The 144179-nt window shown below is 37.2% G+C and overlaps 1 long non-coding RNA gene across 1 annotated transcript; it reads left to right on the forward strand.

Annotated features, from left to right (window-relative positions):
• Positions 1 to 12546: 12546 nt before the first annotated feature.
• On the forward strand, positions 12547 to 75272 carry LOC132673076 (uncharacterized). Its single transcript, XR_009607859.1, has 4 exons — positions 12547 to 12645; positions 68182 to 68450; positions 71574 to 71641; positions 75184 to 75272. It is a non-coding gene; the product is annotated as an uncharacterized LOC132673076 (long non-coding RNA).
• The last annotated feature ends 68907 nt before the right edge of the window (positions 75273 to 144179 follow it).

Below are 144179 nucleotides of genomic sequence, written 5' to 3' on the forward strand. Positions count from 1 at the left end.
CCCAACCAACTGAGCCACTCAGGTGCCCCTGTCATCAGGTACTTGTAAACTGAGGTAAGGCATTGAAGAAATGATAGAGATTTTTTACATAAAAGTGTTTATTTTGGGGAGAGTGCAGTAGGGGAGGGGCGGAGAGAGACAGGGACAGAGGAACCAGAAGTGTCACTGTGCTGACAGGCTGACAGCATCGAGTCCACTCTTTGTGGGGTTCAAACTCAGAAACAGCAAGATCATGATGCTCAACCAACTGAGCCACCCAGGTGCCCCTAAAAGTCCTTATTTTTAACATTTGTTTTGTGACTTATAATGAAATTAATAGAGTTTTGAAAAAAATGACTAGCTTAGAGTTCCCAGTCTTCTTTGGTGAATGGAAAATTTGAGACAGCCAAACAAATAAACAATCTAGACCCCTTTTGGGAAATGATTAAAAATAAATTAGAATGTCTTCTTGGATGTGTCCTTAGGTAAGGAAGGCAATACAGTTAGTAATACCACAGCTTAAAAATGGTATTCATCTCAGTACCTGTGAAGGTTAGTTGTATGTGTCAACTTGGTTAGGTCATAGTACCCTTATGTAATCAAACACTAATCTAAATATTGTTGTGAAGGTATTTGTATATATGGTTAGCATCTATAATCAGTTGATTTAAGTAAAGGAAATTACTCAATAATGTGAATGGGCTTCTTCCAATCAGCTAAAGAGCAGAAACTGAGGTTTCCTATAAAACAAATTCTACCTCACAATTGCAGCATTAACTTCTGCCTGAGTTGCCTTTGCAATCATGTGAACTTATCCCTTAATGTGTGTGTGTGTGTGTGTGTGTGTGTGTGTGTGTGTGTGTGTGTGTGTAAGTGTAATATACTATTGTTTTTGTTCCTTTGGAGAACACTGACTGATACATTACCCAACTTTAAAATGTTGCCTGCCTTTTATAAAATTATTACTCTAAACAAATTTCAAACATTTTTTTTAAAAATATGCTTTAGTAGTGAACACTAAATCAGTACAAATGGACCAAAGCTTTGATTGCTTTCTGTAGTTTCCATGTAAAGGCTTATATCGAAACTAATGCTGTTTATAGCTGTGACACCATCAGTAGGCCTTCACATCATCTCCTGGACCTTCAAAGAAGAGATACACATCTGTTAACAGAAACTTTCTGGGTCTCCCCAGAAATATCAAATTATGTTTTAATAAAGATAATAATTTCTTATGAGATTCTCAAAGTGCCCATAGGTAAACAGTGACCTAAAAGTGAAGATAAGCAACCAAACGAACAAACAAAAACTTCATGGTGAGTCCATTTTAAAAGGATTAAGATGACATTCATAAAAAGTATCATAAATTAATAGTTAAATATGGGACTAATACTCTAATACTTTTATGTAATTAGTTTTATCTTTCAACAAATGAGTAAATAAAATAACATAATTGTGAGTCAGCTTTTCATCAAGTACAGAAATTCCTCTAAGCAAAGATTGAACTAGACAGATAAGATTTTAAATTCTTGCAATTTCAGTGAAGATTGCAATTTTTTTTCGTGTACTCAAAAAGGCCTTAAGCACATAGACCATTATAAATAGTGAATCAGAAAGATTGTTTGACATAGGGTTATCTCCTTTTCATTTATCTCCCTAGACCCATCTCCTCATGCTAGTGCCCTCTGGCCTTATTTCCATTGGTAATAATCTGTAATTTCTGCTATTTTCTCTTTTCAATACCACTAAGAGTCAGATTTTCCTTAGGACATATTATCTATTTATAGCCATTTAGAACATTTTACACCAATTGGCACTCTGGAGCTGTATCTGGCGGTGTAACTAGCATTTACAGGGTTTCTGTAGACTTTTATTACATGGTGTGACATTAGATTGATGGACTGTCTCAATCTTATTCTCTGTCAATTGTACACTGATCCATGACAGCATAATGGATATGTGACAGTGTTTGGAAGGGTGAGAACGACTACAATAACATTTTGGGGAGGATGGATATCAGAGTTCCTTTTAATACTCTTCTTAATTTTCCGCTCATACTAAAATTTTAAAAATCTGCCAACATAGGATATGCCAATTTTCTTTATTAGAAAAAAAAATGGTACCTGTTTTAGACAAACAGTATTAAGTATGATGGCAAAATAGCTGTCGATCATGCTGAACAGGGCTATTAGGCATTCCCTGTAGCAAGGAGACTTCCAAGGACCCTCTCAGAAGGGAATCATGTTATGCTCCAGTCTGGGTCAAAGGGTATTACATCTAGGAAGATAGTCTCTACTGACAGAGGAGAAGAAGGGCTTACTGCTCTCACAGCGGAGAATTACCCACGACTTGCCTGAGGAGATAGTTGAACCTTTCCCTAAGCAGGCATTTGGAGGCTGTGCCAAGGAACATGCTTCTGTGACTAGCCAGAGAGCCTCTGAACACGCGACAGTTTCAAATTTATTTACTGTTTCAAAGTTCCACCAATGTCCTCTCTTGAGGGGTAGGAAAGAGAGCAGACGTATTTTCAGCCTTTTCTCCCTCCTGAAATGTCATAAATAATACCCTTAAGCCTGTGCCTCTTGATTTTGTTGGTGAGACAGGTGCCAGGACGCTTCAGGGAAATGGCAGAGAGAGGACAAGTTAGTTGAGGAGTTAGTAGTAAGTGAAAGGCAGTGAAGGGGAAAAGCTGTGACCTACCCTTGGCTTTGTTTCAGCAGGAACAGGAGTCCTGGTTAACAGAGCTCAAACAGGCAGGGTGGCAGCCTGCAGTATGTGATGTAGTAATGGATAGAAGACACAGAGCCTGGGAAAGATGCTCAGCTAGCAAGAAATAACCAGTAAGGGGAGCATGCACTCTGTCCTTTGTCCAGAGAAGCTCAATTGAAGGTTTGCAAACTGTGAATCAGTCTTCCTCACTTAAACTTTGCTGGGAGCCATATGATGCTTTTATTTTTGGAACAGATGGGTATTCTGAAATTTTTATTCATGGCAAATGTATGTCTCTTTCATTGCAGTGAGTCAATGCTAAACATGGACACACACACACACACACACACACACACACACACACACACCTGCTCAAGGTTCTCTCAGTCTTAAAAGAAGTGAGAACAGTACATAGAACACAAAGATAACAAAGGCCCTGAATGTGCCAGTGGATTGGGCCAGAGAACAGGAAAATTCAGGACTCAAAGTCCTTGTCAACAGAGGCAGGAGAAGGCATCAGTCTTAACCCAAGCTGTTGAAAACTGGGTGTCCAGCTACAGAAGGGTTAAGACAATTGCAGTCATGATCATGGCATTCTCCTGTTCACCAGGACTTGTTTCCACTCACAAACGTATAACTTGACCCTCATTCACATACGTATAATTCCCTGTGACTCCAAACCCAGTGGAAATGATCAGCATGACTTTGATTCAGGCAGATAATAGAATAACCAACACAAAATACCGTAAGCAATTAAGAATTGATTTATGTGGGGGCGTCTGGGTGGCTCAGTCGGTTGAGCGTCCAACTTCGGCTCAGGTCATGATCTCGCGGTCCGTGAGTTCGAGCCCCGCATCAGGCTCTGTGCTGACCGCTCGGAGCCTGGAGCCTGTTTCGGATTCTGTGTCTCCCTCTCTCTGACCCTCCCCTGTTCATACTCTGTCTCTCTCTGTCTCAAAAATAAATAAACGTTAAAAAAAAATTTAAAAAAAAGAATTGATTTATGTGATCAAAAAAGTTCAAAGGAGGGCTGGCTTTAGAGAGGCTACTCTAACAATGTGACCAGATCCTTCCCTGCTCTACTTCTCCAGGATTCTCTTCAAGATGGCTGCCAGTGGCTGGTTAGACTCAGGCTTTCTTTTTCACATTCGATGAAGTGTGGGATGGAGTGGGCAACATGTAGATGTCATGGGAAAGGATGGATTTTTTTAAAATTTTCTATCAAAAAGAAGAGGAATGGGTACTGGGGTACAATAAATAACGAATGTCAACTGCTGATCCTGTCATTATGCTTCCTCCCTCCCATTTTACCTTTTGAGCTTCATTCTCCTTCATATCAATGATTAATTGGCCAGTCTTTCATTCAGCCAGTTAGTCAGTCTGCAAACAATTATTGAGGGTCTGTGTAATAGGCTTGTGTAATATGGCTTGTGTAATATACTAAGGGTACAATAATGCATTTCTACTTAAGGAACTCTCACTGTAGTGAGAAAAATACAAAGTTTAAGTTAAAATATTATGCATAAATGCTGGTTATGGGGATATGTACAAAATACTGTGTCTGTGAAGGAAGATGTCAAAAGAAGGTTTCACAGAAGCTGGATTTACACTTTGAGCCCAATAGGAGCTCTTCAAGCCAGAGACCAGTTATGGGCAGAAGGAACAGTGTGTGCACAGGAAGGAGTTGGAGTGATAAAATACCCTATGTTTCTGAGGAATAGTGAATGCTATGTAGTAGCTGGAGGAGAGATTGTAAAGATAGGAGTCCTAGAATTTAAACCTACAGAAATGGGCAGAATCCTGCAACTTTCAGTCACACCAGTTGACTGCTCTGAGTCTCTACTCACTCCAGTCATCCTAGACGTGGGCAGTCATAGGGAACTGTTTGATGGTGATCTGGAATGGGGCCAATCTGATCTGGGATTGTTCAACAAATGTTTGCCAAATGTCTGCTATGTGCAAAGCCCTGGACTACCACAATGTGGCTTAAACGGAGCCCTCCCACCAATAGGAAGTACTCTGAATCATCTCTCTAAACCATGTCTTCTGTCTTTAAGCCTGTGTCTCCTTCCTTTGCTCATTTTCTTTTAAGATGATCTTGCCTTTTTAAATGACTAAAGATATTCACACCATATAGGAATTTTTGTATTGATCTTAGTCTTCAGTATGTATCTCCCTTTATATATTTTTTTCAAACTCTAGCATACAATTTCTGATAATATTTTTCTCCTCCCCTTCCCTGGTTCCCAGCTGTCAGGCCCCCCACAGGGAATGCTCAGCACTTCCTGATGAAAGATGCTCAGCCAATGTACTCACTGGTTATTTCAGTGTTAAATATGCTCACGATTCTGCCTGAAGGAGTCTGATATGGTGAGACCCTTCCATCTTCTCTTGCCTCCCTGGTGCTTTGCTCCATCATTTATTACTTCCTGCTCTTATTATCTTCCTCTCCACTGACTCCAGCCCACTGACATTCAGAGATGCTCAGATAATTCATCCTCCCCAAACAAAGAAACATTAAAAAGTATATATTGATTCTAGTCTCCTTTCAAAATCCTTCTTTATATGAGAGTAGTTTATCCTTGTCCTTTTTGCATCTTAACTATCCACTCATTCCTTAAACTATTGAAATGAACTTTCTAAATAGAACTTGCCATATGATTTGTGGGGCCCAGTACAAGAGGAAATTATAGGACCCTTTGTTCACAATGCAGGAGAAAGATTTCTTCTTCTCTAATTCAAGGTATCTTTCTTAACCTGTCATAAAGATGTTTATTTGTCTTTTAACGTCACACTTTCTTGGGCACAGGGATACTCAGAGAATGAGTGCAGATCCTCACAGGTGCCCAGGGTTCCATCTTGAGACTCCGTACACAGGGCGTGTGCCCAGCCTCAACCTTCCCCACTCATGTCTGCCCCCAGTAAACCTCTGGGGTGAGGGGTAACAGGGACAGCACAGTATTCAGGCAAAAACCCCAGTTAAAGGTGTCATCAGCTCTCCCCTGATTATTGCAATAGCTTTCTGCACATTTCTCTGCACTGCCTCCCCAGAATATTTCCAACAAAATTATTGGAGTCATCTTTTTAAACATGTTTAAAGCCATCCCATCTCTCTGCACAGAATCCTCCAATGACTGATTTCCCTCTCACTTCAGGTAAAAGCCAAATTCCTTAGAAAGATTCTAAGATGATGTGATTGGCCCCTTGCTCTCTCTCTTTCCTCATCTCCTGGTTCTTCTTGTCTCACAAACCACAGTGGCCTCTCTGCGATTCCTCAGCCATCCAAACATGTTCCTACTTCATGGACTTTGCATTTGCTGTTTATGCAAAAAAGGAATTTTATAGTCTTACATATGTTGAAGGTTCCAGGTTAAACAACCATCAAAAAAAGGCTCAATCTCGGCATCAAGTAACAGGGTGAGGAACCTGAATTTCAGTGCTGTGTCCTCAGTGATGGCTCCATTCTTGCCTCTCACAAAAACCCAAGCCTGATCAGTTTAGGAACACCAACAGATAGAGTGTCTGTCTCCAGTAGGTCCAGAAAATGTGCTTGAGAGTTCATATTGAAACTTTAGGGGCTACATGCCCACCTCAAAAAAAAAAAAAACTGACTAAAGTATTTGATACTTTGACCAGACCTGAATTATGTGCTCACACCTGGAGTCCTGGGAAAGGAAAAAGAGTAAGAGACAAGTGCTTCCTGAAAGGAAAATATCTTATTTCTCAACATAAAACATATGTCAAATGCAGCTATTTAATGGAATATAGTGTTACCATTAAGACTGGTTTTTTGAAGAATGTTATATTTAATGACATAAAAGTCTCATGATATAATGTTAAATTTAAAAGTAGGATATTAAATTATTAAGAGTGAGAGAAAAAGAATGTGCATTCTAGTAAAGAATAAATGAGATATTAAGAGAATAATCTTTGTAGGATTTAGGCAAGGATTTCATTTTTATATCTTATTTCCTTGTGTTATTAGTATTTTCTTTTTTTCTTTATTGGAATATCTTAATTAGGTGTTAGCATTATTATTTTTTTTCCTTCCAATATTTTATTTAAATTCAAGTTAGATAACATTGGTTATTGATAGTATTGGTTGCAGGAGTAGAAGTTAGTGATTTATCACCTACTTATAACACCCAGTGCTCACCTTATGTTATTAATATTTTATACTGTGATCATGTATTTCACAAAAACAGGAATCTTCTTAGATGCTTAGATAAACACATGAGGATAAGTCTAACGTACAGTGGGGCAAAGTGTTCCTGAGCATAGCTTTTGGAGTCTTGGCTTTGTGGGTGCTAACCCTGGATTCACCAATGACTATATGTGTAACCTTGTACAAGTGACTTTGCTTTTCATACCTTAATTTCTTTATCTGTAAGGTGCAGATGATAGTGCCCAGTTCACACTGTTGTGACAAGGAATAAATGATGTCTATAAAGTGCAGCACTTGGCCCCATAATAAGTGATGAGGTTTGGGAGTGGTGGAGTTTTGGAGCTGATGGCAAGGAAAGAATTCTTGAAGACGTCTTTAGTGCAAAAAGGTGATTGTATTAGAGCACGGGGACAGGACCACGGGACCCGTGGGCAGAAAGAGCTACACTGCGGTTGTGAAGAGTGACTGGTTATATACTATGGAGTTGGGGGAAGTAAAGGCAAAAGTGGGGCCTCCTGAAGGACTTTGATATGCTAAAGAGGACTCAAGTTAAGGTTATTTTCCTTCTATAATGCCTTCTAGTAAGGCATTAACATTAAGATAGTCAGGAGTTCTGGAGAAATGTTATACTCTGCCTTTGCCTCACGTGTTAGTCACTGGGCTGCAGGTTATAAAGAAATTTGATTTTACCCGTCATTTCCTTCTTGCCTTTGTTTCCCACATCCCTATGGAGAGGAAGGTGATAGTAGGGCTCCAGGAAACTGAGTCCATAAGTTTCTGGAGAGTAGGCTATTGATAAGATTGCCTTTTTCTTATAACTTACTAAGACAAGTTATAAACTGATGGAGACCCATGTCCTGTATGACTGTGATCTCTATCAGTTAATGATTTGTTTTCTTTCCTTTCCTCTGTTCTTGGGCAGCCAGGAGTGCCTGAGGAATATCACACACATCCCATGTTCAGGGGGGCAGGGAGGGGGAGCTAGCTTTTGCTTTGCCCTCAACTTGCCTTATGGCCCCTCATCAGTAAGGACTCAAAAATATTATCATCACTAAGGGTAGACCTGGGTAGAGGTGGGCAAAAAAGCAGAGACATACTTCACCATTTTATGTGGGATTATCCATTCTTACAGGATGATCATCTTATAACTTTTTAAGAAGTAACATTTTGGTTTACTTTTATAACCAGTGGCCGTCTAGATTGAACCAGGGCAATAGGAACCCCTCAGCCACGTGAGAAAAAGAAAACCCCATGGCTTAATTTTACTTTTTTTGCCAAGAATTAATCTAGGGTCCTTATTCAAACACTAAGAATATCAGATTGCTATCATCATGTCAGTCATCAGGGGATCAAGAGGGAGATAATGTAGTGATTTAAGCCATTGCTGTGGGCACCCTTCAGGTAATTCTGCAAAACTCTTCATTCCAGCAAGAATCTCCTCCCACCCCCCACGCCCCCTTTTTTTATTTGCTTCACAGTGAAATCTGTGGCCCTTGTGTCAACTGCCCCATCCATGAAGTAGGCGCCTAATTTTTTAAAGAAAACAATTTTTAACTTGTGCCTATCAGATGAGACAACAAGAGAGAAAAATGTCACTGGCTGCTGCCTATCAAATAATTGGAGTCCTCGTGAAGAGGCCCTAGATGACACAGCAGTGTTAAATAAAAGATAAAATGGAAACAAGACTCTTTGAATAATACTGCCTGAAAGCAATTTCCTTCTTGAACTAGGGCGCTGTGGATCTGAAAGCCACAAATTTTAGAGAATCATGCAGGGCCTGAGACTTTGATTGTATAGTTAATAAAGGATAAAAAAAAATCTTCATCTCATGCAGTTGATGACATGCAAAACAAATTCAAGATGTTCGGCGACAGAGTTGCAAGAATTCCAAATAAAAAATGAAACAGGAGCTAAGGCTGTTCTTTTAACTGTTCACAAACTTAGACCTATAGACTCGGATGAATTTTTTTAACCACTGTATTGAAGTTTGGGGACAGAGACTTATTTTAGATATTAATTCTCAAGATGCCTGTGTCATCTTTATTCCGCCAGAGATTTGACAACAAAAATGAAAGGCCTAAGGACTTTTTACTGTATCAAAAAAAAAAAAATGGTCTTCAACTGAGAGTGTGTTTTAGGAACACCTCTCCTTCCTTTCTTCCACTTGTTCTCTAGAATCATTGCCACTGTGTGAAGGAAGCCAGTATATTTGACTTTTAGCTCAAGCCAGTTAGCCCAAGGCTCCCTGATAGCTCATGTTCTTTCCCAGAATCATTAAGTTTGAACTTGAGAGAAAATAAATATGTTTTACATTTTTAAATGTAGTCGATCTGTTATAAGCACGTTCTTCTGCCAATATTGATGATATTAAAAGGTTAATGACCAAAATATAAGGAATGAGCCAGCCAGTAAGACTCCAGGCAGAAAGAGGATTGTCTGGCCAGATGATATAATTCCAAAAAGATAAAAGGGGTTAAGACTCCATTTAGTCAAGTACAGCAACAGGATACCAAAGTTCTGAAAATTAAGTTTGATGGATGTAAGCAAGAGAGGAACATACCATCATTTTTAAGAAATGAAAGAGGAAATTTCAGAGATAGGGCACAGAGGTGAACAATGGGATGAATCTTGCCTTGGTGGCAAGATCTGTGGCCCTTCCTGCCAGATTGTCTGTAATTGTCATAATCATTTTAGAAAAATATCTTGAAAACATTCTCTTAATGTATATAATTTTGCTTCATTTTGCAAATTCTGGGAATATCTTTAGATGTGGTAAAGGTCACTGAACTTTTTTATTTCTATTTAATGAAACTCTTTTTTTATGTTAAGTTCCTATCAATGTGAATATTATTTCATGCTTTTAGCAATCACAGAGTGTTTATGTTCTGCTCATTGCATCTTCTTAATGAAGAGAACTTTGCTATAGTCTTGACCTCTTTTTCCCCCCAGGCTATTTTCAACCAGGGTAGGCCAATTGAACTTGAATCTGTTTCTCCTCTGTGCTTGATCAAATCTGTAATGGGGGCCAGGGGTTGGGAAGGGGAGAATAGAGGCCTGTGCTGTGAAAAATGGTAAATGAGTTTAAAGGTGGTGTCCTCACAACCCTTTTAATCTTGTCAAGTCATTGTTCTTTTTGTTTTCCCCCTTTAGGAATTATTTATGGGTGGAAATGGGAGATTTTATTCTACTAACATAATCAGGGTGTTCAGGGACAAAAAGCAAGATTCTTGGCCCCTTGGGCAATGATCTTCTTTGACTGATATTATCATCTGATCTTCCCTATGGAAGTAAATAAAGAAATCTAAAATTTCATTGCTTAATTTTCCTTGTAAAGAGAAATATGACTAAATGTCTAGCAGCTGATAAGAACTAATGCTGCCATGGGGAAAGTTGATGGCTGGTATATTTTAGTTTTATTATGAAATTACTTAGACTTAATGGTAATAGGGCTTCAGGTATATATTCAATCATATACACACATTAAAATTTCATATTTTAATATGTAATTAAATCAGTCTTTCATTTGATAAATTCTAAGTTTTTTTTCAAAGTTTTATAAGGAACTTATTTTGTATGACAGAATGAGGGAATCTATCTTTTCTGTGAATATCATAAGTGAGAAGCAGTTTTAGAACCTTCTGAATTTGTATCTGTAAGTATGAGAGAATTTCCTCCTTTAAGAATGACTCAGTATAAAAGATCTAGCGAGGAATCACTGAGCAGAATACAATGCAGCAGTTACCAACCTCAGGAGAAGACTCTGAATGCTTCAGTCCACTGCATCTTGGTATTGGCATTGCCAAAGAAAACACAACTCAGTCAGACATTGAGTGGGACAAGGCTTTGATCACATAGAGAAGAGAGAGCAAGGTCAGCTTCCATAGTGGTTATTGGTTCCCGTTGGCCAGTAGGTTTCTCTCAGCAGCCCATCCAGGACAACTCACCTAGGCTCACCCCTCTTGTGCTGCAGTGGAAGGACTCCATGTTCTCCACGTGGAGAATAGATATAGCAGTGGGGTTGGTCAGGTCCATATAATGCACATGCGTAAACAGAGCAAAAGGGTACATGCTGAACATGAAATAGCAAAAGATATTCCCACTCAACATGATAAACCTGGCACAGGCTATGTAGGCCCTTATCACTTGGTAAGGAAGTGTTCTAGGCCCAAGGTCCATTCTTATATGCCTGAGTGGGGGGCAAAAGACATGAGACTGCCTTTTCCAACAAGGATGAACACAGATGTTGGTCCGTATTTGGCTGCAAGGATAGTTGTCCTCCTGGTTGGTAAGTTTTGGTTATAATTGTGAGGAATGGAACCATTTCAGCCTTCCCTGAAGGTGCTGCCAGCTGAAGGAGATCTAGAGACAACACTACCACGGGTTCCCTTTCTGTTGTAATAATGCTGTGTTGAGTTAAAAAAAAAAGTGCATGTAAGAGTGGGTCTCTGGTTACGTGTAAGAATTCATTAAATATATCATTTCCAACTTATAATTAATACATTTTCTCCCTTCATAAAGTAAGGTTTTCTAGGCATTGTTCTCTAAGTAGTGGTGGCAAAGTGCCTTGATCATAGAATATATCAGTTTATGGTTATGGACTTGTTTTTTGCAAGGGCGGGGTGGTTATTTGTTTTTTTAATGCGGGAGCTGTCAGTTGGGAAAACTTATAATCAAGAGAGACTCCGGGAAACTTTAAGTGTTAGAGCAACAATATGCACATTCATAGTGTATAAATGCACAGCAGTGTAGTAAACTTCATGGTTCAAAATCCATTTAAGGTTTTAACAGTTTTAAGGAAAGCAGTTTCAAGACCCACAATAAGAAGGGAGTGTCTCTAATATTCTATATTTCTAGCCTATCTGATAAAGATTCTACCCCCTAAAAGACCTTTTTTTAAATTTTTTTAATAAGTGAAATATTATATTTCCTTACAACCTAAGATCAGAGCTGACTTAATATTTCCCAAGTAAAACACCATCAAGTGTAAATATTACAAAGGATCTGTGAGTTTTCTTAAGTGGTCTACATGATGTTGTGCAATTTAAATATATACAGTTTATGCAAATAAAAGAGAGCCATTCACTTTAAATAGACTATTCTGAGCACTCTTGTACTCATGCAGTAGTTGTAGCCAAGGATCCCAGTTGGAGAATAGCTCTGCAGAAACCCTCTTAAGAATAAAAACCTGTTTCCCTGGCCGTTGACATGGAATGTAAGCGTAGAAAAGTAGGTAGGTCCCCTGGACTGAGCTCCTTCACAGAGTTCTCCTGCGCCCGTGGGGACCACAGGTGAGTCTACACTGCCTAATCCTAGGCTCCACATCTGGGAGAACAGACCAAGTTAATTTCACCCAGGACAACTGACTTTTCTCTTTATTAATTCCTTATTTAGCTGAAGTATAAATATTATTAAACATTTGCTTATGAACTGCCAGAGCACCATGCTGTTCAACAGATGAGGTTGGTGTGTTTTAATTGTATACACTCTGAACATGCTTAGTTTATTCCCCCTCTGCATTCCACATTTTCCTAAATTCCAGTTATTGGAAAGATCTTTTTCCTTACAACTCAAGGCACAGATTTTCTTAATTTTTTTCTGTTGGTGGGAGGTGGAGGGTTGGTTTGGGGGCATGTGTGAGAACAGGGGGATTATGGGGGTGGAGTGGGTTATGACACATTTTCATTTGCAGCTGCTACGACTCCCCTGTCTTAATCCAGCCCAGATCTCAGTGGAAACCTAACACCACTCTAGTGACCCTGGAACTGCACCAGTGCCTCACATCACCAAATAAGGTAAGTCATTTGTTATCTGAGCCATAAATATTTACATCCACTAGTGACAAATGTATAAAGAGTGTGGAGTGACTGTGTAATTTCAGCTGCTGTCCTCAAGCCTGTCAATGGTTTCTCTTATCTCCTGAAAGCCCTAATGACCGATGTGTGCTAGTTGAATAAGAATGTGCTCCCCAGCTTGTTACCCTCCTCTGATTGTTCAATATGACCACATTAGTCACCTAGGAAGTTTTTATTTATCTTTTTAAATTTAGGGTCTGTTACATGAAATTGTTCAGACTGGCAGACATTTGGCAGCCTCCTGATCTCCCTCGTTCCTTCATATGCTCCATCCCCACTGATGCCCTAAACCATCTTTTTTTTCACCACCACCTTTTTTTCTTTCTCGCTTTACTAACATAATAGTGACAAAACAATTCCTTTTTTTCCCCCATATTTTTCTTGCATATCGATGACTTGGGAAGTTAAGTCTTAGTTCTGTGTCTAAGCGGTGCTTAGACGCACCCATAATTTTCTAAATCTAACAGGTGACCACACCGCAGAGTGGTTAGGACATGAAAGTGGTTTCAAGCAAGCACAGTGAAAACTCTTTCAAATATTAACTGGCCTGAAACTGAGCATACTAAGGGCAAAGTGAACCTTGTTTTATTCTTCTATTAAGAGCTGGACTAGTAAGAAAAATGGAAAATCAGTAAGATCATGCTGTTGGTCTTCTCAACCAGAGAAGATGCAGAGCTTCTATTTTCATATAATTTTATATAATTACTAGATAAAGAGCTCCAAAGGTTAGACAGGGTGATAAAAAGATATATTCAATTTGAAAGATGAGAGCTAACAATGTCTAAAAATTTGGAAAATTCAACTTTAAAAGACCGGAGACATGGTTGTTGAAAGGAAGAGTGGACTGGTACTGACTGACTGAATATACGCCTCCATCATAAGCATAACCTTTGAGGAAAATGGCTACAGATTTCCCTTAAAACACTGTGGTGGCTTGATGGCTTAAATTCAAAGGCCAAATGATGGATAGATCAGCTTCTATAGGATTTTTCCTGTAAATAGAATATGGACTTAGTACGAACTTTAGCAGATCCCCAGAAACAGTAGAGTTGATAACTTACAGAATCATACCTGTAAAGAAGACTCAATTCACAATGCTTTGCCCATAATTTTAGTGTAAAAAAAATACTAGTTGAATGAATGAATGAATGCAAAAAGTTGAGAAAAACAAAAAAGAAGGGATCTTAAGAGATAGAGTGATAGATCTTTAAAAATCATTGGAAAACGTGTCAGGAACTTACGTCTTCTCATCGTGTGTGTGTGTGTGTGTGTGTGTGTGTGTGTGTGTGTGTGTGTGTTGTGTGTTTGCATAGCAGTGACTGATTAGGATAACACCGGTTTTCATGAGTCAGTGACTTATAGAAGATTAAGCTAGAATGGACTGCAGAGATGGAGTTCACTTAGGGAAATTTACGTCTATAGCCTTAAAAATTATTTGGAATTCAGTTGCCTGAATTAACAGCCATGTGCTCAAGATAATTTTCAGTAACACATTGGAGGCTATTCAGGCTCAGGGGCATAACTTGCCTCTAGGATGCAACTACCTTTTCACACACTGCTCTGCCTTCTATTTTCTAAATATTCAGTGCCCTCAATATTTCCTAGCTGAACAGAGTTCTTCCCTTCCCACCAGGGCTTTATATTCTCCATGCTTTCAAATTATCTTTTACTCCCTGCCCAGCAAAGCTTCCTGAATTACTTCTTTTCAGCTTGATATTCATGTGATTATTAAAATAGTTGTCACTATGACTTACAGATTTCATCTCCCCAGGATATTTGCTTTTAAAAAGAGGAGTTTGCTAATCCAAATTAATTTCTAATTGTTCAAATATTTATATGAGAAGAGATGGAAATGTTTTAATTAGAAAGACTTCTGGTGGCTCATGTCTACTCATCCTTCTCTGGGCTGGGCACCTACTCCAACACTTACTCAAGACCTCCACCAACTAGTACAGTATACAGATCAACACTGTTCAGTTTCACGTGGTCATACTCTCCTATGTTCTTTAGCAAGTGTCTTTTTACCACAAAATCCCCAGTGGAAGGAGAATTATAGCCAGACAGATGCAATAAGGCTTAAAGGAGTTATCATTCATTCAGAATAGGAGTTACAATGGGGAAGGGTATCCAGTGTTGGAGATACTGCTCCATGGAAGCAGACCACCTGAGATCGAGATATATGACCTTGGGGCACTCATTTGATTGCTTACTTTTCTTATCTGCAAAATGGGAATAAATGCTGTTGCTCTGTGGATCTAGGAAGAATATATGTGATCACAGCGAGTAAAATAAACATCTTAAATATAAACCATTGTTGTTATCAACCAACAGAGAGTTTAAGAATACTTAAGATATAATCACTACTCTTCAGCCACATCTTCTCCTTTAAAGAATGAGTCATCTGAAAAGAAAGTATGATCAGTATTTCATTGTTTTAATTATTTTCTGTCCTTAAAATAAAATTCAGTCTTGAGGTTTCAAAATAAAGAAGCAAATCACTGTTTTTCTTATTCTTATTCTGTTTCCCAGGCTTTTTTCTTCTTTTTTTAAGTTTAGGAATGAATACTGTGATATAGTATGTATAGTATGTGGGGAGACCTAATAAATTGATTGGAGCACAGAACTCACAAATAATGATCAGAAGCCCTCAAAACTAGCCTTAATGGTAGTCTTTCAACAATAGACTTTGGGAATATCACCGAATCTCACTGAGCCTTGGTGTTCTTATTGTTTAAAAGAAGATAAGTCAGGGGCACCTGGGTGGCTCAGTCAGTTAAGCATCTGACTTTGGCTCAGGTCATGATCTCATGGTTCATGAGTTCAAGCCCCATGTTGGGCTCTGTGCTTACAGCTCAGAGCCTGGAGCCTGTTTCGTATTCTGTGTCTCCCTCTCTCTCTGCCCTACCCCTGCTTGCACTCTGTCTCTGTCTCTCAAAAGTCAATAAACGTTAAAAAAAAATTAAGAATAAAAGGACATAATTCAGCCATTTATTCAAGAAATACCTTACACATATTCTAAGGCATCAGTGATGGAAATATAATTTAAATCTTGCCCTTGCCCCTGAGAGTTGACCTTCCCTACCTACCTCATAACAATTTTTTGAGTATCAAATCAGATGTATAACAATGTGCCTTGGCAACTGTAAACTTGGCTATAAATAGATAAAATAAAGTCTTTTACATGCAGAGAGCTACTTTTAAGAATATTAGAGATTTTTAATCTTTAGTGAACATACAACTAAAGGCATAGGTATTTGCATATTCTAATAGGGCTTTCCAGAAGGTCTGTGGAGGTTTTATTTTATTTTTCAAATCAACAAAAGACTTAAATGCCCAAAAAAGGGGAAGGGTGAGATAAACACTTGAATACTTCCTCTTTTTCCTTTCTGTGATCCTATAAAAAGCAAATGTCAGCAACAATAGCTGGACAATATTTGAATAATAATGCTAACTTTTTTTTTAATTTTATTTGAATATGCTCTAAACAGAGCCATCTTAAGTGGTCACCTGCAACTTAAATAAATCCAATTTCAGTTAACTTCTTTGGAACTTAGAAATCATGAGCTAGTCATTCATAATGACAAAATCCTCTCTAAAACTTAATTTAAATGATTCATTAGTAAACTAAGTTATATAATAATATATTTTTATAGCCTCAAGTTTAAAATCAAGGACTTGGAATTATATATTAAATCTCAGAGAAAAATTATAGCTAGACAAGTGAGTGAGCTAGACATGTCTTGATGCCTTCTGGTCTGAGTCACATGTTTAATGATGAAAATAGGTTGTGTGTCTGATTGGTTGGCAAGAGTTCTTTGTTGCCCCATTTGGAAGGAGGCTGATTTTTTTCAACCAATATTCTTACTTTCACTATTGCCTTTGAAAGTCCCCCACAGTTCTAGTTACAAGTGTGCGTGGAATATTTCTACTTTGAATTGATTCATTATAGTCTAACGCTTATTTCAGACAAGATTTCTACCTGCTTTAATACAATGGAAATACGTTCTATGTGATTCAAAAAACAAAAATAAAATGAAACAAAACAAAGCAAAAAAAGAACTGTGGATCCGAGTGTCATGAAGAAAACATATTGCAGATCCCGAAACACCTAATCAGGTTGCAGCTAGAAGGGTTCTCAAAAATATCAGTGACACGAGAAATGTCTTTGGGAATATCTTCATTTTATATATATGTGGGGTTTTTTTTTGTTTTTTTGGGTTTTTTTTTTTTTTTGTTTTTTTGCGAAGTGCTTCATTATTCATATATTATGAACTGTTCATAGGACTTGGCATAGATCCTCTCCTCCAGGCACTTTGGTCTCCAGTGACCTGTTAAAATGGTCTTAGCACGTTCACAAAGCTTTTCATTGCAGTCCAGCCTGTTTGTAAAAACGATCCATCAATATCATGTTCAGATGACAGTCTATGTAGAACCTGCCTTTGCTTAACCAGCCTGTCTAATGCTGAGAGCATAGAATTCTATCCAGGAATGACATCTTGAATAAGTTTGGGTTGGGGCATATTGCATTCTTCTTCAAGACTATTTTTTTTCCTTCCCTTCAGACATTTCCTTGCTTTTACAAGTCTATAAAAATAGGAACACATTTTTCTTTCCTTTGAAATTATGTTGGCCCCAGTTTTCTTCTTCTCTGGGGTACAAGATAATTAAATCTGTGTGCAAAGAAGGAAATGTTTACAAAGCCATGATTTTGATGTCATGTGCTGTATTCAGCCCCAATATCTATGACAGCCCATCCAACTTCTGCTTGTTGACATCAGCTGAATTATCTGGGCTGACATTTATGGAGGCTATCATTTATAGGGCTTTATGGTTGTCTTCCAAAATAATATGCAAAGGAGTTCTCTAAAGGTAGTTTCACAATTGTTACCCATAGTCTGACTGATTCCTGTACTTGCAGGAGAAGACATGACTAATTAGACTGAATTAAAAATAGCCCAGAAAACTGTCAGTGACAGATATGCATTACATACACTAGCTCTAGTCCAGATGCTGGAGATACAGCATACTCTCCTCCTTTTAGCAGCCCTTAATTGAGCTTCGAGTTGGTTTTGTGTATTTTTGAAAAGTTTTAATGGTTCCAAAAAGAAAAGAAGAAAGGACTCACTTTTTGTTCTCTTTAACATTGCTACTCCATTAGTAATCTTTTCCTCTCCCAGGGTGGGCTGGCTGACACGCAGCATGTGCCTCTTCCCTAGATGTGATGCTGTTGAAAGGGGTCCCACCACTTCCTTTCTGCCTTCAGCACTCTACACTGCATGCCCTAAGTCAGCTTATGTTCTTAATAGTAAAAATGCAAACAGACCCCAAAAGGTATGAGTTCATATGCCAGGGAATTGAAAGGAGGAAGAAATCCAAGAAGAATATAAAAATACTGTTTGCCACACATCTTTGTAGTCTGCAGTAACCCAACCTTTTACTCTAGAGGGTAGAAGGCTGAAAACAGCTTACTTATTTGTCATGCTTAGAAAGAAGTGATACCATACTTGGATCCCTTCTTTGGCTTGCCCAAGAGTGTGTTACCATAGCTGCATCTAACTTAATGAACATAGATGCCAAGCCTTGCATTAGATACGTTTAGAATATCACCTTATTGTTAATCCTTTCAACAACCTTGTGAGGAATATACTATTAGTATCCTCACTCTATAATCATTGAAAGTGAGGCTTAAAGTGATTAAACATTTTTTCCCTAAGGTAAGAGAGCTAAAAACATGGAAGAAAGAAGACTCTGGACCTGTTATGTTTGCCCCCAAAGGTTCATGATCTTAACTGTTTTATTATATTGTATTCTTGAAGTCACAGAGTAGAGGAAAAGTCTATTTTAATACCATTCTTTTATGAATGATGAGAGTAAGGTATGCCATTTTTGTCTTGTTTAGTGGCAAAACTAGAATGCCAGTGTGCAAGTCAACAAACTTGAGTCCACATTTTGGGCAATAAGCTTTCTCGTAATAACAACACCTCCTTGAAATAAGCTTGTTAAAATACACTATCCAGATTAAACTTAGGTTTTACATCTGTTTACCATTTTAAACCTAATAAGCAATAGGTATTCAACATTGCCCACATATTAAGATACAGAATTCTGACATTTAAGACTGTAAAAATCATGGCCCCACTTCACCTTGATGCATGTGTCCTAGTGCGTCTCTGCATAAACACTCCTCTCTGTCATATGGCTTTACTCTTATCTTTCTGAAAATTTCATGTGCATATTTCATTGTGTTATTAACTCTGTTTGAAATGTTTCCCCATTTCCTCTTCCCACTCTTACAAGGTATCATTATCATCATGTTCCAAAGGAAGAACTGAGGTTCGGAGAGGTAGAGTAAAAGTCGCTTGGCTTATTTAAATTGTAACTTCCTTAAGAGAAGGCAGCGTGGTGCTGTATGAGATCAGAGGTTTCCGCATAAGAGAGACCTAAAGTTGGTCTCTGCGTTTTGAAAAGCTTGAGTTATGCAAATTTAGTTAATTACCTCCACCTCTCCAAACCACAGTTTCCTCATTTGAAAAATTGGGGTAATAATACCTAGCTCATTGAATCGCAAGACTCAGAAGTGACAATGTTAGAAAAGCACTCAATACATGGTTAGACTCTCAAAAATGTTTCATTCCTTCTATTTTATATTCCATACAAATATCCAAGAAATGTTTGTTGTCAGCCATAAAACTTTGACTCAAGGGTTCATTAACATAGAGAACAGCCTGAGTAAACCACTGTTTCCCCAGCACTTAAAAATGCTGAGTATCCATTTGGGAATATGGATTCAAAATGGAATGAAAGAGCCTGGCAGGAAGATCTCTTTTCACAGTTGCTTCCAGCCTTATTGAGAAAGCAGGCAGACTAAACCATTCCCCAATTTCTTCACAAAGGAATATAAATCTGGAATGTACAATGGTCAGGAAAGAAGAAAAAGGAAGATTAGGGAGATACCTGATGAAAGGGTTAATTTCCACTTGACTTATGACCATAGGAAATCTGGGCTAAGTTATTGGGTTCAGGCCCACATGCTTTTTTAAAGCATCATCCATAGATACAGCTTCCTCAAACACACTATTTCATCAGATGATACTAGGAATTGGATTCAGATTATAGAATTGTTTATATTCAACTACAGTTTTTAACACCCATATAAGATAAAAATTCAAATGGATAGTATTTGACAGAAAGATAGGAGGAAAAATATCTAAATCACATATGAACTCCCATATATTAAAGCTGTGACTGATATATTCCCTTACACCTGCCTCCCAGCCAACAACATTAATAATAGCAATGAACTCTTACAGCCTTCTTACAGTGAGTACCATTATCCCTTTCATAGAAGAAGAAACTGAGATTGAGGGGAGTGCACTGTGTTTCATGGTCTCAGTCAATGGACTAAATTGTGCCAAACACTAGAAAACATGTTTCCTTTCTTTTCTGAATCAAAGCATCATTCTGGTTATGTGATGATTGTGTTTTTAACTGCAACCTTTGCTCCCTAGTCTTGAAAACCACAGAAAAAAGATGAAATTATAACTTTTTATTTTTTGCTCTCTATATGAAACCAATTTAAATCTCTTCTTAAAATCCATATATAAACTTTTTTGTTAAGTAAACTTTTTCTGTGTAGGATACATAGGAATATTCAGAATTCATTTTCTAAAGAATTCTGTCACCAGTAATTTGTAGAAGTGGCTGGATTGCTAAAGTATATTTAGGACATTACTAAAAATTATGTTGTTTTGAAAAAATTAGTTAAGTGGAAAATTGCTCCCTATCCAGCTCCATTTGGTCAGGTCATCAACTGTATAGTTTCTCCACGGCCAAGTTTTCCCCCTGACCCCAAAATCTTATGATGTACGTTGAGCTTCAAAGGTGACTGGAAAATTTATTAAGTGAGATCTAAGTCAAGTCTTCCCAAATAGAAGGTGGCTTGTGCATCCATTAGAATAGGCTGTGTTATGCTGTGGTAACAAATAACTGCAAAAACGCAGTGTTCTCAAATGATACATATTCCACTTAGGCTACATGAGCCTTCCTGATCAGCAGGAAGGCTCTGCTTATCACAGTCATTCAAGGGACCTCAGCTCACAGATGCTGCATCTCAACACACATTGCCACAGTCGCTGTGGTAATGGGAAGGGAACATGGCACATGACACACCGGCTCTTGAAGCTTGTGCATAGGGGAGACACCCTTCACTTCTCATATTTTATCGGGTAAAGTGAGTCTGTGGTATTCCAGGTATTCCACCCTCCCTTGGCTGCTGGTTTGGTGCCATTTGCCTTGCTGTCCCTCTCACAAGGAAAGGTCAAGATACCTACTTCAGAAGAGGCTAAACACCTTTTTGCCAGCCCATAGGTGGCTGGCCTTCAGGTTTTGGCAAGATGATATGCTTATTTTGCCATGCCTAGGATATGAACTTATTTTACAACTTTGACCAAGTCCACTATGACAAAGCAACTTATTTTATGTATTAAGAGAAAAATTTGAAGATAATTTTTTAAATGCTTAGGTAAATGTCAGTCACTTGGGCCTCATAAATTCACCTTTATTCTATCCACGGCACTTAATTTTGACTAGCTTACAAGTAATGGGATAAGCATAAAGACCAGAGTTAGTTTTTACATTGAGGAAAATATGAAAGTACAATCCAGTAATAATTACTTCAGTTTGTAACAAACAATTACTAGAATAATTCTCTAAATTTAAGTAGAGCAAATAATTGTGTTTTTCAATGTAAAAAAAATACCCTGTTAAAACACAGGAACTTGACTGTAAGATAAAATTCAAGGTAGATTAAGAGAGGTATATTGGTCAAATTGTGTGATAACACACACACACGTAGTGGAATATAAATAAAAAGATTTGAAGGTATAAATGTACTTAAAGAAGGATAAGTATAAAGTTAACATTTAATATTTTTAACTTTTTACTACTGTTACTTTAAAAAAGGGAAATAAAACTTATAACCTTTATCTCAGGAAAAATGTGCTTATTTTTGTTCAGACTTCATATTACATTGTCTTCTGGTTCCAAGGCACCCTCATATCAGGAACACAAAATAAGGACCTTTAATTGCTGCATATGAACGCCTAAGGTAACGAAGTGAGAGTTAATGACAAAATAGCTAGGTCCCCATGAGAAGCTTCTATTTCTGTTGTTCCCAACATAATATTGAATGTCATGTAATAGTTTTACTCTTACTCTATAACACATGTGATTATGTGACAATAACATACTCTTATGTCTAAGGTAGCCTACCCCTTTTTGGATGCAATCCAAGACAAATTTGTGCTATTCTAATATATATATATATATGTATATGTATATGTATATATATATATATATATATGTATATGTATACATACACACACACACACACACACACACACACACACATATATTGTGCAGCTTTTAGTAAAGCATTTAAAGATTGATATTTAGATGATGTTTGGCCCAGAAGGAGTTGGAATACTTTGATACTCTTAAAATCATCATCATTACACCACAAGGGAACTATATTCACAAAAGGAAATACATGCAGCAAAGACAAATCTTGTGAGTTTAATATTACCACAAGACTATGGCCCCAAATCATAATATAGAATTTCTGTGAAGTAGACATCCACATGTGTGGACATGATTTTTCCTAGACACGAATCATTCTCAAACTGGATTAAAAGCAAATTCAGCTGTCAGCTCTTTTCTTTTTCTCACTAAAACTATGCTCTAATAATAAAAGGGAAAAAAAAATAAAGGTAGGTATCTCTGATTTAGGTAGGCCTTTGGGAGTGGTAGACATTGAGAGTCCAGAGGGGTACCCTTAGGACTTGCTCACCTCACTGTTCTGACATCCCAAGAGAAGAAATGAACTATGATGTATGTTTATCATGTGTCTCTTTGGTTAACCTTTAGGGTGGAATGGAATTAACCAATTGTGAGGGTAGTGTAGCTGAGCTGTGGATACAGAAGGAATATGCTGTGATTATTCTGCACTTCTTATAATAATTACATCATAAATAGGCATTTATTTATAAGGGCTAGAAAAGAATGGTTATACATTCAAGTATATGACCAACAGTGCCTTCTACATTACACACACTTAAAAACTTTGCCTTGATTTATTTAAATTAAAAAACAATGTTTAGAGAATAGCTTATTTGCAATTCCAGTTTTCTAGATTCAAGGGTATACCAAATCTTTGCAGAAATTAACCATGTACCCGTTGCCTACTAATTGCCAACCATGAGTTGATCTTTTAATTATTGCCTAAAGCATATGTGTTGAAGTCACATGACAATAAAATATTTTGTCCTTGATGCTTGTAGAGGTCTTAATTTAAGCATACCAAATGCCATCACTTTTCACCACCCCCCCTCCGACATCTACATTTATTAGTCCCAGTGGAGTTATCTTTTGATAAATCCAGTATCTGGGGTGTGTTTCAGGTCTAAATGGTAAGAAATAATTACAAGTGTTAGATATCCAAATCACATCTTCCAATTTAGAAGACCTATTGTTGTAGAGGACCTTGATAAGTTTATTTAACTAGCTATTAAGAACTATTTATATGTTAGGGACTGGAATTAGTTACTTAAATATATGGTATTGCCCATACTCAAAACTGCCCTAGTAAATACATAAACTTATCAGTATTTTATTTTATTTTATTTTTCAGGAGATGTATCTTATTTTATTTTTTTTAATATATGAAATTTATTGTCAAATTGGTTCCCATACAACACCCAGTGCTCATCCCAAAAGGTGCCCTCCTCAATACCCATCACCCACCCTCCCCTCCCTCCCACCCCCCATCAACCCTCAGTTTATTCTCAGTTTTTAACAGTCTCTTATGCTTTGGCTCTCTCCCACTCTAACCTCTTTTTTTTTTTCCTTCCCCTCCCCCATGGGTTTCTGTTAAGTTTCTAAGAATCCACATAAGAGTGAAAACATATGGTATCTGTCTTTCTCTGTATGGCTTATTTCACTTAGCATCACACTCTCCAGTTCCATCCATGTTGCTACAGAGGGCCATATTTCATTCTTTCTCATTGCCACGTAGTACTCCATTGTGTATATAAACCACAGTGTCTCTATCCATTCATCAGTTGATGGACATTAGGCTCTTTCCATAATTTGGCTATTGGTGAGAGTGCTGCTATAAACATTGGGGTACAAGTGCCCCTATGCATCAGTACTCCTGTAACCCTTGGGTAAATTCCTAGCAATGCTATTGCTGGGTCATAGGGTAGGTCTATTTTTAATTTTTTGAGGAACCTCCACACTGTTTTCCAGAGTGGCTGCACCAATTTGCATTCCCACCAACAGTGCAAGAGGGTTCCCGTTTCTCCACATCCTCTCCAGCATCTATAGTCTCCTGATTTGTTCATTTTGGCCACTCTGACTGGCGTGAGGTGATATCTGAGTGTGGTTTTGATTTGTATTTCCCTGATGAGGAGCAACGTTGAGCATCTTTTCATGTGCCTGTTGGCCATCCAGATGTCTTCTTTAGAGAAGTGTCTATTCATGTTTTCTGCCCATTTCTTCACTGGGTTATTTGTTTTTCGGGTGTGGAGTTTGGTGAGCTCTTTATAGATTTTGGATACTAGCCCTTTGTCCGATATGTCATTTGCAAATATCTTTTCCCATTCTGTTGGTTGCCTTTTAGTTTTGTTGGTTGTTTCCTTTGCTGTGCAGAAGCTTTTTATCTTCATAAGGTGCCAGTAGTTCATTTTTGCTTTTAATTCCCTTGCCTTTGGGATGTGTCAAGTAAGAAATTGCTACGGCTGAGGTCAGAGAGGTCTTTTCCTGCTTTCTCCTCTAGGGTTTTGATGGTTTCCTGTCTCACATTCAGGTCCTTTATCCATTTTGAGTTTATTTTTGTGAATGGTGTGAAAAAGTGGTCTAGTTTCAATCTTCTGCATGTTGCTGTCCAGTTCTCCCAGCACCATTTGTTAAAGAGACTGTCTTTTTTCCATTGGATGTTCTTTCCTGCTTTGTCAAAGATTAGTTGGCCATACATTTGTGGGTCTAGTTCTGAGGTTTCTATTCTATTCCATTGGTCTATGTGTCTGTTTTTGTGCCAATACCATGCTGTCTTGATGGTTACAGCTTTGTAGTAGAGGCTAAAGTCTGGGATTGCGATGCCTCCTGCTTTGGTCTTCTTCTTCAAAATTACTTTGGCTCTTCGGGGCCTTTTGTGGTTCCATATGAATTTTAGGATTGCTTGTTCTAGTTTCAAGAAGAATGCTGGTGCAATTTTGATTGGGATTGCACTGAATGTGTAGATAGCTTTGGGTAGTATTGACATTTTGGCAATATTTATTCTTCCAATCCATGAGCAGGGAATGTCTTTCCATTTCTTTATATCTTCTTCAATTTCCTTCATAAGCTTTCTATAGTTTACAGCATACAGATCTTTTACATTTTTGGTTAGATTTATCCCTAGGTATTTTATGCTTCTTGGTGCAATTGTGAATGGGATCAGTTTCTTTATTTGTCTTTCTGTTGCTTCATCATTAGTGTATAAGAATGCAACTGATTTCTGTACATTGATTTTGTATCCTGCGACTTTGCTGAATTCATGTATCAGTTCTAGCAGACTTTTGGTGGAGTCTATCGGATTTTCCATGTATAGTATCACGTCATCTGCAAAAAGCGAAAGCTTGACTTCATATTTGCCAATTTTGATGCCTTTGATTTCCTTTTGTTGTCTGATTGCTGATGCTAGAACTTCCAACACTATGTTAAACAACAGGAGTGAGAGTGGACATCCCTGTCTTGTTCCTGATCCCGGGAAAAAGCTCTCTGTTTTTCCCCGTTGAGGATGATGTTAGCTGTGGGCTTTTCATAAATGCCTTTTATGATGTTTAAGTATGTTCCTTCTATCCCGACTTTCTCCAGGGTTTTTATTAAGAAAGGGTGCTGGATTTTGTCAAATGCCTTTTCTGCATCGATTGACAGGATCATATGGTTCTTATCTTTTCTCTTATTAATGTGATGTATCACGTTGATTGATTTGCGAATGTTGAACCAGCCCTGCATCCCAGGAATGAATCCCACTTGATCATGGTGAATAATTCTTTTTATATGCTGTTGAATTTGATTTGCTAGTATCTTATTGAGAATTTTTGCATCCATATTCATCAGGGATATTGGCCTGTAGTTCTCTTTTTTTACTGGGTCTCTGTCTGGTTTAGGAATCAAAGTAATACTGGCTTCATGGAGTGAGTCTGGAAGTTTTCCTTCCCTTTCTATTTTTTGGAATAGCTTGAGAAGGATAGGTATTATCTCTGCTTTAAACGTCTGGTAGAACTCTGCTGGGAAGCCATCTGGTCCTGGACTCTTATTTTTTGGGAGATTTTTGATAACTGATTCAATTTATTCGCTGGTTATGGGTCTGTTCAAGCTTTCTATTTCCTCCTGATTGAGTTTTGGAAGAGTGTGGGTGTTTAGGAATTTGTCCATTTCTTCCAGGTTGTCCAGTTTGTTGGCATATAATTTTTCATAGTATTCCCTGATAATTGCTTGTATCTCTGAGGGATTGGTTGTAATAATTCCATTTTCATTCATGATTTTATCTATTTGGGTCATCTCCCTTTTCTTTTTGAGAAGCCTGCCTAGAGGTTTATCAATTTTGTTTATTTTTTCAAAAAACCAGCTCTTGGTTTCGTTGATCTGCTCTACAGTTTTTTTTTGATTCTATATTGTTTATTTCTGCTCTGATCTTTAGGATTTCTCTCATTCTGCTGGGTTTAGGCTGTCTTTGCTGTTCTGCTTCTATTTCCTCTAGGTGTGCTGTTAGATTTTGTATTTGGGATTTTTCTTTAGGTAGGCCTGGATTGCAATGTATTTTCCTCTCAGGACTGCCTTCGCTGCATCCCAAAGCGTTTGGATTGTTGTTTTTCATTTTCGTTTGTTTCCATATATTTTTTAATTTCTTCTCATTTCCTGGTTGACCCATTCATTCTTTAGTAGGGTGTTCTTTAACCTCCATGCTTTTGGAGGTTTTCCAGACTTTTTCCTGTGGTTGATTTCAAGCTTCATAGCATTGTGGTCTGAAAGTATGCATGGTATGATTTCAATTCTTGTATACTTAATGAAGGGCTGTTTTGTGACCCAGTATGTGATCTATCTTGGAGAATGTTCCATGTGCACTCGAGAAGAAAGTATATTCTGTTGCTTTGGGATGCAGAGTTCTAAATATATCTGTCAAGTCCATCTGATCCAATGTATCATTCAGGGCCCTTGTTTCTTTATTGACCGTGTGTCTAGATGATCTATCCATTTCTGTAAGTGGAGTGTTAAAGTCCCCTGCAATTACCACATTCTCATCAATAAGGTTGCTTATGTTTATGAGTAATTGTTTTATATATTTGGGGCTCCCGTATTCGGTGCATAGACATTTATAATTGTTAGCTCTTCCTGATGGATAGACCCTGTAATTATTATATAATGCCCTTCTTCATCTCTTGTTACAGCCTTTAATTTAAAGTCTAGTTTGTCTGATATAAGTATGAACTTATCAGTATTTTAAAGTGAGGATTCTGAAGCTGGAAAAGTAACCAATTTGATGAGTCAAAATGCAAGACAGCAATGAGATTAGAATCTAATTCCAGACCAGCAAAATTACATAATAACTGCAGTCCCCACTTTCTTATCTGTCAAATGGAGATTATGGTGTGTATTCATATGGGTAGCATGAGGATTGTGCTAAATACTATATCTGAACAAACCCAAGGACTAAAATCTTCAACAAGGACCTATAGTCATCTTGCCAGCTAACACCCCTTACAAGTTGGTGATCCTGGGCACTGTAACTTTACATTCTCTGTTGTTGGTGGTTTTTTTCATCTGCAGAATAGGCAAAATAATAGTACTTTTTCCGTAAGTTTTTTTTTTGTAAAGATAAAGTGAGATTAGATATGTCAACTGCCTAGAATTAGATCTAGAATAAGAGTAGTAGGAGCTTAAGTAAATATTTGTTAATAAGTATTTGTAAATGTTAAAATATTTACTATCACTTGATCTAATATTAATAATACTTAATAAGGGATGAGGATGAATTTGCTTAGGGTTTCACAGAGTTCAAAGTCTTATTTAGAAGTTTGGATATTTCTCCTTATTTTTATTTCTTCATTTTGATTTGGGATGGGAAGACTGATTTTTATCTGCGGGCTGTTGCTAAGACATGCTAGCCTTCTTGATGTAATTTCCTATACATCAATCAGTGTATCATTGGATAATGTGCTGAGGAGTATAGTAACAGCATCTCAAGAGACAGTGCACACTCTGAGCACTCACAGGGGATCTCATTTTGTCATGCTCTTTAAAAATAATCTCTACACTTAATTCTCCGCTGCCATCCATTCTATCAGTTTGGGTTGCAAGTGACACTAGGTGACTAAAATTTTTTAAGTTCTGTTTTTTTCATATTCTAATTTCAAAAAACTGATATATATGTGATAAAATGTATGTGTTAGCCTTACTTATTTGAGCCAGCTGGTCCAACATGGTGTTTTTGTGAAGATTTTAAAATACTAAGCTTAATAAATTCTTTAACTATTTTTTTTTTGCATTGCATTAAATTACACTTGGAAGTGCTTGCTGATTAGCCACTTCACAGAGACAGTGAAGTTAAAGTTATTAAAATATCTTCAATGCCTTGGAGGAAGTATGTTATTTAGAGAAATAACAAAAACTGAATTGCTTATAATTTTACTCAATGAATGTTGTATCTCCCCCTACCTCCCCTCCCTGAAATGCCTTCGTAAGTACAAAGAGTCTGGGTATTCAGGAAGATTTTGTTTCTTATTCTTGTATATTTTTAAAAATGCTAATGGACCACATTTAAATGTAATTTTAAGTGTTCTGAGAATATGTACTTAAAATTAATTTAAAAATATAGCATATAGCATATCTCTGTTCTTTGGCATGTTTAGACATGAGAGATATATACACACCAATGTGTATTATCAATTTTCAAAAAATTAGAACAGAAAAAAACTTAAGCTTTAGATTTCACATAATACAACCTCTCTTTAATGATTCAGAAAGCATTTAAAGACTGAAATGCCATGGTCAATATTATGAACATAATTTATCTCTAGAATGCTTCTTGACTACAGATTTTTAGAGGTGCCAAATGAATAGCATACTCCAGCTAATCAACTATTATATCCTTCCTCTTAAGAATTCTAATTTACAGCAGTGATTCTCAAAGTGTCCCCAGACCTGCAACATCAGTATCATCAGAGAGCTTTGGGCCTTTTCCCCAGACCTACTAAATCAGAAATTCTAGGGATCATACCCAGCAATCTGTTTATCAAGCCCTCTGGGTGATTCAGATACAGCTAAATTTGAGAACCACTGAATGAGAGATTCGCTATGGAGTAAAAGAAACATGTGCTTACGACTTTGATCCTTTGGGTTATTGACATTGGAGAAACAATGTCAGGCATTAGGCAGCCCCTTTATTAAAATTTTTTTTTCAACTTTTTAAATTTATTTTTGGGACAGAGAGAGACAGAGCATGAACGGGGGAGGGTCAGAGAGAGAGGGAGACACAGAATCGGAAACAGGCTCCAGGCTCCGAGCCATCAGCCCAGAGCCTGACGCGGGGCTCAAACTCACGGACCGCGAGATGGTGACCTGGCTGAAGTCAGACGCTTAACCGACTGCGCCACCCAGGCGCCCCTAGGCAGCCCCTTTAAAGTGTGGGTCTTAAGCAGCAATAAATTTGGAAGGAGAAATTCTGTTTCTAGTAGAGGCAGTAGATAGTTACAAGGTTTGAAGAGCCTCATGAGGAATGTTACCCTAGATTAAAATTTCTATGAACATATAACCACCTAACATTCCCTTCACCTCAACTTGGCCTGAGTTTTAGGGCATCCCAGAAAGGTGGGAGTAATTATAGGCCTTGGTGGTTACAGATTTCACTTGTTGCCTTAGGAGATTCACTTAGATTTCTCCTCTTTCTTTAGCATGAAATAAAGAATGAGGAGCTATCTAAGGTTTTTTTAAAAATTAGAACTGAGGACAACTCAAGTGACTATAAAATAAACTAAATTTCAGGTGTAGGAAAAATAAAAGAACATTAATTGAATGCAGGGTTGCCAGATAAAACAAGATGCTAGGTTAAATTGAAATTTTAGATAGCCCCCAAATGAGTACAAGCATATCCCATGCAATATTTGGAGGCATATTTTTATTAAAAATGCATTTGTTATTCATTTGAAATTTAAATTTAAGATAATAATCCTGTCCTTTTATTTGCTAAATACAGCAACCTTAACGTTGTGCCTCCTATTTCTAATTAATCCTCCCAGTAGTCTTTTGGTAGTGTCATACTTACTGTATTTAGTCAAACTGGATATTTGCTGTTGTGTTGCCAGGCTAATTCACAGTTTTGTTTTGTTTTCTATTACCTGTCAAATATATCAATAATATGCAGGGTTTTAAAATATTTACTTGGTAGAGGAAAACAAAGTGTATATCTAGACAATAATTACATATTTGTGTGTGAATTATCTTCCCCTACAAAACTCTCTTGTATCGTGTGTGATTTTATTTGGTATGAAAACTAAATATGATTCCATTTATCTTCCTAGTTTGTAAGAAAAGAAGTAGCAAACACATTTATTTTTAAAAATCTAACATTATTTCAAATAAATTCTGGAGGTTTAATATTTGCAGTATAGGTGGTGAACAGTTTCTAAAAGTGAGAATCTTACATTTGGATGATAACAAGAACACTTTTCATTTATAAACTATTATAGTAGACAAACCCTTTTATACAAATTATGTCTTTGATTCTTACCATTTTGATTTGTGAGACTTGGTATAAGAGAATATATTACATGAATTATGTTTACCAGTAAGGAAATCGAGGTGGTGAAATGCTAAGAGATTTTCCTAAGATCATATTCTGGAAAAACTATTCTTTTTTAAAAAATGTATATATTTATTTTGTCATTTTTTTAAGTTTTAATTTTAATTCCAGTCACCCAGTGCTCATCAGGACATGTGCAGTCTTTAATCCCCATCACCTATTTCACCCATCAACCACCCTCTTTCCCTCTGGTAACCATCAGTTTGTTCTCTATAGTTAAGAGTCTCTTTCTTGGTTCCTCTCTCTCTCTCTCCTTTTTTCCCTCTGCTCATTTGTTTTGTTTATTAAATTCCACATATGAGTGAAGTCATATGGCATTTGTCTTTCTCTAACTTATTTCGCTTAGCATTATACTCTTTAGCTCCACCCATGTTTTTGCAATGGGAAAACGATTCTTAATATATGTGTGATAAAAAATAATATTGTGTACTTCTCCTGAGATTAGCATTTCTGCATGCTTACTTACATCATTGACTTCTCTTAGACACCCAGTGTGAAAAAGAAGAAAATTATACTTTGCCCCTTTACAAATAAATAACTGTAGGCTCAGAAAAATAACTTGCCCAAGATTATAAGATCATCCCATAATAAATGAGGGAGCAGTGACATAAGTATAGTGCTCTATCAACCATGCAAAAGTAGAACCCTTTTGAAGCATAAATAATGAATCCTTTATCAATTTTCTGAAGTTCAGGAGTTGTTTTATTTTTAGAACCTATAAACCAAGATTGTCTTAAATGTTTTTTTCCTTCTGTAGTGAACTATCACAATTCATTTAAAGCTTAGGAGGAAATAAAATATACCATAGGACCCTGATTAATAATAAATTCTCTCTGTGACAGCATGGAGTCAGATGACAAAAGTCTAAAATTGGTCTTTAAATAAAGATCCACAAATTCATAAGACCAGAATTAAAGTATTACCAAAAATCCATTTAAGTTCTTGCTTCTGCTTAAGATGTAGGACGCTAAAAAGAACATTGCCGCCACCTTTACAACAAGAAAGAGCTAGACAATCTATAAAATCATAAGTTTTTATAGACCCATTAGACAGTTTAAGATGTAGGACAACCAACTAGCCTGAAATCTAAAAAAAGACAGACTCCTCCAAGGAGATAGGACGTGGGGATTGGCTTGTCTGGAGTAAGTAAGTAGCCTAGGAGGAGGATGGAACCATCGTAAAAGGAGGTCATGATTTCGTGTAAAATATTTAACTAATTGTTAATGTCAGAGTATGAGCTAGCATGAAAGTATAGAATTCCTTGCAGTTGTAGACACAAGAAGAGTTGGCAACCAGTCATAGACCCTTCTCCATAGACCTAACCATATACTCACAAGAAAGGATGGGGGCTGGGTGGATAACAGAGACAGCTTCCTCTGGTGGTGATGGCCTTGGAAAAGGGAGCAGTGTGCAGGAGAGGAATGATGCCAAGACTGGATAATTTTCTCCTATTTCCCCTATGCAGCAAAAGTTTTACATCATTGAAGGAAGGGCAAGAAGCTCTCTTTGGGTCTATACAGGTGAAAAAGCATTGAGTCCAGGGGAAGGGAACAGCAAAAAAGCCCTCTAAAATGGTGGAAAGGCAGGCAATAAACTAGGGACCAGACCTGTTAGAGATGGTCTCACCAGAGGGAAAATAGCAGTAGAAAACTCTCTTCTATCCAAGACCTGTTAAAGATACAAGGCAGAGTCTGACTGCCATGGGGAGGAAGGACAGTATCACTAAGAGAGCCTCACCCCAAGGATATAAAGACACAGGGCTGGACTAAGACAGAATCAGAATCGGAACAGCAGAGTAAACCCCCTGAAAATCCCCGCTAGGCTAGCAAGCATGAGAAAACAAGTAAATGTAGTCTACTGCTACAGGAGATGGAATAACTTGGAGCTCTCTTCGAGATACATACCATATGAGAAAGTCTAATGTTGATCATAGAACAGAAACATTGAGTAAAATGTTCTGGCAATCCAAACTCCAACCCAAATACAAATAACACAAAAGGGATTTGATGCCTGCAGTATGCTGAAGCTAATCATAGGAACAATGACAACAAAAACAGCAACAATAAAATCTAGCTCATTTCCTAGATTAACCAGATTAACTCAGTCTGCCCACAATAAAGACTAAGCAAAAGAAAATGTGTGTTCACTTTCTTAGCCTCAGCTATCCTGTGTGATGTGTCTAGTTTTATAAAAAAATTACATGTCATGTGAAAACAAAAAGCACTGTTAAAAGACAATGCATCAACCCGGTCAGACTCAGATAATAGCCCAGATTTTGGAATTATCAAACAATTTAAATATATGTACAAACAACCTCAAAAAGATAGTCCAGAGCAAAGGACAGTCATCTCTCTGCTTGCAAGACATGTAAAAAAATGGACACCAGAGAATTGCCAACAATATACATTACCCATTTCTATACTTTCTTGGATTCTAGAGAGACTTTTCTTGAGTGTGCCATTCTGTTGGCCACTGACCATTCTGCCTGACAGAAGCTAAGAAGACCAACTCCATTCAACTTGTATCATATAGCAATTAAGGTTGTTACATATAGGACTCTGAGCAGAAGTGTGAGTCTAACTAGTATTATTAGACTTAGGGACGTCCCCAGCCTCCTGGAATGAACCAGCTGGTTTTTCTTAGAAAGCCAGATGGCTTTATCCTAAAGTTTCTATATTAACTTGCCCCCTTGGCCTGAAGCATTAATTCAGGTACAGCAGGGTGTATTAGTGGTTACACTAACTCCATATTGGTCCACAAGGAGAAAATCTAAAGCAATTCTGTATCCATACAAACCCTAAACAATAAGTTGAGACTGAACTAAATGCTTTTCAGGATTGAGGTAATGTCTTTGATTACTTCCTTCAATTAAGGGACAATTTCCTTCCCACCTTTTCTAACCAGATGACATCATCATAGAGTTAAATACCTAATTGATTGTCATAAATTAAGAGTTATATATCCTTCTAGGAAGTCCTCCTAAGTAACCAAGGATAGTCTCAGTTTGGGGAGATCTTTGCAATCTGCTATATGTGCAATCTGCTGGCTTTGTTTCCTTAAACATTTCACGGTCTCTTATAACCATCCTTGAGGTATAAGTCATAATGTCTTGGGGAAGGATGCCTGCCTTCCATACCAGAAGTAGAGTCCCTGTGATAAAATGATGTTCACAATTGTTGGGCACCCCAAGTGGGACTTTCCTCATTAGGAAGACACAATTTGACATTGCTTCCTAGTTATCCTCCTGACTGGCTGGCTCGAAACCTTAGAATTCCCAGATCAACTGAAAAAATTGAAGCTTAGTCCTTTTATTTATTTGTTTGTTTGTTTATTTGTTTAATTAATTTATTTTTATTTATTTTCTGGAGGGCCTATCTGAGGGCAATAAGTCTAACTGTTCATGTTTATCTGCAGGACCAGCCAGTTGGCATTTATCCACCCGGCAAAATTACTGAGTGATGGCAATAATAATGAAGATGAGAAAGATACCAGGAATTTTGATAAATGTTTTGTGTTGGAAATGTAAGGACTGGAGCCAATTCCTAGGGTTTCCAATACTTAGTAAGGTTAAGGGAGCTGGTGGTTACATTGAGTCAGAGCCATGTGGCAGGGAATGGCAGACCCAGCAGTCATTTACGTTTAAGGTGCTTGCGGAAGCCTCATCAGGGCCTTTTCCTTCATGAGTTAATCTTCAAAGGTGATTTTGAAAGACAGAAGTCATTAATATCATTCCCTCCCCTCTACTTCCTGGGGTCTGAGTTGTTCTGTCTACAGATATCAAGGCTTTCCTTTCCATGTTTCACCCCAAAATTTGTTCCTTTTCTGACAGTCAAAAATTGGTCTGTTTTTGCAGTCAGCCTCTGTTTCACCCAGACCTTTTTTTTTTTTTTCCAGAAGGAACAAGTATAAGCAGGATTGGACATTTTTATAAAACTGACAAAAAATATATCATGTCCCCCATTTTTTGGACATATGGGCTGCTGTAGGGTCATTTGAAGAGAAATGTCATTAACAGTATGGCCATTATCTATGGATAATGATATAAGATCATGCCAATCCATAAGAGAATCTAAGTACCTGAATCCAAATTATTTGAATTATCTACACCTTCTTTTGGCCAGGTTGACACTCAGAAAGTATAGCAAATAGGCTTGTATGTCAAGGAAAAGAAGGAAGAATCATGCCCAGGAATGGTTAGGACAAATATCAAATTTTCAAAATAAATCTTTGTTTTCACATCCTGATTATTACTCAGGAAGTGACTAGGGGGATGATCTTTTCCTGGAGACAGCCACATTCTATGACTAAACCACTTTCCAAAGGAAGAGGTAAGGAAAGTTGAGTTAGAAATATTTCTAAGTTAATTTTTGAGGAGGCTCTGTCAGTGCTCAAACTTGCCAGGTACCTGAGAATGATGCAGAACATGCAAATCCATCCGCTTTGCTGTGTGGATCATCCAACTGCAACCGATTCAGAGAGCCACAGGTTAGGATCAGGGACCACAGTAGTGTGGCCAGAGTTGGCTGATTAGACTGGAAGAGCAACATGGTGACCTGGAAAAGTGAAGTCAGTGGTGAGGCATCACTGGTAGCCCAGAAAAGAGGTGAAAGGTCTGGCTTAGTCATTTGTCAGGAATTGAATGAACATCCCCCCTGAGATGTGGGCCTCACTCACGACCAGAACACAGGTCAACTTGATGAGGAGTCACAACTTCTGGCATGCACCGGTAATTTCTGCATCAGAGACAACCCTTTCTTTTGTTCCAGTCTACAATGATGGATATGTAGCAGTATCTAGTAGCACAATGGATCTGGGCAGCCATGGTAGCAATTTGGGGTGTGAAGTTTTGATTCCCCTAGATCTCATCAGAGAATGGGATCTTATCATGGACAGGAGAGACCTATACAGTTTGACCTGTAGCAGGTATTTATTTCTGTAGTTCACAGCTTTAAAAAAGAAGCAGGGGATGGGGAGGGTGGGGGTGGGGGGTGATGTTTCATTTGTGAGTTTCGAGCTTTCTGTAACAGCTGGACCATTAGCAACAGGTCGGTAAAAATGTTGCAAAGTTCATTAAAGGAAAAAGTGACCAGAGCTGTGAGAATGGCTTTGAATTCGGTCCACAAAGTGGTACAAGCACACGCATTATTGATTCTGCATAGCTGACCCTGCAGTTGAATGGCTGCAGCAGCCCAGGGGACAACATCAGGTTTCAGCCTAGCTGAACCATCAGTGAACCCTGCCCAGACTTTTAGGGAGCCTCTGTGAATTGAGAGCCCCCTGGAGCCAATAGCTTTTCTTCACGTGGAGGAATGGAGTATAAAGTTTCTCACAGAGGAAGAGCTATCACTATTCTTATAAAGCCAAGATGCCTCTGAGACCAGCTGTGTTTTAAATATGCCATTTACAATGCAAAGCTGGTTGGGCCTTCCCACCTTGTTAGTTGAGTCCAAGTTGATATATACTCAAATGGAAATATCAAGAAAGAGTGTCACAAGGGTTCCATGGGTCAGGAGTTCAGTTTTGACAAGAGCCCAGTAGCGAGCTAACAGTTGCTTTTCAGGAAGGGTAGTAGCTGTGTCAAGGAGGCGATAAGTCCAAACCCTAAAACAGCTCCCTTGAGTGGAAGCTGCCTTTCTTTGACAGAAACCTGTAATTGGCAGAGTCATTAGTCACAGAGACTTGCAACTCAAAGGGGTCATTAGGGGAGTGGAGCCCCAAATGTACAGAGTGTGCCACAGCTTCCTGGACCACTTCCAACACAGCCTGTTGTTTGGGGCCCACTTAAACCAGGCTGATCTGTGGCTTAGCCAATACAAAGAACCAAGTAGAATGCCCAGAGGGGGCACATACTGTCTCTGATCCCCAGGCAGTCCAGTAAGGGGTTTGGCCTCATTTTGGTGGTGGGAAACTGAAGTAACATTTTTTTTTCCTTGACTGCCAAGGGGTTGACATTATGAATCTGCCCATATCGTTTCAAGAAACTTGACTTGGTGACTCATATCATGCCTTATCATTGTTCCTGTGGGAAACACTCAATCTTCCAAAGCTGCTTGCTATGCAAACATGCTTGAAAGATAGCCTGGAAGAAAGGGCAGTCAGTGTCTCTGCTCGCAAGAAATGCAGAAACACGAGAACCCATGGAGAATTGCTTCTCAGCACTGTACACTAAAAAGGATGAATTTTATTTCATGTAAATTATATCTGATTTTTTAAAAATGTATTTAAACTTTCATTCAAGAAATCAGGGAGGATGGGAGTATGAGGTAATCTGGAAATTGTTTCTCCTTCAGTGTCGTCAAAAGATTTATATCCTATGTGAGTTTTTTAAAACATATAATTGAACTGGAAACAAAACAGAAAACAAACAAAAAAAACATGCACATTCTTAAGTGAAAGGACCTAACAGGATGCCAAGTACTCAAATGCCATTAACACTAATTTATTAAATTGAGTTCAGTCAGCTCTATGTACCTTGAGAAATCTACTGAGATGAATTAATACATATCCCTTGATATTGCAACTACTGATTATTCTCAAAAAAGGCAAAATTTATGATGATGCATTTGTTAGTAGTCCACTGGATCTTATATAATCAGGAAGAAATAAATCTTGAAGAATTCCATGAGAAGAATAGAAGTTTGTAATTTATTACTCTGAAATTCAATATTTTAGTAATATAAAAATCAGTTATTCTAGATTATTTCACATACAAAGGCTTTTGGGTCTTTGGCTCATATCAGTGGTTCTCAACTCTGTTTGCACATAAGAATTATCTGGGGCGCTTTACAAGTAATGATGCCAGATTTCATGCCTACAGATTCTGATTTAATTGGTCCGGGGTGGGGCTCGTGCCTTGGTGGTGTTTTGTTGTTGTTGTTTGTTTGTTTGTTTGTTTGTTTAATTCCCCTAAGTTATTCCAGGGTTATGATGAGACTTGAGAACCACTGGCCAATGCAATGGAATATGCTACCATGCAATTCTCTTTAGTTCTTTGAGCTGTGAGAAAACTTCTAACACAGACCCTTAGTGTTATTTAACTGTCTGAAAAATGAAAGCACACAGAACAATTTTATTTTATTTTTTTATTGTTTTAATGTTTACTTTTGAGAGAGAGACAGAGTGCGAGCAGGAGAGGGGCAGAGAAAGAGGGAGACCCTGAATCTTGAAACAGGCTCCGAGCTGTCAACACAGAGCCTGATGCAGGGCTTAAACTCTTAAGCCACGAGATCTGACCTGGGCCAAAGTTGGACACTTAACCCACTGAGCCACCCAGGTGCCCCAAAGCACACCGAACAATTTTAAAATTTTATGGCTTTGATTTTAAAATTCAAGATGAAAAGTGAGTCTCAAAATATTAATTCATTTTAGCATTCCTTAATTTTGGAGGTGGAGGTGGCAAATCAGAACCATCTGGATCACACTTTCAAATTAAAATAGCCATGTTCCCACTAGGACATTCAAATATTTGGAAAGGGATATGAGTGGAGGAGGGGGAAAATAAATGATAAGAGTTCTCTACGTGATTCGGATCTTCACTATGGTTACCTCTTCTCTTGTGGAGAACCACCGATTTATCTCTTTGGTTTCTAACTTGCCAGAGTAGTTGGATATGTGCTAAAAGCATTGGTGGTCAACCCCAACTCTCTAGTCTCTTGTTATGTAATCAGATTAATTATTTGGGAAACCTCAAAATACAAATCTGACAAGAGGAGTACTATTGGCTAAGAGAGAGAGACTACAAATTAAAGCATTTTAGGCATAGAAATAGCCAACTGCTTCTCCACTCTAAAAAATATATATAACATTATTCTAGGAACAATCACAAACTTGTGCTTACCCTTAAATGTAAAATTTATACAATGAAAAGAAATGATCATATTAGTAAATTAAAAGTATCATATTCTGGAACCCAGATTTCTCAAAAAAGTTTCTAAACTAATGCAGATGAAGCCACCAAAAAAAAAAAAAAAACAAACCACTTTTATTACTTTGAAACCCAAAGAATAATAATAGTTTCAAAACTTCCTTTCTATGTATACACTATGCTTGTGCCTTGCTTCAAGAGAGAAAGTGATCTCTGGAGTCTTTTAAATTTTTTTTTTCAATGTTTTTTATTCATTTTTGGGACAGAGAGAGACAGAGCATGAACGGGGGAGGGGCAGAGAGAGAGGGAGACACAGAATTGGAAACAGGCTCCAGGCTCGGAGCCTTCAGCCCAGAGCCTGACGCGGGGCTCGAACTCACGGACCGCGAGATCGTGACCTGGCTGAAGTCGGACGCTTAACCGACTGCGCCACCCAGGCGCCCCCTCTGGAGTCTTTTAACCCCATGCTGCTCCAAGTATGCTTTAGCAGCATCCTGTCACCTACAACTTGCTAGAAATCCAGAATCTCAGGCTCCACCCCAGGGCAGCTGAAGCAGAATCTGCATTTCATGATAAATAGTTCTCCATCCCCTCACTCTCAATCTAAAGGTGTCCTCAGATCTAAAATGAGTCTCTTGTAGACAGCAAATAGATGGGTCTTGTTTTTTTATCCATTCTGATACCCTATGTCTTTTGGTTGGCGCATTTAATCCATTTACATTCAGTGTTATTATAGAAAGATATGGGTTTAGAGTCATTGTGATGTCTGTATGTTTTATGCTTGTAGTGATGTCTCTGGTACTTTGTCTCACAGGATCCCCCTTAGGATCTCTTGTAGGGCTGGTTTCGTGGTGACAAATTCCTTCAGTTTTTGTTTGTGTGAAGCCAAAAGAAAGCTGGAGTAGCCATACTTATATCAGACAAACTAGACTTTAAATTAAAGGCTGTAACAAGAGATGAAGAAGGGCATTATATAATAATCACAGGGTCTATCCACCAGGAAGAGCTAACTATTATAAATGTCTATGCGCCAAATACCCGAGCCCCCAGATATATAAAACAATTACTCATAAACATAAGCAACCTTATTGATAAGAATGTGGTCATTGCAGGGGACTTTAACACCCCACTTACAGAAATGGATAGATCATCTAGACACACAGTCAATAAAGAAACAAGGGCCCTGAATGATACATTGGATCAGATGGACTTGACAGATATATTTAGAACTCTGCATCCCAAAGCAACAGAATATACTTTCTTCTCGAGTGCACATGGAACATTCTCCAAGATAGATCATATACTGGGTCACAAAACAGCCCTTCATAAGTTTACAAGAATTGAAATTATACCATGCATACTTTCAGACCACAATGCTATGAAGCTTGAAATCAACCACAGGAAAAAGTCTGGAAAACCTCCAAAAGCATGGAGGTTAAAGAACACCCTACTAACGAATGAGTGGGTCAACCAGGCAATTAGAGAAGAAATTAAAACATATATGGAAACAAACGAAAATGAAAATACAACAATCCAAACGCTTTGGGATGCAGCGAAGGCAGTCCTGAGAGGAAAATACATTGCAATCCAGGCCTATCTCAAGAAACAAGAAAAATCCCAAATACAAAATCTAACAGCACACCTAAAGGAAATAGAAGCAGAACAGCAAAGGCAGCCTAAACCCAGCAGAAGAAGAGAAATCATAAAGATCAGAGCAGAAATAAACAATATAGAATCTAAAAAAACTGTAGAGCAGATCAACGAAACCAAGAGTTGGTTTTTTGAAAAAATAAACAAAATTGACAAACCTCTAGCCAGGCTTCTCAAAAAGAAAAGGGAGATGACCCAAATAGATAAAATCATGAATGAAAATGGAATGATTACAACCAATCCCTCAGAGATACAAACAATTATCAGGGAATACTATGAAAAATTATATGCCAGCAAATTGGACAACCTGGAAGAAATGGACAAATTCCTAAACACCCACACTCTTCCAAAACTCAATCAGGAGGAAATAGAAAGCTTGAACAGACCCATAACCAGCGAAGAAATTGAATCGGTTATCAAAAATCTCCCAACAAATAAGAGTCCAGGACCAGATGGCTTCCCAGGGGAGTTCTACCAGACATTTAAAGCAGAGATAATACCTATCCTTCTCAAGCTATTCCAAGAAATAGAAAGGGAAGGAAAACTTCCAGACTCATTCTATGAAGCCAGTATTACTTTGATTCCTAAACCAGACAGAGACCCAGTAAAAAAAGAGAACTACAGGCCAATATCCCTGATGAATATGGATGCAAAAATTCTTAATAAGATACTAGCAAATCGAATTCAACAGCATATAAAAAGAATTATTCACCATGATCAAGTGGGATTCATTCCTGGGATGCAGGGCTGGTTCAACATTCGCAAATCGATCAACGTGATACATCACATTAACAAAAAAAAAGAGAAGAACCATATGATCCTGTCAATCGATGCAGAAAAGGCCTTTGACAAAATCCAGCACCCTTTCTTAATAAAAACCCTTGAGAAAGTCGGGATAGAAGGAACATACTTAAAGATCATAAAGGCCATTTATGAAAAGCCCACAGCTAACATCATCCTCAACGGGGAAAAACTGAGAGCTTTTTCCCTGAGATCAGGAACACGACAGGGATGCCCACTGTCACCGCTGCTGTTTAATATAGTGCTGGAAGTTCTAGCATCAGCAATCAGACAACAAAAGGAAATCAAAGGCATCAAAATTGGCAAAGATGAAGTCAAGCTTTCGCTTTTTGCAGATGACATGATATTATACATGGAAAATCCGATAGACTCCACCAAAAGTCTGCTAGAACTGATACATGAATTCAGCAAAGTTGCAGGATACAAAATCAACGTGCAGAAATCAGTTGCATTCTTATACACTAACAATGAAGCAACAGAAAGACAAATGAAGAAACTGATCCCATTCACAATTGCACCAAGAAGCATAAAATACCTAGGAATAAATCTAACCAAAGATGTAAAAGATCTGTATGCTGAAAACTATAGAAAGCTTATGCAGGTAATTGAAGAAGATATAAAGAAATGGAAAGACATTCCCTGCTCATGGATTGGAAGAATAAATATTGTCAAAATGTCAATACTACCCAAAGCTATCTACACATTCAATGCAATCCCAATCAAAATTGCACCAGCATTCTTCTCGAAACTAGAACAAGCAATCCTAAAATTCATATGGAACCACAAAAGGCCCCGAATAGCCAAAGTAATTTTGAAGAAGAAGACCAAAGCAGGAGGCATCACAATCCCAGACTTTAGCCTCTACTACAAAGCTGTCATCATCAAGACAGCATGGTATTGGCATAAAAACAGACACATAGACCAATGGAATAGAATAGAAACCCCAGAACTAGACCCACAAACGTATGGCCAACTAATCTTTGACAAAGCAGGAAAGAACATCCAATGGAAAAAAGACAGTCTCTTTAACAAATGGTGCTGGGAGAACTGGACAGCAACATGCAGAAGGTTGAAACTAGACCACTTTCTCACACCATTCACAAAAATAAACTCAAAATGGATAAAGGACCTGAATGTGAGACAGGAAACCATCAAAACCTTAGAGGAGAAAGCAGGAAAAGACCTCTCTGACCTCAGCCGTAGCAATTTCTTACTCGGCACATCCCCAAAGGCAAGGGAATTAAAAGCAAAAGTGAATTACTGGGACCTTATGAAGATAAAAAGCTTCTGCACAGCAAAGGAAACAACCAACAAAACTAAAAGGCAACCAACGGAATGGGAAAAGATATTTGCAAATGACACATCGGACAAAGGGCTAGTATCCAAAATCTATAAAGAGCTCATCAAACTCCACACCCGAAAAACAAATAACCCAGTGAAGAAATGGGCAGAAAACATGAATAGACACTTCTCTAAAGAAGACATCCGGATGGCCAACAGGCACATGAAAAGATGTTCAACGTCGCTCCTTATCAGGGAAATACAAATCAAAACCACACTCAGATACCACCTCACGCCAGTCAGAGTGGCCAAAATGAAGAAATCAGGAGACTATAGATGCTGGAGAGGATGTGGAGAAACAGGAACCCTCTTGCACTGTTGGTGGGAATGCAAATTGGTGCAGCCGCTCTGGAAAGCAGTGTGGAGGTTCCTCAGAAAATTAAAAATAGACCTACCCTATGACCCAGCAATAGCACTGCTAGGAATTTATCCAAGGGATACAGGAGTACTGATGCATAGGGGCACCTGTACCCCAATGTTTATAGCGGCACTCTCAACAATAGCCAAATTATGGAAAGAGCCTAAATGTCCATCAACTGATGAATGGATAAAGAAATTGTGGTTTATATACACAATGGAATACTACGTGGCAATGAGAAAAAATGAAATATGGCCTTTTGTAGCAACATGGATGGAACTGGAGAGTGTGATGCTAAGTGAAATAAGCCATACAGAGAAAGACAGATACCATATGGTTTCACTCTTATGTGGATCCTGAGAAACATAACAGAAACCCATGGGGGGGGGGAAGGAAAAAAAAAAAAAAAAAAAAAAAAAAAAAAAAAAAGAGGTTAGAGTGGGAGAGAGCCAAAGCATTAGAGACTGTTAAAAACTGAGAACAAACTGAGGGTTGATGGGGGGTGGGAGGGAGGGCAGGGTGGGTGATGGGTATTGAGGAGGGCACCTTTTGGGATGAGCATTGGGTGTTGTATGGAAACCAATTTGACAGTAAATTTCATATATTAAAAAAAATAAATAAATAAATTAAAAAAAAAAAAAAAAAAGAATCTGCATTTCAACAGTATCTGTAAGTGGTTCATATGGACATTAAAACTGAAGAAGTGCTGTTCCATCCCATTGTTTTAAGATGGTCATTCAAACACGTACACACAAACCCTAGTGCCCATCAATGTCTGTAAAACAAGTAGCACAAAAAACATCCATTTTAACAGAATTATTTTAAAAAGACAAGCATAAGACATTTAAAAACCTCTTTAGTTCTTTTCTTAAACCATTGGATAAGATGCCTACTACATAACACGGTGGGATTTTCATCTTTCGCTTTGAACGCAGTCCATAGATGCTAGAGCCGAAGTCAGCTTGCCGGTGAGGATGGTAGTGGTGGCATTTTGTGTTTTGTTGTTATTCTTTTTATCTCGGTTTCCCGTTCCTATTTCAGAGAGTGAACACAACAGGCTGCAATTTGCTAACAAGCAGAAGTGCAAAATGCTCTTGGGAAAAAAAAAAAAGAACAAAACACAACCATAGCCTCCACCTGTTCTTTTTATTTCATATCAATGCTACATAATGTTATTTGTCCAGATAACAAACATCAAGGGGAAGGAGTGGGAGAGAAAACTCCAAACTTAGTTGTGTCATCTTAAATAGAGAAATGGCCGTATATTTTCCACTATAGTAATTAAAATCAAGCTAATTTCCAAAAGCAGCCCTGAACTTAAACAATAACAGTAATTGTGATAAAGCAGTAACAACAATAGCAAAAGTATGCAAAAGCATTTTTCATTCTTTCTGGTACATCTGAACATTTCATCACGTGAGTTTACCCACTTTTATTAGCGTGTTCTATATCCCCTTCAGTTCATACTGTGACCTCCAGGTGAGAATGCTTTCATATAATTTTTCTCACCCCGTTAAGTTATGAATATTATCATGAGAGTAAAACTCTAGACTTTATGTTAAGATTTGCACAGTTAGTATTTTGAACTGGAGACCATGATGTCATGTACATAATATTTTCACAAGCTGGCAGCCAGAGAATTTTTTTTTCTTTTCATAATACATAAAACACAGAATTTAAATCTTCCAACTTATATAATTTGGTCTTGGTGGGTAATTATGTCACTAATAAACACCATGCCTTAGAGTAACATAGAGAAAATGCATTCAGTAAAGCCCTTGGAAAGCTGTGCCAGTATGTGGACCATGTATGATGTAAAGGGCCAACCCCTAATAAAGACCATTCCTTAGAAAGAATGCAGTGTGGATTGGCCTGATATACACAGAAACAAGTCTGCCCTCTCAAAGTAACACCTTGTGCCAAAATTCATAACATGAGATGTTTGGCTCAATGCCATTCTGGTAGATTCTACCTATAACTTGTATTTCTGCAATGGCTTTAGGCCAATCTCCTAATCTCCATAAATAAGTGATTGAAAAGGCAAACTATGAAAAGAGAAATTAGAATAGCATGTAATTAAATCACTAGTTTGCCTTGTTTGCTTATTTTTACCTCTTATGATCACCTTCCTTTTTCTTGTTTCAGGGGAGCACTTTTGCATTATGGGTTGAGAAAAGAAAAAAAAAACAGCTGGACTTTCCATATGTTTTAAATTAATGATCTATTTTCCTAAGTCTGTCCCAGTCTGATTTTTGGTTTCATGTCGTTATCAGTGGCAGGAGAAATGAAAATTTAAGAAAGCTACTCTTTTGGGAAATGGTAGGGGGCTGGGATGAGTCCATCATTACAAAAGGAAATTTAAATTGAATTGAGATCTGGGAAGTTATTGGTCTGAGGTTTACTATATAAGGCAAAATTAGATTATTCAGAAAAAGATGGGTGTCCAATTACAGATAGAAAGTTTAGGCTGCAATAAAAAAATTAAGAGAGGGCAAAGGAAAGTATTTCTGATAGTGCCTAACACAGTCTGTAACACCTATTATTTATTGATCAAATGAACAAGAATTGCAGTATTCCATCATTTTGCATTGAATTAAAGACAGCCAGTTAGATATCCTCGGAAAAGATGTGTTAAATTTTAACTTACATTCCAATTGTGCTGACTAATAAAAATAAATTACAATCTGATGGAAATATCTTTGTTTTGTCATATGTTACTTTCTGTCAACTTTTGACAGTGAACCACATGCTTCTTCCAATGCTGTCCTCTTTTGGAATCCATAGTCCCATGGTTTCCTTTTTTTTTTTTTTTCTTTCTTTTTTTTTCTTTCTTTTTTTTTCTTTCTTGTTTTTCTTTGTTTTCTTTTCTTTTTTTTTTTTTTTTTTTTTTTTTTTTTTTTTTTTTTTTTTACTTTACTAGCTGTTCTCAATGCTTTTAGCAAACATTTACTCTTCTACTCTGTCACTAAATGGCGGAGGCCCTCTGAAAAAAATCCAAATTTATGTCTTCAGCCCATAACTTTCTTCCGAGCTCAAGTCTGATGCAGCCAAAAGCTCAGTTGTCTTACTAACTCGGAGTCTGATTGGCTCACAGGTAATAAAATTCACATATTTAGGAGGACAGTAAAAATTAATCCTCCAGACTTTTCTATCTCACAAAGTGGGGCCATCATACACCCAATTATTTCAGCTGAAAACCTAGGTAGAAACCTATGCTTGATTTCTGCCTTTCTTTACCTCCTCGCCAATATATAATCCATCAGCAATCACTATGACTTTTAGCTTCATATCTTAAAGCTGTGTGTGTTTCTCCATCTCTACCATCAGCCCCAAACCATCATCATCTTGCTGCTGGCTTACTGCCAAACCTGTGTTTGCATGTCCACTCTTCCACTTCCAGTCCACACTCTCCAAGCAACCAGAGTGGTTGTAATTTTCACTAACTTCCCTAAAGCAGTTCCATGGCTTCCCATTAAAGTCAGGAAAAATAAGTTCAACTCCTGGACCTCTGAGATCTTGCACATACTGCCTCCTTCCACCTCTCCAACCCCATCTCATGTCACTTTCCCCCTTGCTCCCCAGGTGGCAGCCACTCTGGCTTCATGTTGCATGTGCCAAAATATTTCTTTTTCAGGGCCTTTCATTTCCTTTTCTCTTTGTCTGTGATGTTTCTCCCTCTACTCTTGCTCTTGGCATGGCTGGCTCCTTCCTATACTGACGTCCCAAATTAACCTCCTTGCCTTCTCTGACTACTCTACCTATAGTTTCGTGGTGGCTTTTTTTTTTTTTTTTAATTGCCATGGCTTTTCAACTGATTTGCTTTAAAATATTTATCACAACCCATAAATACCTCTCCCTTCCTATTCTTCTTTTTTCCTCCCTCTTCCCTCCCTTCTTTCCTTCCTTCCCTCTTTTTTCCACTTAAATGTAATCTCCATGAGGATAAGAAGCTTGTCTGTCTTATTTACTGTCCTATGTCCTATGCCTTATAGATTGCAAATTTTCAGTAAAGAATTTCTTCATAAATAAACGAGGCTGTGAAAGAGTACTTCTCAATAGTACTTTATTAATTTCACAAATTAGAATTCATTTTTTTCTTACATCTCAAAAGATAGCAGAATTAACCGTGTTCTTTCTTTTCTTTCTAATTTCTTTCTTTTTTTCTTTCTTAATTTTTTTTCTTTCTTTCTTCTTTCTTTCTCTCTTTCTCTTTCTTTCTTCCTTCTTTCTTTATTTTAAATTGTACTGTGTCTAAAAAATTTATGTTGTGTGAACTTATAAGGAACTACTTTCCGCTCTTTGGGATAAATGATGGTAGTAATGGTTGGGAATGATTACTTTAGAATTTTCATGTTTTTAGTTAATTTATTTTTGAGAGAGAGAGAGAGAGCACATTTGAGTGGGAGAGAGGCATACAGAGAGGAAGAGAGAAAATCCCAAGCAGGCTCCATGCTGTCAGTGCAGCTTGATCCCATGAACCATGAGATTATGGCCCGAGCCAAGTTGAAGAGTCAGACATTTAACCAACTGAGCCACCCAGGTGACTCAGGAATGATTGCTTTAATCATATAGTTTAGATTGTTTAAATATGGAAGTGCTTAAATTAAAAATTGCTGATACCCCTTAATTTTGGGGTTCAGGTTTGTTATACCTCAAAAACCAACTGCATAGTAATAAATTATGGTAATACAATTAATTATTATTATTTGCCATTTGTTGAATTCAGATAGTGAAGTTAGGTCTGTAGAGAACTGTTTAGAAAAAACATAGGACTTGCTACAAAAAAGGTATAGATGATTCAAGGTTTGCCTTTCTACTCCTCCCATATTTCTCTTTTTTCATTTCCTTTTCTTTCCTTCATATCCTTGTAAGGCTAAGATATTCTGAGCATTCTCAGTGCTCTGTTCAGCAGATGTTAGCATGCATATGCTAATTCAACATACTTCCTTCCTACTCATCCCTAAATTCACAACATCTTCAGTGTTTCTAAACAAAATCACTCGAACTAGCCAGATCAAAAATACATATATATACATATATATATATATACATATATATGTATATATATATGTATATATATATATATATGCATATATATACACACATATATATACATATATATATATATGCATATATATACACACATATATATACATATATATGGAATATATATATGGAATATATATATATATAAATACATATATATGGAATATATATATATATATATATACACACATATATATATATATATATGGAAAAAAACTTAGCTACAAGGTTTTTGTTTTGTTTTGTTTTCCCCTTACAAGTTTTGAATTTCCTATAAAATTGCTGCAGGTCTAAGTGAGTTTTCTCAGAGTTTTCATCCTCAGTGTGTGGGTATCAAGAAAGGACAAGGTTTATATCTGATAAGAAAATAAAACAATATGTGTTTTTACATAATTACTTAAAACTATTCCTTCATGTGGAGAATAACTCAAGTGATTAAGAATATACCCAAACAAGTGAATAAAACAACATGAAGCTGTGCCCTTTTGAAAAACCAGCCTTGAAATACTTCTCAAAATTAACCAGTTTTTCAGAACGTGTTTTTGTCATTTTACTTTCCATGTCCTGAATTTTCATATTTGTTTATTCATCTGTCTATTAGTTCAACATTTATTAAATACCTGCTTTGTGTAATAAAGGATATATTTTGTAAAGTACAATGACTCAAGAGCTCTCTTCAAGGAACTTATATTTCAGGTAAATAGACCATTCAAAGTTAAACAGGGCCATTAAGAAATGTAGAAATAAAATTATTTGTTTCAATCTTCCGGAAGTAATAAGATCCGATGGATATTTGGCATTAAGAGACAGGAGAAATATGAGTAAAGTTGGTGATGAAGAACCAAGAGAAATTATGCTCAGAAATAAATAGAATAGTTGTGTGGACATAAATTGGAGAAAAGAGAATAATACAAATAAAATAATAAAACTATATATTGAGACCAACTTAAGAAAGACCGTTAATGTCAGCAAACTTGTGTGTTTTATTCTATAGGAAATAAAGAATCATTGATAATGTTTAGGTAGGAAAAATGCTTGACTACATGTGTTTTTATAGGATTAAGATGACAGACAAGATGGTTATGGGGAAGTTACTTAGAGACAAAGAGATCAAATAAGTAACAAAGTATAACAGACAACTGAGATGGTAATTAGGAAGTCAACTGTTAAATGAATACAAGAGAATAGATGAGATAAATATTACAGATGTAGAATGGATTTGGAAATGAATTAGACATGGACGTAAAGTAAATGGAGATTTTGAACTTGAATGCATATGTTGATGTGTTCCTATAAATGATATCTGACAACTGAAAAGAAGTACAAGTATGAGGGGGAAGATAATAAAATCATTCAAGGCACGTTATGTATGTAAATATATCCAGTTGACAGATGGTAATGTTGGACTCAAACTGGGATGGTAATTGTGGGAATAGGAGACTAGAAATAGAATTGTTAGTTTTTCTGAGCTCACTTTAGTTTCAGGAGTGTGCCTCTAAGTGATTTAACTTCCACAGAGCTTTTTGGTATTCAAGGTTTGCTGGAGGTTATTTGGCCCAGTTACCCATGAACTAGGAAAGTGTCATTCCTCCTTTTTTTTTTCTTTTTTTCACTTCCCTAGTCAACGGGAAACCCTTTGTATATCATAATTATCATAAGAAACTCATAAGATGAATACTAATATCAACATTTTACAATTGAGGAAATAGAGTCGTAACATAACTAGGTAAGTTACTAGTGAAAGGTAGATCTAGAATTCCCACTCAAAATCTTCAGTCTAGGGGCACCTGAGAGGCTCAGTCGGTTAAGTGTACAACTTTGGCTCAGGTCATGATCTCAGAGTTTGTGAGTTCGTGCCCCATGTCAGGCTCTGTGCTGACAGCTCAGAGCTTGGAGCCTGCTTCAGATTCTGTGTCTCCATCTCTCTCTCTGCCCCTCCCCCGCTCATGCTCTGTCTCTCCTCAATAAATAAATGTTAAAAAAAAATTTTTTTTAAAGAAGAAGAAAATCTTCAGTCTACAGTTAAATCCCACCCAGAATCTTGACTCTTCTCAAAACCAAGATTGTCAGGAGTCGTTCATGCCTTGGAATTAGTCTCATGGCTCTAAACCAGTTACTACATTCTTGGAGGGTGTGTCATTGATTTTCACGTGTCTACTGAGTTTCAGCCTTCACCATCAACTCTGTTAAGTTTACTTTGTGAGGCTCAGTTTGCTTTGTGGCATTGGGGCCTTGCCTCATTCTCTTGGTTGGAATCTCACTTATCCTGGTGTAGTTTTTTTCTGCCTCCTCACACAGTAGGTCAGATCTTGATCTTCATAACTCCAGTCAATAGCTTGAGATTTTCTTCATCTGAGATTAATGGTGCTGGAAGGATGGTCTATAATTCAACTCACTTTGCTTAGAAATTCTGTACCTCTCTCACCAGAGAAAAATCCTGTTAAAAACAAACAAGTAACTAAAAGAGAGCTAAGTTGCCACCTCCTCCCTTGAGGCCACTTCTCCAGGCCTGCTGAGGAATACAATTAATCTGGCATTATACTGGGTATGCCATTATAAAAGTAAGGTTGATACAGTCAGGAGTGTGTTTAATGGTCTTCTCCAAGAAATCCCATGATGGGCATGTTTCTGCTTAATAAGGGTAAGCAGATACTAAACAGCTCAGATATTAAACAATAAGTATACTTTTCTCTGAAAGAAGCATTCTCATTAGAGTCTTCCCATTGCTACAGCACAAGGCAGAATGCAAAGAAAGATGACTGAAGGACCCATGGGATGGTGTGAAAAGATAAGGTAGCTTAGTAGACGGGACATGGACATTGAAACTCGTTTTATGACCCTATCCGAGCAAATTTCTCCTGTCAGTCTACTTAAATGTAAAGTGAAAATAACTATTTTATTTGTTTTTGTGAGACTTAAATGAGATAATTCTTATAAAACACCAAGTATCATTCTTAGGGCTTGTGGAGTCTAAATAAATGGCAGCCATTATCATCCTCATCATTACTTTTATTATGAGGCAAAGGTTCAGTCCATGAAAAGAGAAGCTATTTATCAGTGATAAGAACTAGCATCTGGCAATTTCAAAACCATTTGGGAAGGAAACAACCTTCTATATAGATTATAATCATTAAACTTGAAGTTCACTTTAAGCAATTTTAAATGGAGAGATGCAGAATTTTCTGCAAATAGGAAAAAAGAAAGAAAGCAGTGACATACTGGCATAGAAACTTAGAGGAAAAAATAACATGTGAAGAATTCCTATAGAACTTGAATAATGAAAGGCTGAGAGAAATCTAGGTTGTATTAACAAATGAACAAACAAACAAAACAACCACAAACTAGTGAGAAATGGAACTTAATATCAGAACCTCACTGCACCATATTCTAGTTGATATGATTATGCTTTAGATACCTTTACATTTATCTCTGTGCACTTTTCATTCTCTAGTATGGATTGTTTTATTAATTGCCCTGATGTCTTCATGAAGTGCATAGGTTGTTACCTGGACAAGATAAACATTATTCGCTCATTCTGATTAAAATTTTCATGCTCCTACTGAAGTAAGTGGCTGCACCCTTGTAGAATGGGCTGTTGCTAATCAGTCAGCCCTTCAGAAGACACTTACACAGTGTTAATAACATTGGGCCACCTAGTTGCTTCTTGAAAAAAAAATGATAAAACCTCTTTTGACTTGTGGAAAGTACCGATAAGTATAGGATAGGTTAGGCTGAGTAACAAACAACTCTAAAATTGTGTTGGCTTACAATAATAAAAGCGGTTTCATTTTCACCCATATTACATGTCAGTTGAGAAGTAGCTGTAGCCCTCTCCATGTGATTTTTCACTCCAGGATCCTGGCTAACAGTGTCGATAATCAAAAAAGGAAAAGGAAAAGAGATTTGGGGTAACCACATACTGGTTCTTCTTTTTTTTTTATAATTCACACACAATGTTGTATTAGTTTCAAATGTACAATGTGGTGACTCAACGTCTCAATACAATATGCTGTGCTCACAAATGTAGGTACCATCTGTCTCCAAATCACACTACTATACCATGATTGACTATGTTCCCCATGCCATGCCTTTGATTCCCATGACTTTTTCATGCCCTAACTGGAAACCTATATATCCCACTCCCCTTCACCATTTTGCCCATTCCACACCCCTTCCCTCTGGCAACCATCAGCTTATTCTCTGTATTTATAGATTTGATTCTGCTTTTTGATTGCTTATTTATTGTTTTGTTTTTCAGATTTGACATATGAGTGAAATCATACGGTTTTTTGCTTTTCTCAGTCTGACTTACTTCACTTAGCATGTATTGCTTCTTACATCTTCACAGATCTTAAGATTTTATTGGCCAAAGCAAATCATGTGGCCTAGCCTGACATCAGTGGAAATGGGATGTGTAATACTTTCAAAGAGAGTGAAAACATTTTTTAACAATAATTCGATCTATCACAGGAAGTTAGCCTTTGTCCCACTGAAGTGTGTATTTTAAACTCTTCTTCCTAGTCATACTTTGTCATGTCCCTATAAACATGTAACATTTTAGTATTATTTTCCTTTAAGCTGTATAGTTGAGAACCACAACCTAACCGTTATTTTTCATATTAAATGATTTTATTTATATCACAGCTACTTTACTTTTTAAGAAGCCTAGAGTCACAGGAGCTGAAGCATAATATCTAATACTGTTTTCTATGCATCACAAATCATGGGTGAACCATTTATGGATCAGATTTTCATTCTATGTGAAAACTTGGTAATTTTACCACATACCTTCAGAAGGGTAAGTGTCATAATTCAGCAGAAGACAGTGTTAATTTTAAGGAAGTGAGGAATAGATCGCACTTTGGAGCCTTATTTTTAATGGAGTTACGTAATAAAAAACACATACCAGCAATTTAATAATGGCAGTCAGTGTTAAAATTAAGTAACAAAAGATGGTTACTTTTAGGAACTTAAATATTTTCTCCTGTAAGCAGACACTTTTATTAAGTCAGGTCTAACCCTCTGACATGTCTGCTGGTCTTATGTGGAATCTTCTCATTCTAACTATGGTAGATATTCCTAGAGGCAAGAACAGGAAAGAAAGAAGTGAAATACAGGAAACTATGTCACCAAAGAATAATGTCAAAATAGACTTTCTTCTAACTCTTCCAGATCTGTCATATATATTTGCAGAGTGAGGTCTTGGCAGGGAGTGGTTTGTACAGGAAAGGGAAAACTATATTGGAGTAAGGAATTTGTGGGTCCATATGGTAAAGTTCTATTTTATTTCTTATTGATGGTAGATACTGAGTCTTGCTCATGCATATAAATGAGGAGTAGAGTCAGTGGAGATTGATTACAGGCCAAGTGTATTAACACACATATATACACACACGCAAGGTTCTGTTAAGAAAGCATAGAGCAGCACTCTGAAAACAATCCCCCACACCAGTGGGGTCCTCTACCAGTTTTTATATGGCTACCAAATTAAGATTGTATTTTATATATTTAAGTGATTGAAAATTAAGAGAAAAATTTAATTTAATATAATGTGAAAATGATATGAAATTCAAATTTCAGTATCCATAAATAAAGCTTTATTGACACCTGTACTCTTGTTTATTCCTGCTTTGACAGAGACCATATGGCCCACAAAGCCTAAAATATTTGCTATATGGTCCTATGCAGAAAAGGGTTGCTCACCTCTGACTTAGAGTCATTCTTAAATTAAAATTGCAAATGGTTGGCAGATAGCTTCCACTTATGTTTGGACAAAATATGAAAGATGTCAACAATCTAGTAGTTTTATTTTCTAAGAAATTAAGTAATTGACTAATTGTGTCCTCTGCTACTAAATGGGAAAGGTTACTTAAGTTAATGGTTAGGTTAGGAATTTTGGAAAATGAATAATTTAAATGTTTGTTTTCTTCTATTGAAGCAGACTCCTTGTACTATTTATTTTAGAAAATTCTTCATTATTTTCTGAAATTCAGCAATTTAGTTATCATTACCTTCATACTGACATTTAGTAAATGGTACTTCCATTGTCATTTTCCTAATAACTCCCTGGGGTTTTTAGCAAGATCTTTCTACCATGAACATCTTAGTGTCATAGTTCAGTGAGTGAGTTTCATAAGTTATTTCCTGAGTGTGCTGTAATGAAATGTTAGATTCTGTGAATCTAAATAAAGTTAGTATAATATAAAAGGTGAGATGATAAAAAAAAAAACTATTAAAATGTAAAAGTATTTACCGGTTTTGCTTGCATTCCAGCATGTTATAGGTTTCAGAGGAAGATGTCATAACAATTATAGGTGTATAGTTTTCTGAAAAAAAATTTGTATAATTTGTGTGATATAATAAAAAAAATACATATTTGGTCTCTGCTCTTGATTCCTGACACAGAGCTACTAAATTTTTTGGGATTTCCTGAGCATTAGAAGCATCTTTTGTTCTAATGAAACAACTCTTTCTGGGCTCCTAGGTCACTTCATGCTGGTGGCTGGTCACCAGAAAGACCAGGTCATGATTAGACACTATGAACTTTCAGCCTCACCCCCATCCTGTAGGGAAGGTGGAGGTGCTGGAGATTGAGTTAATAGTCAATCATGCTTGTGTGATGAAGCCTCCATAAAAATCTGTAAACAATGGGGTTTGGAGAGGACCCAGTCTGATGAACACATGGAGGTACTGAAATGATGGCATGCCTGTAGGGTGTTGGAAGCTTTGCATCCCTTCTTCATACCCTCTGTGTACTTCTTCATGTGGCTGTTCATCTTTATCTTTCATAATATCCTTTACAATAAACTGGTATAAGTCAGTAAATGTCTCTCTGGGATTTGTGAGCCTTTCTACATAATTTTAAACGTGGGGAGGGGGCTATCAGAACCCTGATTTATAACTGGTCAGTCAGAAGTGCAGGTAACAATCTGGGACTTGTGATTGGTTTCTGAAGTGAAGGGCAGTTTAAAGGATAATTTAGCTGGGTATAGAATTCTAATTATATATATATTATATATAATATATATTATATATATTATATATATTATTTATATATATATATATAAAATATATATATATTTTACTTTCAACACTTGAAGTATTTCACTCCAGTGTTTTCTTGCTTACACTATTTCTTATGAGAAGTCCATTGTAATTCTTAACCCTTGATCTCTTAAGGAAAGTGTTCCTTTTCCCTTAGACTCCTTTCAAGATTTTCTTTTTGACTTTAGTTTTCTGTTGTTTGAATATAACATAGCAAAGTGTAGATTTTTTGATATTTATTCTACTTGTATTTTGAGCTTCCTGGCTGGATCTATGACTTGGTGTACGCCATTAATGTTGGAAAATTTTAACCATTATTACTTGAAATATTCTTCAGTTCTCTTTTTTCCTTAGTATTATAATCACACATATATTACATTGTTTGAAATTGTCCCACAAATCTTGAATATTCTCTTCTGTTTTCTGTTTTATTTTGTTTTTAAGTTTATTCATTTTTCTTTTTGTTTTTCTCTTTGGGAAGTTTCTATTGATGTACTTTCAAGCACATTAGTTCTTTCCTAGGCCATTTCTAGTCTTCTGATGAGCCTATCAAAAACTCTTTATTTGTATGACAGTGTTTTTGGTATCTAACATTTTCTTTTGATTCTTTTTTAGATTTTTTTGGTCTCTCTTGCTTACATTACTCTTGTTTCTTCTGACTTATCAACTTTTTCTATTAGAGCCCTTAACTTACTAATTACAGTTATTTTAAATACCCTCCCTATTAATTCCAAAGCCTATGTCATATCTGAGGCTGATCCTAATATTCCCTTTGTGTCTTCAGATAGTTCCCACCTATTGCTTTTTAGAATACTTAATTATTTATTGAAAGCCAGACATGTCATATTAAATAATAGGACACAAAATATATAGTGACTTAATGTGAGGATTTATGTTAATCTGAGTAGGAACAAACATGAAAGTTTGCTGTATCTGTAAGTTCCAGAGGCTTCAGATTTCTCTAGTGTTCTATTTTTATCTCCCTCTTGTCTTCAGTTTTTTTGAGTACTCCTTCTTAGTGAAAATCTGCATCTTGAAGCTTTTTCAGCTATAATCCATTGTACTACTTTGGAGCACTCTTGGTGTAGTGTGAAGGTAAGTATTCTACAATCTTATGATTAAATGTCAGTCTTTTAAAGCTTCTGCATCTCTGGCCTGTGACCTTCACGTGTATTTTTCCAGTTGAATAGCTTTTTTCCTTCTTCCATGAAATATAAAGGCTGGTCAGATAGAATGGGTGGAATGAACTTCCCCCAGTTGAAATAAGACTCTGGTAAAGTCCTTTTGCCTTGAGAGTAGACCTTTGATACGGAGAAATCTCTAGTTGTATTTCACAAAAGATTAATGTCTTCCCCTGCCAGAGGCAAGAAAATGTCTTTCTGGAATTTTCACTGTGAGAATCTTAAGGGATTCCTGGTGGTAAAATCCATGAGAGTGCCCTTCCTCCTCCCAACACTACAGTCTCCAATAGTGTCTCTGTCAAGCCAGTCCACATTCAGACTCCGGCCAATTGTCATAATTACCATTTAAATGTTCATACCAATTTATGGCTCTAGTGGCTTCTGCTGCAGTTGGATCTTGCTTGTTATTTTCTGGCTTTAAGTCTACCCTGATTTGGGGTGTCTGTCTGCCTTGCACCCTCAGTTCTCTGATGAGTCTAAGAAAAGTTACTGATTTTTAGTCCCTCTTTTTTTGTTGTTGCTGTAAGGAAAGAAGTGACAACTTCCACACCCTTTGTACATCAGTGATGAAAACAAAAGTATCCCATTCTATTTTTTTTATTTTAATTTTTGTTTTTGTTTTGTTTTTGTTTTTATTTGTTTATGGTTTTTTTGTTTTGTTTGTTTTTTGCATGGCTTTTTCTTTAAGATCTCAAATGGCACGTATTTACAATTATCTTTCTGTCTAAAATAGATACCTTCTAAGATTACTCTCTATATAGCACAGGGGTGCCTGGATGGCTCATTTGGTTAAGCGTTGGACTCTTTATTTTGGTTCAGGTCATGATCTCATGGTGATGAGATAGAGCCCCTCTTCAGGCCCCATATGGGACATGGAGCCTGCTTAAGATTCTTTCTCTCCTTCTACTCCTTCCTCACTCATGCATGCACTCATGTGCTCTCTTGCTCACTCTCTCTTCCTGTCTTAAAAAAAACCCAACAGATTCCTTTGTAGCACATCACTTTAACAATTAAAAATTCTGTCAATTTTGCAGTGCCTGGGTGGCTCAGTCAGTTAAACGTCCAACTTCAGCTCAGGTCATGATCTCATTGTTTATGGGCTTGAGCCCCACGTTAGGCTTTGTGCTAATAGCTTAGAGCCTGGAGCTTGCTTCAGATTCTGTGCCTCCCTCTTTTTCTGCCCCTCCCCTGCTTGTGCTCTGTGTCTCTCTCTCTCTCGAAAATAAATAAATGTTAATTATTTTTTTAATTCTGTCATTTTTAGGTTTGGCCTAATTGGTAGGACTAGTCTCCTCCCCACACTAATATTTGAAACCACAAAGTTCCAGAAAAGCCACTACTCTGGAATTGAGATTTACAAGATTAAGAAATAAACATTTATTGTGTAAAGCCACAAACATTTCAAAGAAGACAATTTTTGTATGGCTAAAGTGTATGAACTATGTTTCTCAGAAGCACCAGCCAGCTTCTAACAGGTTATATGCTTAGCATATGTTTTTTGTTTTTTGTGTTTTTTTTTTTTTTTTTTTTACTTAAATAGCTATAATAGAGTAGATGTCAGAGGTAGAAAAGAGAAAAGGTATGAGGAGATGTGTCTGAACATGATTGACCATTACCAGCATCCCATGGAATCCCTGTGTTTTTGCACTCTATAATCCTAGCATAAGGTAAATGAACGGGTTTGTAAAAGTAGAAACTTGTTTGGAGGTAGGGTGGATAATCAAAGATTAGCTGTACATCCCAGATAACTACTCCTACTCCCGTAATTATGGAGGTAATCAAAGATGAATATTCCCTTCATGAAAAATGGAGATGGAAAGAACATGTTGGCATAAATCTTGTGTATAAACCAACAGGAGTTCAACAGTCTTAAAAAGCAATTTAAACTAAAGCACTTCTGAGCTTTGATTTACATTATATAGGCAGCCTGACTATAAAGTTGGCAGTTCTCTTATTACAAATGTAACTCTACCACGGTTCAATGAAACATTTTCTTACTTCTAAACCTAAGTCTCTTTTTAGAAATAAGTTAACATTTTGGTTCTTTATACTGTATTTTAGATGCTTTACTTTAGAAGCAATATAATATGTTTCATTACTCAACACTATAGAGAGCTAAATTTATGTTTATTAAATTTTGTATAATCATTAATATAAGCTGCAGCATCCAAGAACATCAATTTGGATTATTGGCAATTACTTGAAACACTGCAGATAGGATAACAGAAGTAAGGCTTTTCCTTGGTGACCCTTTTTAATTCAAAGGACCGGTGCTCACAGTCTGAGACTTACCACTTGAAAAGACAACAGAGACAATTAGAATCAAATTACCCAAATGCTGTGTTCCTTCACCACCTTTTTTGAAGCAAATTTTGATAACAAATATGGCACCGTGGTTAAGAACATGGCTTTCAGTGTCAGCGGGAACTGGGGTTGAATCCCTGACCCTGCTACTTCCTAACTGGTCTTAGAGAATATAGAAGTCTTTTCCTCTTTAAGCCTTAGTGTACTTTCTCTAAAATATATAATATTAGTACTTACCTCACAGGAGTGTTTTAAGTACAGAAAAAGATAAAACTATCAGTGTGTTATTGGGACTAGAACAGAGTAAGAATTCAAAAAATATTAACGTTATTTTAATACTGTTTTCGACAGAAGCCCTAAAATTTGTAATTTTCTTGCAAACAAACATTTCTGGGGGAAATGGTCATCAAAAACAAAGTTGGATTAATTCAGTTATTCAGGAAAAATTATCTAGTGAAGTGATTCTTTAAATTTTGGTCTGTGACATTTTATCATGCTGCTGGTATGTGTGTGTGTGTGCATGTGGGTTTCATTTTTGGTATGATAGCCTCCATTCCTGCTACCATGGATACTCTCCTGTGTTCATGGGATCAGTGTGCAAGCACAATATAGCCCAATATAGCTAAGGACAGAAGCTAGCTGACACTCACTGCTTGAATCATTTTGTCCAGTGGTTGTCCAGCATCTCCTCTGAAGAGGCACTGTGGGCATTGATGCAAAACAGAAAGATATATACACTTAGTGCCCATTCCTGTAACTCCCTGTCTCTGAATCTCTGTCCCCTTCCTCTGTCCTTTGCCAACATGATTCTTAACATTCAGCGTTGCTTATTGTGAGCTATCTGTCTCTAAGCTTCAAGGAGCCTTTATAGGCCTTTGTGAGGATACTGGATTCTGAATCACAGGAGATTGCCCTATTTTTTATAAATCTCCCGTTTTGCCTTATATTCTGAACCCTTCTCAGTGCAACACTCCAAGGACATTTTCATAAATAAACTCTTAATTTCTGCCACTATGTATTATAAAAGTTCTTAAGAATTTTGGCGAATAGTCCATACAAAGGATGGACCTTGCCCATTTATGCCAGGGGAGGACTTGATCCTAACTATTGATCTGGCATTACTGGGAGAGAGGCAAGTATAGAGCCTGAGGAGGCAAAACATTCTCTGTCGGGCACTGACCTCACGTGAGACCTTTAAATGGTGTCCAAGCAAGTAACAATGCTTTCTTTCCTCTGGCAATGATGAGGGGAGAGGTAGGCATTGAAAGTTCTTAAGCTCATTTACCCATTAAATGTCTCATTCAAGGTCTTGATGTCTCACTTCTCTCCTATCCTGGCCCTGACTTTGGCATAGAAGATTTTCTGGGGCTATGAATTTAGATTCAATTGAAATTACATCTCTCCTATGATCAGATGATAGACCTAAATGTCAGCCTGTTCTGCACATCAGCTGCAGAAAAGGATCTCAAACACTGCCATGAAAGTGTTCTGCCTTTACAGCTTGGGATTGATAGTTGGCTGACCTAAGGCTGCCGTTCTTTTTTTCAAGGCTTTTATGTCAGTTATAAAAAGTCAATCTGCTCCACAGTCTTATATTTATTCTCATGTCTTTCAAGTTCTAGAGCATTATCTCTTAAACTTTGCACTGCATTAGAATTCTTGGAGAGCTTTTCAAAACACAGATTTTGGGATCCCAATTCCTGAGTTTCTGATTCAGTAAGTCTGGGAAAGGGCAAGTGCCCACATGATACTAACACTGGTGGTGCAGGGACCACACTATGGGGACCAGTGTGCTAGACCTATTGAAAGTCAGAGCTTTCTCTTCCTTATTTCTCTTCCTAATCTACCATATGTAAGAATGTATGTAACTGTGATACTACATAATGACTGAATTATAACATTCCATTTTCCATCAGAAGTGTGGTTCTAATTTCTCTCTGGTCAGCAGGCAATTCAATTCTAGATTTTTATCCTGAGAACCTGCTTTCTAATGTGTCTACCATAATGAAGAATTTCAGCATGGATTCCCTCAAGCATACCCTGAGACAGAGATTTGTGTACAAGTAGTTTATTTGGGAGGTATATGGGTCTGTATCCAATCAGGACTCAAAACTCACACAGATATTTAAACATGGAAGGTTTTATATAAAGAAGTATTAACTATATGATGAGATTGGAGTAACAGAGATGAGCTAATAAGCAGTAAAGACAACTGTGAAGAATATAGACATAACAGATACAAGGAGTCGCCTCTATCCCCCTAAGCTGAGATAGAGTGCCAAAGGAAGAACCTCTGATAGAGGGTCTCCATCACTCCACCACACACCCACACACCCCCCCCCCCCCCCACACACACACACACATTCTCTCTGTCTCTCTCTCTCTTTCTCCGGATGGCCAGTATCCAGACCGTCTTGAATGGGATGCAGCTTGGATCCATGAGTTCACTGAGGCTGTAAAGATGCCTAAGGGGTGCCAAGGAAAGCCATCCATGGGGAGATAATGTACTAATGCCACTTCACTGCAAAGCTGCTCTAGGAGCTGCCATGGAAAATTATTCATAGGAGATGCGGGGCTTGAGGCACTTTGCTGCAAAACCGTCAGAGAGGTATGCCAGGAGAAGCTGTTTATGGAGAGTTGACTGCCAGATACTGTGGAAGCTTCATGTGCTGCTGCAGCTTACCTAGTGGAACATACTGGAATCGGGGAGAAAGCTTCCTTCCCCTCCATTGTGTCTCTCCAGCACCCTCTACTGAAACTGCTTAATGTTCTTACAACTGGCAGGGGAGAAATTCTAAAGGCGTCATCTCTATTATCACAGAGTCAGAGATAAAGGGTAGATTGGGGGTGAATGAATTGATACGTGGCACAGGAAGCAACGTGTGGGAGTGAGGAAGTTATAACAGGAAAAGAGAAAATTCATAAAACCTTAATTTATGAGCAGGTTACTCTTTTGGGAAACTGGAGTCCATACCTACTGGGGGTCATCTGATGGGATTTATAGAACACAACTCAGAGTTGCCTCATAAAAGAGGAAGAAGCTGGGGTTCTTGCTTACAAATTCCCTTTTCTCATTAGTTGAAGTGACTCCTAAGGGTGCTTCTTGGCTTGTACTTCTGGTCTACTTGCACAAACCAAGGTCACATCTATAGCCTAAACATGATCCCAGGCAGAGATACAGTTAGAAGTAGGCTCACATGGAAACTTTGTGAGGTCACGGCTTTCGTAGCCCAAGCAGACATGGGCAAGCACAGCATCAAGGGCATTAACTGCATCATCATGAAATCCTAAAAAAAACAAGACCTACCTCACTCAGAACTAGAATAAAGTGGAAAACAAAAAAAGTAATATCCAGAATTCATGTTAAATAAAACTGTGTAGGCATTTCAAATGGTCTGTATAAATTCTACAACTTCTACCCAAGCTCTAAGACCTTCTGATAATGATAATGGTCGTTAACACACATCAAATACTTAGCATATTCCAGGCACTGTGCCAACTAATTTGCTTACCTCATTTCTTACTCACAGTAAAAGAAAAAATTAGGTACTATTATTATTATCACATTACAGCTAAGGAAACCTTGGTTTAGAAAGTTTAAGTAAGTTGGCTAAGTCTCCAACATCAGTAATTGCTGACTCTTACCTCTGATCCTTACATTCCTAATCCCACATTCCTGACTGGCTGTGTTCAATTTGTGTTTGCTTTGTACATTGTACTCACTCAGAAAATGTTAATCAATAATGATGGTCTTCCAAATGAGAATTCTGGAATTCAATCATCTAAGAAATATTAAGTGACAATCTCAGATACCATGAAAACTGCCAGATTTGCCTCCTTGCTTCTCATCTCTTCAAATTCAAAACATTCTCTATACTCAGTCTGAATACTGAATACTCTGTATTCTCAATATTTTTGAAATACTTGCTTCTTTTATATCTTCTCTCTGATACATACAAATCAATGTATTCTGACTCAATTTTGTGAATCTATTCCAAGCCAAAATATTTATTTTATCTTTTAAGCCATATAGTGCTCTTTTATTTCTAGCTAGTTACATACTTCCTTACATTATTGTTTTATTTTTATATTAATGTTATATTTTGTGAATCTTTTAATCTACCAGATAATAAACTCATTAGAGTCAGGAATTCTATATTATGAATCATTCGTATTTGCTACTGTGTCAACCATTGTTGAGTCCATATTAATTCAATAAGGACTATTGGAATAGGCATTATTAAAAGTAGGGATAGCAACAAGAAAACATGGACCTTTTAGTCTTAAAGAGAGAATTAGCAAGAAAATCCCATTATCCAAATTCAAAGTGTTCCATTTAATCAAGGTTCTACTGTACTGTGCTCCTTCCCTTTTCTGTGTAATTAAAGCCCTCCCAAGCAGATTAAATAAGCAGAGATAGGGTTTTCCTTAATTTTATTTTCTCTCTTAAATTCAACCAGCATTAAACAAAGAGATGTTCCAATCTCCCAGTAAGAATTAATTTCTTCCTCTTCTAAAACAACTCTTATAGCCTCTGGATTATAATTACTCAGTGAACATCACAGAGCAAAGCTTACCTTCTGTAAGAGTCATCTATGTACTTACTCGTGTTACTCACTAGATTGTGAGATCCTGGGGTTCAGGAACCCTGTGATTTTAATTTTGAATCTACAAGCAGAGGAATTAGTACATGAAGGCACTCAGTAACTATTTGATGTATCTAGTTTTATCTACTGGTATCTGGAAATGTACCTAACAATATAATAGTTGACGTACAAAGCTGTAAAAGTTTTAACATACTTTCCTATTCTTATCTTCTCATCAATATGTAATATAAGTATAGAATTTCCATTTTGACAATGGGGAAACTAAGTCACATAGAGGGTGAAGTTAGGAGTAATAATATTTTGAAACTCCAACCACACATTGTGTCCTTTACTATGTTTTATTTAACCATTAATTTTGTACTAGTAACCAGGCAATAGATGCTCATGCCTATCTTGTACTTAAGTATTATATTTTTATCAGATGAATGGTTAGATACTACCAAGTAAGTCTAAGAAACACATAAAAGGCACGATTCCTGACCTCAAAAAGTTTACAATCTTATTTATGAATGGATTTTGAAGGCCAGTGGAGTTAGGGAAAGGCAGCCCAGGTGATTGTTTTTTGTTTTTGGTTTTTTTTTTTTCCCCCTGTAAAACACTTTCTCATCCTAAAGGTCATAATGCTTTTAGAGTAAAGGTCTCAGGTTTTAGTGTGCATAGTGATTACCTGAAGCACTGATTAAAATGGCAGGTTCCTAAACTGCATCCTCCCAGCTTCTACCATCCAAGTTAATAATGATGCAGATCACTTCTTCAGAATCCTGTGGAAAGGCTCAAAGAGAAGTGACCAGCATTGAGTTCTAAACTGAATGCACAGCCAGAACAAAAAGCATGAGTGGATAAATTGGCCTTCCATCTCCTCAGACTCCAATATAAGACAGAAGAAACAGCTCTCAGAAAAACCAAACCAAAACAATAAATAAAAATAATAAAAACCAAAAACACACTTATTTCTTTTGTACAAAGTCAGGCTGTTTCATACCAAGTCACAGAGGCTCCACTTTGCAGCTCTTAGCAGGAAAGGGAGCACCATGAGGGCTTCTGAGAACACTGCGTTGCGGAAGAACTTGTGAGCACCCGGTGAGCATCTCTTCAGATCGTCACCGAGATACCAGCCTTAATTAAAGGAAAACAAGAAAGAAGGCAGAGAGGGAGACAGAGAGGCAGAAAAGAGGGGGTGTAGGCAAGCCTGAAAGAAGGAACACGAAGGGAGGGAGGGCAGAGTAGAAAATGAGATGGTGAGTGTCAGAAATCGCAGTAACAGAAAAACAAGAATAGATTTAGAGAAAAAGGAAACGATGCCATGCTCTACTGTTCTAATCTGGAGAGCCAGAGAGGGCAGTTCTACTGCATGCTTTATTAAACTGACTTCTCCATTTCTCCCCAGGCTGGACTGCACAGAGGAAATTCATTAGCTCCATTTAAATGCACACCCCAGAGCCCACCTTCAGTTTCCAGCACAGCACAACACGTTTCACATTGGATAAACCACTATGACTCTAGAGAATATTTTTCTTTTCTTAAACTTGAATCAGCCTTCATGGAACAGTTTGTATTCTTATGATTTTTTCATTATAAGTGAAGAACTACTCTATAGACAAGGACTGGGTAAAGTCATTATACTAAATAATTCATGGTAGAGAATTTTGTTGTAATGAGATCAACAAGGCACTAATGCTCTAGGCCATTGGACTGGGCTTAGAAATAATTTTATTATTGCAAACTTCTTTCCCCTGTATTAGTTCTTGTTAAAATGGAATTTAACTGTGCAAATAAACTTATATATATTTACAACTCACCAATGAATACCAGTTATCCATAGTCAAAACTTTAGAATTATTTTTAACTGTTCATATATTATACCCACATCCTATAAATGACAAAGTTCTATTCTCTACTGTTGTTTTTTTTTTAATTATTATTATTCCTGTTGGATCTTCCAACAGTGTCCTATCAAACTATCAATCCTTCACTGTCCCTTAAATGTTGATCATCCTTTGAGACTTTTTTCTCTTACTATAGACTCCATTAAATTGTCCATTCTCATGACTTTAATTACCATTTATATCTTGATAACTTTCATAGTTATATTTCTAGACCACCCCACTCTCCTAAGAGTTATTTGTATATTATCAACTGTGTTTTGGTTATTTTATATGGATGTAACACAAACTAATGTCCCAAACCAAATTTATCATAAAACCCCCAAGGCACATTTCTATCTCCCCCTGTAATCATTAACTCAGAGAATGACGCTACATCCATCTAATTGGCCATGCCAGATGCTCCTTACTCCATCATCCCTCATTCAAATTACCACCATTTGAGACATTTTTAAAAGGGGAGGGTGATGCCTCCCAACACTGGGATCCACTGACCGAAGAAGATATAGCTTATTATCAATCAATTATATCAATCAATATAGCTATATTATTCAATGACTTATTGGAGTGACCTCCTTCTAATCCCATCAGCATTAAAGATAGGACAGAAATCAAGTTCAGACCAAACAGCCTTGGGAAATGTGACATTCAGGATCCAGGCAGTAAGTCACCTTCCTAATAGCTGGCTGACATACTGAACAGATTCTTCCCCATCATACATACTCTCCCATATCAGCAGAGTCCTAGACATTGACCCCAGATACCCACTTCCCCTGAAGAGCTCTATGAAGAAAGAGCTCTACAGAAGAGAAGAGAGTTCTTTTACCACGTATTCAGAGGAGATGCCATTCAGTATTAGCTCTGCATCAGTCAGCATTCTTACACCTAAAAAAGAGATGTCAACCATTATTTTTGACACTATAGATCTATAGATTGAGAAATTTTAGGACTAATCTACACTGGTTCTAACTGGGAGCAGACAGCTTGCACAGTGTGAAGCACAAGATGCCATAATGACTGGCACACCATGCTTCAGTAGACATGTTTCAGGTGGAAGAGAATTTCTTTAAGGCAGGTGAATTTTGCAAGCTGTCAGAATTTATGTTAGTGATCCTGTGTGTGTGTGTGTGTGTGTGTGTGTGTGTGTGTGTGTCTGTGCGCGCACACGTGTGTGTGTGTGTGTGTGTGTGTGTTTCTTCTAGTGGAGTATATGAGTCATTTGCCTGAATGCAATCAAGGCAGTCCAAATCATCATTGATGTTAGAGTCAGAGACCTCTAAAAGAAATGACTTCTGTGCAGCCCCTTACATTGGGAAGGGAATTTTCACTGGTTCTCCACAAGGGATCAGAGGAATTCAACTTCCCTAATAGTTTTTGTAATAAGAAGTCATCTTACAGATGAAATTTATGAAAAAAATGAGGAAATTTTATTACATACCTTCTGTTTGTTGTTATAGTTCCTGACTCCATAAAGGATGTCCACAGTCATCACTCCCAGGGCCTTGTCACCTTTATTTTAAAGACTTTTCTCTGTGTGATAAACTTACACCTTCTAACAGATAAGGGAAAGTGTCTGTCCAAAGTATTTTTTTTTCTTTCTTTTTTCTGTTAACACAATCATCAGTTTTCAAACATTGTGAAATACCCTATATGCTTTTTACCTTTATATCTATAGATTTTTCAGACTAGAAAATCATTTCTGCAATCTTGGCCCTGGAGACCAGAGAGCTGGCAGTATTGCAGATGACAGCATTTCTTGGCTGTGACATCCACATCTGACTGCCTGCATTTCTCCTTTTCCTGGGCTTAATGGGAACCTTGAAGCCATAGTCAAAACACAATAAATGCTGTTCTTAGCCCTCCCTCCTGCCCCGTTGATACTTTCCCTGAATATAATATATTTGTTTCTATTTCTTCTTTCATCCTTTTTCCTTTTTTCTTTTGTGATTACCTGGAGAATTATTTCTCCTAGTTTCAGAAGAGCAGCTGCTGCTATAAAAGTCCACTGAATTTTATCCCTGTGACAACGAATCTTACACTGTCATAAAGATACCTTTAGCATCCCTCTGCATCCTTAGGCACAGAGGAAAGGAATGCATCTGGGAACACATAGTTGCAAATAGCCTGAGTGTTGCCAAACATCAGAGAGCCCAGATCTGGCTAGTGGTCAGCTCAGGCCCTGGCATCTTGCCAAGGAATGCTGGGAGACCTGGAGGGGATTTAAAACTATTAATGACTCCAGCCAATGTGTTTTTTGCAGTAAAATTAGAACAGTGGTGTCTAGTCAATATCAACATTACATTTCAGGGTTTATTTTCTTTTGCAAAGCTTTTTGAAAGTCCACCAATCACACAATTGGTAAGCAATGTGATTCCTGCAGGTCACCTGGGAATTATTATGCTTACATAAATTAACACAGAAGCAAAATAAATCATCTGTATAATGTTTCTAAACCACCACTTCATTTTGTCAATGTAGATTTGATGTAACTTATTGTAGCATTTATTAAAATGCCAATAATGGTCTACTGAATCCCATATTAAAATGTGTACCGGCACTGCTTTTGATTGGCCTCAGTCTGGGAACTAGCGGTCTCAACAACGTTCTCAAGTCCCCATATAAAATGTTCCATGTGGCTGGAGATGCTATGCACTCCAGATTAAGACCCATACCTAGAAACCAGTTGCTACCAGATCACCCTTGACTCGGTGCCCAGCTCTGACAACAGGATATATCTGACTCCCCAGCCCCAGTCTATTCTATGTGTTGTGTTTTTACAACTGAGCCCCATTTTTTTTTTTAAGTTCTGGTAAATGTCCTAATAATCATGTCTTCTTTTTAATCAGTGCTGTGGCTTTTTAAAACAACAACAACAACAACATCTTAAACTGGGATGTCTGGGTGGCTCAGTGAGTTAAGCATCTAACTCTTGATTTCAGCTCAGGTCATGATCTCATGGTTCATGAGTTCAAGCCCCACATCAGGCTCTGTGCTGACAGCATGAAGCCTGCTTAGGATTCTGTCTCTCCCTCTGCCTCTTCCCCACTCACTCATGTGCTCTTTCTCTCTCTCTCTCTCTCTCAAAAAAAAAAAAAAAAAAATTAAAAAAAATTTTAAAAATAAAAATGTCTGAAACTTCATGGGTTTATGGATTCTGCCATTGTGTAAGTCTTGATGAAAGCTGGGTCCCTGATGGACAGCCAAGGAGAAAGAAGATAGGTTCTGTTTTAAAAATAGAAAAAAAAGCAGCTAATAGGAACTCACATGTGATTTAAATTTGTCCCATTGGACTCTTCCTGCCAGGGCATTTGAAATAAATGTTCACAGAAGCACGGATGATTCAGAATTCATTTGGGCAGAAGTAGTGCCGCATCCTTTATAGACCGATAGTAGCAGCAGTAACCCAGCTTCGTCATTCCCGCCCAAAGGGCTCCAGGTTTAGTTTATTTCAGTTGATTGCAACCGAGAAACAAATCAGAACGTTCTTTGTTTTTGCAGCCTGGATCCCGAAACCCAGCTAGCAAGAAGCTGTTGACTGGGGAGACAGGTCAACTTCTAAGTGTCATTCAGCCAGGAGTCTTCCCACCTACAGAAACCAGCAACTAAAGGAACTATTCCACGTTGGACTCCCATTGCCTCTCTACTTTATTCATGTTTAATGCAACTTGTGTCTGATTGAACCCGTACACCTTGTGCCTGCCCTGGATTCATCCTTCTCCAGAAGCACTTGCCACTGGGTCAACTCTTCCAGGACCGATCCTGTTAAAGTGAGTGAGACTTCGTCAGAACGGGGCTTCTCTTGGCCTATTTCCTGGGGAACAGGATACTTTGGTTTCAGAGAATTGACAGTGTGCAAGTGTTACGATAAATGTGGGAGTGGGGTAAAATAGATCTTACAGGAAGCTCAAAGAAACTGAGCTACTCTGAGCCAGTTGCAGAGTGGTGTTGCTTCAAAATTATAGGGATTGACTTTCAAAATTGTTGAAGAGTAATTGATTTTTATTATGAATTTTATTGGAGAGGCGGCATAAAAATTTCTAAAAATTTGCAGAGTTCTTCCCATAGGAAAACTTCCTTATGTTCCCTTGAAGCCATTTTCTCACTGCAGCTGTTCCTATTCATTCCATCCCCCCACCCCATCCACCAGGCACAGCTCCTTCCCCCTAGTTATACACTCCCAGTCACCAACTCCTCTGAAGGTCTCAGGCAATATGCCCTCCAGGAACCTCTCCACCCAGTTCTTTCACACCTCCTTTCCCATAAATAATAGCCCCTGAGAGGTACAGTCCCTTTCCACTTGGTCTTATTTGGTTTTGCTAAGAGTAGCCAGTTAGGAATTCTGGTTCATCCTAGGAAAAAATACTTGTTGATCACCTATCGTATGCAGCTATAGATTCATTACACATAGAAATTAGGTTGGGGTGGAAGGAGACCACTGTGGCTTACCTGGGATCAATATCTGTATGAGTTTTGTCCAGTAGAATTTACTGATAGTTCAAAGGATATCATTGTGAATCGAATACATTTCTTGAAAGAGCATTTAAAAAAAAAGTTATAAGAAGAATTTTTTTTTTACATTTTGTTTTGTTTTGGGAGATTTAAATTTTAAAAGAAACTTTATTGGAGTGAAATTATACATGACTCTTAGTCTATCCTATTTTTCATCATCCCTGAATTAAGGATTTTGTAATATATGATTTCAACATCTAGAAATAAGAAAACAGTTCCCTAAATCTGGGTTTGCTTAATTCTTTCTTTCTGAAAATCAATGGGAAATTCATATAGTTTACATCACCAAATAAAATTTAATAGGTTATATATGAGGACTGAGAAGCAGGGCCTTGTAGCATGTTCACTGTTGGGGAAATCATTTTAAATGGCTAGAGGAACTGAGGAGTTTCTGACCCTGGAAAATATCTAAAAGCTGCTGAAAGAAGAGAGATAAACATTGACTCTGACACAACTCTTTAGTGGCTAGGAAAAAAAAACAGTAACAAAAGGTTATTTTACCAACAAAATAGCCAATTTCCTAACTGATCAATATGTGTGTATAAAACACATGGGAGGGTCTGCCACCTCACGGTTACCTTAACAGCCTTAGTTCCTGCTCTCATAAGCACCCTTGTGAGCCATCTGTTAAAAGAACTCAGTTAACAGAAACTATAGAGGGGTCAACTCACTAATCTAGGTGGAACTGATGAGGGAGCATAAGGCAGGCTGAGGGCAAAGTACAAACTAGCACCCCCTTCCCCCCCCACCCCCACCCCCCAGCCACCAGATGGGATATGTGTGATATTCCTCAGTCACTCCTGGCTGCCCAAAAACAGAGGAAAGGAAAGAAAACAAATGGTTAACTGATAAAGATCACAGTCATATAGGACATGGGTCTCCATCAGTTTACAAATATCTTAGTAAATTACAAGAAAAAGGCAATCTTATCAATAGCCTAATCTCCAGAAACCTGTAAACTAACTTTCCTGGAACCCCAACATCACCCTCTCCTCCATAGCGATGTGGGAACAAAGGCAAGAAGGAAATGGCAGGTAAAATTAAATTTCTTTATGACCTGCAGCCCATGGACAAATACTGAAGCAAATACAGTGTGTAACATTTCTCTAGGAACCCCCTACAGTCCTAATGTTACTGTCTTACTAGAAGAAAAACAACCTTAGCTTGACAATAGCAAGGCTCCTGGCATCTTAAGAGTTCTCTTTAGCATATCAAAGTCCTTCCAAAAACCTCAGTTTTGACTTTACCTCTTCCAACTCCATAGTAAATAACCAGTCACTCTTTACAACCCCAGTGCAGCTCTTTCTGCTCATGGATCCTATCCCCATGTTTTAATAAAATCACCTTTTTGCACCAAAGATGTCTTCAAGAATTCTTTCTTGTCCGTTGGCTCCAAACCCCACCCTCACCCCAAAACTTCATCAGAACTGGTCTGTGGAGCCTCCTGAGCACTTCACAGAGGAAGGAACGGGAATCACCAAGTGTATCAGGAAAACCCAGAAGGAAGCATATCTTATTCCATCTTTAAAGTACTCTTGGAGGGGTGCCTGGGTGGCTCAGTTGGTTAAGCATCCAACTTCGGCTCAGGTCATGATCTCGCGGTCCATGAGTTCAAGCCCCACGTCAGGCTCTGTGCTGACTGCTCAGAGCCTGGAGCCTGTTTCAGATTCTGTGTCTCCCTCTCTCTCAGACCCTCCCCTGCTCAAGCTCTGTCTCTCTCTGTCTCAAAAATAAATAAACGTTAAAAAAAATTTTTTTTTTAAAAGTACTCTTGGAGCAGTTAACGCTGCCTTGTGGCTACTGGGATTGTCTGTTCTGGCTAAATCCTCAGGATCTGCCTACGAAAAATATGAAGGAAAGCACCTGCATACTTTGCTCTAGGAATGCAGAATTGTGCAAGAGTCTAAAAGACAGGGAAAAAGAAGGTACGTGTGAAGGACTCAGTGGCTGATATAGGAAAAATGAATTGGGAAGAGGCTAAGAGAGAATCTCAAGAGAATCACACCTTGTTAATCAGCCTATGATGAATAAAGGTCAAAATGGCACCATTATCTGTATAGTAAACATCACAGGGAATGTTATTAAAAGACTATATAACAGGAACTGCTTAGAACAAGAAAATAGATTCCAGGGGCTATTCATGGAGAGAAGGGTTGATATGGTGGTGAGCAAAGTAGTTTTTAAACTACCGAGTCAAGGACCACCAAGCATCCTCTGGCATGGAGTGAACAGTCTATCTTGAAAATTATGCCCTGCTGAAGAATTCTTAGAAATAGGAAACATTCTAGCAAATAATCTGTGAATAACCAAGTGTGCCTCCTGAGTAAATTGTTAACCTTACCATAAGCAAGCCTTCTCAAAGAATTATATCCATCTTACAGAGCCACAAGACTATTCCTGATCCTGGAGATAGAATGATACAGCCTAGAGAATGGATCTTCTCTCATTAGTAAGCGTCTCAAACTATATACATCTAACCTATAGCCAATTCCTTTCTCTTAAGTATGTTCTCTATTACAAGAAAGTTCTTTATGTATTTACTTATGGAATTGTACATTTATTTAAACAAAAATTCTCCAAATATCAAGATAGTCATATGAGGATCATAACCCAAACTATTGCATGACTTTGGCAATGTTATTTAACTTCTCTGGGGATCAATTTTCTTATCTATAAAATTTGAAAATACTGTGCTTGCCTTACAGGATTAATCAAGAAAATCCACGTAAAGAATTTTGAGTTTCAGTATCTAGGTATGAGCTCAATAAAATGTTAGGTATTGTTGCGAAATTTGTCAAGATTCTTATCACCACAATTATTTAACTAGAAAGACCAAATGCAACTATGTAAACATATGTTTCTTGTTGTATTTCATTATAAGACCTGAAGAATGTGGAGTTTGGGAAGTGATGACCATGGGCAAATATGCTTTGACATACTTGCCTTTAGTAGAAAATGTGATACATAGTTAGAGATGACAGTTGGTGATTTATGATCACCATTACCAACAAAATGATACTCAATTAGTCCAAGTCATAGAATTTTGGGCAAAAGGAAAAATAAAGAAGAAAGAAGTGGCAGAGAGGAAGGGATTAAGAGGAAGAAACAATAAAGGAGGAAGAAAGGAAGCAAGAAAGGAAAGAAGGAAGGAAGAGGTTATATTGTATTTCTGGTTACTGGAAGAATTCAAGAAAATAGAACTGATGATACATATGTTAGAACCTAAAGAGAAGATTGACTTTATCTAACATAATAGGATTGCCATTTGCTATATGGTCTGAATGTGTCCACCCAAAATTCATGTTGAAATCCTAACTGCCAAAGGTAATGGTATTAGTTGGTGGGGCCTTTCGGAGGGAATTAGGTCATGAGGGTGGAACCCTCATGAATGGGATTAGAGCTCTTACAAAAGAGGTTCCACCTGTGCTCTCCAGGCCCTTCTGCCCTGTGAGGCTTTAACAAGAAGTCTGCAACCTGGAGGAGGGCCCTCACTTGACCATGCTTGTACCATGATCTCAGACTTACAGCCTCTAGAACTTAGACTAATACATTCATGTTGTTGATCAACTACTCAATCTGTGGTATTTTGTTATGGCAGCCTAAACAGACTAGGACACCACTTCTTTTAGAAACTGGAGATATATGGAGCTGATAATACTATTAGTCTTTCCCTCATAGTTTGCTTTGTTGCTGATCACACAGGCTCTTCTGCTTTCCAAGTTTCCTCCCAGAGTTGGTGGGCTGGCAGCTGGTGAGGAAGAAGTAGGTGGAACTAAGGGCACTTCAAAGTAGTTATTTTAGGAGACAGCTGCAAGCCACAGAGTTTTATGGACTGGGTCCTCACCTCATGAAAATTCAAGAAAAAATTAAAGGAAAGATAAATGTGGAATTTGTGGTTGGGGGGGGTGGTAAGTGGAATCAAAGAAAATCAAAGTTTGTATCAATAGAGTAATAACAGACTAAGTGGGGAAAAATGCAGCTTGCATCTTGAGTACTCCACAGAACGTTGGCTTGTCTTGTTGAGGGAGGGGCAGTGAACAGACTGAGCTAAGCCAGAGAATCATCAATCCAGCCATCATTTGAAATGCATTTTATATTCTTAAAAAAAATTAGTTTTAGTTAAAGTGAGCATTTATAACAATTTCTATGGGGGGAAGACAAAACAAAAGTAAAACACAGAAATCCATCTGATCCCAACAGCTGCATCAACAAGAGAACAACATTTAAAACAAATTCTGCAAATGTTAAGAATTTTATTAAAACATTTACCCAGAAACCATGCATAATTTCCTAATGTTGCCCAGAAGTGATTGCCAGACAGATCTCAGAAACCAACAAGAGGAGAGTTTTTGTTTTGTGTGCTGAGCCAAATCAAGTAGTGTTTAGACAGTCATGTTCTAGAACATAGAGTTCAGTAAACACTAGATGAGCACCTAGCAGATGCTGAGCATTGTATGAGAAGAGAAGACAGATGATCTCACAATGAATCTATGAATGTGGCAAATAGCACAACAACCTATAGGGGCCTATGAAATCTGAGTGCCACTGCCTCAATTTCTAGGACATGAAAGAATCAAAAAGAGCTGAACTTTGTGTTTTAGCCACAACTGTATTTAAGCAGATGCAGACATTCCTATTATTCTCCCTATAGACTTAGGGCTGCTCAGCTGTGAATTTTAGAGAATCTCAGTGGAAAGAACCAATATGTTATCAAATAGAAAATACTCTTGATTGCAAGGTACAATATTCAGTGTTTCCCTAAAAACAAAGACAGAGCATGAGAAAAAGTAGGGGAGAGCGAGAGGCACATTTTCTGGGATTCTAATAGCTGATTTCTGCAAAATCCATCCTAAATCCTCATTGCAGAGGTAAATAAGAATTAAACCCAATGTTCAGAAAAGGACAGTTAGGGAAACTTGTATGTTTCAACATTGACACTGGATAGAGGAAAAGAGAAAAATATCTCCCATGAAAATTTGAACTACAATCTTTTGCAGGTATGCAGTCTAAATTCACAATGCTCATGTGGTCCCAAAATCTTTAGTAGAGGATTTAATTTGAAGTGGTCTCAGCTTGATAGTGCCCCCAGGTGACTGGCAAAAACAAACACAAAATCTTCCACAGAAGGAGGAGAAATGAGAGTTCAATCCAGGACAGTAGAAGATGCATCAAATGGGAGGGGCATCCTGATTTCAGAGAGATGCAAATGTGAATAAAGTGCATCCTTAATCTGAAGAAATCAGGCAGCTGGTGTGAAATTCTGCTTGGTCAAGCACACTGGTTTTCATACATGCTCAGTTATGCAAAGACCATGTGGAATTTTGTTTGTTTGTTTGGACTTGATTTGAGGCTATTTCTTTGTTTCTAGCTGCTGTTCAGATTTTGGGCATCCTGGAGCTTTGACCTAATACATCTCTATTTGCTTTGATTGTATCCTACTCTTTGCTTCTTTTCTCTGGTTTTATCGTACTTTCCTGAATTTTTACTTTTTCATTAATTCATTCATTCAAGAATATTTATTCAGATGATTCAGAACTTCATGAGACAGGAGGATTCTTGTCTTCATGGAGTTCAAAGACCTACCTAGGGATTTTCAGACTTCAGTAAATATTAAGTTCTTATGAAGACTATTAAGAAGGAAAGTGTTCGTGTCCCTCTTTGGGTGGCTCTGATTCAGAAAGTCAGGGACTTGTTCTTCGTAGCTGCATTTTTAACAAAGCTACAAATTAATCTGATGCACGCTAACGTTTGAGAACCCCAGACAGTGTGTGCACTCCCATCTCACCTCCAAAATCCCAGAGTTGACTGCTTTGTTTCTGCTCCTCACAGTCCTGGGCCTAAAACAATTAGAATTAAAACTTGTCCATGAGAATTCTTTAAGGCAGGTGTGACCCAAGCCAACAGAATCAAATTATTCTATAAAATTAGCTGGATTTGATCAACTTAATGGACTCAGCCATGCAATTCCTACTGTATTGTTTGCTCCAACAGCAGCTGAATTCCTGGAAAATGGCCCTAATCTTCCACTTTGAAGGACTCACCCCCAAAACACAGAGCAGAGCTTTCTGGAATTCCTATTGTGTGGTGAGTTCTCTATGGATGTTTTTTGAAATGAATGAGTTGGAGTCTCTAGAAGATTCTTCAGTCCCTTCTGAGTGATTAGGGAAAAGTTGTATTAGAAAATGAGTTTTCCGAGGGCATCTGGGTTGTTCAGTCAGTTGAGCATCTGACTCTTGATTTCAGGTCATGATTTCACAGTTTGTGGGATCGAGCCCCACTTGGGATTTTCTCTCTCCCCCTCCCTTGCGCTCTCTCTTGCATGCACTTTTTCTCACTCTCTCTCCATCTCTCAAAAATAAATAGGAAGGAAGGAAGGAAGGAAGGAAGGAAGGAAGGAAGGAAGGGAGGGAAAGGAAGAAAGAAAAGAAAGAAAGAAAGAAAGAAAGAAAGAAAGAAAGAAAGAAAGAAAGAAAATGGGGTATTTTGCTAATAGCAGAGAATTATGGTCCTGTGAGGTGAATTGTATTCTTATTCCCTGGGGATACATGACTAATTGCTAGTGTGTATAGAAAAATCAGAAAGTCCCATTTTATAATCATGTCACACATTAGACACTTTTCTGTTTTGCTTGTTACAAGCACATTTGCAAAGCATGCCATGTTAAATACCCTGATCATTTTTCAGCTTGATTATTGAGGTAGAAAGAGAGGGAGAATGAGCAAAATTTCAAAGTTCTGATCCTGGCTATGTCACGAGCAATCTTATACTGTGGGCTTCAATAACCACACCTGTAAAATGAGAAGACTGACTTACATGCAGTCAAAACCCTCAGGTTTACCGTACAATTCCTGTAAATCACCATGTGACAAACGTGAAATGCAAGGTAGAGCTATCATTACTAATAATGTCATTAGAATGAAGGGAGCAGCTGTTGTAACTTGGTTACTTTCAATAACAGAGATTCAAACTATGACTGGAAGCATATTATAACCTGTTCGCATGCTGAGTAAATACATGCACCTTCATTCACTTAGCACCTCTGTAGGTTTTCAGATTAGGAAATAAACCATGATACAAACTTAAACTTGACATTGCTCCACACCTCTCAATCAGGATTATCTTATATCAGGTTATCAAAAAAGACACACCATCCACTTTCTTGGTGACATCTCCAGTCTTTCCTTTATTTTCACTGTTAGTTGACACAATGTGCTTGTGGCTGCGTTCTCAAAAAGGAATGAAGGAAAGTTCAGCAGCAGGCTGTGTAGCTCTGTTCTAAAGGCAAACAGCCTTTCAGGATATACCACTTTTCTTCTTCTGTGTGATATTGTATGGACCAGAGAAGTGTGAGTGGGTCCTCAAGGTGATGGCAGATCGTGTGATGACAGATCAGTTGCCCCAGAGAGCACTGTTAGTGACTTTATATTCTTTGACAAGAAAGAGATAGTATAAGTCAATATTTCTAACCATTTCAAAAGTTTCAAATTCTACCTTCAAAAAAATCCAAATCATTTCCTTCACACTGCTCCAGGTCTTAATGACAAATTTTGCAGTTTGTCACGTGCTTTACTATTTGGTTTAGCTACTTAAGTGTTATTATTACTACTCCATCACAGTTACTATTATTAAAAAAACAGTTTCTCTCTTAAGTGAGTAAGAATAACATCCCAAATCTGGATGTTATACAGACTTTCCCATAGGGGCACTGTTGACTGGGAGAAGGGGAAAAGAATATTTCACTGCAGTGTTTATTGGAGAGTTTTTCCAATAATATTAATTTCTTAAAAAAGGGCATCCCATCTTGTGCTGGGGAAATTGGAAGCCTGGCACCACAATCCCATAGGGATTGAAACAGCCATCCATAAATCTGCACAGTGTGTCTGATTCTGCCCCCATTGAGCAACTGTAATAGGAGTTCTATAGACACGGCAGGGGCTGAATCAAGACTACTACCGAGTGAAAGAAGGCTGCTGTCAGCACTGTATATGCATTAAAAGACAGTAGACAGCTGCGCATGCATCCTGAGGTTGTACAGTTTCTGAATGTGCTAAGTCCTAGATTCTAAAACTATTTGTGTTTATTTACCAATACCTTGCTATGCTATTTATTAAGTTTGTCGCTAAACCCTGTTTTGCATACACTGGTACTTGCTCATGCATGCCTTATGAATATAGAAATTAGCATCTCATTAACTTGATAATTAGGCCAATGATAAACAGCTGTTTGGTTGCCGTGAAGGGCAAGATTTCTACCGAAGTTACTTATCTGCCATACACAATAGTGGTGCAATTATTTGTCACACTATCAATTATAGACAAACAACAATAGGAAATAAACTTTTCTTTCACACATTTGCTTTCATTGTAATTAAGATCCAAATTCATGCTCTGCTTTTGGAAAAACAATAATGCAGTGTTGTCTAACAATCTTGATAATGTAAATTTTCAGCTTGGCTTTTATATTTCACACACAGTTCAAACATCTCACATTGTGCATTCTGCTATAAATGACTATTTCCAAGATGTCTTTTTTATTTTTTTAAAGCTCTCCTGTTTCCATTTTATGATGTTGAGAACACTGATCATTGAGAATTTCTCAAGTTGTCTGGTTTTGCTCTAGTTTCTGTCTCCCTCCCCCTCCAAGATTAAAATCTATACTTTGACCTTCTCTTGCTTATAATAGGATTTGTGCTGAGAGAAATCATCTGAGAGACGTCTGGAGTGCAATGAAAGCAATGACAATGTTTTCTCGATTGTTTATGCATGGCTCAATCCACATTATTTCTGGAAGAAAAGAAAAAAGAAAAAAAAAGAATAAAGAAAACAATGCATTTCCCTTCAATCCACATGGATTTAAAACTGGAGATGTAATTTAAAAAAACAGAAGCAAAAAACAAAAACAAAACCAGAAACTGGTCTTTCCAACTAATAAAAAAGGAACTCAGTGCTGTGCTCACAGCAAAGTCGTGGAAGATAATTTGAAACTTCAGTTAGCTTCCTGTAGAGAAAAATAACAACCACCAAACTAATGGGTAATCAATGGCCAATTGCCTCAGAAAAGAGGCGCCCCACAGAATTCCCTAGAAATTAATGTGCTACATAGGAGGCATTGGAAAATATCTTAAGACTATCCTAGTGAGCCCACCTTTCTTAACAAATAAGTAAGGTCTAGGGTGCTATCTTTGCTAATAAAGACCTGGAGACGAAATGCAGTCTTCATTTAAGTTTCCATGTGCTGTTCTCTGAACCACTATATTAAAAACAATCTTCCCCCATGATTTCTAGTGCTGTAGTGGAGTATAGTTTATGTGAAAGTAAATCTGGAAAGATTACCTTTCAAAACTGCCAGATGCTTCGCATTTTCTGGTAGAAATCTGGATTCTAGGTCTGTAATGATATTTCCTGCTGTGCTCAACACTCAATCAGAACGTATGCTTCTTGGAGGGCAATATAAGGATTCCAAGGCTAACTTGGTCGTTTGGCTTTTATATTTTTCCAATCCAGCTGGGGGGTATAAATTTAAATTTTGGGCCTCCCAAGCTAAACTTCAGGAGGGGTCTTTGTTAATTTTAGATCTCCTGCAGTTGAAACCCCTCCTTGCATAAACTTTCCCATGCAGTGCAGTTTATGATTATATTTATACCAATGAATAAAACATACCTTAAAAAAAAAGAAAACTAAATTACGGCATTAATGATACAGGAATGTATGGATTCTCATTGCCCTTGGCTCTCCCATGTTTAGATTCAAGTTCCTTCCTCTACCTAGTTTGAATTACATTAGTGTCCCCTTCCCTCTCTTCCTTCATCCATCTTATACATTCTTTAATAGGGTATCATGGTTCTAAGCACATACTCTGAAGTATATAAGCCCATGGTTAGAATTTTGGCTCTTTCATTTTAAGTCTGTTGGACTTTGGGGATGATTAACTTAATTTCTCTGATCAGTGGTGTGCTCGTCTGCAAAATGGGACTAATAATAGCATCTACTTCTTAGCGTTATTGTGAGAATTAAGAGAAATAATATAGAGAGAGCACTTAGCACAGTGCTGCACAGAGCACACATATCAGTTAATGTTAGCTGCTTTCCCTAACCAGGGGACAGCCTCACAGAGACGCAACATTGCCGGGGGCAGGGGGGTACTCTTGCACCTGCTTGCCTTGGTTCAAATCCCTGCTTCAGTGCACTCTACATGTGCCACCGTACACAGCTATCAACATCTTTGTGTCTCATTTCCCTCATTTCAAAAATGAGAATGATAGTAGTAGCTACCTCATGAAGCTATTGTGAAAATTAAGTGGATTAATGATTGGTCAATAGTTCTATATATGTTCATTAAATAAACCTGTTAAATATTTGGTCCAACTCAATTTGGTCCAGACTCTTCCCCACCCTACTGCTATTCATCCATTCCTCGTAGTGCTTCTCTTAAAACTCTGGGCATTTACCTAAACAGCCTCTTCCTGTGCAGGACACCATACAATAGTGTCACCTGAACCAGAGGTGACTGGTGAGGCAAGCAGGTCATTGAAGGCAAGCTAGCCTGGAGGTTATGCAGTCACGCACTGTAGGCTGATAAGAGCTGCTTAGCTCTGGGGATTCTTATTTTGTAACACCATTTTTTTCATCCAAGGACCTTCATTGTTTTCCGGGCTCTGATCCTATAAAGTACTGCACATAGAAGGTCTAGATCCCTTACTACTGAGATGCTTCTTGTGGTACTTCCAGCCTAGACACACTGGGCCTCAAAAACCTTGCTGAGGTTTATAAAGGCAAGTCTGGAGCATTGTACTTCTCTGCCATTTCCCTGCTTGTAAATTGCACCTCATATACCTTTGTATATATTTGTATCATATTAGTATCTCTGTCATCTTTGAATGACGGTTGTATCATGATTTGTCTAAATATATGTGTATTATTTTCCTAGTTAGCCAGAGAATTCCTCAGGAATACCTGACATGATGCATGACCTCAAAGCCTGGCACTATCCTTAGACTGTCACAGGTACTCAGTATACTTTTGTGTTTGGATAATCCTGATAAAACCAGTGAGAGTTAAATTTGGTTATAAGTATCAGAAAAAAAAAAATGACCATGGTTTAACTAAGATAATATATTTCCCTCTTACCCTCTAAAAAGATGTAGCCTAAGGTCGGTGTGATGGCCCAGAGTGCCATATTGGTTCCTTCTGTGTCATTCCTTTGACTTCAGATCATGGCTCTAGCTCCTGAGATCATCTCAGGGTCCAAGAAACTGTTGAAACCCCAGCCGTTGTTTTCCCATCACAGAAGACAGAAAGGTAAAAAGTTCTCCCATCACTTGAGGAGAACTTGCTGGTAGTTGAACACTAGGCACATTTGTCAGCATTCCATTGGCTAATGGACCACGCATAGCTGCAAGGAAGGTGGAGGTGAGGAAGTATGGTCTTTGTCCTCGGTGGTGATGAGTCCTGCTAAAAGTCACAATTTGATGACTAAAGAAGAATGGGAGAGTAGACACTGGGGATGACCCTCCTGCTCTGCCCTAGCTGCCATGGCTTTTTAGTTCCTGGTTCCAGATCCTTCCTATTTCCCGATCGTTTTGCTTTCTGTTCACAAAAAGAAATCACTTTGATTTCTGTGATTAAATGTAACCAAAGAAGTCTAAGCAGGAAGCAACATATCCACGTAACCATGGACACAGTTTACCTTATGTTTATTGATTTTTCAGAATTGGCAACATATTGCCTAGCCCTTTGCCTATGTTTGCTATGCAGAGTTGTAAAAAGTGGAAAAAAATAATAATACCCAATGCTATATACTAGGGACCCGGAGATACGTATTTTAATCCTTACACCAATCCTATGGAGCAGATTTCATTACTTACATATAAAGATAAAGAAACTGAGGAGGTTAAAGTATGCCTCAGCCATACTGTTGCTGATGAGCATAACTGGGATTGGAGTCCAGGGCATTCCAATGCCTGCATCCACTGTGTAACCTCTTTGCAATGCTTAATAAAAGTTAACTGTTGAACTGTGCCGTAAATCTTGTAGACGTAGTTCTGCATCCTACACATTTTAATTATGTGATATGTGATTGTTTTTCTTGATGACAATTTTACGTATTCTTTGCACAGCACAGCAACATATGGAAATCTGACATGATAACATATACTTTTTAGGAATGAAGGCTTAATAAATCATCTCAAAATTTCTCACAGTTTTGTTGCTCTTACCATTAGAACGTTCTTTATTCAAAGTTTGTGTCTTACAGATCATAGAGTGAATTAGAGGCATCCTTTCCCTCTCGATTTTCCTGCTGACTCTAGCATGGTGAGAATGAGCTAGAACAGATCATTTAAGCTCTCAGAGCTATGCTTAGAAGGACCGGAGCACATGGAGCATAATAATTAATTGCCATAGTTGCTTACTCAGCATTTTGTGAGATGCAAATTCTCTTCAAAACTGTTCTCTATATCACCCTTTGGTGTGACCATGTTAAAAATGAAAAATGAAAATAGTGTTCCAGAGGAGCGGGGGGAAGGCTTGAGTTTCAAAATAAAGGGATATGGAGGGGCATCTGGGTGGCTCAGTTGGTTAAGCATCCGACTTTGGCTCAGGTCATGATCTCGCGCTTCATGGGTCCAAGCCCCATGTTGGGCTCTGTGCTGACAGCTCGGAGCCTGGAGCCTGCTTCAGACTCTGTGTCTCCCTCTCTCTCTCTGCCCCTCCCTTGCGTGCTCTCTCTCTCTCTCTCTCTCTCTCTCTCTCTCTCTCTCTCAAAAATAAATAAACATTAAAAAAAGGGTTATAAAATGCTCCCATCTATATTAATCTCTCTTTCATAGCGATGAAAAATGAAATGCAGAAGACAACTATTGGGGCAAATGCTCACCTCAGTCTCTATCCTTTCAGAACTGCTTGTCACATGTCAACCCCATCCTTGAGATCTGATAACAGTGTTTGCCACGTGTGACCCCACAGCCCTGGCCATAGGTAACTGGACAGGTGGGGAAGTTCTCCTGCCTAAAACTAGAGCGAACAGATTACCTCTGCCTCAGGAGTTTGTAATAAGGGCTGAGAGGCAGTCAGTCATTTTAGGTTTAGAAATGACTTTTTCTTTCCACTATGCAAAGAGATGGAGAAAGCTGAACTGTAGAGAGTCAGAAGTGAAGCACATGTGTTAAGAAGACCAAAGATATAAGATGGAGAGGTTGAGTGCCCTGCATTCCCTAAGGCTTTTTGCCTCCTGGTTCCCTCATCTCTTTCCCTTTTGCTTGCTTTGGCTTGATTTGATTTCTGTTATTAAATGTAACCCAAAGAACCTTAACTAATTCAGGCGGGAAACAATGTTAAGAAAGGCAAAGCGGGAGAAGTACTTCTAAAATAGGTTGCTACTGCACAGAAATGAGGCAGAAAAACCAAGACCCCCAGAGATCTAAGGCAGCCTTGTTGATCATACCCCGCCCCCCCTTGTCCCCATTCAGAGTGGAGACCAGTTTTCTCACTTGTCAGGCTACTCATGACAGTATCTAATCACGAAAATCTCTTCCAGACAGGCGTTCCAGGAACTTTGCCCTGAAAAATATTTGAAACTGAACTGTACAAGCTTATAAACAGACTCCTAGTATTCGCAGTGTAATGGAAACAACAGGACTCCCCATGCATATCTTTAGGCAGGGAAATCTCCTAGAAGCTATGAAGCCTGAAACCAAAGATTCTTTGGAATATATTGCATGAAGACGATCTTTTTCTTGGCACTCTTCCACAAGCCTTCAATCACTCTGTGAACTAAATTTCTTTCCATATGTTTTTCATTCATTTACATTTAAGATAAAAATTATTGGCTCTGAGAGCCATTTGATGAGTGGTGATTCAGTGATTCTTTCATTGTGATCTCAGTTCAGTGATGATGCCTATCGTCCACAAGATGTTCCAAAAAAGTGGAATCATTACTGATGCGACTGAAGTCATCACTTGGTAATAGTAGACTTGCATAGTTTCTTTTAATCCCCAGCAAAGAAGTCTGAAACAGAATCAATATCTGTTCCGTTGCTCTATTTTGAATTCATTTATTTTGAGTTCATTTATTGAAAACCTAACATTCTAACTAGGACAAAGAGCCATTGTTTAATTTTTGGAAATTGTATGTCTATCTTATACCAGTTGCTGCTTCCAAGAACATACTAAGACACAATTAAAACCTCTCCATCTAATTTTGGCACCTCTGGCCTTAGTTTATATTCTAGGGAAACATCGTTATTTGATTTATTTTTCATTATTAAAAGCAATGAGGGGCACCTGGGTGGCTCAGTCGGTTAAGTGTCCGACTTCAGCTCAGGTCATGATCTCACAGTTCATGGGTTTGAGCCCCAAGTCAGGCTCTGTGCTGACAGCTCGGAGCCTAGAGTCTGCTTCAGATTCTGTCTGTCTCTCTCTCTGTCCCTCCTCCACTCTCACTGTGTCTCTCTCTTTCAAAAATAAATAAACGTTAAAAAAATATTTTTAATAAGTAAATTAATTAAATAAAAGCAATGAAAAACTTTTTCATATGGTCACATTTATGCTACACTGAGCAATTACTTCATTTCTTCTGCTGACATTGCCAGTATGTATCATAACATTCAAAATATAAGCATTAAAAAAAACTTTAAAAAGCAGCCACTGGTGTAAAATACTTGAGCTATTCATCCTAGTATCTGCCTTCCCATATCCTCTCTTTGATGAAATGTAATTTCTCTTTTGCCTTCTCTGAAGCTGTATCTATCTACCTGATACCAAATCGTTGTGATAAGACAGTCCAAAATCATGACAAAAATCCATTTACTAAGTCCTACAGTGACCCATAGCCCTACATTTTTTCTTGATTGGGATTCTAGATAGGGAAGTTTGTCTAGATGTAAAGATAAAATAGAGGTGGTCTTGCAGAAACTATTTTCATCATTTAAGAAAGAAATATATATTCCTGAGCCTTCACTGGAACTGTCCCACTTGGGTTTTTAGAATGACAAAAGGCATATTTTGCCTCATTTGCCTGTGAAAATATGCCTTTTTGAGTGCATAGAAAACCTATATTATTTGAAGTGCACTTTGATAAGTGTTTCATTTTTATGAACCCAGGAAAACAAATTTATTCCATTTTTACAAATAATAAAGTTTTTTTTATTCTTAGAGCTATCTCTTCACTAGAAATTGAGATCATATACTGAGTATTTCCTATGTAGATGGGAATTATTCATAAAAGATAGGAGAATACAAATTTTCTTATGACCTTATTAGAGCTAACTTTGAGGTTTTAATAAGTGCCAAGTATTTCACAAATGTTATCTCATTTAATCTTTCATAACTCTAAATGCCCAATTATTAGCCCCACTTTACAAACAAGAAAATGAAACTGTTAAGAGTTTAAATAACTTAACTGTAGTCACATAGCTGATAAGAGAAAGAGCTGAGACTCAAGCCCAAATTCCAAAAGCTCAAGGTCTGAAGGTATATCTATTATAAATTTTGAAAACCACCATTAAGGAGAAAGAGATACCAGGATGCCAGGGCTACCCTGCCATTTTATTCATAAAATGGGCTTGAGAAAGGCACGTACTTCTGCATATATTTTTTTGTCTTTCAGTAACACAGGGATAATAATAACTTCTGTGCCCGAGAGGGTCAAAGAAGGTAGTCTTTATAAAGGTACTCTGATTCTGCCAAGTGCTCTTCATAGATATGATGGAACTATTAAGTTCATCTACATCTGCAGTCTTAGAGCTTTGCAGTATGTGTTTGCTCTTTAAGGTCACAGATGAGAACCAATGTGCACTGGGCAGCAGGGTTACATATTCTTTTTGAGTGAGGAGTGATTGGCACTGATTGCTCCAGCTTTTCAAGTCATCTGTGGAAATAGAAAATATTGTGTTTTATCTGAGGCAACAAGACACTGTTTTTCAGCATTCACATTCTCATCAATTTCTCTTGAAGAACATATAATTATACAATGGGTGGATCTGAATCCTGAGAGTAAAGAGTAAGAGATGGAATTGCAGAAATCTGTAAGATGTGAGGCATGTGATAGAAGACGCGTATTTGCATCCACTTCCTTCCCGGAAATGATGGTTTCATTTTCTGAAAGAGAAATGGTAATGATAGTTTATGAGAGAAATAGACTATTCTCTGAAACATCCTGAAGAATATTTTTGCTCAGAATAAAAAGTGGTTACAGAACTGTTCATAGATCCTATGTGTGTATATATATATATATAATATATATATATATATATATATATATTTGGTCAACTTTAACGTTTAGAAAAGTTCATTGGATGAGCTAATTTTAGTATTGGCATTCTCTCTCATGTATATGTATATGTACATGTACATGTACATGTATATGTAAAAAAATGAGAGACAAGGTAGCATTGGTATTTGGAAAACCACTTCTTAATTAGCACTTATCATGTACCAGGCAAAGGCCTTCTTTTCCCCTATCTTATTTAATTGTTCCTACAATGTTGTAGGTGTTATATTCAGATGAAAAGCAGAGGCTTGGAGAGGTCAGTGACCTCCACTCTTTACCTCTGCTAATAATCATATTTGAGAGCCTGTCATGTGCCTGACATTTTACATACATTATCTCCAGTCCTCACAACAACAGTACAATGTAACTGACATTGTTCTCATTTGCCATTGCAGGCACTAATTCTCAGAAGACTTGAAAAAATACTAGAAGTCATATATCTAGTAAGCCACGGAGCTAAGAATCCATGCCATGCTGGACCGACTTCAAAGCCCAAATCCACACTTCATGGTACAGATTATAAATGGTCAATAGGTTCACTAGCAGTTGGCAGAATTCTGTTCCTCAAGGTATCACCTCACCTCTGTTGTGTGGTGCTGTCTACAATATAGCATTTTGCCTCTCTAAGACCAGCTACAGGGCATCTTTCTTTAGGGTGCTAAAACAGTTCTACAAAATATAATGTAATAAATAGAATAACATACCATCACCTTGGGCATGTAATGTAACCTCATCAAGAGAGTGACATCTCATCGCCTTTATTATATTCTTTTGGATAGAAATAAGACAAAGCTTCCACTTCAAGGAGAGGGGATGATACAAAGATGTGACACATGTCAGGAGGAAGGAGTGACCACTAGCTGCCTGCCACAGCTAGTACACCAAATAATTTTACTTAGATTAGAATTATCATATAACCTAAACCCTATTATTCTGTTTTGTATCATTAAATTTACAAATACTTGAAGGATCAAAAACGGATACAATTTTCTTTATAAAATTATGTAGCCAACATAATACATATTAATGATTTTGTCATCACTATTTCCCCACATATCTAGTTCTTGATAACCATTTTGTACATAAAAGTAAGTGCTCACAAGCATCACTAATTACTACAGTATTTTATTCTTTCAATGATTCTTTCAACATTTATATACTTCAGTTGATTGATATAATTTACCATATAAAACTAAATAGGAAATTTTCTTTCAAGTTATATCTAAAATGCTTCCCTATATTTGAAAGTGAATGTTTGGATATCAACAATAAACGTAAATGATATACTTTGTCCCTATTAACATAGTTACAGTGATTACGTACAATCGCAAGCTATTACTTGTGATAGGAAGCTATGTAATCACATAAGCACAGATCATGTAGAATTCCAGGCATGTTAGATATAATGTTGAAGTAGGCATGAGGCTATTCAGCTTCTAAAATGCTGAGTTTCAAATTGAACCCAATACCAAGGCAAAAGCCATTAGTGTTGTTTCTACTGATTTTCACTCATGGTAGCTTTAGAATTGCTGTTGTAGCTGTAGTTGCGACCCATTTTTCATTCTTACTTTCATTTACTAGTGCATCCTATCAGTTTTTTCTTGATTAATTTCACCAAAGCTTCACCTATTGGTTTTATTAAAGAATTCCCTTTGGCTTATTTTATTAAATGTTTCTATGCCTCAAATTCTCTTCTTGTAAAAGTGGAGATAATAATAGTTCTCCTTAAAATTTGTCTTCTATTTCAATTAATTTATGTTCTTATTATTTTGTGTTTTCTGCTATATTTGGGTTTATCCTACTTTTCCCTAAGTTCAATTCTTTACTTTTTAATTTCTTCTTTTTGAATATGAGTATTTAAAACTATATATTCCCCCAGCTATTGCACAAGTTTTGACACACTTTAACTTCATTATCTTTCAGATGTAATGTTTAAATTTTTTAGTAATATTTATTCTCTGACCTAAGAGTTATTTATAAGTCTGAGTTCCAATTTAACAGATGTTTTGTTTTAATTGACCTTTTCATTGCTTTCCAATTTAATTGCCCTGTGGTCAGAGAAAATGATATGACATTTCTTTTTCTGAAATTCATTGACACTTCCTTTATGGACTGGAATATGGTCAATTTTTTAAGTTGCTGAACATTTCAAGAAGATTATATATTATTTAATTGTTTTTATTTGGTAACCCGTGGAAATCTTAATGAATTAACATAATAGAAGCTTCTCTCTCACTCAGGTTAAAGTCCAGATATTGGACTTCAAACTGTGATTCAGGGTTTAGGCTGCATCCAACTTTAATTCTGCCATTTTTGAAATGTGATTCTTAAAATGACCCTATCGACTATGTCCATTCTGAGTACACGAGGGAAAAAAGTCATGGAGACCAGCTTGGTCACATGGGTACAAATGACTAAAAAGCAGCTGAAAAATGTAGTCTAGCTCAGAGCCAGGAAGAAGAGCAATAGATTTTGTTGATTAGCTACAGTACTACCTCAGTTCTGATATTTTTTAACTCTATAAATTAAACACTTCTATCATTTTTTTAAATACAGAATTACAAATATTTAGATTTTCCTACATGTCTGCACATACCTTTGCTCATCATTTTCTTAATTTGTTTTCTGTTTTGTTTTTTGTTTTTTGATTTTTTATTATTTTTTTTTTAAAGGATAGGCAGGCGATACAGTAGGGACCAATTAATACTGAAATCTCATTGGGTTAACCCATAAAAAAATTATTTCTCATTCACACTAAATGTCTACTAAGGTGAGTGGAACTGTTTCTCCTTAAAATCAGTCAGGGACCTCATCATATTGTGCTGTTGCCTTGGAATTACACGTGCCACCAGTCCTGCATGTCCCTCCCTCTTATGGCTCATTAGTCAGAACCCATGGTATGGCCTCCAGCTGACTGCCATCACCTCATAGCAGAAATTGGGTGGTGAGCACACTGTCTCTGTCACGCTTCCCTCTGGTTTCATTTTCTTCTTTCCTTTAGAAATTTCCTCCTGTGAACTTCTGTTGGTTGTAAACATTCTTATTTTTTGTTTCTCTGAATATGTCCTTATTTATCTCCAATATTTAAATATAGGCAGTTTTGTTAGAATTACAGTTATAGGTTAATTACAACTTTCTCTTGACATTTTGAAAATATTATTCCATTATCTTCTGGCTTCCACTAGGCTTCTAGAAGTAGATGACATTTTACTCTTTTTTTTTCCTGTAACTTTAAAGTTTATAAATTTTTAGCACAATGTGTGTGTGTGTGTGTATCTTGTTAATGATGTCTGGAACTCAAAGGTCTTTTCTTGCATTTCAAGGTTTTTTTTCTTCAGTTCAGTGAACTGGTATTCTATTATTTCTTTGCTCATTGTTTCTCATCTGTTCCCTTTTGTCCCCTAGTAATTATATTATTCATACATTAGATATCCCAGATCTCTCCTCCACATCTCATATTATTTTGATCATATTTTCTGTTTCTTTGTGAATTTGTTCTGCATTGATGGTTATTTCTTCAGTTTGATCTTCCAAGATAACTATTATTCAAAATAACTATTTCCTGCCATGTTGTCTTTCTTTGGAACTGTTGTATCTCTTACCTTCTTCTTTTCACTCAGGGTAACCACCATACTTCTCTGAGTACAGAAGCTTCTGGAGAGATCTTCATCTTCCGACTACAAAATCTGCAAGTAACTCTGTTGTACCTGTTTTCTTTGCTTTTGTCCCTATTGCAGTGGTCAAATACACTATCTGTACTATAAATCCTAATATCTCCCATATTATAATTCTTTATGTATTATCATTCATTTCTCTATATTTGTTTGCTTATATCAGCAAACAACCATACTATAGTAGCAGGGAATATAACATGGTGCTTCTGAAATCAGACTACGGAGATTTAAAGCTTAACTCTGCCAATTTCTAGCCTTGGGGCCCTAGATAATTTAATTGTGTTTGCTTTATATCTCTTTATATGCTTTTATTAAGGGAGGAAATACCAGTATTTGCCTCTTGGTATTATTAAGATGAAATACTTTATGAATTTGAAGTAATTGGCATAGTGCCTGACCCATAGCACTAAATAAATAGAACTTAATATTTTTAATCTTAAAAAGTAAAAACAGGGATGCCTGGGTGGTGCAGTCGCTTGAGTGTCAGATGCTTGGTTTTGGCTCAGGTCATGATCCCAAGGTCGTGAGATTGAGCTCCAAGTCGGGTTCTGCGCTGAGTATGGAGCCTGCTTAATATTTCCTCTCTCTCTTCCTCTGCCCCCTCCCCTACTCACATTTGCTCTCTCTCTCTCTTAAAAAAAAGTGAAAACAATGTCACTTGACCTACAGAAAGCCCTGAGTTCTACCCACTTGTCTGTTCTTTGTCACATAAAAACTGTTCTCACAATGTGTCCACAAACTCTCTCTCCTTCTCTGAATCACCCCATGCGTTGCTTAACTTGAAATACAATCGACATGCTGGTAACTCCCAAATATCTCTCTACCTGCCAATCTCCTTTGCATCCTAGACTCATATGTGCTTATTCAGTATCTCTATTTTTATGACTCTTTTGCATCTTACTCTTAACATGGCCAGAAATCAATTCTTGACCTTGCCCCTTCCCCCTCAAATAGTTTATTTTTCCACTATTTTTGATCTCATTAAATGTCACCACCACATACCCAATTTCTTAAACCAGGCTCTTAAAAATTATCTTCGATCACTGTATTTCCCTTTCCAACCACATCAGCATGTATAGTTGGTTTTACCTCCAAAATGTATCTTGCATCTGACATCCTACTACTGTCTCCAAGCCACAACCTTGTTCAATCCAACATCATTGTACACACATTGCATTTTACAATAGCTTCCTAATTATCCTGTCCATTTCCATTCTTGCACCAATAGCCTTTCAACCTGTTCTCAAGATAATTGCCAGAATCTCCCTTTAATAATTCATATATCATCATGTTGTGATCCAACCTAAGATTCCTGCTTTTTTTTGTAGCCTAAAAGTTGAACCAGTATATAACTTAACACATCCCTGCCTGATCCTCTCCTACTGCCTATCTCTCCTACTTTATCTTGATAATTCTCCTTACATTCACCATGTTCTAACTACCCTGTACTGATAGTTCATAGAGAATCTGAGCTCCTTCCTGTCTCAGAGATTTCAAGCTTAGTTTCCCATTACAAGAATAATATTCATTTGCCAAATCCTTCCAATTCTTTGGGACTGTGCTAACACCTACATGGAAAGGATTTTTCTACAACCTCACATACAGTAGTTCAGACCTCTCCCTTTATTCCTTATCTTAGCACTGTTATTATTGTCTTCACAATATTTCATACAGCCTCTCATTTTCTTATATTGTGGTCTCTTGTTTACTTCCTGTCTCCCCACTTAAAATAAGTTTCATAGGGCAAGGCCACCTGTCTTGTACCCTGTTAAATACACTGTGCCTGGTACATAATAGATTCTGAGTGATTTATTCACTAAATAAATAAATGAAGACTAAATTATTTCTGAACAATATTATTTTGTTAATTTATCTTTCAAATTTTAAAGTAAAATAATATGTCTTATTTCATTTCCAACAATACATTTTTGTGTTTTAATTATCTCTCTTCAAAAAACTGTATTACAGTTGTATTCAAATTTCCCCTTTCTTCTTTCTTTCTTTCTTTCTTTCTTCCTTCCTTGTTTTCTTTCTTTCCCTCTTTCTTTTCTTTCTTTCTTTTTTTATTCCAATAGTTCTACTTTTACAGAACCACCAAGCTGGTTCTTTGGCTTGCTTTCCTTCTTCTGATTTATTGTATCAATATAAATTGATTGTGATGGTTCCTTAGCTGGTCATGTTTGACTTGGCCAGTGGTTGATGTGTCTCAGGCAGTGGTGGACTGGAAGTCAGTGAAGATAAAGAAGTAAATTCTTTCTCAGTGAGTCAAATGAACTGTAAATCAAATGAATTGTAAATCAGGGAACTCTATTTTAAGTCATGTGTGATGCAACCTCCCTGTTTTTCAGGTGCAGGTACAGACAGACTGTTCTCATCCCAGCACTGCAGAAGGTACTAATGCTTCCTGTATTAAAATGAAAATATTAGTCTTTCCTAAAACAAAGCATCAAAAATTGACCAGAATAGTCTCCTCCCTGTGCTGAGAGGATACTCCTATGTTTGCACTTTTCGTAACCCTCATCAGTCTCCTCCTAGACTTGAAAAGAAAGGTACAGCACATTTCCAAGCTTCCTGATTCTTAATATTTTCTACCACCTTGATTAACCACACTGTTTAAATAGTTACACGCTGTTCAGGTACCTAATAAATTAAGTCTGGATATCCAGATGTATCAGGACTACCTCCATGGTCAACTATGATAGTATCAAAGGGAAATTAGGAGATACAAAGGGTCAAGAATGGGTTTTCAAACCCCCATTTCCCATCTGTGTTTTATTTTGAAAGCCTGGTTTGAATCAAAAACGAGCAAATGTTTCTATATGTCCCTATAACATTAAACTTGACTCAGGTATGGAAAGAAATTTAGGTTTGGGATGAGGGCAAGGGTAGTTGAGAAGAGGTAGCATGAAGAGTGAGTTAGAAAATTTAATGACTTTGCAGGTGTTTTTGACAGTGGAAAAAAAATGTTTCAATTTATGTCAATTAATTGCCATCTAACACGGTTTAAAATTTTTTAAATTTGTTGCGATGCACCTTATAATGTATTATAATGTGTTATGTGTATGATGTATATATGATGTAAATATGTCAAGATCAAACACTTTGGTATTAAGTAGTTTCTGCTGGCTGGTCGATTGCCTTAGATGTTCACCTTAAGCAGATAATATCGGTAAAAATACGTTGGAGAATTTATAAAGAACTCTTCAATTATGATTTAATCTGGACCTCAAAGAATAAGTTTGATGTTTATCTTGAGGTTTTTTTCAGTGACAAGAGGTAGCAAAAGCTAGACCATAAGACAATTAATACACAAACAATGTGATTAAAAGAACTAGCACAGTTCAACTAATAGTATACTTCCCTGCCATTTTTTTGCAGTTACTTCTCTCTTGATCTACTGTAATTCCAGTACTTAGCACAAAGTGTGGGACACAGAAAACACTCACTGGGTAGAATGAGTGACCTATGTTCTAGAATGGAGAATTTAGTCTATGAGTTAATCATTACAGATTCTATTCTTCATTATAAAATGTAGCAGTCAGAAAGAAAATTACGCCAGGGATGCCTGCATGGCTCAGTCGGTTAAGCATCCGACTTCAGCTCAGATCATGATCTAGTGGTTCGTGGTTTCAAGCCCTGTGTCAGGCTCTGTGCTGACAGGTCAGAGACTGGAGCCCGCTTCAGATTCTGTGTGTGTCTCTCTCTCCCTCCTTGGCTCATACTTTCTCTCTCTCAAAATAAATAAATTTTTTAAAAAATTATTTTTTTAAAAAAAGAAAGAAAATTATGCCAATGCTCAAAAATAGTATTGGTTTTATAAAAGTAATAAAATATATAATAAAATAATTACAGGGAAGAGAAAGAAAAATACAGATTTTCAGAAAGTCAAAAATCAAACTAAAAATCCAAAAGTCAAGAAAGAACCAGAAAAAATAAAACTCTGAAGAAAAAAGTATGTTATAGAAAGCAAACTGTAAAAAGCAGAAATATTAGAATATTTCCCTCTTCTATATAAAAGGTCTATCTATGCAGGTATTCTCATTTAATAAAACTAATCAAAGGAATGTGTCCAGGTAATATGACATTGATATGAGCTCCCACAGTTGGAGAAGTCATTGTTTTAAGGCAATTGGTCTCGCTCTCATTTTTCTGTTACTATTAAACTAATCCAGAAATAATAATTTAAGGGAAGAATGAAAACTAGGAGGTCTGTCTGGATGGAAGCCTTTACTTTTTCTGAGCCTTGATTACTATTGGAATAAGTTTCTTTTTTAATATACTTCTCGAAAACAAAAAAGGCCTTTTATGGGAATATTGGCAAGTTTATCCTTTTAGTATCCTGATAACTGGCTTTATTGACACTTGAATTTTGGAACAAGCCCACAAATAAATTTTGATGAAGGGGTACAGACTACATGGGTGGCAAAGGATGACACATTTACCCTTAGTTTGTTTCTATTTAGAGAGGATGATTTTTCTTGGCTGAATTTCTGCTGAGTAGAGTAATTTCTGGACTAAAATGCAATGCGTTAGAAGTATTCCTAGCATTTGGAAAGGGCTCAAGAGCTGGTACATTATCTTAAATGTTATTTTGATGGCATAATGGTATTTAGATTGATGTGAAAATGCCTCCTCCTGCATCCTTTGTGGGAAGGCACTGTGGGAATGTGCATTTGGAATCATCCCATGACCTCTTGCATGTTTATAGTGATAGCTGCTTTAGGACAATGAGAATCTGAAGTTTATGGAATATTCTAATTAATCTGATAAGATACAAAACCCACTGTCTAGAGATGAACATGATCATATATGTCTGAGACATAGCAGCTAAGCCAGAGAATTCTAGAACAGAAGAATTAATAAACTAAGAATGCCAGGTATTGGCATATACGGGGTTGGAAACATTCAATTTTTGCTAAGGCAAAGGGAATAAATATATTGTTTCTTATGGTGTTACTAGGGAAAAGATGGCTGGATTTAAAAAGAAAATCGAAATGACAATAATAATAGCTAAGGTAAGTTGAGTATTTAACTAACATGTTCAACCAGCACTTTGTGGTCAGCACTTCACAAGCAATAAGTCATTTCATTGTCTCAAAAACCTAATGAGGCAGAAATTGTATTATCCCTATTTTAAAGATGAGAAAACTGAAGCTCAGGGAGATTTAATGACTTACTCAAGATGACATAGATATAGACATAATGCAGCTGGACTTTTAACCCTTGAGTCTCTGATTCCAACATGCTTACAATATGCATGTATTAATCTGTATAAGATCCAAACACCTGCCTATTCTTCTAAATTGAATTGTCTTCTGATGTCTACAAAGAGCAGCACTTTTGAATCTAGAACAAAAAGCTGCCTTTTCATTTTGGCTTAACTATGGGTTGTAAAATTTTAATTACCTTTTGTTTAGAAAGTGCTATAGAACCTGAACTTGTAATCAGTGCTGGAAGTAGGCACACCAAGGGGTTGTTGATTTCCCTAGTGAATTTGAGTATCATTTATGGAAATGTAATTACAGTGGAATCCTGTTATAACGATCAATTTGGGCAACCCCCATTTGATCATTACATCCAAATGATTACCACACACAGACCATAAAACAGCGAGCCTCTCAAACCAGACAGGCTCAACAGTAAAATATCCATCTTGCAAAAACAGTATTATTACCACTAAGTACTTCAGAACCAGCACAGGTCAGTCGAATTATAGGCTGTAATTAGCCTTTCTAAAGGCTATAACATTCTTTAGCTAAATCATAACAGCTTATATGAAAGGTTTGAAATTCAACTAAGACAACAAGTATTTATTATGTACCTGCTGTGTACCCCCACAGGAGTGAGGCACTGAGGAGAATGTAAAATAAATAGGAATTTCTTTTTGCAGCTCACCATCCACTTAGGAAACAAGTTGCATAAACTCCTCGAACAATCTTGCTTAAAATGAATGGGTACTCACAAACCCCCATATTACCCTATTGGTTGGTTTCAGAGGTGAAAAAATTGGCACCAGTAGAAAATAGTTTGGAGAGTAATCTTTTGTCACAAAACTGACTACAAAAAGAAATGGGATGGGAAACGGAAATAAATAGCTCCTACCTGCAAAACCAGCATCTTAAGTCAGAGACAGCAAAGGGGAATCATTTCACATTCCAATTTCAATGAAGTGTTACCTAAATCTGGGAGAGCAAGAAGATTTTATCTCTCATATCAGTATTGATGAACTGCTAATGGATGACTGAACTGTTGGACTGAGAATGATCTTGAGGCCAAATCAAGACTCATGGGAAGGTGTATTTATATGGATGAGTAACTCCAGGCATGGGGGTTACAGGTGGAAGTCATAGGTGAAATACTGAGCATTGTCCTACCTTGGACTTCTTTAATTTCAAGATCTCTGAATTGACATGCCTAGTATCTTTTTATTTATTTATTTATTTATTTTTTATTATTATTTTTTTTAATATATGAAATTTATTGTCAAATTGGTTTCCATACAACACCCAGTGCTCATCCCAAAAGGTGCCCTCCTCAATACCCATCACCCACCCTCCCCTCCCTCCCACCCCCCATCAACCCTCAGTTTGTTCTCAGTTTTTAACAATCTCTTATGCTTTGGCTCTCTCCCACTCTAACCTTTTTTTTTTTTTTTCCTTCCCCTCCCCCATGGGTTTCTGTTAAGTTTCTCAGGATCCACATAAGAGTGAAACCATATGGTATCTGTCTTTCTCTGTATGGCTTATTTCACTTAGCATGACACTCTCCAGTTCCATCCACGTTGCTACAAAAGGCCATATTTCATTCTTTCTCATTACCACGTAGTATTCCATTGTGTATATAAACCACAATTTCTTTATCCATTCATCAGTTGATGGATATTTAGGCTCTTTCCATAATTTGGCTACTGTTGAGAGTGCTGCTATAAACATTGGGGTACAAGTGCCCCTATGCATCAGTACTCCTGTATCCCTTGGATAAATTCCTAGCAGTGCTATTGCTGGGTCATAGGGTAGTCTATTTTTAATTTTCTGAGGAACCTCCACACTGCTTTCCAGAGCGGCTGCACCAATTTGCATTCCCACCAACAGTGCAAGAGGGTTCCCGTTTCTCCACATCCTCTCCAGCATCTATAGTCTCCTGATTTGTTCATTTTGGCCACTCTGACTGGTGTGAGGTGATATCTGAGTGTGGTTTTGATTTGTATTTCCCTGATAAGGAGCGACGTTGAACATCTTTTCATGTGCCTGTTGGACATGCCTAGTATCTAACTACACTCCTAGAATCATAGCACAGAAAACACTGTACTGTGTATTGCACATAGTAGGTGATTTTTTGCCTTTTCTACTTTTCCTTCCTTTTTACTTTCCTTTGCACTCACACTCTGCAGTAGGAATTAAGCAGAATCCAAATTGCTACTCTGTCCACATCAATAATCCCCAACTGATGACTCTTATTTCTGTACTCAACCCGGATACTGTAATCCACCACTTAAACATTGCTCTAGGGGCTCCTGGGTGGCTCAGTCGGTTGAGCGTCCAACTTTGGCTCAGGTCATGATCTCACAGTTTGTGGGTTCGAGCCCCGCATCGGGCTCTGTACTGACAGATCAGAGCCTGGAGCCTGCTTCAGATTCTGTGTCTTCCTCTCTCTCTCTCTCTGCCCCTCCCCTGCTCACACTCTGTCAATCTCTCTCTCAAAAAATAAATAAACATTAAAAAAAAAACATTGCTCTAAGAACATAACATACCTTATGTCCTAAGCCCTTGATAGTCAATATTTTTCTCAAAGCCTGTGACTCAAGCCAGTAAACATGTAGAGCCCAGCAGAAAACCTCACCACTCTATCTAGGCAGATACTTTCTCTCTCTTCTCACTTTTAGGAAACCACAATTTATGCAAGCAGTGGTATCTGTCTACTTAAACTGCTATCTTTCCCTGTAACTACATGTTTCTAAACACCTGCCTATTCCTTAGGGTAGACGGCAGTTGCCTTGTATTTTGATTGTTTCCAACACCCTTCTTATTTCCCTTTCCTCTCCAGAGAATCCACTACAGAATATTCCCTGATGATTCTCCAATGTATTATATTCCTGAACTTCAGTCCCAATTCACATATGTTGTATTTTAGCACGCAAGGTGTATTCTGTGAAGCTTCCCCTAACCTCTCAATCTTTTATATAACCATTATATCTTGAAATGTGATAATATGGTATCAGTATAGAATATTATGATGATATCTTTTCATGTCTATCTTTCTCACACAACTCTGGGCTATGTCTTTTCATTTTGGGGTCCTTATCCCCGGGCAAAATTTCAGACAGCTATTAATTTTCCCAGGGTACTTTTCTAAAGCTCTTTGGGCATTTTAAGAAGGAAGACATAACCAGGCTTCTTGGCCATCATTGTTTCTGATTTTTAACACATACTTTAGAGAAAAGAAATATGGCACGCACACATTCAACAGCCTTCTAGACTAAACTAAGAAAACCTGTTGAGAATGCTTACCTTATGGAGCTGACCACTGATATTTGACCTACCCATCAATTATCCCCATTACTATAGCAATCAGAGATAGATTTCCCTTAACTCTCTGATAAGGGTAAAATCATACATAAGGACTAATTATGTACTGAGCCATAACAAAACAGGGACAAGGATTGCATTTGTCCCAGCAGCTTTCATGATTATTAAGGTTTCTTGGTCATAGCAGTCATTGTTTTTTCAGCATATAGGGACCCTTCTGCCCAGACCGGCAGCTCTGGAGGATAAAACTCGTAGTGTAACATGTGTGTGTTTGCTCTGAGGGTGGGGCAGTAGTAAGGCAGGATGTAAAATTAAGAAATAACTTGTTAAAGTTCAGAAGTGAAACAGCCATTTTTTAAAAATAACTATTGAAAAGGAGATCAGTAAATTTCATACAGACAAGAGAACAGAGAAAGCTAAGACAGTAGCAGTCAAAATAAATGTGTATCATCTTGGCAGGCCTATGGGCTGGAAGGGACAGCCCAGAGAGCCTGCACTGAAGCTAGCATTTTAAGAAGTGTATTTTGTAATCGTATTCCCTCTCTTAGAAGCCCTAAGACAAGGTGGGGGCGGGGGGAGGGGGGAGACAGATTGGGATCTTTTGAAACTAGGACTTCCTCCAACACTAATAGTAACTATGGTAAAACCAACCCATCCCATTTTTGACTGTGACTTTTCCCATATATCGTTTTCAGAGACACAGAAAGTTTTTCCACTTTTACAGATCCTGGAATGCAAATGACCCCTTCTACTCATTTTTGCTGATTTTCTATTAGAGTGGTTAAACCTGAGGGTATGGGCTGCAAACTGCTTGGGTGGTAACTGTAGTCCTAAACAATTAAAAGAAGCACAAGGGTGTGGGAAGGTTTAGCATAGGCGAGCTTTGAGCTCAGCCTCAAAAGGACAAGAGAAAGACATGACAGCTTCCCCATCATCTAGCCTCTCACTGAAGTAGGACAGCAGGCTTGGAACCGAAGCCCAGTCAAGAAAAGGCACTGGGCATTTGGTTGGAGTGTTCTCTTTGTTGTACTTCTTAACCTAAGAACAGTAGTTAGAGATTGTTTTCTGTATTGAGCACTTGGCAGACACATGATCCTAACATGATTTCCAAGTTTAGTAATTAGTGAGTGAACTTTCTGAATTAAATAGGCACAGAAAAAAAACACTGACTAGGTCAGATTTGTTGCAGATCAAAATGGTCAAGTGGCAGCAAAATTTTAGATTAGGGGGAAAAGCAGGAAAATAGGATGGGGGTGATGGAGGGAGTTTTTAAAAATGTTTATTTACTTTGACAGAGAGAGTACATGTGTGTGAGCACAAGTCAGGGAGGAGCAGAGAGAAGGAGAAAGAATCCCAAATAGGCTTTGTGCTGTCAGCACAGAGCCCAGCGTGGGGCTCGATCTCATGAACGACAAGGTCATGACCTGAGCAGAAATCAAGAGTCATACTTTTAAGTGGCTGAGCCCCCCAGGCACCCCTGAGAGATTTCTTGAGTACACATTTTTCCATCCAGTGCAGATTGCCTGCCTACTGTATACAGCAAAGAGCAGGTTGAATGATACACTTCAAATGGTAATTATAGATCTTCCATGGAACCTTGTGGCCAATTTTTGAACTTCTGAATGATAAAAATAGGCCAAATAGTGCTTTCCTACCAGAGTTGTAAGGACCCAGTGAGACAGAGCAAAATGCTCGGTAGAGAGCTTGGTGTGTATGTAGCCATTCATGCATGCTGTTTCCTTCCTCCTCTTCATTTCCCTCCATTTTTATTAGGTTATGCAGAATTAATCTTGAATATTCTTAGGAGTTTGGTTTGAGTTCCCAGAGCTGCTATATCAGTAATCAAGGAATCTTGGGGCCAGCACCCCTTCCTTTGCCACCACTTGCACTGCAGGGTTTCATCCTTTCAGTCAGCCTGTGAACCTGTGTTTCCAATGTAGGTTGTTTGTTTCCTTCTCTGGTTTGCATGAGAGCAAGAAGATAAGAGCCCTGAATTTGTGGAAGCTCTTGTGAGACTAAGACCAAGCATATGATTTCTGCAAGTGCTGGCCCCTCCTTGAGTGAACCAACTTAGCTTTAAGCAGAGTTATTATGTGTGTCATTTGGTGCCATTGCTATATCCAAGACGAATATAAGATATCAACCTCAGTATTGTGAAGATTGTGGAATGCAGACATTGATGGATGACAAAGACTCATTCAATCACAATTAGGACAAAACAAACAGCTTTTTGAAATGAAGCTCATGGTGGGAAGGGAGGGGGAGAAATTCCTATCCTGTTGTACTGATAGGTTTCCTTTTCTAAATGAGCATGGCAGCAGACAGGTTATACAGAAATGCCTCTGGCAGTAGAGATGACAGTGACATTAACAGCATTTGGGAAAGAAAACAAATTGGCATCATCAAAGTACAGCATGCACCTTGTAAATTTATTTCGTTATTATTTCTTTTACAACTTGCATAGCATACATATGTATCTATAATAGCTGTTGAATGTAGTAACTGTGTAGTACAGAATATTCAAGAACTGTATATAGATATGTAGTTCAGTGCACTAATTATGGCATTAAGTATTGCCTCTTTAAATAGAGGATTTGACATAGTAAGGGTCAATTAAAGCAAAAGACAAAAACCAAAAAACCAAAAAAGAGGCAATAGTATGAGTTTTAGAGTGACTCAGACCTGGGCTCAAATTTCTGCCTCTACCTCATCGTAACTGTATGCCTTTTCCAAGTTTCATTTTTTTTTTTTCCACTGGTAAATGAGAATATTAACACCTGTCATGCAAGGTAGTTTCTCTTAAATAACTGTAATGAACACTGGCTGTCTTGTGTTTTCCTAGTTAATTCCTACTCTCTTTATAAACTAAAATACGAACTTGGACATCCATCCCTAAGCCCACCAGAGAATTAAGTGGCCCTTAATTTGCGAAGTTTACCTCAACTACTCTGAATTATAAATGCCTGTTGATTTTGCTGTCTCCTGCAACTAGACTGGGAATTTTTTGAGAAAAGGACCCAATACATATTTTCTGTAAACATAAATTAGTGCCTGAATACTTTAATTAAACAATCAAAAATTAGGCTCCTCCTGCTTCTTATCAAACATTATCAACTCCCTGACATTCAGTGTTAAAAGAGGTAACCTGAAATGGTATCTACTAAATCATTTCTCCAGTGAGCCATCAGGGAAAATCAGCTACCAATGTAACTTTAGCTGACCTTCATGCTTAATTCACCCTCAGATGGATAGGCATAATATGAAATAGGTTTTCATATTTATTTTGAATTTAGAAACAAGATCAGAATCTGGAATTGGGAAGTTTCAACATTTTCATGAATAACCACTTTTTTTCCAGAATTGTTTGTCTCATTTATATAGATAAATAATAGTATATCTTTATGTGTGACTTATCTTTATAAATCCAAGTGCTATGTATTGGAGATTAGAAAAAGACAAGTAATTATTCATTAAAAATTTTTTCTACTAAAGACTCTGAAAAACTAGTTCTATAAACACAAAATGTAAGATAATAATCCAAATAGTGCTATATACTTTTAGGAAGGGAATAAACAAGTGACCAGATGGCTGTTAGCAAAATTTTACTTGGGCCTGAAAGCAAAGGTCTTTGCATAGTTTATGGAAAATTTTCAAGCTTATAAAAACATTAAAATATTATATATGTGTGCATATATAAAATATGTAATGTATGCATATTATATATGCATATAACATATGTGTATAATACATACACATATATTTTAATGTTAAAATATTTTTATGTACGGGGCGCCTGGGTGGCGCAGTCCATTAAGCGTCCGACTTCAGCCAGGTCACGATCTCGCGGTCCGTGAGTTCGAGCCCCGCGTCAGGCTCTGGGCCGATGGCTCGGAGCCTGGAGCCTGTTTCCGATTCTGTGTCTCCCTCTCTCTCTGCCCCTCCCCCGTTCATGCTCTGTCTCTCTCTGTCTCAAAAATAAATAAACGTTAAAAAAAAAAATAAAAAAAAAATATTTTTATGTATATAATGTATATATGCATACACACAAATTTACATGTGGTAGGGTTATGACCATGCAGTTCTCAAAGGAGATAATTATGGTACCATTCCATTCATGACACAAATGTTTTCCCCAGTAACAACAGTATAGCATATAAAGGTAGATATTGGGAACAGAGGTGCTTTTTTTTCAATGAAATTACATTTTTTCCATAGCTTAGATTAGATTAGTTTCAAAGGGTTAATCAAACGTATTCTTAGAAAACCAAGAGAGAATAAGATACACACACACACAAATCATAATAAAATTTCAGGATGAAAAATGCTGCTCAAGTTGGTCTTCCTCACCAAATGCTGCACCACTTAATGGTGTTTTGTCCCACTCAACTAATAGTTTTCCACTCTAGGCTCTCCACATCTTAGAGAAATCAGAGGCTAAGAAGACAGTTTGCAAAGGTTTTTCTTGACCCTGTGAACTGCCTTCTTTGTGGCCCCTGCCAACCCCCATTCCTGGATCAGCATTCACCGTGTTGAGAATGAATGGCACTGATAACATTGTGCATTCCATTTTCTTCCTCCTAGACTTGTGTTATTTAGATGCACTGAACCCATACAATGTTATGAGGTAAAAGCTACACTCATGACCTGTAAAAATAAATGTCACTTTCTGAGATATTGGGGTAGGGCTGTGCCCTGGGAGAATGTGCTGCCCTCCCTAACTGCGATGCATGCATCACTGTGATGCTCAGAAAGTAACAACGTTCTCTCTTCCCAAAGAAGAATGGAACATATGTGAAGCAGTCATTTTACGCACAACAAGGTCAGAGAACAAAGCGCTGCGAAACCAAATGAGGAAATTGGGGCGTGAAGATAATTATTTTAGAATATTTCTGGAAATATGTTAACCAGTCAAGACGGCATTTATTCTAAAGTGTGGCATTATAATTTTGCATGGGAATTTTTTTATGAGCATTTTTGTCACTTTCAGAGAGATGTATTATGATATGTAGTGCTGAAGGGAACATGTTGACATGTCTGAGAGCTAAAACAAACGTGAAGAATGAAGCTGAAAATAGCAGGCTGTGAAGAAAGCATTAAAAAGCACTGGGTGGCACTCAGCATTGTACATCTAGAATTCAGAGATGTGTTAGGAGAAGGCGTTAACATGGCACTCGTAGCACGCTTTTCTGAGAAGGAATTAAGAAGGGCACATCATTTGCTATTACAGACTAAAGTAATTGGTGTCTACATCTCTATGCTCTTCAGTTGCCAATAGGGAAGCACATGAAAAAGATGCAGTGCCTCTCTCCCTGCATAGTGCATTCCTGAAAGCTCTACGCAAATCATATCCCATTATAAAACCAGAAGTGGCTATTATTTTCTGATTAGTCTTCAATAGAAATCGCTCCTAATATTTAACCTTTAGGATCCTTTGCCTAAGCCACATGAGGTTCAACTCCCTTTTCTATGGTAGCAGTTCCTAAATATTATTTTTTTTATTATTGAGATATAATTGACATAAAACATTGTTAGTTTCAGACATAGAACATAACGATTCAATATTTGTATACATTGTGCAATGATCACATATAAGTCTATTATATAAAGTTACAGAATATGCAATATAATATTACTGACTAGAGTCTCCATGTTGTACATTACATCCCCATGACTTACTTATTTTATGAATGGAAGTTTGTGTGTATTATTCTCCATTTTCCATTTTGCCCATCTCTAAGCCCCCTCCCATCCAGCAACCATCAATCTGTTCTCTGTACCTATGGATTTTGTTTTCTCATTTGTTTTTTGGATTCCACATATGAGTTAAATACTATGATATTTGTCGTTCCCTCTCTGACTTATCTTACTTAACATAATACCCTCAAGGTCCATCCATGTTGTCATAAATGGCAAAATTGTATTCATTTATATGGCTTAGTAGTATTCCTTCTTTATCCATTCATCTGTCAATGGATGTTTTGATTGTGCTCATATTTTGGCTATTGTGAATAATGCTGCAGTAAACGTAGTGGTGTATGTATCTTTTCAAAATAGTGTTGCTGTTTTCTTTGGATAAATACCTAGAAGTAGAATGGCTGTGTAATATGTTAGTTATTTTTTAATTTGTTGAGAAATGTCTGTACTGTTTTCCACAGCAGCTGCGCCAATTCGTATTTCTACCAGCTATGAACAAGGGTTGCCTTTTCTCCACATCCTTGCCAATACTTGTAATTTCTTGTCTTTTTGATAATAGCCATTATGACAGGTGTGAGGTTTTGTGTGTGGTTTTGACTTGCATTTCCCTGATGATTAGTGATGTTGAGCATCTTTTCATGTGCCTGTTGTCATGTGTATATCTTCCTTGAAAAATTATCTATTCACAATATCTGCCCATTTTTTTTATTCAGATTACTTGGAATTTTGTTGTTGCTGTTATTGGGTTCATATGAGTTCTTTACATATTTTGGGTATTAACCTCTTGTCGGATATATCATTTGCAAATGTCTTCTTCTAGTCAATAAGTTGCCTTTTTGTTTTGTTGATGGTTTCCTTTGTTGATGGTGCAGAGCCTTTAAGTTTGATGCAGTCCCATTTGTTTATTTTTGCTTTTGTTGTCAATGCCTTGGGAGTCAGAGACAAGAAAGTATCTCTGAGAGCAATATCAAGGAGCTCACCACCTATGTTTTCTTCTAGAAGTTTCATGGTTTCTGGGCTTATGTTCAAATCTATAATCCATTTTGAATTATTTTTTGTGTATGGAGTACCAGAGTGACTCAATCTCCTTTTGCATGTGGCTATCCAGTTTTCCAACATCATTTACTGAAGAGATATCCTTTCCCCATTGTATGTTCTTGGATCCTTAGTCATAAGTTAATTGGCCATATATGTATGGGTTTATTTCTGTGCTCTCTATTCTGTTCTACTGGTCTGTGTGTGTCTGTTTTTATGCCAATACAATATTGCATTTTGATTACAGCTTTGTAATATAGTTTGAAACAAAGGAGTGTGTTACCTCTAGCTTTGTTCTTCTTTCTCAAGATGGCTTCAGTTATTTAGAGTCTTAGGTGATTCCATACACATTTTAGGATTGTTTGTTCCATTTCTGTGAAAAAATGTCATCGGAAGTTTGATAAGAATTGCACTGAATCTATAGGATGGATGCCTTGTGTAACATGGACATTTCAACAATATTAATTCTTCCAGTCCATGAGCATGGAATAGCTTTACATTTCTTTGTATTATTCTTCAAATTCTTTCATTAGTGCCTGTCATTTTCAGTGTACAGGTCATACAACTCTTTGGTTAAATTTATTCCTAGGTATTTTATTATTTTGATGCAATTATAAGTAGGATTGTTTTCTTAATTTTTCTGACAGTTTATTAGTGTAAAAAATGCGACAGATTTTGAGTATTGGTTTTGTGCCCTGAAACTTTACTGTTTTGTTTCTTAGTTCTAACAGTTTTTGATAGTGTCTTCAAGGCTTTCTACATAAAAAATCGTGTCATCCACAAATAGTGTCAGTTTAACTTCTTCCTTTCTAATTAGAGTGCCTCTTATTTCTTGTTCTTGCCTAATTGCTCTGGCTAGGATTTTCAATACTATGTTGAATAAAAGTGTCATGAGTGGGCATCTTTGTCTTGTTCTTGATTTTAGAGGAAAAGCTGTCAGATTTTCACTGTTAAGTGCAATGTTAGCTGTAGATTTGTCATATATGGCTCTTATTGTGTTGAGGTACATTTCCTTTATACACATTGTTTTCAGAGTTTTTATTATAAGTGTATGTTGAATTTTTTCAAATGCTTTTTCTGCATCTGTTGAGAAGATCATATGACTTTTATCCTTAATTTTGTTAATAGTGTATCATGTTGATTAATTTGTGGATGTTGAATCATCCCTGCATCCCAAGAATAAATCTCATTTGATCATGGTGTATGATTTTTTTAAATGTATTGTTGAATTTTTTTTTGCTAATATTTTGTTGAAGATTTTCACATCTATGTTAATCAGAGATATTGGCCTATAATTTTCTTTTTTCTTGGTCTGATTTCAGTATCAGTGTAATAATAGCCTCATAAACTAAGTTTGGAAGTGTTTCCTTCTTTTCAACTTTTTGGAAGAGTTTTTGAGAAATTGATGTTAAATATTCTTTAAATGATTAGTAAAGTTCACCAGTGAAGTCATCTGGTCCTGGACTTTTGTTTGTTGGGACATTTTTGATTACTGATTCAATCTCCTTGCTGATAATTGATCCATTCAGATTTTCTGTTTCTCTGTTGTTCAGTCTTGGAAGATTATGATTTGTTTCTAGGAATTATCCATCTCCTTTAGGTTGTCTAATTCATTGCTGTATAATTTTTAATAGTTGTCTCATGTTCCTTTGTGTTTTATGGGAAGTTGTAAGTTCCCATCTTTCATTTCATGATTTTATTTATTTGAGTTTCCTCTTTTTTTCTCCTCAGTGAGTATAGCCAAAAGTTTATCAATTTGATCTTTTCAAAGATCCAGCTCTTAGTCGTTGATTTTTTCTAATGTATTTTTAGTCTCTATTTCATTTATTTTTGCTCTGGTCTTTATTATTTCTTTTTTTTTTTTCTTTTTTCTTTTTCTTTTTTTTTTTTTTTACTTCTACTAACTTTGGACTTTGTGCTTCTTTTTCTAGTTCCTTTAGGTGTAATATTAAACTGCTTATTTGAGATTTCTCTTGTATCCTGAGACAAGTCTGTATTGCTTTGAATGTCCTACTTAGAACCGTTTTTGCACATCCAAATTAAATGGCTCTTTTATTCTAAGCTTATGTGTTTTTTTTAACCTTTTGTTGTTAAAACGACAAGACTTTTTTTTATGAAATAATGCTGATAAGAGACATTCATTTTATTTTGTTGCTTGAAATTTTACTAGATCGTGAAATCCAAAATTATTTGGACCACATATACAATCACACAAACAATTTCAATGAAACCTTCATCAAAAGTTATTGCATGTTTTTTTTTTAATAATTTTTTTTTACGTTTATTTATTTTTGAGACAGAGAGAGACAGAGCATGAACAGGGGAGGGGCAGAGAGAGAGGGAGACACAGAATCGGAAGCAGGCTCCAGGCTCTGAGCCATCAGCCCAGAGCCCGAGTCGGGGCTCGAACTCACGGACCATGAGATCGTGACCTGAGCTGAAGTCGGACACTTAACCGACTGAGCCACCCAGGCGCCCCTGCATGTTTTAACAAACAAATAATTATAAGACTTTATAGTGAAAATATGCCATGCCTATTTTGTAACACAAAGATAAGTCTTCTGGCATTTCTGGTGTTTGGCATATTCTCTTTTTTTCCCTTTTAGCAAACTCATCTGACTGGTGATAAGAATAATAATAAGGTCGATACACTTGAAATATAGTAATTTAACCATCTTGAAGCTCACATTACATTAGTCAGTGCTCTTAGTTACAAGAAACAGAGTTTTATTTGTTTACTTACTTACTTACTTACTTATTTATTTAGTAGGCTCCATGCTGAGCATGGAGCAAGCCTCAACACTGGGCTTAAACTCACAACCCTGAGATCAAGACCTGAGCTGAGATCAAGAGTTGGGTGCTTCAACGACTGAGCCACTTTGGGGCCCTAACAAAAAAAAAAGAACTGGGGTGCCTGCATGGCTCAGTCAGTTGAGCATCCAACTTCAGCTCAGATCATGATCTCACAGTTCATGAGTTTGAGCCCTGCATTGGACTCTGTGCTGACAGCTCAGAGCCTGGAGCCTACTTCAGATTCTGTGTCTCCCTCTCTGTCCCTCTCCTGCTCTGTCTGTGTGTCTCTCTCTCTCTCAAAAATATATTAAATAAACATTAAAAAAATTTAAAAGGAAACAGATTTTAAATATTCCCTAGCCTTTAAGATCACTTATGAAAATTGAATAAGATATTGCACATAAAACACATAGTCAAAGCTAAAAATGTTATGTCTTATCACTTCCCTGAAGAATTATTTGGTGGTGAAAAATGTTGGTTATCTTAGCACAGCCATACTGCTTACAAAAAAAACCCCCCCACACACACAGTAGACTAAAAACACAATGCATGTGGTAGCTGAAATACTGATTTTCTGTAAAGAGTCTGTTCTGCCAGAGCTTAACATAGGATGTTGAGTGCTTCTGTTCTTGGTCATGAGTCCTAGTCACCATTTCCCCTCCTCCAAAGGAGATATCCTATTCAGCATCCTATATCATAGTGCACATTTTAGTGGGAATGACAGATATTAATACATCACTGAAATATATCGTTATAAATGACAATAAGTGCTGTGGCAAGAAACATACATGGTAAAGTAAAAATGTATGACCAAAGGACCTGATGTGTATCAGCAGCTTCCTTGAGGAAATGACATTTGAACTCAGATTAATAGGATAATTAGAAGTTAATGAAGTATCCCCTGCAAGGGTAATGGTCAGGATCAGGAGCCAGGAGGGAGTAGGGTGAATTAAAGAAATTGAAGGTCAACAGGGTTGTAGCATAGTGGGTTAGAAGATGGAAAATGGTGTCATGATAAAGGAAGAGGCAGCTTCTCAAGCAGTATGGTGGGACAGACTTATTTGAACAGACCCCCTTATCCAAAAAGATATAAATGCTTTATATATAATAAAAGGTGATTTTAACTATATTACCAATACCTGAAGAAAGAAAAAGAAATTTCCATAGGCAGAAATAAAGAGATAAATGAAAACTAGAGTGGTTAAGACTTGTACAGTACTGATCCACTAGGTTTTCAGATCAGATATTGACCATTTCTACAGCCCATGTAGAGACAAGGGACATATCAAAGGGCTTTGTGAGATGTGGGATAGGACCACACTCCCTGCAGAAAATCTGAAGGACTGGAAAACCCTGAGGCTTCCAGCAGAAGAATATTCTGCTATGTTGTGGAAGAAAACATTGACAATCTAGGGTAGATGAATACCTCAAAACTTTAACAAATTAAAATTCTACTTAAGATGAATTCCCAATAAAAATGACAAACTGAGGGGGGTGCCTGGGTGGCCCAGTCAGTTGAGCATCTGACTTCGGCTCAGGTCATGATCTCATAGTTCAGAGCCCCACATCGGGCTCTATAAAGAGAGCTCAAAGCCCGGATCCTGCTTCAGATTCTGTGTCTCCCTCTCTCTGCTCCTCCCCTGCTTATGCTCTGTCTCTTTCTGTCTGTCTCTCAAAAATAAATAAACATTTTTTAAAAATGATAAACTGAGGATTGATGGAGGGAGGTGGGTGAGGGATGGGCTAGATGGGTGATGGGGATTAAGGAGGGCACTTGTGCTGAGCATGGGTGTTATATGGAAGTGATGAATCACTGAATTCTTCTCCTGAAGACAATATTGCACTGTTTGTTGGCTAACTAAAATTTAAATTAAAAAAAAAAAGACAAATCATATCGTAAAATAAACTACCATGGGGGATGTATGTCTCTTCAAAGATCATGGGAAAGGCCTTGATAATATGTCATCATGGCCATATATGACTTTATAAAATTTTCGAGTAAGATATTTTAAGTGTAATCAGTTTAGACTGTTTTTGTTTTTTGCTGTAATTTCCCCTCCGTCACAGTTCCTCTTGTATTGAGTGGTAGTAGGGTGACCTTAGATATATTTTGGATCCACCTAAAGGAAATTGAAGTTTACTGGGATATACTCATGTGATTCTCAATCACTTTCTTGTGTAGGTAAGTTATTACTCGCTGACCCAATGTAGGAATGATTTCCAGACATCCTCCCAATGCCCACTGGATCAACTCATCTGATATTGTGCAGGACAAGAAGTTGTATTGCAGAGTTTGTCATCCTATGAAACCAGGCACTCCAGATATGAGGGTAGCAGGAGAAAAAGAGAGAGAGCACAAAGTATTAACAATTAACAAAACAAAATGAATGATACTTAGGAGTTAATTTTACTATTCTTGTAACATATCCTAGGAAATAAAAATAAAGTATAAAGTTAGAAAACATGAAATTTTAAAAAGTCTTACAATTTATCATCATTTTAAAGAAATATTTACTTTGGCATCTAAATTTGTATTAGTAATTTTATATTGTTCCCTTATAGAAGGCCCTAAAAAAGTACAAATGTCAGATCTCACAATACCTGGATGAGCCAGAACAAATAACAACAAAAAAGAATTAAAGCCTAAAGAAATAGAAATAACCCCCGACATGCCCAAGAGAAAAAAAAAACCTGAAGATTATAAAATAAGCATGTTTAACATGCTTAAAGATATTTTTGAAGAAAATTAAATCGTGAAGGGGAAATGTACTATATGAAAACTACAAGGTATCTTGTAAAATAATCAACCAGACTTTATGAAAAAATATATATATATATAGTCATTGATATTAAAAAGCAAACAGATGGGATATATAGACATTTTTAATATAGAATTAATTAACTGAAAGGTATAAATATGAAGGGATAACTTTGAAGGAAACAGAAATGAAGAGATAAAAATTATAAATAGAGTATTAAGATATGTAGGTTATTGAAAGGAAGGTCACAGTATATATTTAGCCAATTCCCAGAAGAAGAGAATTTTTAAAATGTTGGGGGAAAAAATCTATTCACAGAAAGAATCGGTAAGAATTTTTTTAGAATTATAAGTGATGTTAGTCTTCACATTGAAAAAGCACACTGAATTATAAGGAAAAGTAAAAAGAAATACAGACTTGGACACATCATGCTAAAACAGCAGTTCATGAACACAGAGACTATATTAAGTTACTAGAGAGGAAAAATAGTTTATCTACAAAATAACAAGAATCAGATTGACAGCTGACTTCTCATCAGCAATAATACATGCCAGAAGACAGCTAGAGTAAATAAACTGTGACTATAAGATTCTATAAAGCATTCATTCAAATTTGAGTGTAGTAAAGACACTTGCAAGAAAACAAAGAGGTGTTTTGTTTTTTTTTTTCACTCCTCACAGACCCTTACTACAGAACTTCTCAAGAAGAAATAAACTGCATACCAAAAATAATGGTGAGGGGGAAAAAGTGTACATATTCGTAAATCTAAGTAAACACTATATAAATTAAGAATCGTAATTAATAGTTTGGGGAAGGTATAAATGAAGGTAGAAATAACTTACTAATACATGAAGAAGAGCTCCTTTGGCTAGAAAGATAGTGATATTGATTCATTTATTTTTTTATTAAGCTAGGTAAGAGCGCTAAATATTAACAATACTCGTAAATAATAAATTTAAATCTTCAAAACCATATAGAAGAGAAATAGAGGGGAGTGATTAAGAGAACTTACTTACCTAATAGAAGGCAGGGAAAGCAGAAAAAATGAAGAAAGCATGACAAAGAGAAAACACAAATTGACAGTAATCATTTGTCAAGAATTATATTAATAGAAATGATCATATGTACCCATCTAAAAAATAGGATTCTATGATTAGATGAACAAAATCTCACTATCAAACTAGATTCAATTTACAAGAAACACATAAAATGTTAAGAGCACAGAAATATTGACAACAAAGGATGGATAATAGTATTACCCAAATAACAACTAAAAGTAAGGTGGCAAAATAACATGTGATAAACTAATGAACATTAACTTATAAACTATCATTGAATGAAGAATATAATTACTTCATATAAAGGGGAAATGACAGAAAGGTATAATAGTTATGACATTTTATGCCAGAAATATAAATTAAAAATAAATTAAAAAACATTTAACAGAATTATAAGGAAAACATAAATATCAATCATAAATGGACGTTTTGTAATTGAGACATCCATTAGACAAACTATTATTAAAAATAGTAATTTGAACAAAATAATCAACATGATTGATGGATAGATATATATTCCCAAACTCCAATTTCAATGTTTTATTTGTTTGTTTATTAATTGACACAGAACTCAGTAGAAAAATTAACAAAAAATGTTACCAGATATTTTTTTTAGCAATTTTATTATTTATTTATTTATTTATTTTTAAAGATTTTATTTTTCAGTAATCTCTACACCCAATGTGGGACTTGAACTTACAACTCCAAGATCAAGAGTCACATGCTCTACTGCCAAAGCCAGCCTGGTATCCCTACTAGACAATTTTTAAAACAACTTTTCTGGTCAATAAAAATGTGAAAAGTTGTTTATTCATCAGAAAGTTGCCAATTAAAATGAGGTAAAATTCCCTATTTATTAGGTTGTCCCAAATATCTTGGGACAATTCTGAGCATGTGCGAGGATTCTGAGCATTGCATAATTGAGTATCTTAATTGTTGTATAGTAGACAGAGAACCAGAAAATTTAAAGAGGAAAAATTGGTGCAACTACTTTGAGAGAAATTGTCGATATCAACAAAATATGAAAATACCTTGTGGTCTAGCAATTGTACTTTGAGTTATAAACTCTGGAACAGCAGCTTCCAAACTTTTTGACAGCAATCCACAGTAAATATACATACATATGTATTTTACTTTATATGTATGTACATAAATAATAAGTATACAGTTGACCCTTAAACAATATAGATTTGAACTTCACTGGTTCACTTATATGGAGGTTTTTTTATAGCACAGTACTGTAAATTGTATTTTCTCTCCCTTACGATTTTCTTAATAACATTTTCTTTTCTCTAACTTACTTTATTGTAAGAATACAATATATAATACATATACTATACAAAATATGTATTAGTTGACTATGTTATCTGTAAGGTTTTCAATCAACAGTAGACTATTGGTAGTTAAATTTGGGGGGAGTCCAAAGTTATACATGAATTTTCAATTGTGTGTGGGGTAGACACCCATAACATCTGTGTTCAAGGACCAACTGTATATAAAAAATACATACGCATTTTTCCCATTGCAAATCAGAATATGCATACATACTTATATACATGACAATTGCACAATATAATACTTAGCCTTTTACATCCTATTTGATAGAATCTTTATTCTCTTCTTTCTATTCTTTTCTATTCTATCTTATTCTATTCTATCCTATTCTATTCCATTCCATTCCATTCCATTCCATTCCATCCCATCCCATCCCATCCCATCCCATCCCATCCCATTATATCCCATCCATTCCACTCCTGTCCTTGAATGGTTACAAGGCATTCAGTTGATTTCAAGACATCAGTTGGCTGTACCCTTCAACTTGAAAATCATCCTGTTAGAAAAATTCTCAAACATGTTCAGAACTGTCCAAAGGTGTTTGTTAAAGTATTATCTATAATAATGAAATGTGTGATCAATCTAAATGTCAAAGAAGAGATATATAAATAATTATATATAATCATATAGTAGAATTGCTTGGAGCAGTTTAACTCTCCTGATTTACCTGGGGCAGTCTCTGTTTCCCCTGTTATCTCAGTATTCCAGGTAGTTAGCACCTCCTTTTGCTCTCAAATGTGTCAAGTGTATGATAAGGTCAGGGTCAGATTCATGGGCAGATAACCAGTACACCAACAAAGGATCCCATTCTCAGAAGAGGCCCACACTTTGGGTTTAATAACCTGTAATATTATCTTTGAATTGGAATTTTGGAAGGAGGTTGATGAGGTTGATGACAATGGACAATAGAATATATGTGGGGCAAGAGAGGCTTGGAGACTCAGGTCCTACATGGTTTCACCTCCTCCCACCTCTTCACCTTCCCTGATGCTTTTTGGCTGCCTTTTTCTCTGCCAAGTGGTGCCACAATTCCCACCCAGGCCCCCACTCCATGCCAATGGCCATTAACTGCTGCCCTTTCTATTGTAGGCTCAAGGAGTCTTAGGATCAGTTGAGTTCTCACAGTATCTTGGGGTGGGATATGGTACATGCATCTCATAAACCTCTTGTCCAGCCCTGGTCCATATGCCAACAGACAAGTTGCAGTCCTTTAGGGGTGACCCATCTACTACAAGTTGGGGCATCAGGTCTATGAGAAGGGGAGATGCCTAAGAAGAAGAATATTTCCATGCCTGAAGAAAGACATTAAACAGCAAATAACATACACCATGGCAGGTAGAGGAAAAGAATATAGAAGAAAGACACCTTTACATTTTAATATCTTTATGGGATTTTAGGATCCTTTTCCTTGCTGCCTTTTGAACAAGTGGCAAACAAAATTTTGTAGCTAAACCTGCATAAAATCTATGATACCTTATTTTATTCTTTCACAGAGCAATGAGAAGCCATCAAATTGTTTTCATCAATCAAATGGCATGATTAGATTTATATTCTAGAAAGATCACCCTTTAATTCCTGTTCCTGCTGTGAGTTCTTGCGTCCATCTTCCCCACCTGAATGCAGTACACTGATACATCCACTGCTTGAGCACTGTTTTTCAATTATTATGAACGTGTTATAATCCTATTATAAACTTGAATCACTGGAAGTCAAAAAAGGAAAGAAAAAGAGCAATCTTCTGCCACTTGTCCTGTCTTCTTCCTACTCCATGTCCACTCCCTTATCAGGTGTTTCTCTTCACTTCTGATTGTCATCCATTTGAGCCCCCCTAATCTGAGTGGAGGGTCCTTTAGCAACACTGCACCTGGAGCACTTAGTGTACATTCTGGTGATTGCCTTTGTTGATTAGTTTTGTCAATTCCTCTCATCCTTTCAGCAAATTTAGTTGGGTCACCTTGAGGGTACTTCAGTTTTAATTTGAATACGTTTTTTTAACTTGCTTGTGTTCTCTGACAGTTGCTATCATTCCATTTGCTCTGTGAGATATTCTGTAAGTTTATTCTCTCTGTTTGTTTCCCCTAAGATATACTGAGTTCAAAACCAAAATCATAAAATAAGACTGAAAGTTGGCTTCCAGAGGTTATCACATCCCTTCCCTCTTCACAAGGACTGCAAGGAAGCCACATCTGAAAAAGGAAGACTTACTCTATTTTCAGAAATTGCTGGAGAAAGAAGAATTCACAGCCACTCTCCATACCCATGCTGGGGCTAGCGAGGCTTGTCAGGGAATTTTTTTCTTATATCTAAACTAAATCTAGCTTAATGTTCCTTTCAGGGCAGGCAAAGTACACTGTGTTCATTTAATACTCAACTAAAGCTTTCTTTTTACTCTGACGTGCCATGCCCCAAGGTGTTTTAGGACGGTGGTTGAACATGTCAGAGAGAAAATAGGTTTTTTGTTATTTGGTCTGAATCTCCATTAGGTGCCTATTTGTCTGGACAAACAGGCAGGAGTGCCCATCTTTAAATAATGAGCTCAGAGTTACCTAGAGAATTACTTACCAATGAGTGTTACCTTCAGGATGAGAAAAAATAGCTGATAAAATCATTACTAAGAGTTATAAAACACCCAGGTGGGTAATATACGCAGCTTCTGCCTGGATAAATCATGGCTTTCTAATCTAGTTGGAATTTTTGAAAGAGTTAACAAAATTGTGAAGTGTAGAGAAGTAGTGGGCATTAAATATTTAGACATTCAAAAGGCTTTTGATCAAGTCCCTAACCAGAAGACATTTAGGATCCATTTCAGCCTTAGGTAAGACCCGAGAGGTGAGAGGTAAAATTTTGTCTTGTAAAACCTTGATGTTAAAAAAAAATGGATAACAATGGAAATGAAAGGTAGAAATAAATGATGTTGTTAGCCTGAAAGGAGGTTAATAGAAAGGTGCCCCAGGGAATGGTATTGGAACCAGATTTCTTATGTATGTTAACACCAATCTGGAGAGCCTTCTGAATAATGAGGTTGCAAAATGTGTTGGTAACAGAGAATTATTTAGCTAGTTAGGAGTGGGGAATATTTTCAGGAACTCCAGAAGGAAGCACAAAAAGTGGGTAGTTGAATAATCCTTTGTCAGATACAATTGAGCCAAGACAAGAAAACGGTACTTTATATTATGAGGCATAATTTAAGCTACTGATGCACACTGATAGATTTTGAATTACAGTGTAACCTCGCAGGAAAAAGGTCTAACAGTCATTATGAACATCTCAAAAGAGGTATCTGCTCACAGCAGAAAGACTGTAGGAAAGGTCTACAGAAGTGCAAGCAAAATGATTAGATGCACATGAGAAAAGATGAAGAAGGTCAAGATTATTTCATTTGGAGAGGAGAGCAAGCAAGAAGAAATTTGTTAGAAGAGGGTAAAAGTTGAAATCTTAAAACAAAAAGTTCAGCTGAGCACTCCTATTCACTTCTTTCCCATAATGCTAGGAATTCAGTGAAATTAGGTAATAGAAAATTTAAATGAGAATGGAAGAAAACGTTTATGTAATTCATAGTTAACATTAAGAGCTCCCTGCATGGAATGTCATTGAGCTGGATACCAACTACTGAGCAAGGTATCAAATGGGTTACACATTCACAGGGGTGGGCTGAGATTAAACTCTTTCCAGAAGATCCTATTAGAGATGGTGTGTGAATGTGTATTCAGTCTCTCTTATATTTGAGTTGATTTATGTCTCTTATCCAGTTATAAGCTCCTAGAAAGCAGAAATTTTTGTCTTACACATCTTTGTGTCTTTTCCCCTCTCCTCTTCAGTGTCTAGTAATATGCTTTGTGTCTACAAAGTACTCAATAAATATTTGCAGATTTAGAGCATGTGTGGCTTGGGATTGAGAAGTGAAAGAGAGGATTTTCTTCCTTGAGTCTGTCTGTCCCACCATTGCCACTAAGTGTCTGTTTAACTCATACAGCAGCCATCAAACAGCAATGAAATGAGATGACATCAGAGAAAGGAAAGGAAGCAGGAAGTAGGATTGGAAGCCATTAATCATAATTAACAATCTGTATGTGCCAAGCACTTTGCTATGCATTTTGATGCATGCCTTATCAATACCTTAAAAAAAAACAACAGTTGAAGTAAGGAACAGTCACCACTTATTTGGCAATGAAATGGTCCTAAATTTTTTCCCTGTACTTGGTCGACTCCTGAAAATATAAAAGAGCTCAGAGAGTTGTCTTTTTTAGAAGTTATTTACCTTAAATGAAAAGCACATAACATTGAACCAATAGGATGTGTGTGTGTGTGTGCGTGTGTGTGTGTGTGTGTGTGTATGTGTGTATGTGTGTGTGGTAGATTTTAAGGAACTTAGACTTTAAGGAATTGGCTCATCTGCTGGTGGAGGCTTGGCAAGTCCAAAGTCTTCCAGGTCGGCTGGCAGGCTGGAGACCCAGAGAAGAGTTGAACTTTGAATCCAAAAGCCATCTACTGGCAAAATTTGTGCTTTCTCCAGACAGATCAGTATTTTTTCTGTAAGGCTTCAGCTGATTATATCAGGCCCACTCATATCCTGGAGCATAATCTTCTTTACTCAAAATCTATTTATTTAAATGTTAATTTTATCTGAAACATACATTCATAGAAACATTTGGAATTATGTTGGACCAAATATCTGTTTAAGTTGACACATAAAATTGACTATCACAGTACAGCTATTACAGTCAGTCGTTGTTAGGGAGCAACTTATAGGAAATGCAGCCTTGGCTTGATGCAGTGGTAGATGGGTGCAGGGTAGCAGCAGCTGAGGCTGTCAGTCAGTTATGCTCTCTTTGGGAGATCTGAGCATGGCCATCATACACACTAAAGCAGTGATTAAGGCAGGATCAAAAGTGCTGTCCAATATGTAGCTATAAGCAAATGCTATAGAGTTGAAGAAAATCAGTGGACAAATAAGACCAGGCAAGTGTATATAAAACAAGCTAAATGGGTAGCCACAAATGGGGCAATACTTTGAAGCTGAAAAGAAAGCGGAAGATCCAGAAGTGGCAGTGTGAGCAACACCATTGTATAACAGGCACTATGCTAAGTGTAAGCTCATCCAATTCTCTCCCAAACACAATTAAGCATAAAGTAATATCATTGTGGAGAGAAGAGACATTGGCTCAGAGAGTCTATGTAACTCAGCCAGACTCATCTGGCCAATAGTAATGAAGCCAGATGTAGAATTTGTCTTCCTGATCCTGTATTCCATCTCTTTCGACTCTATTACACTGCCTTTCTCATCAGTCTCAGGACCAAGAGAACTATTAAGGGAAGAGATAGGTATGGGGCAGCAGAAGCAAAACATCTTTGGTATGAAGCACATCAGCCGCTTCAACCGAGCAGCATCTTAATTTATTTCCTACGGAGGCAACTTCCAGTCCCTGGGGAAGTCCAGGTTCAGGCCTGCACGTGAAAGCAAGAAAGTAAGTGGATGCAGTCGGTGGAAGCAGTGGGGATGAGGGCAGAGGCATGAGCTGATCCCGACATATCTTTGTGAAATGGGAATGAACTATCAGAAACAGAAGGCAGTTTTCCTTTGAAAGTCTGTCACATTCACAATGAGAGTGATGAAAGACTTTGCTTCCTTGCCTTTTAGGTGACTTCAATATGGCCAGACTTTGAAATCTAATACTGTACTGAATTTTGTATTGAATGTGGTGGTGCGATATTGAACTATAAAGCAGGGGCTGGAACAGTACTTTTCAAATACTTGCTGCTCAGAATCTCTTTGCCCTTTTCCACTTACAGGTATGATCTTATCTATTGATATTTTCTGTCTGAAAAGACCCTCTGTCTATTCTATCAGGTTGCCCTATTTTTCATTGTGTAATAGGCTGCATTTTGAAAATGAATAGCCCAAACAACTTCGATATATTGCTATTACTGTGCTGGTCTTTTGAAGAAATTCTTCACTTGGCATTTGCACTTTAATCAGACTTCAAGCTGCTATGATAGCAGCGTCCCTCCATTGCCAGACCCCACCACCACCCAGGCACTGACTCCTTTGTAAATCTCAATGACTTCTGTCATCCTTAACGCTGAGAGTGCCCCTCCTGACATCCTGAGTTGGTGAGGCGCAGCTGGGGGCTTTCTTCCCACTTCTTCCCAGCAATGCCCACTGCTGCCACTCTGCAGCAATCAGCACACGCACTGTGTGGCTTCCTTTATTCTTCTCACTGCCCTGTTCTGCCCACCTTTGCTCTTGATGCCCACTTGAGATCCTTATGCATCGCATGTGCAGGTCCTCATGGGCACTAGATCTAAAGTGAACATGCCAGAAAGAGCTATGGGCAGGCCACAAGTCTGTGAAAAGCTATTTGTGTTCTAGAAGCATACTGAAGAGTGAGCCCACTTACATAAACACCGAGCACATTGACATGGTGGTATTCTAGCTGCAGTTGGGAGAATTTCTAAATACGACTGGTCTGGGTACAGAATATAATTATACAGATATGAATAGTCTCGCCAAGCTGCAGTCCAAGTCATGGAAGACACAAAGCTAACAATATAGTGTGGTGAGCATCTCCTTGACTGCGATGGTTGAAGACAGAGACTGAAAACACCCAGCACTCTGAGCATTCAAATCCCCTGCTGGCACCATGGATTCTCAGTCAGTGTGTATTTATCAGAACTGAACTTAAAAAGCAAAAAAAAAAAATGTAGTTCTTAAGCTTATTTGTGTGCAATGTGTTTCAGAGTTTGGGACGATCGGGTAAAAGTTAAGAGCTTCCCTCCAGAAACATACACACACAAAAATTTGCATCAAATTTTAAGTTGTTCTGTTACCCACTTAAGATGCTGCCATGAACCTCATTTGAGGTTTTCATATACTCAAGAGTCTAATGTAAAAAATGCAAAAATTAGAGGAAGACCCATGAAGTATCAATAACCGGAGTTACATCCTCTTCCGGCAAAAGGTCGATGATCTGACATTTAAATACAACTCTGAAGTTCACTGTTTATATGAAAACATTTCTTAACCTACCTAAATCTCATCTGCAAAATAGGGATAAAGCATTATTTTTTTTCTTCTGTATGCTATTGTGGCATTTAATGTGATAATTTGTGTGAAATAGTTATGCAACCTGTCCACAAATGGTATTATTATTGAGAAAATCTAAGCTGCCTATTTTATGTCTGCTTGTTTCTTTTCATCCTCTTGTCTTTCTTCTTCTTCTCCTTCTTATATTCCTCCTTTTCCTCATCTTCCTCTTCCTCCGCTGCTCCTCCACATTCTTATTCTTTTTCTTTTGGCTTGATATTTGGTGAAAAATGTTAGTATTTTAATGGTTATACATGAAGAGTCATGAGCAATGAAAATACCTAGATGTCCCGTTAGCATCTAAGAGATAGCTAGCAGTGTGTATTCCTTAGCTTCCATTGTTTATACAAAAAACGTGGGTCCAGACCTTGAAAGATTGTAGATTTGAATACTTCCTTTCATTTATTTTGGGAAGGCAACTTAACAATCTTTTTGTACATCTGTACTTGGAAAGCTGGCACTCTTGGAAAATGGGTATAATAATGGTAGGATTTGAGACTTCAAGACTTCATATATACTTAAAAATAATACTTTGCGAATTGGCAAGCACGCTGCAAGAGTCACTTACCATTAGGAAATAAAGATGAGAGAGTGTCAGCCCCACTGCTCTTTCACTGTCTGGATGCTATGAGACTGAAGAGGGCATTTATGATTTTGTCTGCCAGCCCCTCTAATGAGATCTGAATTGCTTTTTAGATTCTACCCTGTTCTGTCATGTATGGGAATGAGAACTTCTCTGTACTCTTCTTCCCAGCTGCCATGACTAGTCCTGGGTTGGCTCAATCAGAGAGTTTTCCTAAAATTTTCCAAATTAGAGTTCACAGAAAAGGAGCGTTTCTTTCAAGGAGCCAAGCTGGGAAGTTGTAAGTCTGGAGCTTTAAGTGGCCATGGTTTAGCCTCAAGTGAAAAGGCTGTTTTCAGAGGATAAAGCCACCATACAACAGGGAGCATGGAGAACAGGACAAAATGGATCCTGAAGTGATTTAAATCCCCGACATCCTAGAAGTCACCCCAATCCCAGAAGCCACATTCTTGAGGCTCAAATGTTCTGATGTTCCTCAGTGATATGATATGTTTCTGTTACCACATTTTCAAAAGTTTCTTTGAGGTGGGTTTCTATCATTTGCACACAGAAAAATGCCGGCTGACACAGACCCTGCGTGTGCCTTCATAAGGTACAGAATGTAGTTATCAAAACGATGTCTCTGCACACCTAGAGATAAAAACCTCTCTGGCCCCGCTTTGGTCCTAGCCCAGTCAAACCCACTTTTCAAGTTTTGCTTCCCAAGGAAAGCAATATGATCGGTATCATCTGCCTAAAAAGCCAGGAAGATGCGTATCCACAATTTACAAAATAGCCTGTTCCTTAGCCCAGATCTCATGTGAGAAAGTACGGGGCATCTTGTGAATTCATCATGTTTCTTGCAGCCAGAGTATGTCTTTAAGAAGCCCAGCTGGGGGAGACGGCGTGAATAGGGCAATTTGGATTGATTGGAGAGGAGACAAGCGTGAGGGGGGGACAACAGCAGGAAAGAAATGATTTCTGAGCAAGAGTAGATTGCCTCTGTTTGGCTCTTTTAGCCCATGGGACCCAATAATAATTTCCCCCAAGTTTCAAATTTTCTTCCAAGCCAGTCCTATAATCACATGTGTAGCAAGGTCTGAATTACTTTGCTAGTCAAAGAGGAGTGTTGTTTATAAGTGGCGAGCTAACATACCTCTCTGCCCTCAAGTCGGGTGAAGACAGATCCTTCAGAATAGAAATAAGGAGATACCTAAAAACTCCCACTTAATGTTAAAACAATCTGGAATTTTTCATTATTCCAAAAACTGATCAGAATATTTTGTTTTAGGCCTTGCAATAATTAATCCTGCCATCCTTTTACATTTGAACCGTGACAAACTAATATATTTTATTTTTTAAAAAAAAGCCATCAACTTGCAATTGCTTGTGTAAACCTATCTACAGAATGTGTCCCTCTCAAAACACAAGATACAGAAACTAGGGACAAACATTAAAATAGGCTTGCTAACTTTCTCTAAAGCCTGGGAACTCTTTCAAAATTCCACACAATAAAATACTACATCATTTCTTGGGCCTGTGTAGTGCGAATCTTTTATAGGAATTCCTAAAAGTGATAGTCCTCCATTCCCTCTTTTAGTACCTACTCCTGATTCCTACCCTTGTCTACTTCTCTGTTGTTACTATATTAGTATTTCCTGTGTTCGATATTCCAGAACTTTCTCCATGCTTAAGGAACCAGCTAGTCTAAGGGTTTTTGCTTGTTTGTTCCTATCTTTAGGTATTTAAAAACCATTTTGTTATGTTAGCCCCTTCTAAGTTTCAAGACTCTCTGAAATGAAATGAATTTATAGAAATAGTTGCTAATTCCTTACTGTTGTACTCATTTTTCTCTAGGTGTTATTGTACATACGTCTAGAATTAATCTTTAAGGTAATTAACTTTATCACTTGCATACCTCTTACATCCTCACATACTCATTAAAAACACCTTGATATTTTAACATTTAGTTTTGAACTTCATCTTCTAGAAAACAAGCATTTTTTTTTCCTTCACTTGTCTAATTTTCTAGTCTTTATATGACACACTTTCCTGGTAACCCCAATCTACTAAAGATAGATTTATAAATGTCAGAACAAACAACTGTGCCATTATGTGTATCATTTAATAGATTTTTATTTCTTTCTTTCAATATTCCCTAGGTCCACTCAATTTTTGTTTTAGACAATTGGATTTTAAACATTATCCTTCAGGTTTCCAAACTATATTGATCTAAATATGATTCATGTTGTCAATTGAGTTTTTAAAAATGTATCGGCCTGTATTCACACATAATTCAAGATGTGTATAGTTTTCTAGTCTTTTGCCCTTTTGCCCTGCATAATGTATAGTAAATCTGTAAGTACAAGTAGCTTATGTCAGGGTGAATTATTGAACTAAAAGTTTTAATATATGATCTGGGTAAAATACAACATTTTCACTGAAGACAAACCATAAATCTCTTTGGGGCAATTCACATGGACTCCTTAGATGCTTATTTCAAGTTGTTTTTTTTTTAAGACACACAGTTATATACTTATATCTTTATATTTATGAATGTATTTCATTTTGTTGTTAATAAACAATAACAATAGAAAATGTTAAAGAAGACATTTATGTTTCTATAGAAACTTTAAAATATATTGGTGTGCAAATGAGTGACGCAACAAATCGGGTGCTTATGTTGACTCACGTATGATTTGCTTTCATGTTTTCCAAACGTTTTTTCCACAATATAATTTTATTTATTATAGAAATGATACACAGCACATTCCTAAACTATAATGAAGTAGAAGCATGTAAGAAACATGTGAATATCCCCTTTTATTCTTCATCCCCCCAAACTCACACATGCATATACATGTTTATACATCTCACACACCACTGCTGAGCCCCACTTCCATCTATAGATATGATCGCTTTTGTGGTTTAATGTGCTTCCTTTCAGAATATTTACATATATTTAATTAATTTTAACATTTATTTATTTTTGAGAGACAGAGGGAGAGAGCATGAGCAGGGGATAAGCAGAGAGAGAGGGAGACACAGAATCCCCAGGAGGCTCCAGGCCCTGAGCTGTCAGCACAGAACCCGATGAAGGGCTCGAACTCACAAACTGAGATCATGACTTGAGCCGAAGTAGGATGCTTAACCGAAGGAGCCCCCCAGCCCTCCACCCCACTTTTTTAAATGTTTATTTTTTTTTGAGAGACAGAGAGCAGGAGCAGGGGAGAAACAGAGAGAGCTAGAATGTTTTCACATATTTAAATTCACATATGCAATTATTCCCAAATATATTCCAGCTTGCTTTGTTTTGGCTGGCCATGAGCTTCTACCTAACATATAAATGCTTTACATTGCTCTTTCCTCTTCCTGAAATTGTTTCCCCAAGATGGACAGCAGGCACAGCTCCTTACTTCTTTTATTTCTAACCTCTCCCTTTATTGAGACCTTTCCTAACTCCCCTGTTAAGAACCGAAACTTCCTCCCTTCCACATATTCTCCTCCATACCATCCTCGTCCCTGACGTATGTGTCATCATAGTTCTCACCTTATGGCGTCACATAATTTATGTTTTTGCCCGCGATGTACCCAATAGAGTGGAAGATCCATCTGAGCAGGTTTTTCCTCTGGTTCATTTATTACTATGTTCTCAGCACCTAGAAGAGTGCTTAATGCCAGTAAATATTTAAGGTGTTAATGAATGAAGATTGTGGTCACTAAAAGTGATTTCTTTGGAGCCAGATTGCCTGGATTCAATCCTAGCTCCCACATTCACAAGTTGAGGGATGCTGGAAACTTATTTAAACTCTTTGCTCTTGGAGCCCCTGGGTCACTCAGTTGGTTAAGCATCTGACTCTTGGTTTCAGCTCAGGTCATGATCTCATAGTTTGTGGGTTTGAGTCCTGTGTCAGGCTACATGCTGACAGTGAGGAACCTGCTTGGGGTTCTCTCTCTTACACTCTCTCAAAATAAATAAATAAACTTAAAAAAAATAAAGAAAATAAACTCTTTGTTCTTTGATTTCTTTTTTAGTGGTATGAAGATAATAATAATGCCTATCATCTGGGTTGTTATAAGGATTAAACAAATTTACCATGTACACAGGGCAGTGCCAAACTTCTATAATCTTCACTAAATTGTTAGCTAGTAAATGTGAAGCAGTAGTAATAATGTCAATAGTAGTAATAATAATAGTAGTAATGTGTAACTAGCTCTTTCATTCAACAATGTTTTAGAAACATTTCAGTCATTAAATATAGGTCTACCCACATTTTTATTGCTGCAGAGTATCCCATTGTATGGCCTTCTTTTCAGAGATATAACCACTTCCCTATTGGTGAACATGAAAGTTCCCCACATTTACATGTTACAGAGCAGTTAAAATTGCAAGTGATATTCTTGTACACACTTGTGTTTGTGTACAAATTTATGTGATGCCATTGTTATATGTAGTATATGAATCTCATGGTCAAAGAATATGTCTATTCCAACATTCTCTTTCACTTTTTCTCTTTCAATTGCCTTTGCTTTATAGAAATTTTGAAATGTTAGTCAATTAAACCAAGTACTTTATTTATGGCATCTAGATTTGAAAATTATAAAGTCTTCTATATTTTCTTCAAATGTTTTTATTGTTTAACTGAGCACTTAAATCCATTTGGTAAAGAATGTGTTTATATGTGTAGCAAGAGGTTGACATCTGAGTTAGTTTTTCCTTAAAGGAATAATTTAATTGTCCCAACATAATGTATTAAAAATTCCTTCCTTTTCTTACATAGTTGATATTTCATCTCATTCATATATTGTACCCCATATATATCTGTCTTTCTGCATTCTTTTCATTAATATCTTTGTATATTCATATGCATGTAGCATATTATTTTATTTATTTATTTATAATATAATTTATTTTCAAACTGGCTAACATACAGTGTGTACAATGTGCTCTTGGTTTTGGGGGTAGATTCCCATTGTTCATCACTTGCCTACAACACCCAGTGCTCATCCCAACAAGTTCCCACCTCCTTGCCCATCACCCATTTTCCCCTCTCCCCCACTCCCACATCAACCCTCAGTTTTTTCTCTGTATTTAAGAGTCTCTTATGGTTTCCCTCCCTCCCTCTCTGTTAGTAGCATATTATTTTAATTACTATAGCATTATAGTCTGTTATGAAACCTATTTTCTTGTTTTTGTTTTTAATTTTGAAGATAATGTTTTCATTAAGGTAAATTCCCAGGAATTACTGAAGTCCAAGTTAGCTTGAGTAGTATCACAGTCCATATTTTTCCAAAAATATTTTAATATCAATTTTACTTATTAATATTTGCTAAAAGAATAATTCATATTAACTGTAATACTACTGAAATAACTCAAATTAATTATAATATTATAATATCTTAATGTATGAAGCATTCTCAAATGATCTTCATAAAGAACCACACATCAAAACAAACCTTTTAGACTACATTTCTCAACATTGGCATTATTGTCATTTGGACCAGTGAATTCTTTGCCCTGTCTTGTTATATGTTGCCTACAAGAAACTAACTTCAGCTTTAGGGACACATAGGCTGAAAGTGAAAAGACAGAAAAATATATTCCAAGCAAATAGAAATGAAAAGAGAACAAGGCTATCTATATTTGCATCAGACAAAATAGATGTTAAGTCAACAACTATAACCAGACACAAAGAATAAAGATAAATGATATAACAATCATATATGCACCCAACATCAGAACACCCAAATATATTAAGTAAATGTTAACAGATGTGAAGGTGGAAATAGATGGCAGTGCAGTGAGAGGTGGGGACTTCACTACCCTACTTTCAACGATGGATAGATCATCCAGACAGAAAGTTAGTAAGGAAATCATGGACGTGAACACAACTTTAGACCCAATGGACCCAACAGACATACATGGAACATAATTACCCAACAGCAGCAGAGATACCAGAGATAATATTTTTTGGCTAACTTCTATCTCTCAGGGTGCCATTTATACAGTAGTATATGCTCAAAGACTTTAATGCCTTTTAAACTCCTGTGATACTGTGATGTAATAACAGATGTAGTTAGCCTTCCCTGGTTCCTGATACAGAGCTACTAAACTTTTAGAACTTTTGTGATAGGGATAGATCATCTTTTGTTATTCATAATGAGCCCTTTCCAACCATACCTGAGTTTGTGTTAATGAGGTAAGTCTTGGAGGATGAGGGCTTGTTGCCAGAGGAACCAACCATGTTGTTAGAAGTGGGAATTGCAGCTGCACCCCCAGACCTCTGGGAGCAGGGGAGGGGCAGGAGGTTGAATTCAGTCACTAACAACTGATGATTTACTCAATTATGCCTGTGTTGGAACCTCCGCAAAAACTCTAAACAATGGGGTGCAGAGACCATCTGGTTACTGAACACATCAAGTGAGGTTCTGGGAATGTGGCACATGTGGAGAAAGTGTGGAAACTCTGTGTCCCTTCCTCCATACCATGCCCTATGCATCCCTCCCATCTTTGTTGTATCCTTTTACAATAAACTGGTAATCCTCTAAGTAAACTGTTTTCCTGAGTTGTCTAGCCTTTCTAGTAAATTATCAAACCTGAGGAGTGGGTCATAGGAACCCCTAATTTGTAGCTGCTTCGTCAGCAGTACAGGTGACAACGTGGGGGAGTCTTGTATGACAGCCCTTACTTAGCCTGTGGGGAGTTTGAACTAACTCTGAACAGTTGGTGTTAGAATTGAGTTAAATTGTAGGACACCCAGTCTGTGTCCACTGAGAATTAGAGAACTGTTTAGCGTGGAAAAGCCCACTACTGGTTTTCCAAGCATGAGAGTATAGAGAGAAATAGGATAGTTTACCTTTCCCTCCACACTACATGATAGGACATTCTGGGAACAATGAATACTATCAAATATTCTTGAGTATTGCCAAGGCATTTTGAAAGTGCAGAAATCTTTGCTTTTAGTTTAAATTTGGCTCATTCCTGGAAGCCTGTCTTTGATCCCATTCCAAAATTCCCTTGATTGTTATACAGTACATTCCTCTATAAGAGGATGGGGGTGATCCTTATCAAAAAGAATTTTACTGGCTTAGACCAAAGTATCCAGTGAACTTACCAATATATTCTTTTTGAAAATGATTTCAATCATATTAACTCTATAAGATGGATTTCCTAAATCTCAATGATATCTTGATAGCATTTGGAATTTTGTTTAAATCAGTGATTTCACAAAACACTTGAATACCAGTTTATTTTATAAATCACTTCTTAAAATCTTAGCAAGAATTCTCAGACAATTCAGCTTGAAAAACTTGAAATAGAACATGATGGTGTTGGCAGTGGAGTGTGGGACAGATGATTTGGATGTATCCTAAGATCAAAGACTATCAAAGAGCAAAATCTTTGACCCCAAGCAGCCGTCACTCGGATTCATTATTTTGTCAAAGCAGAATGAGGATCCAGTGTACCATTATATCCCTTATCACAATTTGTTGGTGGAGAAGAGGGTTTTGAAAATGAATAGAAAAGGAAAAAATAAAGTAAAGTGAATTTATCTTAACATTCATGCCCTCTTGCCTGTGAATTAGAAGAATTGCATTTACGTACAAAAAAAGCATTCCTTAACCTGTTTCCAGCCTTGATCTGACAGTAGGGAAAATAGTCTAGTGTTAACATCAGCTGGAACACAGCCCAAACCTTCTGTCTTACTCACAGTTGCTATTCATGCCTGTAACACCCAGCAGAGAGACCCCTGTGTTCAACTTCAGTAGTAAGTGTGGCCAAGAACAGGGCCATGTGGTGAGCACACATAGGCGTCATGAGTGACAGAATAGGAGTTTCCCTATGGATTCAAGCCAGTTCCCCACAAGTCCATGCTGCCTCTCCTGCAATTTCTAAGCCTAGGCTGGGGTGTAAGAGAGCGAGAGAGAGAAATTCCCTAAACTAAGATATTCTCATTCCAGGCTTTGATCTTTACCTGGAATATACTTTCTTTTAATATATTCAGAAAATTGCTATCACCCTTTAAATCTCAACTTGAGGGGTGCATGGGTGGCTTGGTCAGTTAAGCATTTGGCTCTTGATTTCAGCTCAGATTACGATCCTGCGGTTCATGAGATCAGCCCTGAGTTCAGCTTTTCACTGATAGCACCAGGCTCTGCTGACAACGTGGAGCCTGCTTGGGATTCTCTCTCTCCCTCTCTCAGTGCCTCTCCCTTGCTCATATGCTTGCTCTCTCTCTCTTTCTCTCTCAAAATAAATAAATGAACATGAAAAAAATTTTAAAACCCACAAATCTCAACTCTAGCATCACTTTTATACAGAGATTTTCCTACCTGCCCACTTAGGCAAGAACCATCCTGTGTGTTTCTGTTACGGTCTCTATTTTTCGATTTTCTTACCTAGAAAATTTTACTCACACATACAGAAGGATAAAGAAGACTATAAGAAATTGATCCACAACTGAGAATTAATTAATATTTAATTTTCTTTCCTTCCAGTGTTTTCTTCTGTATGGAGTTTATTTTGTTTATACCTAGTCCTATTTGCGTGTGGCCCTGACCTAAGAGAAATACTATCATGAGCTTGATTTACATACTTCAAATCCACTCCTAATTCTTATACACACATACACATAAAACACCATTAACAATAATACACCATTGCACTGTATATGTTGTACATTTACCAAAATATATCATTTTTCTGTAGACAACATGTTTTTGAAATATATCTATGTTGATAGTTATAGACATAGTCCTTTCTTCTTCATTGCTATGGCTTATTACATAATTCTTCTTCTGTCTTTCACATGTATGTACTTAATCTTATTGATTATGTCTCAGAAAACTTCATTAAACTATGGACTTTGTTCACCATTTTTCTTTCATTGCATAGCATAGTACCTGCTATTCTACTGACAAACTGTAGAATACTGAATCAAGTTTGCTTTTACATTTACCTTGAAATGAGTATCTATATATACATATGATATATAGATAGAGATATAAAGATGTATACATACACATACATATATATTCTCTCTATATATATATATATAGATAGATATGATATGATATATTTGATATATATATATATATCAAATACATATACGTACTAAAGTTTATGGAATCAGAGACAATGTTGATGAAATCTTATTGACTTAACATCTTTGGTCTTAATTTAGAGGGATTTTTGAGAGACTTATTAATGTTATGTATTGCTGGGCACCCAGTAAGCTATGGTAAGCCCACTGAAAATGCCAGCTGAGTGCAGTAGAGGTCCTGAACAGGGCTCAGTCCTGACTTGCATGATTCTGGACATACTACTTCTGCTCTCTCTCCAAATCTCAATTGTATCTGTCAGACGTGGTGGAAGGTGATAATACTTCACCTTCAGAATTAAAATAACCCATGTAAAGCTGTTACACAGTGTCCAGTATACCATATGAGTACAATGAACACTGGTGGTTACACAGATTACAAACTATTAAATTCTCTACATTCTAAAATGCCAAGCGATGCCATAAATAACTTCTTTTGTGATATAATCTAACCACATTTTCTTGGAAAGACCTTAGAAACTTACCTTTAAAGTTCACAAATAATATTCACAATACCTTTCTACAATTATTATAATACAAAGAGTAGAGGCTTTGGAATCACCCCGACCTGAGTCCAAGGTGCTAATAACTGGTTAGTTGTGTGACATTAGCCACGCTATTTCTCCTCTCTGAGACTCAGGTTTTCACCTGCTGATCACACTTTCTATCAGGGAGTGTCAAACTTCCTTAGTAATCAATTGTCTTACTCACTCTGCCTCCAGCCCATCACAGAGGAACCCTGATATGAAAGTGAGGAAAAATAGAGTTCTCAAAACACACACAATAATACTGGTGAGGGAAGTTTTTGTGAATTAATTAAAGCCATCACAATAAATCTGACTGATACTTGCTTTTCCTTTCCACTTCTATATTTGCTGTGGCTTGTGTGGCTAGGTCGGCAGTAGGGATTTGGGATCACTCCCCCTCCCCCCCCGCATATATCAAAAACAGGAATTGGATTGAAGCCAAGTAAAGAATACATGGAGGAGAAATCTTAAGGCAGTCTTAGGATGGAACCTTAAAGAGGGGAGTCGGGTCTTCAAGAACGTTGTGTGGCTCAACCCCTATCAAGGCAGTATGCCAAGGACGGATGTGGGGCAGGCACTTGAGCTGTAAATAAAATGTGTGCCCTTACTTCTAGTAAACTTTGCCTGTAGAGCCTTTGGGAATTCAGTAATGCATGGACACTTGGTGGCTAGATCAAACTGTAAGGGGTTCACATCTTCACCATTTACTTTTCAATAGACCTCATGTTACCACCAACTTCAGAGATGTTATGAGACCTAAATGAAATGATATACAGGAAGTAATTTGCTTATTCTTTCTTGCTACAAGTTCTCATTCTTAAGGACCTTGATAGGAGCAAATTCTAAGTAAAATGTCAAAGTGGGTGATGTTGTCTTTGGCATTCTCCCTTCTACTTCTTTGTCCCCTGATGTTTTATCTTCTCTCTGTCCATTTTTGCAGATTCTTTGTCTAGCTACACCCAGGAGTAGGGTTTCTAATTTTGTTGTTTCACCTTTGTAAATATGAGACTTTAGGCAGCCCATGAGTAATCAGGAATCTCAGAACCCTTGAGCAAATAATAACATTTAGCAAACGTCTTGCTATCCAACTAGCTAATCATCATGTCTTATCCAAAAATCTGCTTGCTGCAGTTATGATTAAGTATAGACTCCTTAAGAAAGAATTGCCTCTTCACCCACTCACTCAGAACTACCTATTATGAAAAATAAGCTACTAATAAATGACCTTTCACAGATTTTATTTTAAGGGAGGACTCTTGAAGATTAAATAGGATTCAGAGCAATGAGTTGCTATATGGAATTTCAGGTACAGTCTTATGGGAGCAAGTGATTAAGGTTTCTAGGCTATAGCAATTGCTCAATGATGAACAAATGAATGAGAGATATTTTGGAAGGGGATACCTTCATAGAATTCCTTAAACCATTTAAAGATGGTACCCCTGGACTCGATGGCTATTTCAGAAACTAAAAACTCTAACCTATCTTCTACATATCCTTGTTTTCTAAGAATGCCCATGGGAGATCTGATAAAATAACGCATACCAGGGTGGTAGAGGGGAATGAGTTGCTGACCTTGTGTGATACCTGGAATGCGACCTACAGACTGGAGTACACCTCTCTTTTAAAATATTTCATTCTTACAAAGCTTGTGTGCATTTATGGCTTTAAGGCAGGAATTCTCTCAGGCTTAAGACATAAATTAAAGCCATGCAGTGTCAGCTTCAATAAGGGCCTCTGTTTTTCAAATTTTTTGACTTCCACTTAGAGAGACAACACTGCACTGGGAGGTTACTCTTTTTGATCAGTCTCAACTTTTTTCCAGCCATTCTCAACTCCCCTTCAAAAGAATCTCCCACTAGAGTTACATGAATATTGTGCCCCCAAGGTGAGCACAATGTTTGGAACAACAAAATATTGATTTCCCATTGTGTAACTTCCATTTAATTTAAACCAAAATGCAAGAAGGGGAAAGAGTTGGTAAGAAAGTACACTGATGTAGCCCTTTCCAGTGATCCTTAAAAACTTCACACATTTCCAGTGTTGAATTTTGTTGACAGATACTTCTTTCAGTCACATTTTGGCCTTATATATCTCTTCAGTGTCTGGTTTTGAAAAAATCTAAAATCCTTCTTAAAGTTTGGCCTCTCCAGCCCAGGGTGATTCCAAGAATTGGTATGGTAAACATTAAACTCTAGCTGCCCAATTAAGCCTAATTCATTATAGTTGTTTTAATTCTTAGGACTTACTCCAAAATAGCCTCTAAATTTATTGGCTATTCCATCAATGTATGAAAAAATCAGATCTAATACCACCTCCAGCAACATGTACTTTGTCTTTGCAACACAGTTCTTCCAGTCTAAGAGTAATTTGAAAACCTCTTAAGCAATGTTCTACCATTTTGTATATTCTATTATCTTGCTAAACATTTCCTGATCTGCTTTTCTCCTCATCCCCAAAGATCAGCGGCATTTTCCTATGATATTTTTCTCAACCTAACATTATTTTATAAAATTATATTAAATAAATTTATCATTGGTTATTATTTTTTGGGCTGTGTCTCTGCTGGATTGCTGAAGTCCTTACATCTGATTGCTTTAGATGGGAGATATACTGGGTATTTTTCTCAGGTTTTATCATTTTTATCACTTAATGTATAAGGAAGTAATTCTTCTCATCATTAACTTCCAGATTTTGTAATACATTCATTACATTCACTCATTTTAAAGTCATTTAATAATGGGGGAAAAAAAAGACAACCTACCTCTACCAGACCATGCTAAAAGCATTTTATTTTATTTTATTTTATTTTATTTTATTTTATTTTATTTTTTTTTTTAAATATTTTTTTAATGTTAATTCATTTTTTTGAGAGCGAGAGAGACAGAGCACGAGTGGGGTAGAGGCAGAGAGAGAGGGAGACAGAATCGGAGGCAGGCTCCAGGCTCTGAGCTATCAGCACAGAGCCCAACGTAGGGTTTGAACCCACAAACTGCGAGATCACGACCTGCACCAAAATCAGATACTTAACCGACTGAGCCACGCAGGTGCCCCTAAAAGCATTTTGTATACACCATTGCATATACTTTTCACAAAAACTTTAAGGAGTTAGTTCTACTATCCTCATTTTACTGATAAAACTGAGGCTCAGAAAACTCAGATAATTTACCCAAATTACAGTGGTAAATAGGAAAAGCAGAATTATAACCAATAACCTTCACTTTCAAAGTCTGAGTTTTAGTCTTCATACTATCCTAAATTTATCAGTGGATCACTATAATGTCTTATAAATAAGACATAATGTTTGCTGGTAAGAAGAGAAAAATAAATTTAGAAAAGATACTGCCTTTTCAAAACTTACAATAGAAAGAAAACAATCTATATACACCAAAAACTATAATACCTGGTATAAATATGACATAAGCCTGGGAAAGATATAGTTCTTCAAAATAGAGGCTTTTCATAAAATGGAGAAAAAAAAGGTGGGTCAAATTTTTTAGTTCACATAATTGCACAGTTCAAGAGTAGTCAGAGAAGCTTGGTCCTATGTTTCAATGGTATGACCAGACCCATTTTTTCTTTTTTCTCTTCCCTTTCTTTTAGACATTTCTTCAGTATGGGTCCCATTTCCTCTGTCATTTCAAAGCTTCAAGGTAACATGCTTTCTGGTTTACATCCAGCAAGAAAGAGAAAACCTCCTTCCTTAATAACTCAATCAAAAGGCATGGAATTTAGGGGATCCTGATTGGCCTCACCTGAGTTGTCTGTCTGTCTCCTAAACCAATCACTGTTGCCCAGAGGTATGTTAATTGGCTTAATTTAATTAGAGATTGCTGCTGAGTTCTGAATGGGATCAGTTAGACTTACAAAGCACACAGCAGAGAAAATCAGGATATTATCAGAAAACGGAAGAGAGTAATGCCAGTCACTAAGGATTTGTGCCCTAAGATTTCATGATTTGTATATGCTACGTCTTCAACAGAAAAAAGAATAGTATTCAATTATTTAAAATTGTGAAGAGATATTTTCAAATGCTATTTACCAATATGCTTTTTTTTTATTGGGTTTGGTATAGGGTGATTCTTTATAAATTAACAATCCACTATCATGAGGACATGCCTTATAAGTTTCAGCTTCTGATTTTTTTCTTTGCTCATGCTGTTCCCCTCAACTGAACTACATTCCATCACTCCTCTAAATTCTTAACAAACTAAAGAGCACAACTTAAACCCATCCATAGAGTGTCTTTCCTGGCCACTTTCCCCCAGAGCACTGTCTAATTCTAGTCATATTTTTTTTTAATTTTTTTTTTTAACCTTTATTTATTTTTGAGACAGAGAAAGACAGAGCATGAACGGGGGAGGGTCAGAGAGAGAGGGAGACACAGAATCTGAAACAGGCTCCAGGCTCTGAGCAGTCAGCACAGAGCCCGACGCGGGGCTCGAACTCACATACCACGAGATCGTGACCTGAGCCGAAGTCGGACACTTAACCGACTGAGCCACCTAGGCGCCCCGTAATTCTAGTCATATTTAATATCACTGCTTGTTATGTTAGTTAGTTGTCTTTATTTATATGGGTTGTCTCTTCAACCTGATAATAATCTTCCTGAGGTATCTCACTGAATATGCAGGCTACTTGTATATTAAAAATAAAGGGCGTTTGTCATTGCAATTACAAACACAGTTCATTTTTAGCAGAGCAGTGCTTCCCAGCTTGGTGAGATGGAAGAAAACCTAGAAAAACATTAAAATTATTATGTTGTAAAGACACCAATATATCTGATTTTATGCAACTAGATATATTATTTTATGACATGTTAGTTACCATCCTAAAATTTATGTAGGTAAGTAATAAGAAGCAACAAAAATAGAAGAATAAAAAAATTATGAGAGGAAAAATATAAAAATTCTACTAGTGTGTATGTCTTACTGATATTTTTCTGTTGTGTTTTGCCTTGCTTTGTTTTTGGGTGAAGCAGGGGAAGTATAAGCCTTCTAAACTATTAGTGGTAAAATTCCTTGATTTAGTGCACAAGGCCTTGGAGTTCTATGGGGTCACACTTTGCAAACTTCTGCCACTGTGGCAAAATATATTTATTCGTACATCAACCTGTGAGACAGGTAATGGTGACACATGTCATTAATTGCAATAGAACTCAGACTAGCTCAGTTACACTATTAAGAGCTTGGTCTTCAAATCTAATCACTAAGTCCAAAGACAGTGTTTTGAAGGCCTTAGTACATCTTGTTTTGATCTTTCAGATATTTGACCCCATATTCCTATTTTTCCAGAACTCTAAAAAAGTATATAGAGAGGTTGAAAACGTAGTAAGCATTTTCAGTACTGTTGTGATCTACCAAGACACTTTTCAATCTTTAATAAACAATGGACAGGAGGTGAGAGAAGGCACCAGTATTTCTTTAGTCCTAATTGTGTGCCAGGTACTTTGTATGACTTAATTTATACATTCATTTACTCATTCTTTAACATACATATTTGAGAGCTGGTAGGCAACCAAAAAAAAAAAAAAAGAGTATTACTGCGATAAGCAAAAATAGACTTATTCCCTATATTCATGAAGAGTTTATATTCTAGTGGGAAAGTCATACACTAACTAAACTCATCATTGTAAACAGTATTGGGAAGGAATAAAATGTAATTTTATCTTTAACAATCCTTTAAGGAGGCATGCTGTTCCCTATTCATAAGTGAGGAGATTAAGGAACTTGTCCAAATCTACAAGGTTAGTAAAGGTCAGCAGGCCTGCCAAGAATTGCTGGGCAAGTGTTGTCCTGTGCATCTCCCGGGGGTAGGAGCCATCATTCACATCAACTCTAATGTGACTGAAACTCCTAGAGTTTTGTAGTAGACCACCTGCACAACCATATGCATGGCCTTGAGTCAGATGGGATTCAGTACTTTGTCCATATTACCCTGGTTAATGTAGATTTTCAGAGTAACCAGATCTAAAATGTGTTAAATTTGTTCATCAAATCCACTGTATATGAGTTAAGTTTTATGGGACAACATCTAAACAATACCCTGAGATATAATTCCTCATTAAATTAATAAAAGATTGTTTGGATGCCCCAGGTATGTAAAAAAAAAAAAAAAAAAAACACACACAGGAAAAAGATGTTTCTTGGCCTCACAGAGCTTCTAGTAAACCAGGAAAATAAAAGGAATTGAGATTGGCCATTATGACACAATGTACTTAGAAGGCATGGTATTGTTAGTAAAAGATTCTTGTTTCTCGTAGAGGTTCAAAATACTTCTAGGATAGATGTTTGGCAAGGCAACCAGAATGCTTGGATAAAAACTTTGGGTTTTCTTACTCTGGTCAATAATGGACCACTGCCAATTTGGGGAAATGGGAGTTCAGTGTATTACACCATTAGGGTGGCTACTCTAGCCATGCAGACACATGATGGAAACCAAGTCTCAGGGAATCCAGTTATAAGACTTTAAGAAAGGGTCAATTTAATGTGACAAGTTCTTAGATTATAATAACGAAAGATTTTTAAAAGGGGCAGGAGGATAAATGCAGAAAAACGTACAATTCAGAAGCAATATTGAAGTCTTGCTTCTTCTTATTTTCTTAGAGTTCAGCTTTATGTACAAGTAACACTTAGTAAATCTTTCTTACTTTTTCATTGTAATATAAATGAACAATTTTACATAGCTCATTTCTCAGCTCGTTTTAATTAGTATCAGAATAGGAGAATGGGTATCTCAGGCTATTAGTAATTTGATATAGAACTTTTCACCTCCAGGTCAATGGTAAGTGAAACACATTTACATATTTTTAAGTGGATTTATTGCTCTTGAAGGGAGCCCAGTTGTAATCCTTCACTCCAGAACATGTTATTGCCAGAAAGCCCACAGGCGTTGAAACATTGATCAGGAAGTAACAGGGAGAAAGGGTCCAATTTCAACTGCTCTTCAGTGTTTGGCTTGCAAGATCTTCTTAAATTGTTTTAATTAATCCTAATTATGATTCTATTTTTAAAGACTGATGACAAATTGGATATGGACCAATAATCTGGGCCTATTTCAATTTAGAATATGCGCCATGCAGTTACTAAAAAATAATTATCCATACCAGAAAAAGCAAGAAATTTACTAGAGAGCTCACTTTGTGCTAAGGGGGAAAAGAATGAGTGATAGAAATTCTATTACAAATTTCAGTAATAGGAATATGACTTTTACAATTAGAAGACAGTAGTGTCATTTACACTGATCTTGGCATCAAGAGAATTAGAAGTTACTTTTCCTGGATGTGTATACCCACTTAACACCCCTAGAAATGGCCATAATGGATTCAACCCTGTCCGGCTTCCCCAGCCTCCAAGGCAACACATCCATGGCAACAACTAAGCATCAATACAGTTTCTCAACTGTGGAAAAATAACAATTCCTTAACTCACTTTAGCCTATGCTCTTCTTAGCAATATCAAAACAAAACAAAACAAAACAAAACCCAAAATGTCAATTCTATCCTCATTGACAAAGCTATATGCTTTGTCAGACGTGTGATTATGAAATGGGCATATAATTATAAATAAAACATAATACCTATGTCATAGCTTGAAGTGCAAGGAATGAAGGACTTGAGAAAAGAGTTTGCATGTAGATTATTTATTAGAGACATGATCCCTAAGATCAGGAGTGAGAGACAGTGGAGGGAAACAAGGAAGAAGGGGGAGCCAAATGAAGGATTAATGGATTGGCCAACACCACGGGCAAATGGTTTCCATCCTGCCAGATTTTCTAAGGAGACTTATGACGTGTCTCAGAATTTTTCACTTGGAAGACAGAAGAGAGATCATTTTATCCATTGGCTCCTGTTCTCCATTTGTGAAGTGGGACTTTGTGGACATGAACTTCCCCACATTGCCCACTTGGCACATGTATGACAGACACTGGGGAGCAACCATGCTGCAGCATCAGGGAAGCCTCATGGGGTCTAAGCAAGACACTGTCAGGTTCACCTGAATGAGTCTGCTCAGGGCCTGTGTGCAACTGGACATGGTAGCAGAGACTGGAGAAAGAGATCATCAGAGTGAGAGGATTTAATGTGGTCTGGGACAGGTGTCTAACACACTCTGCCCTTTCAGGACTCAGTATTCAAGGTCTCCCCAAGGAGGCAAAACTTCTTTTGAGGGAAAGGAGTTGAAAACAAGGAAAATTTTTAAATCTGTAGAAATGTTTAAAGATGCATCCTTTTAAATTATTGTAGAAGGGGCGCCTGGGTGGCTCAGTCAGTTAAGCGTCCGACTTCAGCTCAGGTCACGATCTCGCGGTCCGTGGGTTCCAGCCCCGCGTCGGGCTCTGGGCTGATGGCTCGGAGCCTGGAGCCTGCTTCGGATTCTGTGTCTCCCTCTCTCTCTGCCCCTCCCCTGTTCATGCTCTGTTTCTCTCTGTCTCAAAAATAAATAAACGTTAAAAAAAATTTTTTTTAAATTATTGTAGAGTGCATGGCTAGAGATTGGATACATGGACTTTGGAGTCAGATGAATTGTGGAGTCAGACGAATACTGTCTCAAATTCTTACTCATTGTGTGGTGCCTATCAACTCATTCAGAGTCTCCTGATCAGTATGGTGGGGGAAAGGAGGTAGAGTAGTTTCTATCCCATGTAACAATTGTGAATATATTTTTTTAACAATTGTGAATATGAAACAAGATTAAGTATGTGTACAGCATAGTCCATTGTCTTGTAGGGGTACCATATCGAAAGAGAGAGAGAGAGAAATAGCTACTGCACAAGGTAAAGCCTGGCAATCTTCTCATTTCTTATCTCCGTTTATATGTTTGCATGAAATGATGCCATGAAGCCTAGTACCTTTTTAATATAACTTGAAGTTTACTAGGGTAAGAATAAGTCTCCTCAAAACCGAAAAATAGGGAGCTATATTTTGTCTACAGTCTTTCATCAGAGTTCAAACCAGAAGTTGTTTTTACCTTCATTTTCAATTCACAAAGTTTCTTTAAAGTCTACCTTATGAGAAGAAGGTAGCAGATGATTTGGTGTACTAGTTGTTAAACTAACTTTTTAAAGATTTAAGGAAAAACTGACATTTGGCTGAGCTGTTTCTTGAAACATCAGTGACCCTGAATGCAGTCTTTACAAGCTAAGAATTCCCCAAAGCTCAGTAGGAGAGTTGATATCTTAACCTACACAACAGAACAGCGGGATCAGGCAAGTCGCTGCGCTGAGACACCACTTGGGGCCAGATTTTAATAGCTGACAACTCATAATGGATTGACAAAAGCAAAACATCATTAACTTGAATCTACAAAGTCGACATTTCCATATGCAAATTGGAGCTAGCACATATGTGCCAGTGTACAAGTCTCATTGCTTGTTTAGTTATCTGTATGTCCTTTAGGTTGCCTTCCTTTGTCTTTAAGATCCCAGTGGACGAGAACCACGTCTGGTAACCCACTTTGCAAAACAACAACAGGTGCACAGATTGGGCCTCACTAAATGTTTTTAATGGTAATGATGGTGATATTGTTGACTTTCTTTCTCACACAAGAGTTTAAGATCTACAATGTAATGTCAGCACCCAGGGGTAAAAGGACAGTCGCGAATAATACGTTTGAGCAGTGTAACATGAAAGTTACTGCCTATTTAATTTTTTTTAATGTTTATTTATTTTTGAGAGAAACTAAAGTGCCAGTGGGGGGAGGGTTAGAGAGAGAGGGAGACACAGAATCTGAAGCAGGCTCCAGGCTCTGAGCTGTCAGCACAGAAGCCTGAGGCAGGGCTGGAACTCACGAAATTACCATGAGATCATGACCTGAGCCGAAGTCGGCCACTTAACTGACTGACCCACCCAGGCGCCCTGAAAGTTAACTGTATATTTATATAACAAGTACCACTGAACTGATCCCTAGGGGAATGAGTACTAGAAAGAACACTCATTATAAATTTCTACATCTTATTCTAGGTTCCTAATATGGATCCTTACTAAAGATGTGTCCTACGTTGCAAGCTAGGCAATTCTTTTGTGTTTATCTTTCTGGAAAATGATGGGGCTGTGACATTTTACTTTTTAGTATAATTCTTCTTGGTTCAGTGGCATAAAAAAAATTATAGCCAGCCTAATTCTGGCCCATGGGAAAATGATTTAACCTCTCTGAGCATTAAGTTTTTGAGTTGTTACAACGTATCTTACAATCTTGTTGGGTGGATGAGTTAAGATCAAGTAAGATAATATAAAGTGCTATAAAAACTTAAGCTGTTGTTATCCCCCAAAGTGCATCCTTTGGTCTGTGTTTATGTGACTTGAGGAAATAGCCAATTATGCTATTTCCTTTCTGAGACTATGATCTTGGACTTACTGTTCAACATGCCTGTATGAACACACCACAAGGCTCAGCAGCCTCTTAAGATTCTTGACTCATTACTTTCTTTCTCCATTTTCCCCAGTGAGCTGTCCTTTCTTGGCTTGTCTTTCCTTTTCTGTTGTGTATACAAATGTTGTGTGTTAAGATCAAGGGGGTGGACACCTGGTTTGCTTCTCTGAGTTCTATCACTCACTCTCATAAAGATTTTGCTTTGGGCATTGCAGCTGGCATTCCTCTCCTTTCTTTTCCTTGCTGCCGAAGAGTTACACAGGAAAGAATCATGAAGGCTTACATTCTCCAATCCTGCTTCCTATCTACCTCGCATCTTCCCGTTACCAAAGGGGAAACACATGTTTTTCAGACTCAATTTTTGCTGATGAAAATTTTGTTCAATTTCACAGCTTGACTTCAGAATTTTCCCCACTGATGGTAAATTCCATTCCCTTGCCAAACAAGGAAAAATTCTACAACCATGTTTGCAAGGAAAACTTAGAAATCTCCCTCCAGCTCTAGTATCAGATAAATATAAGAAAGAAAAGAATTTGTTATGCTAGCCTGTCTGTCATTCAAAATTCTAACATGTTTGATGATTGTAAATTTGGGGAAAATATTTAACATAGGTGAATGGAATTTGTTGTTACAGAAACGTAAAGTTCGAAGCACAGATATTCATAGCAATGGTAGCATTCGGATGCTGAAAAGACCGAGGTATAAGTGAAGCTTGCAGGTGGCTTGTGTTGAATGCATATTTGTTGAATCAATTACAGTTGGAAAGAATGCTCAGTTAGATTTTCTTCCTCTCGTGCATTCTATTATTTTGCTTAGAATCTTTTTTTTAAATAACTTACCTTCCCTTGTGAAAACTTGTTTCTCTTATTCCTTTTATTTACTTGATAGTTACTTAAACCACTATAATTCCAAGTGCTTTTTTCCTTCCTTAGTGTGCCACAGCCCAGATCAAAACTCTTTCGATAGGTCACTTTCATTAAAGGTGTTATAAAAATAAATGGCTTGTAACAGGTAGGGAAAACATGAACCAGGGGAATGGTGCAGAATCTTATTTCCCAGCTGTGCCACAGGAAGCCTTCATGTTCTTTGGGGTTTTATTTCTGTGTTCAGTTCCGGCCAAGTAAAACCCCCTGCCTGGATGTCAAGGGCTAGTACTGAAAGCTACAAAAGGCGGGAGAGACCTTTCTCCCTGAAAGGGGTTTTGGAAGTGAGCTAGTTTATTTAATCCCCAGGCAAACCTGTAGTCAAGCTAATAAGAATGAGGGAAACAGCTTCCTACATGTGAGCTAGGACTGTGAGAAATTGTTTTTCAGGGTGTTTTATAGCCAAAACCCTTCAAGGGTATGGAAGAGCTCTCCAACCAGGGGCACAAATATTCAAGGAGAGCTTGTTTGTTTTATGGTTATTCTTATCCCACAATAAACAGCTTAAATTTGCAGACTATACTTTTTTGACTATAAAGTGGGTTATTTCTCAAGATGCCGGTGCTTTCCGTAACAGATGGAATAAATAGAGGAGAAAATGCTGAGAATACACCACTGAAATTCTGATTTATTCAATCATTAACAAAAAGACGTGCAATTTCAATGGTAATAGAATGAAAAGCCAACTGTTTCTGCTTTCCTTCTGAAAACTTGTTTTCTATGGAGAATGCTGCTCTTAGGCAAACACCTATTTAAACCTCAGCAATGTATAATCTTAACTTCAGGCAGCATGGTTGTATAGGTTCAGTAATTTGTAATACCTCTGCAACTAGGGATAAAATATTAACTTTCAATAACATAAGCACTCTCTGCAGTACAAATAGTGGGGGGAAACACCACACATGCTATTTCTGAGGAAAGATGTCTCATATATACATGTCATGTATATATATCTATATCTATATCTATATCTATATCTATATCTATATCTATATCTATATATCTAGACACTTTATACTTGGCTTTCAATGTTTCTCAAGGCAGTTGCTTTGCAGTTTGTTAGAGGCATCACAGTCCATGCATAACCTTTGGGGAGTAAGTAAGAACAATTAGTCCATTGTCTCTGTCTCAAGATACAATTAAGAAGGAGGGGAAACAAAAGCCATTTAAGTGCAACAATGCTTAAAATAATCATAGTGAGGTCAATTCAAGGTTGGAAACCACACTAAATGCTTCCTGGGACAATTGTTTGAGTATAATAAAGGCAAGTAAAACATTACAGTAGTCTTATAAGAAAAACAGAATACTTAAAAACTCCATGATACACACTTATGTATAAAAAATGTTCATAATACACATACATGCACACACGGAACATTTCTCTGTATTTTCACTGCATATCATAATGAAGCCTGTGGAATATGAAGATTTCAGTATAGGCTTACTTAAACTTTTCTAATATGTTAAAGTTTTTTCATAATCAGTCCTGATCTGGGTGAACCTAACAGAATTCACCTAGTATGGAACCAGTAACCCAGTTACAGTCTGGCTATGTTACTAATCCATGGTGTGACCTTGGCTAACTCATTCATTTTTCCTCCTGGGATCCTTTATTTTAGTTTTTTTCTTGAATTTGGTAACTGGGCTCGTAAATGATCTTACAAGACCCCTCTGGTTCTAAAATTGTACCATCTTGGGGCACCTGGATGGCTCAGTAGGTTAAGCCTCCAACTCTTGGTTTCGGCTCAGGTTCTGATCTCGGTTTTGTGAGTTCAGGCCCCGCATCCAGCTTGGCACTGACAGTGTGGAGCCTGCTTGGGATTCTCTCTCTCCCTCTCTCTCTGCCCCTCCCCAACTCGTGCTGTCTCTCTGAAAATAAATAAACTTATAAATAAATAAGTGAATAAAATTGTACCATCGTAAGGTTTTCTTTTTGTTTGTTGTCAATTGAACATATCCTTCCTTACTTTGAGCTTATTATTAATTAAAAAGAAATCAATGTAAACTTAGATTGGGGTGGTGCAGCCACCTATATTGACAAAAGAGAAAGATGTTTGTGACAAAAACCCTTCAGTTTTGTCCTTTATTAACTTTGGTTTGTATCAGGTAGAAAAGTTCTCCTGTACTAAGATGGCATTTATAATCTATGAAGCTTAGAATGAAAATTCCTGAAGTCATTTGATAGGAGACCCAATTTAATAGATTCGCTTCCCCCTTGCTTATCCCTCTCCTTCCCCTTTTATCTCAGCCCTACCTCGATCCTTAAACTCTTAGAGAACAGACTTTCACAGTAGCCTTTCCAGGAGTTTTCACAAAACTACATATATAAATACAGTCTGGTTAAACATTTTCAATCTACATATTCTGAAAGTCGATGTGGCTTCTCCTGTCCTAATGCTATGAGCAGAACACAAGATTGTTGCTCAACCTAGCAAAATTTTTAAAAATGTGCTGTCCATTTCCCTTCTTGACCCACCAAATAGTTGCCACTATTTTTTTAAAATCTTTTTAGTACTCTGTGCACACAGAATATCATGCCTGTCTTTTTGTGCAGGTGTGTATTTTGTTGGGGTTTGTTTACGATGGTGGGGCTTGATTGTAAAGGCCCTGTATTATGAATAAACCAATGGCTGAAATGAAGTGGAACCTTGATTTATTTGGGTAGGACTGTTTTCCAGTGCTGTAAATCATATTTTGGTGTTCATTTACCTTTGCATTCTTTTTGAGCCACTGGCACCAAGGCTGATGAATGGGAATCAAATGAAGTGTGCTAAGTGCTTCTGCTGGAGGGTTTCATCTCCCCACATGCCGGGGTGTGATTTATCTCTGCAATACATCACGCAACTTATTTTCCTTTACTTATTTTATTTAGTGTTGTCACGAATAATATCAATTGGCCATTGACTGTGAACTCTAAACAGTAGTAAATTAATGAAATAAGCTACATCTACAGAACTCATCTGTCCCCAATTTGATTAGAGCCACTTTGGTTGCACCAAACCATTTACTAGAGATGAACCTCATTTATTAAACAAGCAGCTTCATGAGTTCTTCGTAAATTGTTATGCATAATATTTGCAGTGATTTTAATGAAACACTTAAAGCTGACTCTTTTATATCTCAATCACTAAGAGTACTTTATGTTTGTGGAATAGGCATTTTCAGTCATCCTGTGACGTTAATCTAAGTAACTCTATCTGAAGTAACTGTCCATTTAGAGAAGGAGATGTTCATTCTTTTTTGTTTCTGGGGAAGACAACAGGAGCAAGGAAGAAGCACAGGGATTT

The sequence above is a fragment of the Panthera onca genome, chromosome C1 (assembly GCF_046562875.1).
Source record: "Panthera onca isolate mPanOnc1 chromosome C1, mPanOnc1 haplotype 2, whole genome shotgun sequence".
NCBI lineage: Eukaryota > Metazoa > Chordata > Mammalia > Carnivora > Felidae > Panthera > Panthera onca.